The following is a 144,179-nucleotide window of genomic DNA, read 5'->3' as shown; positions in this document are numbered from 1 at the left end:
CTCCCTCCTCTTCACTTAACTAAATCCTACTCACCTTTCAAGGTCCAGCTTATAGTAAGTTCCATCTCTTCTGGAAAGTCTTTCCTCATCACCCTACCCCACTGAGGTTCCACTCCTTCTCTCAGCTGCTTATTCAAACACTAAAATCATATAGTGTTTAAAGCCTTTAGAGATTTTAGATAACACCTGACCTAACCAGTGCTTTTTACAGACAAGGAAAGTGGAACTTAACCACATATTATATTGTTTCTTTATTTTTTCTTTTGTGTATTCCAATTAAATATTCTGTTGGACTATTAATATAGAGTTACAGAACACCCAGGCTGTCAGGGATGTTAGATGGCAACTCTCCCATTTTACCGACGAAGAGACTGAGATCTAGAGACAGAAACTGACTTGTCCAAGGTCATAAAGATAGTAAATCACCTAAACAAACTTTCATCTTTGGTCTTCTGACTCCAAATCCAGTGCTCAGTCCCCTATGTGACACTAGGTCTTACCCTTTGGGGTTGTCACGAGTATGTATGTTTTGTTTTACCCAACTACACTAGAATCTCATTGAGGATGGAAGTCATATCTTACACTTCCGAGTACCCCACCAGGTCCAGGTACACAGAAACTGATCAATAGATATTTGTCAAGTGAGTGAATAAATAGAGTAAATAAGCAAATAAATGTTGAAGACCTTAACCCAAAGTTGTAACTAGCAATTTTGGTGCCGGGGCAAGCAGCATAAAATGCACCTTCAAATAAACTTTTATAAACAAATATTTTGGGAGGTCATGGGGTATATACAGGACACAGGATCTTATTTGGAAGAAAAATGGAGACCCTGTGACATTGACCAGTAGGGGTGAAGAACCCAGGGTATTGTTAGATTGCTGCCAGGAAAGCTAGCAGTTAGGTGAGATAGGAAGTGTATACACTTCCCTTAATTATTCTTATTTAGTCCACAATGCTAAACACAGATGTTTCTCTGCTACTGAAGCAAATGTGCTGTCAGCACCCTCTGGATTTTGGTCCTGTGGAACAGATTCCATTATTTCCCTCTAATTACAGCTCTGCCTTAACCTTCTCCCCTTTTTTCATACCCCTCAAGAATTTCCACCCTAGGATAAGAGTCCTGTGCTAACCCTGGGTAGGTAAGGGGAATTCTCTGACCCCTTTGAAGAAAGTGTCTAGAAAAGGCACTGAAGGCATGGAGAAAGGTATATAAATCTAGAGAACCTTACTTTCAGCTGCATGTACTTTCCTGGGGTCTAGTTGAAGGGTGGGGATAGAGAAAGAGACTTGGTTCCCTTCTGCAGACTATGCTGTATCCTTTCCTAACCCAAAGAACATCAAGGTGGAAGTAAGGAGGCTGGCATCAGGGTTCCAGTTTAGCCCTTAACAGAGCTAATACTTGAAGAGACCTTCACAGAGCTGCCCACAGGCACTCAAATGTGGATGCTAACAGACAAGCACAAAGATATTCATTCCTGCCGTCCCTCTCAAACTACGATCTCCCCTGTATGCTCTGAAGGCAGCATCTTGCTCTCCAGATTTAGGTCACTTACTCTACCAATCCATATCTCTGAGTGGAGTGGGAACCATCCCACAGCTCAACTCCCTAAAGAGGGGGTTTATTTTATGGAAAAAAACATTGGGTGGAGCATCTGGAGACCCAGCTTCTAGACCCAGCTCTATTTAATGGAACCACTGGCAAGTTATCTAACCTCTCTCTAAGCCTCAGTTTCTCCATCTGTAAAATGAACTAATTCAACTTCAAGTAAAGAATGGATGACCCTTTGTTATGGATATTGCAGAGGAGATTTCTGTGCATTTATATACTGGACTAGATGACCTCTATGGTTCCTACTAACTCTAGGATTCTGGGACTAGATGATCTTGAAGGTCCCTTTCAGTTGGAAAAATCTATGATATAAAATCCTTTGGACTCAGACCTTTTATATTATATATTCCAAACTCCCTTACTTCTCTCTTAATATTCTATTCAGTGAGTGAGGGAGAGAGGACATTTCCTCTCTAGGATACCTTCTACCTTCTATGACTCTGTGTTCTAGACACTGTATGTTCTAGCTCTTTGTTGTTCAGTCATGCCCAACTCCTCATGACTGCAGTGTTTTGCCATTTCCTTCTCCAGCTCATTTTACAGATGAGGAAACTGAGTTAAGTTAGTTGTCCAGGGTCACACAGCTAGGAAGTATCTGAGGTTGGATTTGAACTCCTGAAGATGAATCTTCCTGATTCCAAGTCCAGTGCTCTATCCACTATGCCACCTAGCTGCCCTATGTTCTAGCTCTACCATGCTGTTTTAAAGTCTTAGAAGTTCTGACATTCTGTATTCTAAGGACCCTCCAGTTTGGACGTTCTATGTTCTAAGGGCCCATGCAGTACTAAAATTGATGATGTAAGGATCCTCCCAGCTCTGACATTTAGTTAAGTGGCATAGTGGGTAGAGTGCAGCCTCGGAGTCCAGAGTACCCAAGCTTAAATTCTGCCTCCGATAATTTATAGCTCTGTGGCCCTGAGGGAAAAAAAACCCAAACAACTCAGCTTCTCTCAACTATCTGCAAAATGGGGGAAATAATAGAACCTACCTCGCAAACTTGTGAGAATTAAATTAAACTATCCATCGATCGATATAACCATTAATTCTTACAATTATATATGGTACAAGATGATATTATTACATTACATTATTATATTACCCTTAAATCACAGAATAATAATGGCATGCATAAATCACTTTAAGGTCCCTTCCAGTTCTGACATTCTAAGTTTTAAGGGCCTTCCCAGCTCTAACAATTCTATGGTTCTGTGGGCTGGAAGCACTAAGAAGGGCCTGGGGTGGGGGGCTGTTATTGTAACCAACCAGGCAGCCTCATGCTGACCTGCAATTGGCCTGACCAGCCCAATTCTCCCCTCCTCTCTTGAATTAGGAGCTGGAGGACGGTCCCTTGTTTAGCTGCCTGTGACTCAGCACCCAATACATTTTTGCCTGGGCCTGATAAGTCTGATGAGCTGAGAGCTGAGCTGGGGTGGGGGGTGGGGGGCGGGGCGGCAGGGAAGGGGGATGGAGAAGGAAGCTGGGCTGGTAGCCTAGAGGACTCTAAGTGTGCATCTCTGAGTGTATCGATTTTTCCTCTATTCCTAGAATCCTTCAAGTAAAAGATCATTTCTGGGGACACTGTAAAGGGGAGTCCTGATAAGGGTTGCCCTCTAAGTTTCTTTCCAAGGCTGGGATTCTGTGATGCTAAGCTTTTATCCACATGTATTTACCCACAAGTAACTGAGTATTGGTTTATTTCAATAAACACCTACTGTGTGCCCAGCCCTGTGCTGGGGACAGCAAGAAAGACAGGAATGAGTAATCATGTCAACTTGTTTGTGTTTCTGAGTTTGGCAATGCCAGTGGGGAATCTCTGTGAGCTCATCTTTCCAGAGCATGGCTGTTTATTTAGGTGATTCTGGGTGGAAATCTGTGTGTGTGCTTATAGGACTATGTCGATGTTTATGTCTGCGTGTATCAGTGAAGGCTGTCGTCATCTTCTTGGCAGTCTGTTTGCTCCCCTCCTTAGCATACATTCCCATTCCACCCCCTTATCCCACTCTGGGAAAACCCCCTCAGCTCTACAGGGGAGGAGTATATTTGCCCAGATACTGGTAGGAAACAGTATAAAAAAAACAGAGGAAGATGGCAGCTTTCTTCCCTAGCTTTCCTGTTTCACCTTCTCCATCCCCACCCCTAATCCCAGGCTCTCATTCATAGAATTGAAATGGTCCCCAAAGAACTCAGGCCTGTAGGGAGATGATAAGCTCGGCCTGGCTCCAAGGGACTGTTTGTGTCTCCTTCACATTGTCCCCACCCCCACCCCCCAGCATGGGGACCTCCAGATCAGCTCCTTATCCTGCCCAGCCCTTGCTAGTGCATACCCACCCAGGCCCAGAGCCCCATGATAAGGAAGTTGATGGCCAATTGGAAGAGACCCAGACTTGAAGAACAAATATGAAGACATAAACCCAGATGTCAGGGGGAATCTAGAGATGGTGGGACAATTCCAAGTTCCACATTTAAGAAGAGGTCCAGAAAAGCTGAAGAATTTAGCCAAGGTCGCACAGATAAGCCCAGACAGGTTCTCTGACTCCAAAGCCGTAAGCTTCTTACTACTTATTATAATGTCCCTACATGAGGGACAACTATATAGGTATAGACACAGAGACAGACTTGAATGGATGCATGAAGAACAATTGGAAGGAAAATGGAAGAATCCAGTCAGATATAGGGACATAAACATTTGGGAAGGGTAGGTGAGGCAGAAAAATGGTTGTATCAATCTAGAAGGGCTGCTAGGGAAGCTTATTTTGCATGCAAACACCCTGAGGCCCAGGGAGGGAAAGTGCCTTGTGCAAAGTCACACATGGAGGAGTTAGGAGAGCAGAGGAGATGACAAGATTGTCTGAAAGCTTAAAACTAGATTCACTGTGGCTAGTATGGATTCTTAAAGACAGTAGGTCCCTCTAGTGGCCACTCGTGGTCACAGCAAGGAGTGAGTACCTCTATCCAGAAACTTAACTGAATTCTCAGGAGAGACAGGTGGGAGTGGGAATAAGGGGGTCCCAAGGGAAAAGTTCTGTCCCTCCCCCAGAGACAGGAAATGACACTGGAGCATGTTCAGTGTGGGAAGTGGAGAGAATGTAATTCACTTGTTGCGGCATTCTTTGTCGTTATGAAAAATCTTAAAACAATCATCAATGAACACAAATTTTCTAATATACAAAGGACAGAAAAAGAGAATTGTATATAAAATGGGGAACTTCTCTTGTGAATAATTTTCTTTTTTAAAGGGCATACTCAACTTGATTTTTGTTTTTTAGTCATTTCTCAGTCATGTCTGATTCTTCATGAACCCATTTGGGGTTTTCTTGGTAAAAATACTGGGATGGTTTGCCATCCCCTTCTCTAGCTCATTTTATCAGATGAGGAAATGGAGGCAAACAGGGTGAAGTGACTTGCCCAGGGTCGCACAGCTAGTAAGTGTCTGAGACCAGATTTGAACACAGGAAGACTCATCTTCCTAAATCCAGGCCCAACATTGAATGCACTGCATCACCCATTCAACTTAACTAGGCAATAATAAAATTGCCCCATTTGTGTCACTTCTGAACTTCTCTTCTGTGTATTTTTTAATGTTTTATTGATGCTCTTTCCTTCCTTTTTTAAAAAAAAATCTCTATCATCACTTTCTTTTTTAAAAAAATATTCTAAACTTGCCATTCTATCAAATGAGCATTCCTACATACATAGTAGAACATAAAAAGATTATACATGAAACCAAATCTCTATTATGTACAGCTTGCCTTTCTTTTTAAGTATATAATAAATTTAACATGTTATCTTCAGAGCTGTCCCACTTGTCAGTGATTCCTTCTGTTCTCATTTAGAGAGGAACCTTGTCCCTAGCCCCCCCTCTCCCTCCCACCTCCCACTCTGTCACTTCCCACTACTTTGCTCTCACTGTTCCCTGAGCCTTCCCTTGTAATAAACAGGAAGAGTCAAGCCAAACAAATCAACTTATTGGCTGTCTGAAACCATATATCTCACTCAGACCTCCAGTCCCTCCCTCCTCCGCTAAGAGGTGACCATCATTAATCTTATGAAGTCATGACTAGTCACTAAATTGATCAGACTCCTGAAATCTTCCAAAGTTGTTTTCCTTTACGATATTGTAGTCATTTGCATAAATTATTCTTCTGGCTCTGGGGAGATATTTGTAGCATGGTGCCTGGTACCTAGTTGGTACTTAAATGCTTATTCCCTCCCCCCTCCATCCATCTATAGGTTCATACAGGTCTTCCTAAGTTTTTCTGAATCCTTTCCATTCATCCTTTCTTAAGGTACAATAATATCCCATTAAGATCTAAGACAAATCCAAAGGACTTATGATGAAAAGTGCTGTCAGTCTCCAGAGAAAGAACTGATGAAGTCTGAATGCAGATCGAAGCAGACTTACTTTTTTTTTAAAACTTTCTTTATTTTTCTTGGGGTCTTTTTCAGTCTATGTTTTCTTTCACAATATGAGTAATCTGAAAATATGTTTTGAATTTCTGTACATGTATAACCTATATTAAATTGTTTGCCTTCTCAATGTGGGGGGAGGGGGAAGAGAGTGAAAGAGGGAAAGAATTTGGAATTCAAAAATTTTAAATGAATTTCTAAAATTCTTTTTACATGTAATTGAGGGAAAATAAAATATTAAAAAATAAATAAAAATAATATCCCATGAAGCTCCTTTGCCATACTTTGTTCAGCCATTCCCCAGTTAATGGGCACTCACTTGTTTCCAGTTCTTTGCAATAGAAAAATGGCTTGTTGCAGTGTTCTTACATAGTACTCATTTGTAATTCTTACATCTTTCTCGGCCTTTTAATAAGTCTTTCTTTGGTACATTAAAACTTGCACATAAGGGATTGGAGCCAGATACCAGACTCACCAAGTAAGAGATTTCCTCAGTTTTTGAGAAAGGTATGATATTCCCAGGCTCTTGGTGCCAAGGATTACACAACTATCTAGCTACCTGAAACATATTAGAGAAAATCTGCACTTACAATTTCATCTATATATGGGAATTCCCCTTGTGGAAAGGCCTTCCAACAATGCAGATCAACAACTTGTTTGTAATTACGGAGAGAATTCTCAGGACACTGAGGAGTTAAGTGAGCTGTCCATGGTTACATAAATCAAAAGCAGGACTTCCTGAGGTCAAGTATGGCCTTCTGTTCACGTTGCCAGGCCTCACTCATCTTGTTTCCTTTACACACAGTAGGCACTTGATAAATATTTAATTTAATTGCTTGCTTAATTATCTGCTAGGTGGCACAGTGGGTAGCGCCCTGACCCTGGAGTCAGGAAGACCTGAGTTCAAATTTGGCCTCCAAGTTGTCCTAGTGGTGTGACCATGGACAGCTCATTTAATGTCTGTCTCATCAGTAAAACCATGATAACAGCATCTACCTTCCAAGATTATTGTGAGGATTGAATGAGACAACATTTGTAAAGCCTCTGGCACAGAGTAGGTACTATATAAATGCTAGCTATTATTATTAAATCCTCTTGAACATACCTGCCCTCTCTCGTACATCTATTGATTGCTCAAAAACCCATGTATACAAACACTAAGTAAGTTCAGATATTTACTTGTTATGTTACCTTGACAAAGTCATTTAAACTCTCTGGAAATAAATTTCCTACCCTGAAAAGGAAGGGAAAACATTTAATAAGCACCTACTATGTTACCAGGCACTGTGTTTTTTTTTAAACTCTTTTTATTTTTTTTTTTTAATTATTTAACATATTTAGTTTTCAGCATTGATTTTCACAATAGTTTGAATTACAAATTTTCTCCCCATTTCTGCCCTCCCACCCACTCCAAGATGGCGTATATTCTTGTTGCCCTGTTCCCCAGTCAGCGCTCCCCTCTGTCACCCCACTCCCCTTCCATCCCCTTTTCCCTTCCTTTCTTGTAGGGCAAGATAAATTTCTACACCCCATTGTCTGTGTATCTTATTTTCTAGTTGCATGCAAAAACATTTTTTTTTGTTTTTGAACATCTGTTTTTAAAACTTTGAGTTCCAAATTCTCTCCCCTCTTGCCTTCTCACCCACCCTCCCTAAGAAGTCAAACAATTCAACATAGGCCACATGTGTATCATTATGTATAACCCTTCCACAATACTCATGTTGTGAAAGACTAACTATATTTTGCTCCTTCCCAACCCATCACACTTTATTGAATTTTCTCCCTTGACCCTGTCCCCTTTCGAAAGTATTTGTTTTTGACTACCTCCACCCCCATCAGCCCTCCCCTCCATCATCCCCCCCATTTATTTTTATCTTCTTCCCTTTTCTTTCCTGTGGGGTAAGATTCCCAATTGGGTATGTATGGTATTCCCTCCTTAGGCCAAATCTGATGAGAGCAATGTTCACTCATTCCCCCCTCATCTGCCCTCTCCCCTCCTCCCACAGAACTGTTTGCTCTTGCCTCCTTTATGCGAGATAATCCACCCCATTCTATCTCTCCTTATCTCCCTCTCTCAGTATGTTCCTCTCTCATCCCTTAACTGGACTTTATTTCTTTTAGATATCTTCCCTTCATCTTCAACTCACCCTGTGTCCTCTCTCTCCCTCTCTCCCCCCCTCCCCCCCTCCCCCTCTCTCCCTCTCTTTTCCCTCTCTCTCTCTCTCTCTCTCTCTCTCTCTCTCTCTCTCTCTCTATATATATATATATATATATATATATATATATATATATATACGTATATACACACATAGATATATACATACCTACACATTCACCCATATATATATACATAAACATATATGTATGCATATTCCCTTCAGCTACCCTAATACTGAGGTCTCATGAATTATACACATCATCTTTCCATGTAGGAATGTCAACAAAACAGTTCACCTTTAGTAAGTCCCTTGCAATTTCCGTTTCTTGATTACCTTTTCATGCTTCTCTTGATTCTTGTGTTTGAAAGTCAAATTTTCTATTCAGTTCTGGTCTTTTCACTGAGAAAGCTTCAAAGTCCTCTATTTTATTGAAAATCCATATTTTGCCTTGGAGCATGATACTCAGTTTTGCTGGGTAGGTGATTCCAGGTTTTAATCCTAGCTCCATTGACCTCTGGAATATCATATTCCAAGCCCTTCGATCTCTTAATGTAGAGGCTGCCAGATCTTGGGTTATTCTGATTGAGTTTCCACAATACTCAAATTGTTTCTTTCTGGCTGCTTGCAGTATTTTCTCCTTGATCTGGGAGCTCTGGAATTTGGCGACAATATTCCTAGGAGATTTCTTTTTGGGATCTATTTGAGGAGGCGATCGATGGACTCTTTCAATTTCTATTTTGCCCTGTGGCTCTAGAATATCAGGGCAGTTCTCCTTGATAATTTCTTGAAAGATGATATCTAGGCTCTTTTTTTGATCATGGCTTTCAGGTAGTCCAATAATTTTTAAATTATCTCTCCTGGATCTATTTTCCAGGTCAGTGGTTTTTCCAATGAGATATTTGACATTGTCTTCCATTTTTTCATTCCTTTGGTTCTGTTTTATAATATCTTGATTTCTTGTAAAGTCACTAGCTTCCACTTGCTCCAATCTAATTTTTAAAGTAGTATTTTCTTCAGTGGTCCGTTGGACCTCCTTTTCCATTTGACTAATTCTGCCTTTCAAGGCATTCTTCTCCTCATTGGCTTTTTGGAGCTCTTTTGCCATTTGAGTTAGTCAATTTTTTAAGGTGTTGTTTTCTTCAATGTATTTTTCAGTATTTTTTTGGGTCTCCTTTAGCAAGTCATTGACTTGTTTTTATGGTTTTCTCGCATCCTTCTCATTTCTCTTCCCAATTTTTCCTCTACTTCTCTAACTTGCTTTTCCAAATCCTTTTTGAGCTCTTCCATGGCCTGGGACCAGTTCATGTTTTTCTTGGAGGTTTCTGTTGTAGGCTCTTTGACTTTATTAATTTCTTCTGTCTGTATATTTTGGTCTTCTTTGTCAGCAAAGAAAGAATGCAAAGTCTGAGACTGAATCTTGGTGCGTTTTCGCTGCCTGGCCATATTCCCAGGCAACTAACTTGACCTTTGAGTTTTTCAGTGGGGTATGACTGCTTGTAGACTACAGAGTTCTATGTTCCACGTTTGGGGGCGAGGTGCCAGCTCTGCCACACCAGCACTGCTCCTTCCCCAAGAACCCCCAACCCGAACTGGGCTTAGATCTTCAGCAGGCTGTGCACCCCTGCTCTGATCCGCCACTTAATTCCTCCCACCAGGTGGGCCTGGAGCCGGAAGCAGCAACAGCCTCCGCTGCCCCCAGGGCTGGAAGCCGAACCATGAACTCCTTCCACTCCCGCAGCATTTCCCACTAACCTTCTCCGCAGTCTTTGGTGTTTGTGGGTTGAGAAGTCTCGTAACTGCCGCAGCTCACTGAATCAGGGCGCTAGGGCATGCTCTGCCCGGTTGCTGGTCTTGTTGGTCCACGCTGTTCAGGCTGGGCTCTGCTCCACTCCGCTCCCAGCTCCCAGTTCCGTGTGGGATAGACCTCACCCAGAGACCATCCAGGCTGTCCTGGGCTGGAGCCCTGCTTCCCTCTGCTGTTTTGTGGGTTCTGCCATTCTAGAATTGGTTCAGAGCCATTTTTATAGGTTTTTGGAGGGACTCGGTACGGAGCTCACGCTATTCCCTGCTTACCAGCCGCCATCTTGGCTCTGCCCCCCCCCACTGTGTTTTATAAATAAATGGTTGGACTGTGGTCACTTCCAGTTCAAGATCCTATCATACTATGATTCTATGACACCATATACATACATGTGCACGCATGTGCACACACACATACACACACACACACACACACACACACACACACACACACCATGTGCTCACATTCACAAACATGATCCATAATCGCAGTGTTTACACAATCTCACAGTCAGATATGAGGGCTGGAAGGGATTCTGGGTGGTTCTGGAAGAATGTTGTATTGTTGCAAGACATTGTTACTATCTGCTCCTCAGATACTAACACCCATTTCCCCACTCCTTTTCTGTAGTTCCGCCACCTTATCCCCTTCCTATCACCGAACAGAGGAAGAACCAAGAGTTGGAACTAGCTTTGGAAATGGGTCTTTGCTTTCCTAGTGGGAGGGGAGCCCACAGGGGTGAACTAGAACCATCCCCACCCAGCTTGGAAGAGCTGATTGTTAACTTTTCAGTGTGGGCATTTACACCTTGGAAATCAGCAAATGCTACTTATCAAGGCTTGATTTATTATTTTGTTGATTGTCTAGGTTTAAGAAAGCAATAAAGAAAATATTAATAGCAGGTAAACTTAAAAGTGGGTCCTCCAGTACATTTTCCCCCCAGGGAGTTAAACATTTACCAGCATAGCCCTGGATCCTCAGTCACTTAATAAGAAAGGAAAGTGAGCCTGTTAGATTACAGAGGGAAGATGAATTCTTTCATTCAAAATGCACTCGGCATCTACTGTGTGTCAGGCTCTGTGCTCTGCAATGGAATTATAGAGACAAAAACAAGACCATTCAAATCTTGGATTATCATAGGTTCTGAGACCTCCTGAGTACTGGTACCAAGGCTCAGCCCTGTAGAGGAGGCTGCAGGGTAGAAGGGAGAGGGAGGCAGAAGAAGACTCTATCCATATCCTCCAGGAGCCCAGAGGCCTTTGGGAACCCCAGTCATAGGATCTCAATGTTGGAAGGGGACTGAGAGGCCATGTGAACAAGAATCCTCTGTATAGCATCCTCCCACAGAATATAAGATCCTTAAGGACAGCTTTCACTCTCCCCCCCTACTTTGTATCCCCAACTCCTAGTACATAATAAGAACACAATAAATGCTGGGTGATTTGAACATGCCCAATACAGAGTCCTTTGCTTGAAAATATTCAGTGGGGGCAGCTAGTGAGTAGAGCATTGGCCCTGGAGTCAGGAAGACCTGAATTCAAATCTGGCCTCAGACACTTGACACACTTACTAGCTGTGCGACCTTGGGCAAGTCACTTTACACCTCCAAAAAAAAAAGGAAAATATTCAGTGGGGGGTGGGATGGTAGGGAAAAGAAGTGCTGTCTCTCTATGCTTCCCATTCCATTTTAGGGCAGTTCTTATAACTTGGAAGTTTTGCCTTGCTTCTACTTCTCTACTACTTGGTATAGCAGAAAGAGAGTTGGACTAAAAATAAAAAATAAATTAAAAAAAATTTTTAAAAGAGGGTTGGTTTTGGAGTTAGGAAGACCTGGGTTGAGTCCCATCTCTGAAACACACTGACTATGTGAGTCCATGCAAATCACTTGCCCTCTCAGTATCCCAGGCAAGTCTCTAAGGCCATAAGTTGTGGGGTAGTATACTGGCAATCAAGATGGGCTCTTAGCACTTATTCAACCAAGTGCCCTTGAAGAGTTTGGCCTTTATTTCCTTGATTAAATTAGGAGTCCTTGCCTCAAGGGAAAGCCTAGTTTACATGGGTTTGAGTGACATGTTTGTGACATCAGAGGCTTTTAGAACATGTGAGTTTAAGTCTCATTTTTGTGATGCTTTTAGGTCACATGGGTGAGTCGCCTGTCCTTTGACCCTGAACAAGGTATATAAACCCAGAGGTTGGCTTTCTCCCTTGGAGCTCTGAGCCACAGCAGGAGTGGCGCATGACTCTGGGCCATCCATTGTTATGAGCTCCCCAGCTTTGGAGAAAACTCAGATGTTGATGCTTCTCTGGTAACTGTATATTGTGATTTTGTCAGACAGAAATCTGTCTGTTGATTCATGTTTATTTGCTCTGTTTGTATTTGCTCTGAAGCTCAGGGTGCTAGCTTTTCCCCCTGAGCTGAGTGAACGATATTTGTATGTTGGATTAAAGTAAGATTGTTAACCCCTTAACGTTGCTTTTCTTAGTAAAGCAGATGAAAAGAACCTGGGCTTGTAGCATTCTTGTTGTTGGGCTTGTGTTGGTTTTTCACCCCCACAGCAGCTGCTAGCTGGATTATTGCAACAGGTAGTTACTGATCTGCAGTGGTAAAGGGAGCTCCCACTCCTGTAGGTCCCTACCAGGTCCACACCAGGGTGGGAAATCAAGAGACAAAAAACCTAAAATTTACCTCGTTGCTATTTCTCTCCTTGCTCCTAGCTCTTCCTCTGGTCCAATCCTTTCCTCAGAAACAAATCTGTGGGACAGCTAGGTGGTGCACTGAGTAGAGCACCAGCCCTGGAGTCAGGAGGACCTGAGTTCAAATTCAGCCTCAGATACTTGACATACTTACTAGCGATGTGACCTTGGATAAGTCACTTAACCCCAATTGCCCCCTCCAAAAAAAAAAAAAGAAACAAAACCAAATCCTTACGAAGCAAATAATTTTTAAAGGGGAAAAAAAGAAAAAGAAAATCCTTCAAATACTTGTGTAAAGTGGTTCCTTGTTGGCCATAAATGATACATATTAATGGAGGACTTCAAGTACCTAAAAGGAAGGAAGACATTTCCCTCAGGCTTAGCTCTGCTGTTTGCTTTAGTTCATTTGCATGGCAGATCCAAAGTATTTGGGACACCTAAAACCTTGCAGTCAGATCTTCTTTGACTATTTATGGGTCACATAAAATAGGTTTGGGGGGAGCACTGGAGCCAGCTCAAACTGGCTCAAGAGAGCTGGTTGTTTAATTTTCATTTACACTTCAAAAATTGGTGAATCTTACAAATCAGGGCTTGATTGTTCAGACTTCATAAAGTAAAGTGAAATGTTAATATAATAGACTAAACTTAAAAGTATATCCTGCATACTTATGGGGGAGAGAGAGCTGGTTATTAAACATTTACCAATATATCCCTAATCTGAAGATATAGAATCCCCACAAGGCAATTAAACAAAAAGCTACAAGTACTTTTTAATCATAACTCAGAAAGAGACATCTGACACTACCCTGGATAAGCAGAACGTCAAGTTTAAAAAATCTGCTTAAGCCTGGGGTGCTAGTTAGCTGGGGTTGTTCTGTGTTCCAAAAGTTTGGCCTCTGAGGTAAGGAGTCTCCTTTTGGAAATGAAACACTTTTTATATCCCAGTCTCTGCTAATAGGCAGTTCTTCTTTATGGGAAGAAAAGTTGACAAGAGAACCGGGTGGTACAGTGGAGACATCGCCAAACCTGGAGTCAGGAAGACTTCAGATACTAGATGTGTGAACCTGGACAAGTCACTTAAGCTTTGCTTCATTTTCCACATTTGTAAAATGGGGATAGTGATCACACCCACCTCCCAGGGCTGTTCTGAAGATAACCTGAGATAACATTTTAAAGCATTTTGCAAACTTAAAGTACTATATAAATGTTATTATTATTTCCATTAGTCCCACCACCGGGTAAGTGAGGTAAGCTAGCTGCCTTTTAAAAAGAGCTATAGCAAAACAGTCTCTGAGCTTTAAGATAAAAGTGAGAAGGTAGGGCCCACTCTCTAGCTATGGGGAAGAATAGTCCCAGATGGGAGCTCCTGGTGAAGCCAGAAAGTAGAAGTAGAGAGAAACTCTCCCAACCCTCTGCGACTCCAGTAGTCATGTCTAATCAGCAGGGACTACAGGACTGACCAATAGAGGACTGTCAAGAAGTGACCCTTAGAGGCCATCAGAAAACATCATTAGGCAAAGGCTCCCTGCCATGCTCAGATTCCCAACCGAGACTGGCAGAGAACAGCTTGAGGATGTCACCAGAAGACATTGGTGAACCTGGGACATCAAAGGCATGAGTTGCTACTCTATTTGTATGTTCTGGCCACATATATTCCCTAAATGAGTTTTCCCCTCCCACTTATACTTTTATTTGTGGGAGAGTATGCCTCAGGCTAAGAGGGGAGAAGATGAAGCATTGCTACCTTTCTTGGTAAGGTATTTCATTTTACTTTGAATTAATACTGTCCTCTGGCTGACTAGTAAAAGTAAATATATTGGTGGGGGCTCATGAGCTACAGTTCGGAGCAGATATGGATGCAGATGCAGACTCATAGAGTGCCTCGAATCTGGACTTCTGTCAGAAGTCACTGTAACACCAGCACTCTCTTAATTCAGATTCAATGTTGGAATGAAATAAGCACACAAAAGTCATTGAATAGTTAACAAAAGGAAATTTAATTGCCAGAATACCGCAAGGATATGTAACAAGGACACAATTGCACTTAGCTTCTCTGAATAATGTCCCCCACTTCTCCATATGGAAAAGACTCTGGTCATCAGACCAGGATATGGGAAGGGCATGGTTATGCTAGTGATTCTTCAGAAATCCATCAAGTCTCAGGGTACCCCCCATTGCCCATGGCTGGAATTTTTTATGCTTTTAGATGACCAGGAAGCTATATAGGGGAAACTGGAGCCAATCAAGTCCCTAGGACAGCTTAGTCTCCTTTTTGAAAAAGGTAATCTTTGTTACATGTTGGGTGGCTAGGTGGTGCAGTGGGCAGAGCACTAAAGACCTGAATCAGGAAGATCTGAGTTCAAATCCAGCCTTAGGCACTACCTGTGTGACTCTGGGCAAGTCACTTAACCCCTATTTGCTGCAGTTCTTCATCTATAAAATGGCACACACTGGAGAAGGAAATGGCAAATCACTCCAGTATCAAAACCCAATGGACAGAAAGTACAAGGAGTCACTTACAGTCAGACACAATTGAACAACAATGATCCCTGTTAAAGGAGGAAGGGAGGATATGTCTGGGTCTATGCTATGGTAAGTATTAGTCCTTCTATAGCTTCATATGAGGGGACTCATTAGTGAGCTAAGGGGGTACCCCAAAATGCTATTCGTTTTTAAGTTAATTTATTTATTTTTAGTTTTCAACATTTACTTCCATAAGTTTTAAATTTTCCCCCCTCCCTCCCCACTCCTTCCCCAAGATGGCCTGCAATCTGATATAGGCTCTATATGTACATTCCTATTAAACATATTTTCCCATTAGTCATGTTGTATAGAATTATAACGAATGGGAGAAACCATGAGAAAGAAAAAACAAAACAAAAAAAGAAAATAGTCTCCTTTGCTCTGCATTCAGACGCCATAATTCTTTCTCTGGATGTGGATGGCATTTTCCATTATGAGTCCTTTGGAATTGTTTTAGGTCCTTGTATTGCTGAGAAGGACTAAGTCTATCAAAATCAGTCCTTGAACAGTGTGGCTGTTACTGTGTAGAATGTTCTCCTGGTTCTGCTCACTTCACTCAGCATCAGTTCATATAAATCTTTCCAGGTTATTCTGAAGTCCTCCTGTTTATCATTTATTATAACACAATAATATTCCACTGCATTCATAAACCACAATTTGTTTAGCTATTCCCCAATCGATGGGCATTTCCTCAATTTCCAGTTCTTAGCCACTACAAAGAGAGCTGCTATAAATATTTTTGTACATGTGGGTCCTTTTCCCATTTTTATGATTTCTTTGGGATATAGCCCTCAACATGGTATTACTGGGTCAAAGGATATGTACATTGTTATAGCCCTTTGGGCATAGTTCTAAATTGCTCTCCAGAATGGTTAGATCAGCTCATAGCTCCAGCAACAATGCACTAGTGTTCCAACTTTCCCACATCTTCTCCAACATTTAGCATTTTCCTATTTTGTCATGTTAGCCAGTTTGATAGGTGTGATGTGGTACCTCAGAGTTGTTTTGATTTGCATTTCTCTAATCTATAGTGATTTAGAGCATTTTTTCATATGACTCTAGATAGCTTTAATTTCTTCCTCTGAAAACTGCCTGTTCATATCCTTTGACCATTTATCAATTAGGGAATGACTCATATTCTTGTAAATTAGACCCAGTTCTTTGTATATTTTAGAAATGAGGCCTTTATCAGAGACACTAGTTGCAAAAATTCTTTCCCAGTTTTCTGCTTCCCTCCTAATCTTGGTTGCATTGGCTTTGTTTATACAAAAGCTTTTCAATTTAATATAATCAAAATCCAAAATGCTATTCTTAAAGACATTTATAGTGCACCTCATAAGTCTTCTTTTCTTCAGGCTAACCATCCTTAGTTCCTTCAGCTACCCATGAAAAAAGCTCAAGGTTCCTTGCAATCCTGAATGTCCTACTTGGTGTGTTTTTCATCTCATCAATGCCTTCCTAAAATATGGTTCTCATAGCTGAATGCAGTGCTCCAGATGTGGTCTTAATAGGCAAGGGACACTCAGGGTTGGGTAGAGCAGTGAAAGCTGGACTAGTGAAGAAGAACTTTCTGGAGAAGGCTTTAGTTCGCCTTGGAGGATGGCCTCACAGAAGCATTACACTTTGAGCTGGAAGAACTCAGTTCAATGGTCTTATTTTTCTGAGGAGGAAGCTAGGGCCCATCTAAGAGTTATATAAGGTGAGTTTTAATGTTGGAGCGGAGACTCCAGCTTAGGGTTTTTCACCTATACTCACTGTGACTCATGGTAGTATTTATAGAGATAGAGAAGAAGGGAAGCTATGTCAAGTAGGAGAGAATGGGACTGTTTGGGATGGAGTGCAGCCTTCAGAATGACTACTTTATTTCTCTGGGATTGCCGCTGAACCCTCATCAACCTGGCCTCACTTCAAGCATCTGCTCCCTCCTTCAGACAAGGATATTCACAAACATTGGGGTCCTACAGAGGCTCAGATCACCGGCTTCAGATCTAGGTCCTGCTCTAAGCCTCATGGGGAGGTAGGTCTGCGATTCCCCTGCTAAGACACCAGCTCAGCCTCAGGAAATCCACTGCCCATATTCTCTGCATGGCAGAGAGAGAGTGCTATGCTTGGGGCTGCAAGATATGTGCTCAAACCACAGCCCTGACACTTTCAAGCATGCCACAGTGACCTGGAATCCACCCTCAGACACCTGCTGGCTCAGTGACCACAGGCAATTCCCCTAACCTCCCTGCATCTCATCTGTTAACTCATCTGTAAAATGAGGGGGTTGGACTCAATGACTTCAAAGGTTCCTTCCAGCTCTAAGCCTATGATAATATAATTCTGGACAAGTCATTTAATTGGGCTGGGGCGGGGTGGGGTGGGCCTGGAGCGGAGAGAGAGGTTGTTTGCTTATTTCCTTCTGAGTCTATGTACTTTCACTTACAACCACTAGGTGGCGATACAAACCAGTTAATCCATTAATCCAAGCCCTACCGCCCCCAAACAATTGGTTTATTAATGATGACAGCAAGCGCATACATAGCGCTTTAAGGTTTACAAAATACTTTACATATGTTAACTCATTTGATCCTCATAACAACGCTGGGAGGTAGGTGCTATTATTATCCCCATTTTAAAGACGAGGAAACTGAGGCTGAGAATTCTGCTGATTTGTAGAATTAATAAACACCTACTATGTGGTAGGCACTGGGGATACAGAGACAAAAATGAAATAGTCCTTGCCTACATAGAGCACATATATGGCAGGAGGCCATATGCACTGTTGGCCAGGAAACTTGGTTTCTAACCCAGGCTACCCTACTTCTTTTGGGAATATAGGAAAATCACTTCACCTCACCTGTTTCCTTGCCTGGAAGACAGGGACAATAATCTATCTGCAAGTGATGGTGGTTCAGTGGAGCACCCAAAGATGCTTGAAAGATGAGGGATAGGGGAAGGCAGGGAAAAATAAAGTAAAAAGCATACAGCAGAGAACAAAAGAAAACCAACAAGGAAGCAAAGAAAAGCTAGACAGCTTGGAAAACAGGGTGTAGTATTTATTATATAGGTTTTCTTGAAATGGAAATTTATTGTTTTATATTGAATCCTCTCACGGTCTGCTGCATACATGACAATTTTTTTCTTTTCTCATTTTGTATTTAAGTGTAAAATTTTTAAAAATTACCAAAAAGATGAATGTTGAAGATTATCTTTACATGTAATTGGAAAAAATGAGATATGATTTTTTAAAAAAAGGAAATAAAGAGGAGGGTTAAATGTGTGAGTTAGATGCATGCTTAATCAAGAGGGTGGAGGTTAATTGAGATGGATGGGGGCTCTGGGAGGGATCTGGGAGCTAAGTGAAGGGATAGGGATTCACTGAGGATGATGGGGCTTGGTGAGGGATAGGGGCTGGATGGAGGGATGGATGCAGTCTCAGAAAAGGATATCAAGCTTGAACGATCTTATTGGGGCTCAGAGAGGACTATGGATGCTCAGTAATGGGAAGACAGCTGTCAGTGAGGACGATCCCTATTGAAAGGAGATGGGGTGAGGGAAATAAAGGCTCAATGAGATAACGATGACCCAGTAAGGGGACTGGACTCAGTGAGGAAGATGGAGGCTCAGTGAAGATGATAGGGGTTTAATAAAGCATTAGGAATTCAGGGAAGAAATAAGGGTGATGGAACTTAGTGAGAAGACAGAGGGTCACTGAAGGGATGGGAGTTCTGTGAAGAGATAGGGTCAGTTGTGATGTGAAAAAGTTCAAAAGACAGTTTCTAGGTAATTAATAACTTTATTAATCATGCTAGCAGATAATTAATAGAAGGGGTCAGTAGCTGGCTCAAATGCCAAAGACACTTCATGGAACCCACTCGATGCTTATATACCCTTGAAAGAGTGGGTGTTCCTGAGGATAGCAATTAATTCTGATTGGTTAACGATTAATGAGAAGAATGAATATTATAGCCAAAGGCAGACCCATTCTAATGAGGGGTTGGGGGACTCCCAGCCTCAGGCAATCTAGACAAAGGATTCACCCCCACCTAAACCTGAGTAGAACACAATGGGCTAGAATTCACCTTAGATTAAATTCTTTGTAAAGTTTCTACAGGGTGTTCCTAAAGTCTGGACACATAGGCAAAAATGCATATTTTCAAGAAATGAAATGAATGAAATTTTTATTTAATTGGAATCTTAACAAATAGCATCTTCAATATGATTTCCATCATTTGTGATGCAAAGGTTGATGTGCTTTGCAAGATTCACGTGAACTCGATGCAGTAACTCCACATTGCCGTCAATTGCCTATGTGTCCAGACTTTAGGAATACCCTGTAGTTGGGTGGAGTCTCCTATCCAGGATGAAAAAGCATGTACCCAGTGTGTGGGACGAGTGAAGACCTCTCATAAAAGGGAACAAATTAAATAAATAGAAATAAGTAGGATAGTGAGTCCCATTTCTCTACTTAGATATTTTCCCCTCCACAAGCCTAGCTAGTGACCGTAAGGCCCCCGAGATTAAGAACAGGTCCTGTGTATTTACCTAATGGCAAGAGGCCTGGAAGAAAGAAGGGTTGAGGTGAATAAGTCAGCAACCATAAAATTCTCTGAGGATAAGCATAAGACACAGGATACTCACCCCTGTACATTGACCCCAAGATAAGAGAACCTCTGTTTGGGGAAGAATGGATGGAAAGCCGAAAAGCCAGGTGCAATATAGATGTGCAAGATTAGGTAACTAACAACTAATTCCTGCCTGTCACCGATAACCGAACTGTTTGTTTAATCGTCATTGTCATTTAAGACAGATTTACTACCTTGAAATTGATAGTAGAATGAAGTAAGGATGGTGGGAGGTTTATGACTGTGGCCTGCTTGTAAAAATAACTATACTGTTTGCCCCTGGGTAGATTTATCGCGTCTAGATTGTACCCTCAAAGCTTACGTCTGCAAGCTGAGAGGAAGAAGGTTGGGAGGGGGAATTGCGATTAGGGACCTATATAAACACCCCAATTTTCTGTGTCCAGTGCGCTCTGACACTGAGAGGACCCCCAAGTCCTCTCGATGTCCGGGTGGCCCTTTCCTGCAGGATCGTAATAAATTTTCCTTTCTACTTTCACCTTGAGCCTCTGTTGTTAATTTTTGGATTCGTAAAATCCATCCCACACACCAGGGATTTGGGCAATCTCATCCATCGACAATGTCCTTCAGAGACTGAACAGCCTACAGGTTTCTTGGGGAAAAAATTCTAGTCCAAATTCAATAATTGATTATTAATATAAGAGAGAAATAATCATTTGCCTTGCACTGATTGGGCAGCATCCGCTGATCATCCAATGGGATGATAACACTAAATGAAGTGGTTTCTTCCTCCCTTTTGTGTAATTCTTTTGTATATATACTGTATGCATTTATCTGTGAATTTGTAAATCCCTAACAGAACGCAAGCTCCAATGAGAACAAAGTTTGTCTCATTTTTATGTTTGTATCCCCAGTGCCTGGTACAGTGCCTTAAGAAATGCATATTGATAAATTAATTGAAGGAAGGGTAAGTGAGGGGATGTAACTTAGGAGGAAGGGGGATTGGTGGGAGGATAGAGGAGCTCCACAAGGGGAATAGTGATGGGATAAGGCATCAGTATGACAGGGTATGGGCCCAAGCAGAGACCTTTGTCCCTTACCACAAAAGAGTTCAGGTCCCATTTGTCTAAAGGGCCCTGGAGAACCCCGCCTTGAAATGTCCTTGGATTTCCCCACTTGATCTGGTGTTCCCTTGAGACCATAAGCCTTTCTTCTTTTCTATGCCCAAATCTCTTATCTCCAGATTTCCTTCCACTACTTCCCACCTTTGATCCTATCAAAATCCCATTCTCCAGGCTACTGGTCATTCCCATCAAGATCCTCCCTAGATTTGACCTCTAATCACCCCTGGATGTTGCTTCTAGTCACCCCAGGATATTGGTAATTCTCATCAAGATCCTACCTCTAGTCACCCCAGGCTACTGAGCACTCCCAACAAGACCACCCCTGGGACCCCCAGACTACTTGGCTACCCCTGGATTCTTTCTGTATATAAGATCCATCTTGTTTCCAAGAAAGTGCTCAGATTCTATATAGACTGCTTACATTAGCATTATAAAGGCTCAAGGTTCAATCTGGCCCCCTGGCATTAGCCATACAAATGCTCAGGCTCATTAAAAGTCTGCCCATTATGGCGAATCTTTATTAAACTTTGTTTTTCTTTGGCTGAAAGAAGGCTTGGGTGGAATTTATTCAGGCAGGACCAGGTGTGTCGGTATTTTGGGGTCCTGAGCCTCAACAGTAGTGGCTTTGTGGAATTGAGTTATTGAATGGAGGCACATAGCATGGAATGAGGATTCAATGAGTCTTGAGGGGCTCAGTGAGGGGAAAGAGGCTGATTGACCAGCTGGTGAAAGCCCAAGAGGTCATTGTGATGGGGTGCTTGGGTGCTTGTGCTTGGACCTTAATTCTAACAGCCTCTGCTTGGGTGCCTGTGCCTGAACCCCAATTCCAAAACCACATCCAGTTCTAAAATCACATCTTTCCTTCGTCTCTCTAGCTCAAGGGCAGCATGCCCCAGCAATACACTTATCTCTACTCCTTTCACAGTAGGCAGCTGTGCCTATCTATAGACTGACTCCCTGTGTACTGATAATTGGCTGTGCACTGGGTCATGACAATATTTGCTACTTACTGACCTTACTGATATGTATCCTAGATATAGTCAAATGTATACTCTCTTACATTTATTTTGTCTAACAAGACATTTGATGAGAGCCACCTAGATATTCCTAGTCAGCCCTGACCGTTGGTTAACTTAGTGACCTTTCATAGTCAAAACCTTGGGCTATTTCCCAGTGAACTCTGGGTAATATGCCTGCGCAGCAGATATAAAAAGTGCATGTTCCTTTAAGAACTGATGACCCCTTAACCACTCCCTAATCCCACCCCAAAACACCTAATTGACATGTTTTACTCCTAAATCTCTTACAAAAACTTTTCCTGCATCCCTGTAAGGTTGTAGGGACCCTAAGAACTCTTGCCTGCTGTAAAGCATTACAATAAACTTTTGCCAACTTGACTTAAGGAATGCTTGAGATGGTGAATTCATTCCAGATGGCCCCGACACTCTCCAGTACTCGGGTCCTTGAGGGGTACTCCCCCTCAACGACCCCCTCTGGGAACTCCAGTCCTGGGAACTTTAGTTTTGGGATTCCTGAATCCCTGGGTTTAACAATTGGAAGTGTTAGGATTTATTAAAGTGGATGGAGTGAAAAGGTGGGAGTTTAATGTTAAGTATGAAGCTTCCTTCCAAGTTCAGGAAACTCTCAATCATGTCTCCAAATAGTATAAAAAGGGCTGGGTGTTTGGATTTCTGGGAGGAAGGAGGCAATGGCCAATGGAATCTAACGTTTTTGTAAACCCATCTTATATAAGACAGTTGGTACAGTGGTTAGTGCTGGGCCTGGAGTCAAGAAGACCTGAATTCAAAACAGGCATCGGACACTCATTAGCTATGTGACCTTGGTCAAGTCACTTCACCTTGGTCTGCCTCAGTTTTCTCATCTTGAAACTGAGGATAATAATAGCACCTTCTTCTTCATGTTCAGTCATTCAGTCCTGTCCGACTCTTCGTGACCCCATGAACCATAGCACACCAGGCCCTTCTGTCCTCCACTACCTCCCAAAGTCTGTCCAAGTCCACGTTTGTTATTTCCATGATGCTGTCTATCCACTTCATCCTCTGCTACCCCTTTTTCCTTTTGCCTTCAATCTTTCCCAACATCAGAGTCTTTTCCAATGAGTCCCATCCTCTCATTACATGGCCAAAGTATTTAAGCTTCAGCTCCAGTATTTGACCTTCCAGTGACTAGTCTGAATTAATATCTTTAAGCACTGACTGATTTGATCTCCTTGCTGCCCAAGGGACTCTCAAAAGTCTTCTCCAGCACCACAATTTAAAAGCATGGATTCTGCAGCACTCAGCTTTCCTTATAGTCCAACTCTCACAGCCATAACATTGCTACTGGAAAAACCATAGCTTTGACTATATGGACCTTTGTCCACAAAGGTGATATCTCCGCTCTTTAGTATTCTGTTCAGATTTGCCATAGCTTTCCTTCCAAGGAGCAAGCATCTTCTAATTTCATGGCAGCAGTCTCTGTCTACAGTGATCTTTGAGTTCAAGAATATAAAATCTGACACTGCTGCCATTTCCTCTCCCTCTATTTGCCAGGAAGTGATGAGACCAGTTGCCAAGATCTTAGTGTTTTCTTTTAAATACGTAAAAGGCTTCAAGCTAGCTTTTACACTCTCCTCTTTCACCCTCATCAAGAGGCTTCTTAATTCCTCTTCACTTTCTGCCATCAGAGTGGTATCATCTGCATATCTGAAATTGTTAATGTTTCTCCTGGCAACCTTAATTCCAGCTTTTGATTCATCTAGCTTGGCATTTCATATGATTTTGCAAAATATAAACTAAATAAATAAGGTTACAATATACAGCCTTGTCATACTCCTTTTCCCATCTTAAACTAATGAGTTGTTCTAACTGTTGCTTCTTGACCCACATATAGATTCCTCAGGAGATGCATAAGATGATCTGGTACTCCTGTCTCTTGGAGGAATTGCTACATTTGGTTGTGATCCACACAGTCAAAGGCTTTAGTGTAGTTAATGAAGCAGAAGTAGATGTTTTTCTGGAACTCCCTTGCTTTCTCCATAATCCAGTGAATGTTGGCAATCTGTTCTCTAGCTTCTCTGCCTCTTCAAAAACCAGCCTGCTCTTCTGGTAATTCTCCATTCATATATTGCTGAAGCCTGGCTTGCAGAATCTTGAGCATAATCTTGCTGGCACGTGAAATGAGTGTAATTGTTCGGTAATTTAATGCTTGGCATTGCCCTTCTTTAGGGTTGGGATGTAAACTGATCTTTTCTAATCCAGTGGCCACTTTCAAGTTTTCCAAATTTGCTGGCATTTGAGTGAAGCACTTTAACAGCAGCAGCTTTTAGGATTTTGAATAGCTCAGCTGGAATTTTATTACCTCCGCTAGCCTTATTGTTAGCAATGCTTGCTAAGGTCCACTTGACTTCATTCTCCAGGATGTCCGACTCTAAATCAGTAATCATACCATCATGGCTATTGTTGATGTTAAGATCTTTCTTGGATGGTTCTTCTGTGTACTCTTACCACCTCTTCTTAATCTCTTCTGCTTCTGTTAAGTTCCTACCATTTTTGTTGGGACGTAGGGGGTGTTCAGGGAAGACTAGTACCTCTGGTGTGAAAGCTGCTGAGCCCCATCCAGGGCTGCTCATCTACCTTTGGTGTCCACTTGATTCACCCAACTCTCACCTGTGGCTCCAAGAAGCTGCAGCATGTGCAGCAGCCACGCCCCAATAAACCATTTTAGCAGAGAGGCTAAAATCAGGTTGAGGGTAACTGACAGGCCTCAAACTTGGTGATGAGTTACAGGAAGACTTCTCCTGGCAGAATGAAGGCATGTGAACAATTTTTTCCAATGGGTCATGAAGGTAGCAGAAGCAATGAGAGCTTATTTAGAGCTTGGTTTGACATTGAAGATACCAAAGTCCCCCACTGCATCCTGGCCCAGCTGTCTTGACTTTTGTCTTGCCACTGGACTCCAATGACTCTGGAAGAGGGAGTGAGACTTGTGATGTGAAGAAATTCTTTCTTACTTAAATCCAGTTCATGTCTGAGTCAAAAGATGTCATCCATACCATTTTCCATTTTTACCTATCACAGAATCCTGTGGCAATGGGTAAGTGATAAAGCAGCAAGTGCAAATATACTAGGAGCTGCAGTCACAACCCTGCACAGAAGCAGCCGAAGCCACAGGGTCATCTTCTCACTAGACTGGGATTTGGCAGTCCTCTTGGTGTCTGAGCAGTCTTTTTGAAGGGCTGCACTGCTCACCTCCTGCTATGAGGAAGGGAGCCAGAAAAGGTGCCCTAAAAATTGTCTTCTTTACCTAACATAACCCTGGTCTGCTTACCACAGCCAGGTAAGCCTACCCTGTGGTCAAAACACAAAAATATACAAAAACTTTTGTGAAGATGATTCCACTCACCATTAGTACATGGAATGTATGTGTACTTATGGACAATATACTATCTAGTAGACCTGGAAGACGAACCTAAAAGAGCTCTTGGTGTGAGAGAACTCAGCAGGTATTACATCCAGATAGTGGTCCTCAGTCAATCCAGGCTGACAACATATGAAAATCAGAGCTGGGTATGTGTTTTTCTGGAATGACTACAGTGATGGGAAGCATCGTGAAACTGGTTTATGTTTTGCGATCAAAACTAATCTAGTCAACAAGCTTGTATGCCTCCCAAAAGGGGTGAATGACAGGTTCGTGACAATGTGATTGCCACTTGCAGGAAAGCACCATGCCCCCATCATCAGTGCTTATGCTCCCTCTATGACGAACCCTGATGAAGTCAAAGAAGACCCTTAAAATCAAGGTGCCAAAAGAGAACAAGCTTATAATTCTGGGTGATTTTAATGCCAGAGTAGTGAGGCAAATGAAAAGCCTGAGAGACAGAGTTTCTGGGTAATTAATAATCAATTTATTGATTAGGCTAGTTGATAATCAATAAATTTATGGTCAGTGGTCTCTCTGGGTAACCAAGGACAAAACCATGGAGGTCACTGAATACTTAAATACCTTTGGAAAAGAGGGTGCCCCTGGCACGTAAAAATCAACCCTCACTGGTGAACAACTAATGAGGGGGTGGACTTTCAAATGAGGAGGTGGCCCGAAAGCCTTCAGCCTAGCCTGCTGAGAATATAGCTTGATCATGAATAAGACTGAGCTGTCTCCAGCAACCTGGACAAAGGAAACCATCTCTACCTAGACCACTCTGGTTGGTTTCTCCTTCATGAGCTGGGTTACTCTAAACTCCAATGGAGGGGTACAAAGACATGGGCTTCGTGCCTTAGGGCTGAAATTCACCTAGATTAGATTCTGTTTACACTCTAAACAGAAGGAAGGTCTCCTAGTTGCGCAGAGTCTAGCCCAACATACAGGAGCATGTTCCCAGAGGATTTAGTCAATCTCATCCATCAGTAATGTTCTTCAGAGACTAACTGACCTACAGGCACTGGTCCCTGAATGAGAAAATAGAGAGAAAAAGCCTTAATCCTAATTTAATATTTGGACATTAATATAATAGAAAACAACAATTTCTCTCAGTAGGCACAGACTATCAGTCCTTACAAGGAATGGAGTCGGAAATAGCAACATCAATGGTCCCTGAATGAGAAAATAGAGAGAAAAAGCCTTAATCCTAATTTAATATTTGGATATTAATATAATAGAAAACAACAATTTCTCTCAGTAGGCACAGACTATCAGTCCTTACGAGGAATGGAGTCAGAAATAGCAACATCAGTGGTCACTCATGTGCATCTCATGACCTTCTCATCACGAACATTGTCCTCTGTTTACCCAAACAGAATAAAACTTCATGGATGCACCCTCACAAACATTGGCATTTAATAGAATATGTCATTGTAACGAAAAGAGACAGGATGTGAGAGTGATGAAGGCAATGTGTGACGCAGAGTGCCAACACACTGTTGGCAACGGGAGCAGAAAAGAAGTGGGCAGCTTTCAGAGGTTTGGTGTATAGCACTGCATTTACTTATCTGGGCCAGATGATGATGCCCTTTTATGCTGCCCTGAAGGCTATTTATGGGCCAAAGATCTATGGTGCATTTCAACTACTCGGTGCTGATTGAGCCACATTGATTAGTGGTAAGGACATGATTCTAGAGAGATGGACGGAATACTTCCATAGTGTTCTCAACAGACCACCAATAACCAATGCTGAAGCCATTGATGGTTCCGGCCAAACTTCCAGTGGAAGAAGAGGTTTTGAATGCCATTTGGCTCCTTTCCTGTTGCAAAACACCTGGTGCTAATTCTATTCCAGCTGAGATTTACAAGGCAGGGGGTCCACTGCTCATATAAAAGCTGACTGAAATCTTCCAGGTTACATGGCAAAAGAAGGTTATCCCCCAGGACTTCAAAGATGCTGCCATTGTCTATCTTTGTAAAGGAAAAGGAAACAGGTTGTCCCATGACAATAACAAGAAGGTCTCTCTCTTAGTCAGTGCTGCAAGATTCTTGACAGAACCCTCCTTAATAGGCTGATCCTTCACCTGGAAGATGGCCATCTACCTGACAGCTAGTGTGGCTTCAGAAGGAGCTAAGGAATGGTCATTATGGTATTTGCTGCCTGACAACTCCAGGAGAAATGCCAGGAGCAGAACAGAGGTCTGTACACAATTTTCATTGATCTGACGCCTTTGATACTGTCACTCCTGAGGGCTTGTGGAACACCATGGTAAAATTTTGTTGCCTGGAGAAGCTCATCAATATTGTATATCAATTTCATGACAGCAGGCTTGCCTGGGTGTAACAACAACGCTGCTTGCAGCTGCTGTGGAAGTGTAAGGCCAATAACACCAGCACACAGCAGGGCTGCTGGCACAGGTTCTTTGATCTGCTTTTCTAAGGAAAGCAACTTTAAGGGATTTACGATCTCACTTTAATTAAACATACATATAACATTCACTTAGTTCAGGGGAAAATGTCAGCACTCTGAACTTCAGAGAAAACACAAACAAAAATTACAAACAGAAATTATATAAAAAGAGCAAATAACAGCAAAAATCAGCAGACAGGGCTTCTGTCTGTCCATAGCAATACATACATAGTTACCAGAGAGAGAAGCACCAACATCTGGGTTTTCAAAGCAGGGGGTGGGGAGGACTCCTTAATGGCTACCCAGAGTCTCCACACGAACACTCTTCCAATGAGTGAGTCCCTGAAGCAAAACGCTAACGTCAGAGTATATATACTTTTTCAGGGTCAGCCCACAGAAGGCGTCACAACTATATGACTCAAACTCATGTAACTTAGGCTTTCTTGTGACTTAAGCAAGTCATCAAAGACTTGATTCAATCAAAGACTCAATCAAAGGCACTTGATCGCCTTAGTGTTGAGAAACCTAGAACTCCAAAAGAAAAAAGGGCAAAACAAAAAGTCCCACTTTACTTTCCATTACAGCGGGTTCTAGACAAAGGATGATGCCCTCAAGCTTTCCCAGTCACCAGTGGAGTAAAGCAGGGTTGTGTGCTTGTTCCCATGCTTTTTAGCATGTTGTTTCTGTGATGTTGTCAGATGCCTTCAGTAAGGATGAAAATGGCATCAAGGTCAGCTACCACACCGATGGTAAATTATTTAACTTGAAAAGACTTCAACCAAGACTAAAGTGGAGAAGGAATTGATGCACAGCTTTTTGTTTGAAGAGATTGCACACTGAATCCAGCCTCTGAGGCTGCATTGCAACAGAATATGGATCAGTTCTCTGCTACTTGTGCTAATTTTGGCCTGACAATTAACACCAAGAAAACAGAATTTCTCCACCAGCCAGCACCACACCATCCATACATGGAACCATTGGTTAGAGCAAATAGAGAAATTTTGAATGCTGTGGATAAGTTCACTTACCTTGGCAGTACATTTACCAGGAATGTCCACAGATGATGAGGTTGATACATACATTGCCAGAGCTAGCTCAATGTTTAGGAAGCTCTGAAGGAAAATGTGGGAGGGAAGAGGTATTGGACTGCCTACCAAACTAAAGGTCTACAGAGCCATTGTGCTGACCTCATTGTTCTATGCCTGTGAAACCTGGACAGTCTACCGGCATCATGCCAGGACACTGAGACGCTTCCATTTGAATTGTCTTAGGAAGAGTCTGAAGATCACCAGGCAATATAAGGTACAAAACACTGAGTCCTTTCTCAAGATGAGCTGCAGACTCTACTGCAGAGAGCTCAACTCCAATAGGCTGGTCATGTTGTTTGAATGCCAAACATATATTTGCCTAAAACACTATTTTATGAAGAGCTCACACAAAGCAAGTGCTCACACAGGGGTCAGAAGAAGTAACACAAGGACACTCTCATGGTCTCTCTGGAGAACTTTGGAAATGATTGTGAGACATGGGAGACACTGGCACAGGACCATTCAGCATGGCGTGCCCACATCAAAGAAGACTGTGCTCTATGAGCAAAAAAGAATCGCAGTGGCTCAAAAGAAAGAAAAGATACTCAAATTTGGAGACATTTCCACTCAAATGTTTATATGGATCATTTGTGCTTGTCCCATAGTAGAGCCTTCCAAGCTTATAGTGGTCTTATCAGCAACAGTTGAAAACACTGCACCTTGACCCCAACATAATGATTTCATTTTGGTCCTCTTCGAGCATGAAGGACAAAAACCAACCATTTTTGTCTTCTATCAGGCCTATTTTTGAATGAAATGGTCCCTTGATATCTCTAATTTTCTTGAAGAGATCACTTGTCTTTCCCATTCTATTATTTTCTTCTATTTTTTTGCATTGCTCATTTAGGGAAATCTTATCTCTCCTTGCTATTCTCTGGAATTCTGCATTCAGCTGGGTATATCTTTCCCTTTCCCTCTTTTCTCAGGTATTTATAAGTGTCATCAGACAGCCATTTTGCTTTCTTGCTCTTGTTTTTTGGGGGAATGTTTTTGTTGCTGCCTCCTGCACAATATTGCAAACTTCTGTCCATGGTTCTTCTTCAGACATTCTATCTCTCAGATATAATCTCTTAAATCTATTCATCACCTCTACTTCATATTCATAAGGGATGATATTTAAGTCATACCTATATGGTCTGATGGCTTTCCCTACTTTCTGCAATTGGAGTCTAAATTTTGCAATAAGAAGCTCACGATCTGAGCCACAGTCAGTTTTGGAGCTTGTTATAACTGACTGTATAGGGCTTCTCCACTTTTGGCTGCAAAGTATGTAATCAATCTGATTTCTATATTAACCATCTGGTAATGTCCATGTGTAGCATCCCAGTAGTGCTTAACAAATGCTTATTCCCTTCCTTTCCCTTATCTTCCAGCAAAGGTGAGAAAGATTTTCCCCAATCCTTCCTTCCTTCCTTCCACCTGCCCTGTCTCACCCATGTCTATTGGCTTAAAAGTAATTTAACATCCTTGCCAGGGAGTTGGGGTAGGGGTAAGGGGGAGGTGAATCTCTCTTCTGGTTCTGGTCACTCTCCCTTTAGAATGATGATGGAGAGAAGAGCTGCGGATGACCTGATGCCAGACCCCCATCTCCCCTAGGGCTGAGTCCACTGAAGGCCTTCTTGAAGGAGGAAGGGATGTCAGTGAGTCACACCAGCTCTCTGGCCTTAAGAGGGGGTAGAGACTAGGATCTGGGCATCTGTTCTGGGCAGGCAGCCCTGGCATGAGGGAGGTGACATCTGGAAACTGGGAGAGAGAGGAGGCCCCAGAACCCAAGGGAGGTTAATTTCCTCTAATAGGAGCTGATTATGAGCAGTCAAGGTCTGGCTGCTGGGGGAAAGGAGGGGCTGAGTGCAGGAGGTAGTGGGATCCAGAAAATATTTCCTTGGCAATCCATCTTCCAAGGGAGTTAAAGCTCTTTAAGGCAAAGAGCATAGCCTAGCTAGGGACCAAACCCCAGCTGACTCCAGCCAGAAAAACCACTTAGGGCTGGAATGTCCTGGGCACTTGGGAGGACCAACCTTGTTTCAAAAAAGTATTATATTGGGATGAATGTAGGTCATGGCCCATCCCTCTGCCCCCCTTTTAATTGAAAAATTATTATTAAATTAAATTTCTTTTGTTTTATATCCCATAAATTTCCTACTGTATCTGTCCCTCTCCTAGAAAGCCATCCCATATGATAATAGTTTTTAAAGGCAAAGAAAAGAAGAAAAATCAGCAAATCTGAATAAATACAAGGAAAGATCTGACAATCTGCAGAACACTCCGAACCCACGGACCTCTTACCTCTATAAAGGCATTGAATAGGGGGAGGTATCTTCTTATATCTCTTCTTTATATATCAGAGATATGGCTTTGATCTCTTCTATGAAGGGGGTGGGTGGGTGGAGAGGTTAATAGGGGGTTAACAAGGGCCAAGCTTGTTCTTGAAAATTTCCCCACATTCAGTTTCAGGGTTTTTTTTGTGCGGGGTTGCTCTCTCCATTCACATTGCTATAGACCTGGGGTATATTGTGTTCTTGGCTTTGCTTCCTTTCCTCTGCACCAGTTCACGTCTATCTTAACAGGCCGCCCAACAGTCATCACATCTGTCATTTCTACAGCACAGTAATATTCCATTATATTCATGTATCACAGTTTGGCCATTCCCCCAATCGATCGGCATTTACTTTGTTCTCAGTGATCTGCCACCACAAAGAGTGCTGCTATAAATATTTCCCCCAATGGCTTTTACGAATCCTGCTTGCGGCCAATAATGAATGATATATGCTTCGGTGTACATCTATATGTTTTTTTTTCCTTTCAAAGAAATCCCATCCTAAGTGGTCGAAATCCAAACTAGTGGTGATTATATATATTTTTGAAATGATCTGAATCACTAATAATTAGAGAAATGAACATTAAGATAACTCTGAGGTTGGCATCTAATGGCAAAGATGACGAAAGAGGAAAACGACAAATGTTGGAGGGACTGTGGGAAAACAGGTACCAGTGGGCTCTCTTGGTAGGGCTTGGCACAGTGCCTGGCACATCATAGGTGATTAATAAATTCCAGTTGAAGGAGTGATTGTGAATTGATTCAGCCATTTGGAGCTATCCCCCAAAAGTTTCTGAACTGTGCATAACCTTTGACCCAATTGTACCACTACTAGGCTTATATTCCAGATATATAAAAGAAAGAGGAAAAGGACCTAAATGTACAAAAATGTTTTTGTAGTAGCGAAAAAATGGAAACTGGGAGTGCCCACCATTCGGGGAATGTCTAAAGAAATTATGATATGTGAATGTAACGGAATATTCTTGTGCTATAACAAATGACAAAACGGATCCTTTCATAGGAAACTGAGCAGACCTCTGTGAACGGAAGTGAGCAGAGCTAGGACACACCATACAATGACAACAGTGTTATTTTGTGGCTGTTGTCATTGTTGAGTAGGGTCTGACTCTTCATGACTTCATTCGGGGTTTTCTTGGCAGAGATACTGGTGTGATTTCCTTCTTCAGCTCATTTGAGAAACTGAGGCAAACGGTGAAGTGACTTGCCCAGGGTCACACAACTAGTGAGTGTCTGAGGCTGGATTTGAATTCACAAAGATGATTCTTCCTAATTCCAGGTCCAGAACGCTATCCATGGTACCACCTTGCGACCCTCAACAATACGATAGAGAAAAAAAAGGTTGAGGTTTTTTTTTTCTCAACAATGTTATAGAGAAAAACAACTTTGAAAGACTTTAGAACTCTGATTCATGCAATGGAAAACCCTGAGCCCAGAGGACTGAAGATGAGTCATCCTATCTACCTCCTGCCAGAGAGGTGATGGACTTAAAATCCAGAATGAGATCGGTATTTTTGGACCTGGCCAATGTGGGTATTTGTTTTGCTGGACTGTGCATGTTTGTTATAAGGGTTTTGTTTTTCTTTTTTTTAATTGTTCAGTTGGGAAGATTGGTGGGAGAGAGATAATAAATGCTTGTAAAAACAAATAAATCCCATCTTGAGGGTATAATATTTCTCTATGATAAATGGTTTATTGATGACTTTTTAAACATCGCTGTCACTTTCCAATAAAAATTATAGGTAACATTTATGTAGCACTTTAAGGTTTGGAAAGTTCTTTATGAATATGTTATCTCATTTAATCTTCACAAAAACCCTGCAAAATAGATGCCATAATTAGCCCCATTTTACAGATGAGGACAGTGAGGGTTAGAGAGGTTAAATGAATTGCCTAGGGTCACACAGCAAAGAAGTGTCCTAGGCAGAATTTGAACACAGATCTTCCTGAGTCCAGGTGCAGTGCTCTATGGATTATGGCATGCCAACTTCCCAACGATTATCTCCTCTCCCACACCCACCACCACCACCACCCCAGCAAGGAAATATAATTAATTAAGATAAATCCAAAGATTAGCCATGTGTAACAAGATATGGGCAGCTAGGTGGTGCAGCAGATAGAGTGCCAGGCCTGGAGTGAGGAGGATGCATCTTCCTGAGTTCAAGTCTGGCTTCAGACACTTCCTAGCTGTGTGACCTGTTTGCTTAACCCTGTTTGCTTCAATTTCCTTTCTGTAGGATGAGCTGGAGAAGGAAATGGCAAACCGCTCCATTACCTTCGCCAAGAAAACCCCAAATGAAGTCCTGAAGAGTTGGACATGACTGAAACAACTGAACAACAACAAAATACAGCCCATTCCAAACCTAAAGGCCATGATCTTCTTATGGGGAGGAGGGAAGTATGGTTCACTCTAGTCCTCTGGGATCAAGATTAGTTGGTGAATGCGGTGTATATTTAGGGAAGCTGTTGTTTGGTACAATATAGTACAGGGTGTCCCAAAATTCTTAGTGCCTAAAATTCCACCCTTAGAGACTCGTTCCTTTAGCTTTTACAAGTTTGATTCTCATTAGAGTGGAAAATCCTTCCTTCCAGCAAAGGTAAGCTCTTTAGCTATTTCGAGTTATTAATACCTCACTGTGTATGAGTGTTGGATCTTTCCCTCAGATCACATTTGGGTAAGGAGAACAGCACAGTGAGAAGGAGAAGGAAGACAGTGCCCTGTGTGACCACAAAGTCATTCATTCCCCATGGTTTCCTTTCTTGGCCCTCCCAGCATAGAACCTCTAAAGGGAAGGGGGCTTTACTAATCAGGGCCTTGATCTTGCCTCTTGCCTCCTACTTTAAAGTGAGGGTTTTGTTTGTTTTTAATTGCTTGAAGGGATAATCAGGTTCAATTTCCTGATTTAATAGAAGAGAAAATTGTTGCCTAGAGGGGGGCAAGTAAGCCAGGGTCTGCTGATAAACTAGGAGCTCTCCAAAAATGCAAGCAAGACCTACTTTCACACTTACTGTGCTATTAACATTTTCTCTGTCCCTTTCTCCAGTCTAGACAATCAACAAAGAAATAAATTAAGCTCTGATTTGTAGCATTTGCTGATTTCTGAGGTGTAAATGTTCATACTGAAAATTAAACTGTTGGAGAGCTGGTAGGAGCCAGTTCCCACACACTTACAGAAGTCAAGGTCAGGCAGCAGGTCAGCGATAGGGCCAGCCCAGAGCTTCCAGAACAAGTCCACTAAGGGATCCCTTAGTGAGACAGGCAGACTGTTACCAAGTGGTAGGGAGGCAGAAAGGATGCCAGCAAGGATGCTAGCTAGGGAGGCTGAGGTTGGCAAGAGGGAGCAAGGCAGGGTTGGGAAAGACCTTGCCTAGCCTGCCTTCTGGTAGCTTCCTATTTTAACTATTTATTCTTGCTAACTATGCCTCCAAAGGATCAAAAGTATTGGTGGTACCCTCTAAATTCAGCACACCATTCCTTCCTCCCCTGGGCAACCAGACAAAGCCTTCATCGTCCTACCCTCTGGGAGCCAGGGTTAGAACTTAGATCTTCCAACACCCAGCCCAGTGCTTCCTCAAAAACAATCTACCCCTGTTGTTCTTGAGTTGTTTTTCAGTTTTGTCTGACCCTTTGTGACCCCATTTGGGGTTTTCTTGGCAAAAATCCTGGAGTGGTTTGCCATTTCCTTCTCCAGCTCCTTTTACACATGATAAAACTGAGGCAAACATTGTGAAGTGACTTGTCCAGGGTCACACAGCCAGGAAGTGTCTGAAGCCAGATTTGAACTTAGGGAGATGAATCTCCCTGACTCCAGGCCTGGCATTCTATCTACTACTCCACCTAGCTGTCCCAGTCTGCCCTTGGATGATAATTTATTGGTTTTCTTTGAGATCAAGTTGGTCTCCCTGCCCCTCAAGTCAAGGGCTCTCTGATTCCAAAGACAGTCTCTGACTGAGGGCTTAACTTTTGTACCTCACCCCTCTTTACAGAAATGCCCAGCTCTTCCTCTAGGGACTCTCAGGGCAGGAGCTGAACGGGGGCCCAGTCCCAGAACTGTCCTCATTCTCCCACTCCAGGAGAGAAAACCAAAGCTCCCAAGATCTAGAGAAGCCTTCACTTTACTGGGAATATTAGACTTTTTTTTTCTCCTGGGTAGAGAAATATCTTCAAATCAGCAGCTCTTGAGCCTGTGCTGGGGGCAGAAGATCAGTAGCCCTTCCACCTGAAGATCATCACTACTCCCTTCCAGCCTGAGAGTGCCCTGTCCAAGCATCAACCATCCCCGGGACACTCCACTAGGAAAAAGCCTAGGAGATACAGAGAAGTTGAGTCAAGTTGAGTCAGAGAAAGGGGAGAGAAAGAGAGAGAGAGAGAGAGAGAGAGATTATTATTAATAACCAATGATTTGGGGAGATCTACAGTTGTCCCCTTTTTCTTAAGTCCTGATTTTAAAAGTTCAGTCCCTTGAAGGCCAATACTGATAATGAGATTTGTACTAACTTTCTTGTTCGGACCCCCCACCCAGGAGGGGAAGTCGTTGTACTTTACTCAAGTTGGGGGGGGGGGGGGCGGGGAGGATAGATTCTTTGAATAGATTGCCCAAGGCTGGGCATAACTTAAGAAGTAAATGACATAATCAAAGTTCAGGTCCAGCCCTTCATTGTAATATCAATTCTCTCATTAATTGTTAACCAATCAGAGTGCATTGCCTCCTCTCTTCCAATGGGCACATAAGGCTTGATTGAGCCTGCTGCCATGATTGTCTTTGGTCTAAGAGAGACGGCCAAATGACCATCCTTTTATTAAAATGCTGGCATTATTAATAAGATGATTAAGATACCAGGAATTATGTCTCTCAAACCTATTTTTAAATGCCGTTGAAGGTAGATGGACAGACAGACAGATAGAGATAGATCCCTTTGTCCACCAGCAAATAGCCAACTTTGTAAATGAAAAATGGTCTCTCAAGTCTAGAGAGTAAAACTGACAAACTTGGGACCTTGGAGATGTTTCACTGAGTCCAACCTATTCATTTTACAGAGGGGGAAACCAAGGCCCAGTGGAGAAAAGTGACTAGGGTCAGGTTGCCCAGCAAGAAAATGGAAGAGTCAGGATTCAAACCCAGACCTATTGTCTTCTGTCTCAGTGTTATATTCTCTCTACTGCACCAGAGGAGACCCAAGGAGAAAGTTTGGAAGGAAGGGTATCTTTAGGAGGTTATAGGTGTCTTACAAAGATGCCAAATTACTGATTCAAATGGATTACACAGAAGTATGCCTTCCAGAACTAAATTCACAGCTTGCCTCGTTCTCAGGAGGCTTTTTTGTGGGGAGGGGGGACACTCTTAGAACACACCCAGTTGTCCTCCCCCCCCCCCACTGGGGCCATGGTGGAACCCAGCTAACTATGTACCCTCAGAGGAAGACACACATAAACCACACAGGAGACACATACTCCACTGGGAACCATTTATTAAAATTAGACTCGTCCAGCTTATGAAACCCAAGGACAAAGCAAACGGATGTTCTCACCCTGTTTCAGGATTGCTAGCACATTAAGAATTGGGATCAGAGCCCAGAGAGAGTCATGATTTCCCTGCACAAAAGGGTACAGAGGATCCCAAACACAAGATAGTCCAAGAGCGGTCCCTGATGGGATCCAGGGTGCACGCCAGGCTTATTTTTGTCAATGGGTCTCCATCAGCAATACTGACTCGAAGTCCCCGAAGACTAATTCATTGTTCAGAGGAGAGATAGCATGAGTACCAAATCAGCTGCATGATGGGAATGTTTGCCTCGGGATTCAGAAGTTGACTTGACAGCGTTACAAAGGAAGGAGTTGGGAGTGAAGGACTAATATACAGGTAATCAAACTACAAGGAAGTAATAGCCTCTCTTTTGTTTTCAGGAGGCAGCTGACCTGAAGCAGCCCACTTTGGGTTTCCAAGCTAGAGCTTAGGGAAGAGCCCCCTATTCCAATCAATATTCTTTTATGCATCCTTCAAGCACTTTTTTTTAATCCTCTAAAAGAACCCTCTAGGGCTAGGCTCTGATATCACCTTGTCCCTAGAGTATAAGTTTAACCTTGAGGCTCTCAAGCCTATTTTTGTAAAGGGCACCCCTCTCTCCCACTCCTCCCTTCAGAAATGCCCCAGTTCCTTTCTCCTACAGACCTCAGGCACTGGGGGAGCAGAGGGGTGGGTAGCTGCAGTCAGCCCTTTTTTCCTACAAGTTTGGAGCTAGCAGAAATCTTTAGAAATTACCTCATTCGCCTTTTTCATTCTATATGTAAAAGAGGCAGCTGGATGGCACAAAGAATATTGTGCTGGACCTGAATTGGGGAAGATCTGAGTTCAAAGCTGACCCAGACACTTACTAGTTGTGTGACCCTGAGCACCCGAAGTGTCCAGGTTCATATGGACAGTCTGCCTGTTTCCTCATCTGTAAAACGGGGATAATAATAGAACTTATCTCCTAGGGTTGTTGTAAGGATAAAATGGGACAGTATTTGTAAAGCACTTTGTAAATCTGAATGTGCTATGGAAATGTATATTATTACAGCTGAGGAAACTGAGGCAGGGGGTCTAACTTGCATAAAGTCAAAGAGGGAGCTAGTCACAGAACCTTGGGATTGCAGGGGACTTCAGAGTCTAAGCAAGATTCCTTTCTACATCCCCAAGTACTGCTCCAGCCCCTACTGAAAGACTTCCAGCAATGACAGGGTACTCACTGCCTCCCAAAACTAAGAATTCTTTGCTCTTGGACAGCTCCGAATAGTCTTCTATTCGGTGCTCAATCTCCTTGACCTCTCTGCAGCCTTTAACACTGTTGGTCACTCTGTGCTCCTTGTGATTCTCTTCTCTCTAGGTTTTCAGGACACCTCTCTCTCCTGGTTCTCCTCCTTCCTATCTGACCGCTCTTTCTCAGTATCCTTTGCTGGATCCTCCTCCAGATCACACCCTCTAACCACAGGTGTCCCCCAGGGCTCTGTCCTGGACCCTCTTCTCTTTTCCCTCCATTCTACTTCACTAGGTGATCTCATCACTTCCCAAGGATCAATTACCATCTCTACACCAATGATTCTCAAATCTATCTGTCTGACCCTAACCTCTCTGGGGACTTCACACCTCCAACTGCCTTTCAGACATCTTCAACTGGATGTCCAATAGACATCTTAAACTCAACATGTCCCAAACTGAGCTATCATCTTTTCCCCTAAACACTTCCCCCCTATTAACTTCCCCCCTATTAACTTCCCCATGACAATTCCTCAGGCTCCTAGCCTAGGAGTCCTCCTGGATTCCTCACTCTCACCCTTCATATCCAAGCTGATGCCAAGGCCTGTCTATTTCACTTTTCCCCTATCCCTTCAATAGGCTCCCTCCTCTTCTCTGACGCTGCCCTCACTCTGGCACAGGGTCTCATCCCCTCACTCCTGGACTGTTGCAATGGCTGCTGGTGGTTTGCCTGTCTGAGGTCTCTCCTTACTCCAGCTCTTCCTCCATTCAGCCACTAAAGTCATTTTCCTAAAGTGCAGATGTCATCATATCACACACATCAAACACATACTCAATAAATTCCAGTGGCTCTCTATCACCTCCAAATACAAAAGCTCTTCATGACCTCTCCTCCTCCTACCTTTTCAGTCTCTTTACTACCTGTCACATACTCTTAGATCCAGTGACTCTGGTCTCCTGGCTGCTCCATGAACAAGAACAAGACCCTCCATCACTTGGTTCTGTGTATTTTTTCTGGCTGTCCTCCAGGCCTGAAATCTTTTCATCTCTGTCTACTGGCTTCCTGTAAGTCCCAAATAAAATCCCACCTTCTACAGGAAATCTTCCCCAAGGCTTCTTAATTCTAGTCCCCTCCCACTCTTAACTACTTCCTGTTCTCCTGTATGTAGCATGTTTGTACTTATTCGTTTGCTTGTTGTCTCCCCCATTAGACTAGAAGCTCCTTGAGGGGAGGGACTGTCTTTTGTCTCTTTTTGTATCTCTAGTACTTAGCACAGTGCCTGGCACATGAACACATGGTGTTTAATAAATGTTTGTTGACTGACTGACCAGTTGTTAGGTCTTTCTCTTTGAAGCCAAAATCTGCCTCTGCAACTTCATAAGGTCCTATAGCTGAAAAAGACCTTCCTTAGAAGTCCATCCCTTCTTCCTGGTCTTGCCCTGAAGTCAGAAAGAATGAGTCAACTATGGGACTATCCTATGGTCCCTCTCTATTCTCATACTACCTACTCTTTTCCAACCTAAACATTCCCATTTACCTCAAGTAGGCCTAGTACAGGAAGTTCTAGCTAAGTCACTTCACCTCTTCTAAACTTCATCTAAAAAATAAAATCTCCTTACCATCCCCCTCACTGGATTCTATGATTTCTAAGGTCCTTTCCACTTCTAAAATTGCATGTATAAACTCCCTCTCAGTTCTGACACTGTATTCTAAGATTCCCCCCAGCTCTGACATTCTGTGTCCTGATGTCCCTCCCAGCTCTGAAATTCTGTGTTCTAAGACTCCTCCCAGCTCTGATATTCTGAAGCCATGACAGTCCCTGTTCTAAGGCCCCTCCCACATTTGACATTCTATGTAGAACTTAGAAAGGTCCGTTTCTTGGGATGTGGGAAAATTGAGGCACTAATGCACCGTTGGTGGAGTTGTGAACTGATTCAACCATTCTGGAGAGCAATTTGGAATTATGAAAAAGGGCTATAAAACTGTGCATATCCTTTGACCTAGCAATACCACTGCTAGGTCTGTATCCCAAAGAGATCAAAGAAAAATGAAACAGACTTATATGTACAAAAATATTTATAGCAGCTCTTTTAGTGGTAGCAAAGAATTGAAAATTGGGGATCTCCATCAATTGGAGTGTGGCTGAACAAGTTGTGGCATATGAATGTAATGGGATAATATTGTGCTATAAGAAATGATGAGCAGGATGCTCTCAGAAAAACCTGAAAAGACTTACATGAACTGATGCAAAGCGAAGTGAGCAGAACCAGGAGAACAGTGTACACAGTAACAGCAATATTGTACAATGACCCAGTGAGAATGACTTAGCTATTTTCAGCACTACAGTGATCCAGAACAATTCCAAAGAACTTATTATGGAAAATGCTATCTACCTCAAAGAAAGAATTGATGAAGTCTGAATGTAGGTTGAAATATACTTTTAAAAAAAATTTTACTTATTTTTCTTTGTTGTTGGGGGTTTTTTTGGTCTGTGTTTTCTTTCACAACATGAAACTAATATGGAAATATGTTTTGCATGATGATACATGTATAACCTATGTCAAATTGCTTGCTTTCTCAATGAGAGGGTAGTTTTAAGAAACAGATATTAAAACAAAGTTTTAAGAAACAAATGTTAAAAAAATGTTTTTACATGTAATTGAGGAAAAAAATAAAATATTTTTTAAAAACAAAGGTTTCTCCCACCTCAGACATTCTAATGACTTTTCCAGTCTGATATTCTGTAAGTCTGAGTGTCTCTGTGCTTGCTCCCTTGGCAAGCTTATTCATTTCTACCCAAGCCTTGGATCATCATATCTTAGGGATGAGTTCCAAATTTATATCTTCAGGTCCCTGTAGAGATGTAACAATCTCTAGAAAATGTAAAACTATGAAAAAATAAACTTCTGGGATGATATGAGGAAGACAATTTGGGGTGGGGAAGAGCAATAGAAATCCATGTGGTATAGCATGTTTGTTGTTGAAGTTAGGTTTTTGCTGTTTGTTTATATTTTTGTTTGTTTGCTTGTTTGTTTTTTAAGGATGGGGACTAGAGATGTGATTTCATTGATATAGGGAACTCCTGAGTGAGGACACTCACTCTAGCAAGCAGTCTAGGACCAGATGGTCTTAGGGAGCTGTCTAGAGTCCTGAGAAGCTAAGTAACTTGTCAAGGGTCACACAGCCAGTAGGTATCAGAGCAGCACCTGAACCTAGGTCACCCTGGCATCAAGGTTGACTCTCTAACCACTACTCCATGCTGCTTCTCACTACACCCTCTATGAATGTAAACTCACTGCTAATGTAGTACATAAAACATATTCAATTTACTTTAACAATAAAAAAGAACTATCATATTCGATGTGCTTAGAGAAATAAAGGCCCAGGAAACAAACCCCAAAAGTCCCTTCCCTCCCAGAACCTAATTTTCCCATTTTAATTCAGGACTTCCAGCTTTGTTTCTGGCATCTCACTGAGATATGTCACCTTGGAGCCTGAAACACAGGAACAGAATCATAGGAGGTCAGACACAGAAAGAACCTCTGAATTCATCTCTTCCAGCTCCATCATTTTATAGAGGGCACCCAGAGACCCCAAGGTCACACAGTGAGTCAATAATGGCCATGCCAGTACTAGAACCAGAACCTAGGTCACTGGAGTCCTAACCCTGGCTCAATCTCATTCTGATATCTACTGGCCCTTCCAGCCAAGACCACATGCATTGCTCCTGGGCACAAAATTTCTTGCTGATTTGGCAGGCCTCTCCCCACGCCATCTGCACCAAACCAGGTTCCTTCTAGCCTTCAAGAAGGAAACTCAGCTCAGAACTCGATCTTTCTGGGAAGCCCTCCCTGATTAAGCTCACGTGCTGGAACGTTTTTGCACCTACAGATTTACTCGTTTTGCCAAATCGAGCAACTCACTATGTTGCCTAGTAACTAACTGTGCTTTCTTCCAGCTATTCAGATTCTCTATTCCCACCTGGAGTAAAGGCACCCCCAGGGCACAGACCCTGGAATCCATCCACCCCCCCACCCCATCCTGGTCCCCCGTAGTGTCTAGCACAGGACTCTGCAGAGGTGATGGAGATGATAGAGGCCATAGGATTTCAAGCTGGAAGGAAACCAAGACTATGTCACCCAGCCCCCTCATCTGAGGCCCTGAAAAATGAAGGTTATCATCAAAGGCCACACAAGTACTCAGTCAATGGCAGGGCTGATATTTGAACCCAGGTCTTCTGACTCCAAATCCATCCCTCTTTCTGAATGTTTGCCCAGCCACTTCCCCAAGAACTATAACACAGAAATATTGACGAAGAGCTACTCAGAGAACATAGCCAGTATAGGTCTTCAGGGACCTCAAGGATCAGTCTAGAGGCTGATTCCAGGAGATAAACAAATTCTTGTTTGTGTTATCAGAAGCACTGACTGAAGAAAAAGAGCTTCTCCTCCAGAAATCTCTCACATGGGCCTTGCTCTTAATCTCGGTATATTATTTAGACAGGAGTCATTTATACTTGCCTACTTGGGCTGACTTAGTAAACTTTCCCAAAGTCAAAGTCATTCTCTTGTATGTGGGGGATTCTGGTCTACACTGCAGGTGTCTTTTGGAGATGGACCACTCCAGTCCCACCCAGGAGTCACAGGCTCTTGTCTTGCTCACTGGGTGGTAGAAGAGTCTCAGAACAGGAAGTGACTAAGATCATTCCAGTCCCCCAGGTTCCCACTATGATACCTGAGTAGCCAGCTATTGCTAAAAACCCTGCCCCCAGCCCCTAATTGCAAACTCCAGTGTGCATATAAAAAAACAGACTGAGTTCCTGCCATTCGGCAAGGGGCCTGGGCCCCTAAGACTCTTCTAAGGAATGTGAGCTAATTGCCAGGTAAAAGGTCTAATGCCTAACGACCTTCCTCTGGCAGAGTGGGCTCAGAGATGTCTCTATCTTATATCAACAAGACTGAGCTAAAACATCTCTCGGTCTGTCCATGGCCATTAAGGATGGAAGCCTTGACCCTAGACATTATCTTGAATTTTATGACTTTTACCACATCTTGAGCCTTCCTAGCTTCAAGAGTTATGGCAAAAGTTGGAGACAGAGATCCTGGGTTGTAAAATTCCAATTGACACTTTGTCAGCTATCTGATATGTTGTATTTACGATCTATTCAGGAGGTTCCTCTAATGTATCATGGTCATAAAAGGTGAAATAACACAGGCTTGCTGAGTCTGCAAAGTAACATATGTAAACTTCAAGAGATAATTAAGCACTGAATCCTATATTGTCTATATAAACTACCCTCTCGCTTAAAACGTTGTCATTTGATTTGGGAATTTCCCCGAATGACCGCCGGCTAATAAACTTCTCCATTCAAAACTTATACTCTGTGGCGTGTCTCACTCGCTTCTGGTATAACACCACCATAGGGTTTATCCTTGACTCCTTTCTCTCACCCCACAGATCCAGTCAGTTGCCAAGTCTTGTCATTTCTACCTTTGTAACATCTCTCCTCTATGCTCCCTTCCCTCCTCTGGCATGGTCACCACCCTGGTACAGGTCATCACTTCACACCTGGACCATTTCAATAGCTGGTCTTCCTGCCTCAATCCTCTTCCTCCTCCAGTCCCACTTAACTCAGCCATCAAGTTAATCTTCCTAAAGTCCCCCATGTCATCCCCCACTATTCAATCAATTCCAGTGGCTCTCTATCAAATTCAGGGCCAAATATAAAATCCTATGTTTGGCATTCAAAACCCTTCATAACTTGGCTCATGGTTACCGCTCCCCTCTTCTTTTGTCTTACTCCCCTCCAAGTACTCTGCATGCAATCCAGTGACACTGACCTCCTTGTGGGACTCCTAACGTTGGGCGGACACTGGCTCTTCCCCCTTATCTCTGCCTCCTGGTTTCCCTAGTTTGCTTCAAGTCTCAGCTAAAATCTTTCCTCCAGCAAGAGTTTTCCCCAGTCTTCCTTAATCTTAGAGATGTCCTTCTGAGACCCTGTCCTCTCCTAGGAAAGATAGCCCACCACCCCACAAGGCAATCCTTTCCATTTCTGGACCACTCTGATTTTTCCCCCTCATGTCAAGCCAGAAGTTGCCTCTTCAAATCCTCCACCCGCTCCTCTTGGTCCTAACCTCTGGGGCCAAACAGAATGTCTCATTCCTTCTCTACATAAAAACCCTTCAAATTCCTGAAGACAGCTAGCATAACTCTAAAGTACATGGTATATACTATGTATCTTCTCCAAAATAAACATACCCAGTTCCTTCAATTGATCTGCATATGACATGAACTTGAGGCCCTTCACCACCCTGGCTGTCCTCTGCACCCTCTCCATCTTATCAATTTTTTTCTTCAGCTGCAACCAGACTGAACACAATGCTCCAGATGAGGTCTGATGAGGACAGAGGACAGTGGGATTATCAACTCCATTTTTTCCTGGAAGCTACGCTTGTCTTAGTGCAGCCCAAGATCTCATTAAATTTTGTGGCTGACATCCTACCACTGACTCTGATGGAACTTAAGGTCCACTAAAACCCTCAGATCTGTCTCGCCACAGCTGCTGTCTCACCATCCCTCCCTAATCTTGAACTTGGAAAGAACTTTTTTTCTAAAACTTTTCATCATCTTATTAAATTTTGTCAAGATCTTTTGGGATCCTGACTTTGTCATCTCATGTGATATATCCTTGATAGCTCAGTGTCACCAGCAGACTTGATGGGCAAACCATCTATGCCTTTATCCAGGCACAGAACCAAGCCCAGATCCCTTGGACTCCCCACTGCAAACCTCCTGGCTAATTAAAGAATCACTCTTTGAATATTAGATTGGGAGTTCCCTGAGAGCAGGGACTGCCTTTTACCTTTTTTTGAACTCCAGTGTATGGCTACTGGAATCCCTCTGACTATATTATCAGCCAATCTATAGCTCTCCATCTTCTCCACAAAAGTAGTGTGAGATACTTTATCAAATGTTTTGCTAAAATACAGGGAAACTATGCTGTACACTCCAAACTGCATTCTGTGCCCTTATAGCCTGCAGACAATTCTCATTATCAGCTACTCCTGGTAGCACAACCAGCTCTGCACCTATTTCTCCCAGATCCTTCCTATTCCAATTCATAGACACAGACTAGTAGGTAAGCGTTCATGCTCTTTAGGGGAACATAAAAGACTCCAAAGTTTCCCAAATGAAACACACACACATACACATGCACGTGCACACATGCACATATACACACACTATCTCTGTCTCCCTTTCTTCTCTCTTCCCCCATTCCTCTCTCTCCTCTCTCTTCCTAATTTTCCCTCTCCTTCCTCTCTCTTTCTCTTCTCTCTCTCCCCCCTTCTTTTCCCTTTCCCTCTTCCTCTTTCTCTCTCTCCCCCTCCCCCATCTCCCTCTCTCCTCTCTCTCTTCCAGTTTCCCTCTCCCTCTCACTATGTCTCCTCTCTCTCTCCTGCCTTACCCTCTCTGTTTCTCTCTCCTTTCTCTCCCCCCATCTCCCTCTCTCCTCTTTCCCTATCTCTCCTGTCTCCCCTCCCTCTTCATGTCCTGTTCTCTCTTTCCCTTTCTCTTTGTCTCCTCTCTCCCTCTCTCTCCTTTCTCTCCCACCCTCTCTGTCTCTCCCCCCTGTCTCTCTCTCCTTTCTCCCTCCTCTCTCTCTCTCTCTCTCTCTCTCCTTTCCTCCTCTGTCTCTCCCTCTCCTTTCTGTCTGTGTCCCTTCTCCCTTTCTCTTTCACCCCCCTCACCCCACCCCCAATCTCATTACAGGGATAGGCCCATCATGTCACTGGATGCTTCAGGGGAAGAGGTCTGGAGTCAAATGCACCAAAAATGAGCTCCCTCATGCTATTTCTGTCAGAGGCGTAATAACTCCCCGGTGAACTTAATGAATGGCTAGATTAAGAGAGATAATCAGTAGAAGGAAGGAAGCTTCCTGTGCTGGGTTTCAGTCAGTAGGCAGCTGGGCCCCTTCCAGCAAATTTGGACACAACCATAGCTATGGAGTGAGGCCAGCCCATCCCAAGCTCTAAAGCAGGGGTCTGAGTTGCTACCCAATAGTCCGGCAGTGGACATGACAACTCCTCATTGGTAGTAGCAACAGCCCAATGGGTCACAGTCACCTTTACTAACTCTATACCCTACCACCTGCTTCCTGGCCTAGGGAGTAATTTCTGAATTTACTCCATATGTAGAAAATCCTAGAGACTGATTTCCAGGTGACTTAACCAAGTCTTAGTAGCTCGAGGGAACAAAGTCACACAAAGGCAAAGAAAGTCAGACCAGAACTTATTCACAGACATTGAAAGGGAGCTGTTAGTTGGGAGAAAATAGATACACACTTACAAGTACTTGTGAAGAGCAGCCATGACCAGTCACACAATAATTACCTCTGGTTAGATAGCATGAATGAGAAGCAATATAAAAGCCAGCAGCAGAGGCACATCTGGTGCTGGTGAGCCGTTAAACTGGCCATTTGCCTTGGGCAAGCCCAGGCCTTTCACCTATTTGTTTATTTATTTATTTTTATTTTGAGCTGTGCAATTTATAAGCAGCAGATTGGAGCAAAGTCATAGCCCTTCAGAAATTCCTTCCACCATGGTGACATGGGGTTGCCAGTCAGATGAGTTTTGGCATCTTCCTAGGGTTTCATCCCATGGGATTCAGTCAGTGCTCCAGGAGGTTTGTCTTCTCCATGTATCCCCAGAAGAGTGATGATCTCTGGATAGGATTGCTATTAATTTTTGTCTTTCTATAGACAGAGAAGAGAGACTGAGGAAGTGGCCCAAGCTGGTCAGATTACAAATGAAGGTGGCCACTAATGAGACCCTGGTCCCATATGGTATAGTTCAGAGTGTGTCTTTGAGGCTGCCTTGTTCTCCACACTCAGGAAACAATGATGGGGTTTGGGGGAGCAGCAGTCCCCACACATATATGGAAAGGAGGGGCGGGTGAGAGAGCTCCAGTGTCTCCTTCAACTCCCTGCCCCTCTGGCTGCCCTGCCTCCCACTCTCCTGGCACTTTGCCAATGCCTTTCTGCACCAGCCAGGGTGCTCGGCCTCCTGAGCACCCGAAGGTGAGTGACAGCGCCATAGATACAGAGGGGAAAAAGGCTTTTGTTCCACGGAAATGACTGTCAAGGGGAGAGGAGAACTGGATTGTTCACATTTTTTTCCTATTTGAGATAAAAATGTCAATTTACCTCAATTTGTCCCAAAAAAGGAAGAAAATTAAATTTGTTTTTACAAGGATGTCAGCTCAACACTTCAACAGGGGAGCCCAAGTTAGCGTGACTGAAGGGAGAAGGAGCAGAACAAGGAAGGGGGAGGAGAGGATCTGGGAAGAGATTCTGTTCTCTGGGGAGAAAGAATCACAGAAGTGAATGTTCGAATATGAAAGGAACATCTAATCCAAACCCCTCATTTTAGGGAAAAGATAGCTAAAGCTCAAAACGGAAAAGTGACTTGCCTAGGGCCACATAGCAAGAGTTAGGGGCAAATCTAAAAATTGCTTCATTAAGATTTAGGATAAATAAATCAAACCTTCTCCACAGCCACTAACTTGGGGATCTCCTCTCGCTTCCCCACCTTTCCTGCCATCAGTAATTTAATGATGAAGGGAAAGAAATGCTATGGGGAAGGTCACAGGGTGAGGGTTTCTGACCTCACAGGTTGTAGACTGGCAAGCCTAGAAGGAGGCGGCTGGGAGTTCTGAGAGGCAACTGAGTGACACAGTGAGTGCTGGACCTGGAGTCAGGAAGACCTGAATGCAAATCTGGCCTCAGACACTTACTAGGTGGGTGACCCTGGGCAAGTCACTTCACCCTATTTGCCTCAGTTTCCTCATCTGTAAAATGAGTTGGAGAAGGAAATGGCAAACCAGTCTAGTATCTTGGCCAAGAAAAACCCAAATGGGATCGAGAAGAGTCTACATGACTAAAACAACTGAACCACAATAACAAAGGGAGTTTGGAGAGGAGACCGACTAGGTCAGTCTCTCTCCCTGCCTTCAAATCTCCCTTCTCTCACCCCCACCCCCACCCTAAAAAACAATCCATTGGGTAAAAGTTACAAAGAGGCAGATTTAGATTCGATGTCAGGGAAAAAGTCACACCATCCAGAGCTATCCCAAAATGGGATAGGCTGCTTTAGGAGGTGGTGGGTTCTCCTCCATTGGAGTCCTTCAAGAAGAAGCTGGATGACCACTTATTGGGCACCTTGCCATAGAAGAGATTGTTATTCAGGTCAGGGTTGGACTGGATACTTTTGATGTCCTTTCTATCTCTGACATCCTGTGATTCTGGAAAAACCCAAGGTAAGGGACATCAGCTGTATGGAGGGAAAGGGTGGGAAGGATTTCTCCAGAGTCCAGCTTTAGAGGCATAATGCCACAAATGATTCCCTCCACTTCCTCACAGATGAGCCTGCAGTAAATGAGACCCCTGACCCTCTCACCCAATTCCAACACGTAGAACCTGGGGGCGGGGCACAAGGGGAGCGGGTTACTTTCTACCTCCTGCCCAGTTTAGGCTTCTTAACAATTCCAGGGCAGTTCTGGTGGACTCCAGCAGAAGTAAGGTCCACCTTTCCTTAACTACAGGAAATCAAAAGTCTTGGGGGAAGGGCGTTTAAAGGAACCGGGAGGAGGTGAAATATTAACCACAGCCCCTGGGGTCTCAAAACATAAACCACCCTAAACCCCAATTGTGTTGGATTTCCTTGGGAGTTGTGGCGTGAATTTTTTCTGGATGGAGATGGGGCGGGGTGGGAGGCAAAGAGGATAGAGACCCTAGTCTTTCCTACAGCTCCCTCCCGTCTCTGTTGCAGCCCCCTTCCCACCCCCACCCACCACATGGCTAAAACTCTGTAGTGGTGACCTGGGTCACTTCCGAATGGAGCTCGGCCCCTGGGGCTGCCCGAGAGGCCGGGCCCAGCTCTAGTCAGGCCGGCCTACTCAGGCCGTCTGAAGGAGAGCAGGTGGAGACGCGCTCACGGATGGTGGCCTCCCGGGCCCGGCTGAAGCTGCTGGGTTCCCGGTGGGGTCCCCGGCGGAAGGGCCGGCAGAACTCCCGGAAGCAGCGCTTGAAGTTTTCATCCAAGAAGGCGTAAAGCACGGGGTTGAGGCTACTGTTGGTGTAGCCCAGAGCAATGCACAGGTGCAGGCTGGCCACCACCAGCGGGTTCCTCTTGTCGATGTCCACAAGGGTCCAGACGATGACGAAGACGTGGATCGGCGCCCAGCAGATGATAAAGGCGGCCACCACCACCAGCACCATGCGGGTGATGCGCCGCAGGTTGCGGTCCTTCTCCTTGGAGCCGGAGAGCAGGCGCACGGTCCGCAGGCGCAGAATCATCAGCCCGTAGCACACGGTGATGATCAGGATGGGTACCACGAAGGCGAAGATGAACACGCAGATCTTGGTCACGGTGTCCCAGTACCAGCTGGGGTTAGGGAATCGTAGCATGCAGACCACCATCCCGTCTGGGGGACACAGAAGGAGACAGAAGTAGAGTTTAAGAGACTGACCAATGGCCATTCCCCACAGTTGGATTACCCAATAGGCTCGTTAGATGCACGCGGGGTGGGGGTGGGGGGAAGTAGTGTTAAGATTGTAGATGGCAAAGCAATTTAGCCTGGGTCCCTCCCTCCCGGATGGGCATTTCCTCCTTTTATGGCCCTGGGGTCACCAAGGCAGGAAAATGAGAACCAGGGCTTAGATCTGCAGCAGCCCCTCCTCCACCTCTCTCTGCCATGCAGGTAGCATCCGCTTAGCAAGCCCCTCCAGCAGGGAGGAGTGAGGGAATGACCACTGACGTCCATGGGCTGGGGAACATGTCGATTTCTCAGCTCTCCCAAATGTGAGGACATGGAAGAAAAAGGCAGATTGAGTCAATCAGTCAGTCAACTATCGTTTATTAAGCACTTATTATGTGTACTGGCAGGAACATGTTGCCTCTGAAATGTTCCTGGTGACTTACTTAAAATAAAATCTTTTTATATTTTGTCTTTTATATCACCTTCATCTCAAAAAGAAAAAAAACCATTTCCTCCCATGTGCTCTACTCAGGGAGACTTTCCTTTTAACAAGGATGAAAAAGATTGAAAAGAAAGCATTTCAGCAAAAGCAACCAACTCAGTCATGTCTCATAACATATAAGATTCCACACCCATAGTCCTCCACCTCCTTAAAAAATGGGAGAGAGGTGCATTCCCTCCCTCATTTATGCAAAGACGGGAGGGAGATGCATTTTCTCAATTGTTCTTGGGGCTGGAGCAGCAAGTTCGCTCATTATAAATCCCAAAGCATTTAGCTCAGAATTATTTCTGTTCTGTTTACATTTTTATAAGTGTATGCAGTGCTGTTCCTGATCTATGAACCAGGGAGGACTCCTTAGCTCACAGACCCTGCCAACTATCTCCATAAAGACTCAGCAGGGAGGGCCAGAGGTCCCCCTTCTCTAGCCCTCTGGCTAGCTAAATACTGCCAGTCCTTCAAGACACTTCAAACTCCAGCTTCTAGGGGGAGTCTTTCCTGCCTGTCCCTGTCCAGCAATGATGATCCCTCTCTCTGAGGCCTTAAAGCACACAGACTCTCATTCTCTTGTCTGATATCATATATGTGAGTAAAGCAGAAATGGAAGCAAAAAGCAGACAAAAGACCAGCACCTTCAGCTGAGCCCCAGACCCCCAATCGGGGCATCCTGAACCTCTGGGTATCGGTACTGTTCCTGTCACTTAGAGACAAATAGGCTGCCAAGTGCAGAGAGGGTGCTGGGCCAGGCACCAGGAAAACCTGAGTTCAAATCCAGCCCTCAGATATTTACTATGTGACTTTAGACAAGTTGCTTAACCTCTGTCTCCCTTACTTTTCTCAACTGTAAAATGGGGATAATATGTTACCTAACTCTCAGGGCTGTTGCGAGGATCAAACAAAACAATATTTATAAAGTTCTTAGTACAGTGCCTGGCTTAATAAATGCTTATTTCCTCTTCTCCCCATGCCATTAAAGCCTCATCTCTAGAGAAACAGGGCTAACAGACCCCAAATTATTCAGGCAGGTGTTTTGTCCAAATGGTGTCTATGAGATTAGTGACAAGTGCATCAGGGACCTAGAGATGGACTTCCAGCCCAAATGTCCAAACTTCACAGAAGATTCAGGAGTCAGAGATTCAGCCTGTGAGGTTGCTCTGTGGCCTTGTCTCCCCAGCTGGACTATGAGCTCCTTAGGGGGCCATCTCCAATCATCCTGATCTATATCTGGCCACTGGACCCAGATGGCTCTGGAGGACAGAGTGAGGCTGGTGACTTTGCACAGCCCTCCCTCACTGTAATCCAGTTCACTGGCACGTCATGGCATCACCTTCCCGATGTCATGGTCGTCTTTGAGATCGAAGGACAAACAACATGAGTTCCTTACTAGCTCTTTTACACACCCTCTCCCTCTCCTCCCTCCCCTTCCCCAATCCCTCTTCCCTCTTCCTTTTCCACAAGGCCTGGCACAGAGTAGGTGGTCCCTCATTCCTGGAATGCTTTGCCTTTCATCAAGGGCAGGGACTGTCTTTTTCCTCTTCATATCCTTAGCAATTAGCACAGTGCCTGGTACGTATCAGGTGCTTAACAAATGTTTGTTGATTGCTTCCTCCCCTGGACCTCTTGGGATGCTTGGCTCCCTTCAAAGGCCCCGCTCAGGTGCCACCTTCTAAAATGCTAAAATTTTTCGATCCTCCAGCCTACCTGTAAACTCTCTCTCCCTCTTGAAATAACATTGATACTCTTTTTGCACATTGTATTTATTTCTCTATGCACGTTTCTCTCTCCAGCAAAGTGTAAGCTCTCCGAGGGCAGGGGCTCTTTCCCTTTTTTGCCTTTGTATCCCCAGCCCCTAGCACAAAACTTGGCACATAGTAGGTGCTTAAAAAAAATTTATTGAATTGAGTTGAGCTCAATGAATAAGCATCTATAAGCATCTACGGACATACCATGTGCCAGGTGCCAGGGATACAAAGACAAAAGTCTCTGTTCTCAAGGGTCTTAAATTCTACAGGGAGAGACAGGTATATTTTGTGGCTGTTCAGTCATTTCAGTCATGTCTCACTCTTTTGGACCCAGTTTAGGGTTTTCTTAGCAAAGATATTAGAGAGGTTTGCCATCTCCTTCTCCGGCCCATTTTACAGATGAGGAAATTAAGACAAACAGGGTGAAGTGACTTGCCCAGGGTCGCACAGCTAATAAGTATCTGAGGCCGGATTTGAACTCAGGGAGACCTTTTTCCTGATTCTAAGCCCAGTGTTCTACCCGCTGCATCACCTAGTTGCCACATATTATATATAAAATACAGGGTGGCCCCCAAATCTTAGCTTTAATTATTTATAAAAATGCACTAAGACTTTTGTTACGCCCCATATATGCAAAGTTAAATGGAGGTCATTTTTGAGGAGTGGCACCTGTCACTGGAGAGATCAGGACAGGACTCCTATGGGAGATGGCATTTAAGCTTTTTGAAGGAAGCTAGGGATCCTAAGATGTGGAGGTGAAGAGAGAGAGAATTCTAAGCATGGCAGGGTTGGGGGGAATGGGGGATGGTCTGTGTAGAAGCCCTGAGATGAGAACATGCAGTGTGTTCAGTGAGGAACAGCAGGAAGGCTAGCCTGGTAGAGGGTATAAAGGAGAGTAAAGGGTGATGAGGCTGGAAAGGTAGGCTGGAACCGGGTCCTAAAGGGTTTTGTTGCAATATAGGAGGCAATGGGCAATGCGAAGTAACAGGGAGCTGCTGAAGTTTATTGAGCTATCTAGGAGCTTCTCAGTAGAGTCAACTCGAGGGACAAAAAGATGCTGAGGACAGTGGTCAGTGTGGACCACTCCCATAGAGCCTGCTTCAAAACTTCACAGCGCTAGCCTGTAGTAGGTGCCACATGACTGGTGTGCTTTGTGTGGCTGGTGACAGGACATACTGTGGCCTGGGGGGAAGGGTAGTGCTGATTTCTGACTGGGGCTGCTCCCAGATGCCTCCTTGACCTTCTTCCCTTCCTCCCCCAATACCCTACCCATTGGGACCAAGTCAGCAAGGCAGGCAAGGCTTACTGGCTGCGGAGTCATCACCAATGGGAGTTAGGGGAAGGGTGGGCAGTAGCCACAGCAGTCAATCCCACCCTTCCCCCATTGCCTTCTGAGATGAGCTCTGAGAAGAGTCAGCCCGAACCAGTTTTCAGCTCCCCATATTTAGTGAGGACAACAGCCTCCACTTTGGTATCTTAGCTACAAATGTGGGCATGGAGAAGGGGAGAATCTAGTGGATGTCTTTCCTCACCAGTTCCCAACAAGAAGGAATAGAATGGGTCTTCAGGAGGGGGCACTGAGGTGATATTTACCAAGGGAGATTGTCCTGAGGGACAGGGAACACTGAAATGGGTTATACGGACTCATAGGATCCGGGAGTTGAAAGGGTCCTTGGAGATCCTGCCCAATGGGGGAATTTCATACTAATATCCACCACCAACAAATGGTTATCCAGCCTTGACTTGAATACTTCTAGTGACAGAGAACTTGTTATTACAAGTTCCTAAAGAAATATCAGGAGTGTTCTTCCCTGAGAGGAGAGATGTTTGTCTATCCCTCTGTCTATTGCCCATTAATGTCGGTCTTGGCTTGTGGTTATTAAACCATTGTGGTATGATGGCTTGCAGTGGGGACTTGGGCACCTCTCCTTGCCTTCCTTAAGTAGGTGAGGAGCATCATGGCCTCTTCTGTTTTATCTTATTCCCTTGAGCACTGGACAGTGACACTGACCTCCTTCTCGTGCCTTAAAGACCCTCCATCTCCCAACTCTGGGCATTTTCATAGGCTATACTCTATGCATGGAATGCTCTCCCTTCTCATCTCTGCCTCCTGGTTTCCTTCAAATCCCAGCTTCCGCAAGAAGCCTTTCCCGATCCCTCCTAATTCTAGTGCCTTCCTTTTTATTGATTAGCTCCACTTTATCCTGTATGTAACATGTTTGTACGTAGTTATTCGCATGTTGTCTCCCCCATTAGATTGTAAGTTCCTTCAGGGTGGGGACTGTCTTTGGCCTTTTTTATATACCTCCAGGACTTAGGAAAGTGCCTGGCATATAGTAGGTGCTTAATAAATGTTTATGGACTGGCTAACTGGCCAGGACTCATTCCACTCCCATGTCTCCTTCTAACCCTGTCCTAAAGGACCTGCCACTCTGGGCTTGTTCAAGGTTGTTTTTGTTTATCCTTCATTTTCAAAGAGGACCGATGACATCACAGATGATGTAATGTCTTATGCGTGAATTGGATTTAAGTGAGGCAAAGATGTGCAAAGGCATCAGCTTCACTCTCTCTATGATGAGAGCATCACAGAGGGCAAGGAGAAAGTTACTGGTCAAAAGCTATACTGAAGAGCCAGTAGGCATAGTGGCCAACAGGATAATCTGAGTTCAGACCCTGACTCTGATACTTACTAGCTGTCAGCCAGTTAATAAATATTTATTAAGCACCTACTATATTCCAAGCACTATGCTAAGTTCTGGGGGATGCAAAGAAAGTGAAAAGACAGTCCCTGCCCTCAAAAAGCTAACTCATAGTCTTACGAGGGAGACAACATGCAAACAACTATATACGACCACGGTATAGACAGGACAAGTTGGAAATAACTAAAAGAAAGAATGCACTAGAATGAAGGAGCATCCAGCCAGTAATTGTGTGGCCATAGGGAAGTCCATTAATCTGTTGGAAACTCATCCTCCTATCTGTAAAGTGGGTACAATAACACCTACCTTACAGGTTTGTAATGAGAGCTAAATGGGATCATGTATGGAAGATGCTTTGCAAAATTTAAGTACTATCTGAGTGTTGATTCTTATGGTTCTTCCCTGGAAACGACTCAGAGAGATCTTTCTTCACTTGGGTCTCAGCCCTGACCAGGATTTGAACCCAGCTCTTTCTGTTTCCCAGTCAAGTACTCTTTGGACTTTGCAACAATTAAGGGATATGATGTGCTAGTCTTATCTCTTTGTCTTTGTTCCCCACCCCACCAGGCCCAATACCCCAAGCTGGGTTTTTCTGGCAACTGGCAGTTTGCCACCTCATCCCAGGGCTTAGGCTCAACAGTCATTCCCATCCAGGGATTCACGAGAGGATCTTCTCAGCCCTAGCCCATGAGCAAAGGCAAGGGATAAGTTTCCTCAGAATGGGCTCAAGGATGAGGCCAGGAGAAAGACACATGGGATTGTCCAGCCCCGTACTGGCCAGTGCCCTATTTTTCAGAGATCAATTATTCATGTGCTTCCCTGGTCAATCAACATCATCCATTGATCCATCAAGCATTCTTATTGGTCAATGCTTTGCCAAATTCTCACTAGCCCCAACATGGAGCCCATATTCTCTCTGCAACCCCCTCATAACCATTGACTTGGACACTCCCAGCAACTAGTTAACTACCTAACTAGGCAGTAAATTTCCAACAGAGTTTGGGGAATCAGTACACTCACCCCGGGCCTGGGTCACGGCCATGATCATGATGGGCACACCAACGCCAGAGGAAAGGAGCCAGATGCAGATGTTGATCAGTTTTGCTTTGGCTGGTGTGCGAAAGTCAAGGGCCTTGACAGGGTGGCAGACGGCAATGTATCGGTCAACACTCATCATGGTGAGGGTAAAGATGCTGGTGAACATGTTGTAATAATCGATGGAGAGAACCACCTTGCAGAGCAGCTCCCCGAAGGGCCACGTCTCCATCAGGTACTTGGCGCTCTGGAAGGGCAGTGTGCTGGTGACCAAGGCATCAGCCAGGGCCAGGTTGAAGATGTAGATGTTGGTGGCTGTCTTCATCTTGGTGTATCTGGAAAGGGAGAAGCAACCAAAGGGAGCTTTCTTACTTTCCATAATTGGCAGGGGTCAGTGGGGCATTTGACTAGAGGAAAGAGGAGGAAAAGAGGGAAACAGAGAGAGAGAGAGAGAGAGTGAGAGAGAGAGAGATTTAGAGCTGGAAAGGATCTTCAAAGGTCATCCAGTTCTTTATTTTACAGTTGAGAAAACTGAGGCCCAGAGAGGTTAAGTGACTTGCCAAAGGTCACTCATGTAGTGAGAGGTTCAAAGAACTTTTTATTCTCGCTGGAAGATGGGCAGGGGTGGTGAGAGAGGAGGGAGGAGAATTTGGAATACTCAAACTCTGCCATTTGTCTGGACTCCTGGGAATGTTCCTGGCTAGCCCTCAGGCAAGCAGAGCTAGAAAATGGGTTCCCTGGGTCCTTTCCTTTATGATTCAACCCTGTACATGTAAAGCACTCAGCAAACCTTAAATCCCTACATAAATGTTGGGCTGCTAGGTGGTGCACTGGATAGACTGCTGGGCCTAGATCAAGAAGACTCATCTTCCTAAGTTCAAATCTGGCCTCAGATACTTCCTAGGTGGGTGAACCTGGGCACGTCACTTAACCCTGTTTGCCTCAGTTTCCTCATCTATCAAATGAACTGGAGGAGGAAATGGCAAACCAGTCCGGTATCTCTGCCAAATGGGGTCACAAAGAGTCAGATATGACTGAAAAACTACAAAACAACCACATATAAATAACAGGAATTCTCATCATCATCATCACTGCCCAGTCTCCAAATCATTTACAGTAAGAGAAATGCAAATCAAAGCAATTCTGAAGTATCATCTAATACCCATAAAACTAGAAAAAATGGCAAAAGGTGGAAAGTCACTGTTGGAGGGTCTGTGGAAAGACAGGCACGCTAATATATTGTTGTTGGAGCTATGAATTGGTTCAACCATCATGGAAAGCAATTGGAATTACTTATCCATACTCTTCGACTGAGAGATCCCATTGCTAGGCATATACTCCCAAAGAAAGCAATCATCATCATAATAGCCAGCATTTATACAGAGCACTTTAAGGTTTGCAAAGCACTTTACGTATATGATCTCAGTAGATCCTCCCAACAATTCTGTGAGGTAGGTGCCACTATTATCCCTATTTTACAGATGAAGAAACTGAGGCTGAGAGATGTTGCCCAAGTGACTTGCCCAAGGTCATACAGCTATCAAGTAAGTGTCTGAGGTAGAATTTGAAACACTGATCTTCCCCGGTCCAAATCCAACACTCTATCCACTGCTGGCTTATAGAAAGGTCCCGTATACACCAAAAACATCACTAGCAGAACTTTTTTTGTTGTAATAAAGAACTGGAAACAAAAGAGATGGCCATCAATTGGGGAATGGCTAAACAAACTATACATGAATGTGATGGAATATTGCCATACCATTAGAAATAAGAATGATTGTTAATTATTAATAGCGCTATGTTCCAGGCACTGTGCTAAGTGTTTTGCTATTATGTCACTCGATCCTTGCAAAAACTCTGGGAGGTAGGTGCTATTATGATCCCCATATAACAGTTGGGTAAACTGAGGAAGACAGAGGTTAAGTGACTTGCTTGGGGTCACACGGTAAGCACCTGATTTGAACTCAGATCTTCCTGACTTCAAGCATGGCCCTTTAACTATGAAAAATATAGAGAAGCATGGGAATATTATATGAACAGATGCATTGTGAATAAGCAGAAATCCACACAACTGCAACAGTGTAAATGGAAGAAAAACAACAACAAAGTCCAAACTGAACGCTAGGAAATGAATTATAAGAACCAAGTTTGGTCCTGAAGAAGAGGTGAGAAAATGTATTTCCTGCCCTCCTTTGCAGGGGGTGGGGTGGGGACTATGATTGTGGGACATGACATAGATTATTCAGTTCAACTGTGTTGATAAATTTCTCTCCATTGTGCTCTCTCTCATATTCTCTCCCTCTCTCCCTCCCTCCCTCTCTGTCTCTGTCTCTCTGTCTCTCTGTCTCTCTCTCTCTCTCTCTCTCTCACACACACACACACACACACACACACACACACACTCACACACCTCCCTTTCTTCTCTCTCACCTCTCCCTCTTCCTCTCCCTCTCTTCCTCTCCCTTTTCCTCTCCCTCTCCCTCTCCCTCTCCCTCTTCCTCTCACTCTCCCTCCCTCTCTCATTCTTCATTACAAGGGCTAGCTCTCTGGGGAGAGGGGAGAGGAAATATATATTTGGAAATGAAAGTAATATTAAAACAAAAGATATCACTAAAAATGTCAAAGCAAGTCTTATTCCCCAGACCCTCTCATCTCCTATTTAATAACACCCACACAAAGGCAGCGGCTCCTACTCCAGCAAGTATTCATGTTGAATGGCATGATGACAAGGTGGGGAAGTAATTCACATAAAGGAGACTGAAGAGGACATGAAGGAAATTGCACTAGTTTGGGAGTCTGAGGCCCTGGGTTTGAATCAGTCTTTCTATTTACTACTTGCGTGACTGGGGGCAAGTCACGTTACCTCTCTGAGCCTCAGTTTCCTCATCGATAAAATGGGGGGATTGGACCAGATGGCCTCTGAGGTCCCTTTTGACTCCTGTCAAACTGTCAGCCACAGTCAGGGTGGACCAGTGGGACTCAGAGAGGTATTTTAGCATGTAGAAATCTCATTGGAGGGGGTCGAAAACGGCACCATCATTTCCAAGCTGTAAGTCTGACTATGGACAAGTCAATCCACAAGTTGATCAACAAGCATGATTAAGCACCTGCTAACTGCCATTAAGTGCTACCAAGTGTTTACTAAGGTCATCTACGTGCAGAAATGGAGAGTGTGCTGGGCATAGAGTCAAGAAGATTCATCTTCTTGAATTAAAATTCAGCCTCAGACACTTAGTAGTTGTGTGACCCCAGGCAAGTCCCTTAACCCTGTTTGCCTCAGTTTCCTCATCTGTATAATGAGCTAGAGAAGGAAATGACAAACCGCTCCAGTATCTCTGCCAAGAAAATTCCAAATGGAGTCACGATGAGTCAGACACAACTGACTAATGAATGAGCAACAAAAAAGTGCCAGACACTGTGGAAGGTATTGGGGGGTAGGAACAAAGACAAAAATGAGGCAATTATTGCCCTCAAGGAATTTAAATTCAATACAAGTGAGGCAGCATGTATACACACACACATATATATATGCATATGTATACACATATATGTACATATGTATGTTCACCACATATATGTAAAATAAAGGCAAATACATCTTCGAAGCTAAATGCAAGGTAGTTAAGGAAGAAGGGCATTCACTAACAGTTGGGGGGATAAGAATAAGGAAGATCCTCTTATAGAAGGTGGTGCTTGAGCTGCGTCTTGAGAGATGATGAGACGATGATGACTGTGATGATGGTGATGGTGATGATGATGACAACGACGATGACTACGATGATGGTGATGATGACAATGATGATGACTATGGTGATGGTGATGATGACAAAGACTCTGGAAGGAAGAAGTGCATCCCAGGCATAAGGGACAGCTAGTGAGTGAAAAGACATGGAGATGGGAGATGGAGGTCAATGTGGCAGGAACAGAGAGAAAGCCAGTTTGGCTGGATGAAAGAATGGAGGTTGGGGAGGAATATACAATGAGGCCGGAAAGATAGGTTAAGGCTAACTTGTGAAGGGCTAAGCAGGGGAATTTCTATTTTATTCTAGAGGCAATAGGGAGCCACCAGAATTTATTGAGCAGGGGAGTGACATGGTCAGAGAGTTGTTTAAGGAAAACAATTGCGAGTTGTGTAGAGAATGGATTGGAGAAGGAAGAGACTTCAGGTGGGTTAAGATACCAATGAGGAGGTCTCTTCTGTTCTCTAAGCCTCGGTTTCTTCCTTTGCCAAGTAGGGGTAACAACACCTCACAAAGTGGCCATAGGGCTCAGATGGTGTGGTGTTTGCTATTACCTTGTAAATACGAGCTATTTTGAGAAGCAAAGCAGTACAGTGGAGAGAAACCCAAGCATGGAGCTCCTGCTCAGCCACTTACCAGCTGTGTGACCTTGGGTATATCCCTTAACTTTACTGGTCCTTAGCTTCCTAATCTGTAGAAGAGGGTTCGTGATACATGAGCAACTCGTGAGACATCTTGAGGATCAAACAAGATGATGTAGGTTAAACACTATCCACATTGCTATTCGTAGGACCTCAGATCTAAAGCTGGAAGGGTTCTGAAAGGTCTGACCTCCTCAATTTTCAGAGGAGGAAATGGAAGGCTAGTGAAATTAAATGATTTGTCCAAGGTCATGCAGACAAATATCAGAGCAAGGACCCAAACCTATATCCTCCAACTCCAAATCCAGAGGTCGCTCCACTCTCAGCTGTGTCCTACAAATACATTCTTTTTGTGTCTCATTTGAAAGGACCCACAGCTTCTATATGGATCTTCCCTCCACCCATACAGCCCACAGCCCCTCCATGCCTCAGTGGACAGCCTGTCTGAACTTACTGAGGGCTGGTCTTTGGAACAGATACAGCCCACATCCCCTCCATGCCTCAGTGGACAGCTTGTCTGAACTTACTGAGGGCCAGTCTTTGGAATAGACATTTCGAACCCAGAAGGACTTTAGAGGTCATTCAGTCCAACTTCACTAATTTTTAAAATTTTTTTGCTGTCATTGCTGCTCATCCTTCAATGACATCACGAGCGTGCTGTCTTTGACTTGCATCGAACTGGATTTAAGTGAGGCAGAATTGTACAAAGCCATCAGCCTCACTGTCTCCTCACGCCATTTTTGTTTTCCATACCACTGTCATCTCTAGAGATGGTACCCAGGCACTACTCTAAAATCGAACTCTCCTTTGAAACAAAGAAAAGCAATTCAGACAATCAATACGATGACAGATTTCAGTCCCCTGAAAATTCCCCTACCTTCCTGTGGAGAGGAAGGAGACATTTCATTATCTGATTCACAGGCCCCTTCTAACCTCCTCTCTCATTTCACAAGGAGGAAAGTGGAGACATGTGGAGAGACTTGCTCAAAGTCAGAGGAGCACAGGTGGACCACAGACACATAGTCAGTCCATCACCAGCCTGTCCTTGAAGGCTCTCCAGCTTCGAAAGCTTAGGGACCAGTAGCATGGTCTTTGAGACCTTGAGTCAGAGGAGACTGTAATAGAGAACCTTACTGATAACTCGATTCTGCTTCTATTCCACAGAATCTGACCTGAAAGATACCTTAGAGGTTGTCTATACTGACCTGTAACTAAAATCTCCTATACAGCATTAGGAAAACGTAAGCCCCTTAAGGACAGGAAATTGGTTCTTTGTATCCCCAGCACTTAGCACAGTGCCTTACATATGATAAGCATAATAAATGTTTGTTGAGTTCAAATGAATTGATTATACAAGTGGTCACCCAGCCTTTGTTTAAAGACCTCTCGTGAGGGAGAAACCTATTCCTTTTCAAGGCAATTCATTTGACTTTCGTACACGGCTTGAGAAAAAATATGCTATAATTATAACAATGTAACAGAAAGAATAAAAAACTGGAAACTGAATGCTGTGTAATTAAAATGACCGAGCTTGACCCCAGAAAAAGGCGTAAGAAAATGTGTCTTCTTCCTTTCTTTGCAAAGGTGGGGGGCTATGGCTGTGGAATGTTGCCTATACCATCAGACTCAATCCACATGTTCTACCAACTGCTTAATTCTCTCTCTTTCTCTTTTATTCATTGCTATAAGGGCTGAGTTCAAATGTGACCTCAAACACTTATTAGCTGTGTGACCCTGAGCAAGTCACTTAACCCTGTTTGCCTCAGTTTCCTCATCTGTAAAATGAGCTGGAGAAGGACATGGCAAACCACTGCAATATCTTTGCCAAGAAAACTCCAAATGGGGTAAAGGAGAGTCAGACATGACTGAAAACAACTGAACAATAAAAGCTACAACAACTGCTCTTTGTCACTTCAACAGCACCAAGCTCAGGGCACAGTAAAGCAAGTGCCCATTAAAACTTGTTGAAGGAATGACTCCAGATCTGCTGAGCCTTCAGCCTCTTTCCATCTGATGTTCCAAACGGTTTGATTGATTTCAGTTGTTTGTTTTTTTTTAAACTAAAATTGGCTAACTCAACCCATTGTTGGGCAGGCAGAGCATCTGTCCCACTTCTGTCCCAAAATATCCCTCATTTACTCTCTGGGCCTGCAGAGAAAGGCTTTTGCTCCAAGAAAGTACAAATACATCAGTGTATTTCTCAAACGTCTTGGAAAGTTGGCTTCTTTCAGCTGTGCACAGATCACAGCTGTGTGGGATGCGGCCTCAGCCTCACAGCTGACTCCTTGAATTTCTTTTCTCTTCTACTGAACAATTAGCTGCCTTTCTATTTCTGCTGCTTTGATTCATGCTGGATCTTTCGATTGCCACAGGGGGTTGGGACCCTGGGAATTATGGGATTCTTCAGCTAGTCTAATTTTTTGGGTTGTTTTTTTTTCAACATTGCCAGCCTCTGAAACTTAAAAATATGTTGTTTTTTTTTTTAAATGTTGTCCTTTGGCTATGAAGATAATGATCTTAACCTACCACCTAGGTATCAGTGCTGTGCAGTGGATAGAGTCCCTCCTCACCTCTCCCTCTTAATCATAGATAGAGGGCCCGGAGTCAGGAAGACCTGCATTCAAATTCTGCCTCAGATATTTACTAGCTGTGTGACTATAGACAAATCACTTAACTTTTCTATGCCTCAGTTTCTTCATCAGTAAAATTAGGATGATCCTACTCCCAAGGTTGTTATGGGAATCAAATGGGTAGCACATTGCACAGAGCACCAGGCCTGGAAGTCGCTTCACCCTGTTTGCCTCAGTTTCCCCATCTGTAAAATGAGCTGGAGAAGGAAATGACAAACCACTCCAGTATCTTTGCCAAGAAAACCCCAGATGGGGTCATGAAGAGTCAGACACACTGAACAGCAAAATGTATATAAAGTGCATTGCAAACTTCAAAATGCTATATCAACAGGAATAATGATTTCCTGTGAGTTCTGTGGGTTTTTTTTTAATTCAGCACTAAGGATGAGTGGCGTCAAGCTATCCATGCTCTATCACCTAGTACTCCTTTGGACCAATGGCATTTATCGGAGCCCAGTTAGCCTTAGCCCAAAGCTTTATGTTTCTCCTCCTCTGTCTCATCAGCTGCCTCCACCAAAGTGGTGTTCCAATTCCCCCCTCTGTGCCTTTGCAAGGCCTGTCTGTCCCCCATGCCTAGAATTCCTCCCTCCTCACCTCGCCCTCTTAATCACCACCTCCTACATAAGGCCTTTTTCAGCCTCTTCTAACTGCTGCTGTCTCCCTTGTATTCACTTTGTGTGTATGTTTGCATAAAAGACAGTCTAGTCTGGTGGATACAGTGCTGACCCCAGAGTCAAGAAGATCTGGGTTCATGTGCTGCCTCTGATACATACTGGTGATGGTGTGAACCTAGCCAAGTCACTTAACCCTTTACCCCAGGCAACTCCCTGAAGCTATAAACTTGTAGGACTGGGCCAGATCTACCTTGAAAGATAAAGGTCTTTCCTGGGAGTTCTCTGCAGCATTGAAATCACAGATCCAGTAAAAAAAATAAACACTTTGTATATACTTGTTGTTCAGTCCTGCATGACTGCATTTGGAGTTTTCTTGGCAAAGATATTGGAGTGGTTTGCCATTTCCTTCTCATTTCACAGATGAGGAAACTGAGGCAAACAGGATGAAGTGATTGCCCAGGGTCACACAGGTATTAAGTGTCTGAGGCCAGATTTGAACTCATGAAGATGAGTCTTCCTGATTCCAGGCCCGGTGCTCTAGCCACTGTGCCACCTCGCTGCCCCTTGTACATGTTTATTCATGCCTATCTTTTCTCCCCCAATGGGCAAAGTTCCTCATAGGCAGGGATTGTTTCATTTGTGTCACTGTGCCCCCAGAGCCTAGCAAGATACCCCCCCAAAGTAAGGGTTTAATAAATGTCAATTAATTCCCATAATCAGCAGCCCATCAAGTGGGGGTCCTTGAGGCACACTCATCACCTCCCACTTGGACCACTGCCCTAGCCAGCTGGTTGGTCTACATGCCTCTCATCTCTCCCCATGCTGGTCCATCTCCCACTCAGCAGCCAAAGAGATATTCCTAAAACCCAGGTCTGACCATCTCACCCCTCACTTTTTGATCTTCTCCAGGATTAAACTCAGGAACAAATACAAAATCACCTTGTTTGGCTTTTAAAGCCTTTTAAAACCTGGCCCCTTCCTCCCTTTCTGGTCTTCTCACACCTTACTCCTCTCCACTTACTCAGGGATCCAGGGACACTGGCCTCTTACTCCATCTCCTGACTGGGCATTTTCTCTGGCTGTGCCTCATGCCTGCACCACTCTCCCTCCTCTTCTCCTGGCTTCCCTGACTTCCATCAAGTCCAAACTGAAGTCCCACCTTCTGCAAGAAGCCTTTCCCAATCCACCCTAACCTTGATACCTTCCCTCTGAGACGATCTCCAGTTTATCCTGTCTGTATCTTATGTGTACACAGTTGTTTGCATGCTGTCTTTCTCATTAGACTGTGTGCTCCTTGAGGGTCCAAGGGCTGTTTTTTGCCTTTCTTTGTATCCCTAGTGCTCAGCACAATGCCTGGCACAGAACAGGCATTTAGTAAATGCTTGGCGACTCGATTTCTTTTGCATCTTTTTATGGACACAGATTGTCTACCAACCATCTCCACAGGAGACATGCATCCCTGGGTAGCCAGCTGAGCTGAATGAAACCCAGGTAGGCACACAGATCTTCCTCCAGTGGGGAAGAGTAATGCCTTAAAGATATAGTAGTTACCCATCCACATCTCAAGGGATTCCACCTCATAGAATCACAGAATTTCAGGGTTAGAAAGGACTTCAGCTTTACCTGGACAAGAATCCTCCCTGGCAGGTAACCCATATCCAGACTCTTCTGGAAGAGCACCAGTAAGGAGGAAAACTTCTCCCTCCCCAGCAGCACTGGCCCCATTTGGGCAGGTCTGATCATGAAATATTTCGTTAGTACATTGACCCTGCTCTGCAAATTCCCCCACCACCGTTCCTAATTCTGCCCTCTGGGGCCAACCAGAACAAAGGTAATCCTTTCTGTCAACAGGCAATCACAATTTCACATGTGTGAAAACTAGGTTTATTTCAAGATAAGTTAACATGCATGTGGAACCCTAAGTCCAGGCAAAGTGTTCCCGATCCAAAAAGAAGCTTGTATATTTATGACAGTACCACAAAGGAAGGAAGAGAAAACAGAGCTCTCCACCTGAGGGGGCATGGCATGGTAGGGGGAAATATGCAGTAAAGGCAGGAAAAGGACAAAACCCTCCCAAAGGGGAGAAGCACAAAGGGAGGGCAAAAGCCCCATTCTTTTCCCTTGGGAGCTGCTAGATCATGAAGATAGGATGGTCTGCTTATCTACAAGGGTCTCAGCTGCACAAGCAATTTCTCAGCCTAGCACAGACTGCCTGGCTTCTGTCTCGACTCCCAAGGACACACAGGGAGTCCAGCTTGGGATGCAAACAATACATTATGTCAGCTGGGGGGGAGGAGGAAGTGAGAGGGAGGTGGGTTCTTCCTTGATATGTTCAGGGCCTCCTGCACACTCCAGGTTCAGTGTTTCTGGAAAATATGGCAACTCAAAAAGACAGGTCAAGTAGGACTCAAGGCAACATCTTCCACATAGTCTTCAAATATCTGATCATTGCCAGCAAACATACCAAAACCCTTCACTCGCTCCTACCATCCCCTCTAGCTAGTATCTCATTTTTCTCCTCTCTCCTTGGCTAAATCCTTTGAGAAAGCTGTCTACCCCCAGCATCTTCCTGTCCTTTCGTTCTGCAGTCTGGCTCCTGACTTCACCCTTCCACTGAAACTTTTCTCTCTAAAGTCACCAGGGATCTCTTCACTGTCACATCTAATGGTCTTTTCTCAATCTTCATCCTTCTTGACCTCTCGGTCAAGCCTTTGACACTGCTGATCACCTTCTCTCACATTGCTCTCTCCTGTTTCTCTTCCTGCCTGTCTGCTCCTTCTCAGTCTCCTTTGCTGGACCTTCATCCACGTCCTCACTTTGCTCCTGACTTCCAGTCAGGTCTCTTACATTTTACTCCCCTTTGCCTTTTGCAAACTAGTTGTTCTATAGACATCTCAAATTCAACATACCCCAAACTGAACTCGCTATCTCCACCACCCACACCCCTACCTCTTACCCTCTTCCAAACTTCCGTATTACCATCAAGGGCACCACTATCTTCCCAGTCACCCAGATTTGCAACCTAGGTGCTGTCCTCAACTCCTCCCACACTCATTCAACATATCCAATTTGTTGTAATCAATCAATCAACCAACATTTTAAAAGGACCTACTATGTGCCCAGCATTGTGCTAAGTGCTGGGGATACAAAATGATGCAAAAGACAGTTCCTGCCCTCAAGGAGCTTACCATCTAATGGGAAAGACAACATATAAACAAATAGATACAAAGCAAGCTATATAGAGGATAAACAAGAAATAATTAACAGAGAGAAAGTACTGGAATTAAGAGAAGTTGGGGCAGGCTTCCTATAGAAGCTGGGACTTAAAGGAAGCAAGGGAGGTCCATAGTTTGGGCAGAGAGCATTCCAGGCTTGAGGAACAATCAGAAAGAACACCCACTACCTGAAGAGATAGAGTGTCTTATTCCATGAACAGCCAGAAGGCCAATGTCAATAGATATACATGTTGGGGAGTAAGGTATAAGAAGACTGGGAAGGTAGGAGGGGGTTAGGTTATGCCAAACAGAAGATTTTATATTTGATCCTAGAGGCAATAGGGAGTCACTGGAATTTATTGAGTAAGGGGAGTGATATGATCAGACCTGTGCTTAGGAAAATCACTTTGGTGGCTGACTAGATGAGGGATTGGAGTGGGGAGAAACTTGAGGCAGGCAGATCCATGAACAGTCATTGCAATAATCCATGTGTGAGATGAGGACCCACACTAGAGTGGTGGCAGTGTCAGAGGAGAGAAGGAGTATTTGAGAGATGTAGCAAAGTCTTATCTTTTCTACATTCCCAACGTTTTCCCTATATGTCCCCTTCTCTCCACTCCTACAACCACTACCCTGGCTGGCCTTCATCACCTCACCCTTGGACTGCTGCAATAGCCTGCTGGTCAGTCTCCCCATCCCAAGTCTCTACCTACTCCAGTCCATCCTTTGTACAGCCAAAAACACAGTGGTTTTTCTAAAATGAAGATCTGGTCATGTCGATCCTCTATTCAACAAACTCCAATGGCTCCCTGTTACCTCCAGGATCAAATATCAAGTCCTCTGTTTGTCATTGAAAGTCCTTAAGCACCCTGCCCCTTCCTACCTTCCTACTTACTGTTCTTACACTTTACTCCCATTAGCTTATTTTACAATCCAGCAACCCCTACATTCTTGCTGCTCCTTAGACATGACCCTCCAATCTTTTTCACTGGCCATCCCCACTTCCTGGAAGGCTGTCTGTCCTCTTCCTCCCCCCTTATATTCGCTGGCTTCCTTCAAGAATCAGCTCAAATCCTACTTTCTGTGCGTCCTTCCTGGCCTGCAGCCCCCTCATCCTTTCTCTGAGATTCTTCAATCTACACTGTACAGATCACGTCTGCACACAGTTGTTTTTGAGTTGTCTCTCTCCATTCCCGTTCAAATGTGAGCTCCTTTAGGGCAGAAACTGTCATTTAGCCTTTCTTTGCATCCCTGGTGCTTTACGCAGTGCCTGGCACACAGAAAAAATGCTTTATTAATACTTATTCATTGAATGATCCTGTAGGATTTTCCTGTTTGGAAAACGATTGTACTGTTTTAGTCCAACCTTATGTAATGAAAGGTAGTCCACACCCAGAATGTTACCTGACTCCAATAACTCTCTAGGAATGCTAGAGATGGCTTCAAGCTGTTTGGGGCTCCTTCAGGCCCTGGATCCACCAAAATCATTCTTCTTTTGGGTTACCACATCCAGGACGACAGTTATAGCTCCACCCAAGCTTGGGTTTTGGCTTCTTGTGGTTCCTGTGCAGGGCATCCTTGTCTAAATTCTATACAATGCCAACTTCTAGAGCCTGGGGGAAAGGGAGCCACAGCTCCTCCCCAGCTCACTCTCCTCTACCAAATGACCTAATAAATTTCTCTCTAAAACTATTTCAGATTTTGGGGTCAATCCCTTGGTTCTCTCCTCTTCTAGACACATCCCAGCTGTGGCTTGTGCTCAGCTTACTCAGTCCATACGCTGCTGCTACAAAATGTGGGGGCGGTAGAAAGAAAATTAATCAATTTTTTAAAAAAATCAACAGAAGCTCTCTGCTGGCGGGTCTCTCTTACATGCCCTGAGAGCAGTCTCTATAGTTACAAAGCTCTTTACATATATTATCTCACTTGAGCCTGTCAACAGACTTTCTGGGGCAGATTTTATAAAAGGAACGAAGGCTCAGAAGGGTTAAGAGACTTGCCCATAGTCACACAGCTAAAAATGTCACTGCTTGGACTGGAACCCAGTTCTTTGGACTCCAGGTCCCATGTGCTTTGGACATCCATTGGACTGGATTATAGTCCTTCCCTATTAGGTACCTCCTCTACTATCTGTCCCAACATGAGCAGGCCAAGCTAATGGGCCTCTTCTGACTCATTTAATTCAATTCAACACATTTATTAACCACCTTGTATGTGTAATTCACTATTCAACAAATATTTATTAAGGGTAGGTCCTTCCTACGTGACAGGCACTGACCTAGGCACTGGAGATGTACAGACAAGAAAAAAAATCCTCTGTGTTCAAGAAACCTAGTATCAAGGAAGCCAACACGTGTATATCTTTTTGTTGTTGTTGTCATATGTAAAATATATACACATGCATATATATACGTGTGTATGTATATATATACACACAAAGTGGATAGAAGGTCATTTTTTGAGGAAGATATACACTAGTGTGGGAGGGGGGTGGGGTGGAGTCATGTAGAAGGTGCTGCCTGAGCACCTTCTTGAAGGAAATTAGGGATCCTAGGAGGCAGAAACGAGGAAGGCATTCTAGACCTGAGACAGGAGAGAGAGTGTTGTCTGTGAAGACCAGTAAGCACAGTTTGAGTGGACAGAAGAGAACATGGAGGAGGGGAATGTACAATAAACATGGAACATTCAATCATGGCCAAGTTGTGAGGAGCTTGGAATGCCAAAGAGAGTAGTTTTCTATTTGATCTTAGAGTTGATAGAAAGCTGCTTAAAGTTTATTGAGAAGTAGAGGAACAAGGCCCAAACTACACTTCTGGAAAATCCCTTTGGTGGCTGTGTGGAGGATGGACTGGAGTGGGGAGGAGGGGCTGGCTAGAGTGGGGAGCAAGGGCTGGAACGGGGAGGACCTTAAGAGAGAGATCACTCAGGAGGTAGGAAATGGGAGATATAAAGAAAATTAAAATGGCACAGTTGCTGCCCTCAAGGAGCTTATATTATTTTGTCATGTCTCCAGAAAGCTGTTTTTCCCCCTCAAAAAATCAAAGGCCTCCTGTCTAATCCAGTTCATGGGGACCAATCAATTCTCTCTTCCTGACACTCCTTAAGCCACAGGAGTATCTCCTTCAGATTTAGACAAGGATAAATTAAGAATGGGTGTATCCCAGTAACATATTAGGAAGTAAAACATTGAGAGGGGAGGCGGGGTTCTCCCTCTGAGATATTAGAATGCTAATAAAAATAACATCAAAGCAACAAGCTGTCATATACAGATCAGACAAATGAATTTTCAAACAAAAATGAGGCTTTCCTTTTGTTCTAGAAAAAGGGCTTTTCCCATTTTCATTCCCTGCACAATGAAGCTTTGGGGCCCCAGGGCCACCACCCCCTTTGCCCTCATGTTCCCCTCACACTAATGGCAGCTCCAAATGGCAGCTCTGAGCATCAGCCCAGCTCCCTCACTCTTCCAAATGAATCTCATCAGCAGGGAGCCTCATCACTACTGCAATTAGTGTTCTCTGGCTTGTTCTCTCTCTCTTACCTGAGATCTGTGGCTCTCCATGATTGGAGTGTGCCCTTCATGCTTAATTGGCCAAATACAAGAGTCTTTGGAGAGTTGTGCATGTTTGGGGGCCAAGAGGGAGAGTCTGAGTTATAAGGAAAATGAATGCTGGAACATGCTCTGCCCACGGAGCTGGCAATAAGAATTCTTTCTCCAGGCAAGCCCTGAGCAACCGGACAAGTGGAGATGATAACTTTATAGACTTTGCTTATAGGAAGAAAGAAAGGAAGAGAGAGAGGGAAGGAGAAAAGGAGGGAGGGAGGGAAGAAGGAAGAATGGAGGGAGGAAGGAAGGAAGGAAGGAAGGAAGGAAGGAAGGAAGGAAGGGAGGAAGGAAGTAATGGAGAGAGACCAATCAGGAGGCAGGAGACTGGAGATATAAAGAAAATTAAAATGGCACAATCTCTGCCCTCAAGGAGCTTATATTATTTTGTCATGTCTCCACAAAGCTGGAAGGAAAGAAGGAAAGGAGGAAGGAAGGGAAGGAGAGAAGGAAGGAAGAAAGGGAGGGAGTAGAGGAGGGTCGAAAGTTCTGCCATCTAGTACCAAACTAAACAAGTCTGATCCTTTTTTTACATAATAAACACTCCTAATTCCTTTAACTGATCCTCACATGACACAGACTCACGTCACTTCACCATCCTAGTTGCCCTTCTCTGGACATTTACCCAGTTTAGCAATGTTCTTCCTAAATTATGTTGCTCAGAACTGACCCCAATACTCCTGATGAGGACTGATGAGGGCAGAACACAGAGGGACTTTCACCTCCCAGTTCCTGGAAGCTGTGCGTCAATCAGTGCCGCCCAAGATCCCATTAGCTTTCTTGGCTACTACATCCCACTGATGATTCATATAGAGTCACATCATGCCATGGATTTATATTGAACTTGTAGTCCACTAGAACCTTTAGATATTTTTCAGAAGAAATCCTGTCTGACCAAGCTTCCATCATCTTTAAATTGTGAGGTTGATTTCTTGTACTCAGGTGTAAAACTTTACATCAATCCTCACATTCATCTTATTGGATTCAGTCCCATATTCTAGCCTGTCAATATCTTTTTGAATCTTGCCTATCATGCAATATATTATTAACTCCCCCTCCCAGCTTAATGTCATTTGCAAATTGGATGACTTAAGCCAAGTCATTGACCATTATTACTGGGATACTCCTCTGGAGACTTCCTGTCATGCTGACATTGAACCATTCATTAGCTGACTATTTTATCATTCAATTTGGAGAAATAAATGGCAAACCAATTCAGTATCTTTGCCAAGAAAACCCCAACTGAGATCATGAAGAACTGAACACCACTGAAATAACTGAACAATAATTTTCATTCAATCTGTTCCACCACTTTAGAACCCATCTAACTGCAGTATTGCCTAGTCCAACAGCTCTCCATCTTCTCCATAACCAGTAGTATGAGATACTTTATCAACCGCTTCACTAAAATCTAGTTAAATTATAGCTGCAGCATTCCCTTCATTTACCAGTTTAGTAATCCCATTAGAAAATGAAATAAAACGTTAGTGTAGCACAACCTGTTCTTGTTTAACCCATTCTGGCTCTTCATAATCCCTATTTACCTGGATATTCTTCAACTGTCTCTTTGATAATTCATTCTAGAATTTTCCCAATGATCAAAACCATGTTCAATGGCCCATGGTTTGAAAACTTTTGTCCTTTTCTCTTTTTTGAAAATCAAGATATATTCCTTTCTCTAGTCTTGTGGTGTTTCTCCTATTTTCCATGATCTTTTGACCTCAACAATTGCTTTTAAAACTGAGAATATAGTCCATCTGAGCCAAGCAACACAAAAAATCACACCTGGAAGGGACTGCAGAACTTGGAAAGTCAATGCTGGAAAGGACTTTAGGACTCTGCAGGTCAGAATACAAAATGTCAGAGCTGGAAGTGCCTCTCAGAGACCATGCAATCCAAATTGCTCATTTTGCAGATAAGGAAACTGAGGTTCAGAACGGTTTAGTAATTTGCTTGTGGCCACAAAGCTAGAAAAAATGTTAAGAGAATGATACCAAGCCAGACTTTGGGAAAATAGCCACTCAGGTGCGACCCAAGAGGTAGAATGTATAATTACTGAATAACGTGGGCTCTTTGAGGACAGAGACTGCTTTGCTTTGTCTTTGTATCTCTAGGATCTTGCACAGTCCCTGGCACATGGCAGACAATTAATAAACGCTTGTTGAGTTGAGTTGAATAACACTTTGATACCTCAACAGAGCTATTATCTCACCCATGAGGGTATTTCTCCTCCACAGGTACAAATCTGGACCACCCACATCTTCTCCTGTGCTCCCACAAATGCTCCACAAGGGGGCAATCTACCAACAAGCATTTGTTGTATCTACTAGGTGGGAAATACAAAGACAAAAATGAAATAGTCCTTGCCCTCAGGGACCTTATGTTCTAATGGAAAGAGACAATATACACATATACAGCTAAATATAAAATACACAAATACAGACACAAAACAAATACAACACACACACACACACACACACACACACACACACACACACCCCTAGATACAAGGTAGCCATGTGGAGGAAAGCAATAGCCACTAGGGGACCAGAGAAAGTCTCATGTAGATGACGTTGCTTGAGTTGAGTCTTGAAGGAAACCTGGGGGTTACAAGAGGCTTCCTTGACACTGCATGGGCTCCAATGTAGCACATGGCTGGTCCACTGATTATCCCTCCCACTTTCTGTATGAGATTTCAATCCAATCCAATCCAATCAATCAGGTATTTAAGTCCCTGTTATGTTTAGGACTTAGGCCAGGTATTAGACATTCAAAGGGAAAAATCACCTGGCCCTCAAGGAGCTTACCTTCTTTGGGAATGATGCTGATGACATTGACACACTACTTTTTTGTTGCTGCATCGTATAAGTTGTGTCCAACTTTTTGTGACCCCATTTGGAGGTTTTCTTGGAAAAGACTGGAGTGGTTTAACATTTCCTTCTCCAGCTCATTTTACAGATGAGGAAACTGAGGCAAACAGAGTTAAATGACTTGCCCAGGGTCACCCAGAAAGTGTCTGAGGCCAGATTTAAACTCAGGAAGAGAAGCCTTCCTGACTCCAGGCCTGGCATTCTATACACTATGGTGCCAACTAGCTGCCCTTTTTTACAGACGAGGAAGCTAAGGCTTAGGGACTTATTAAATAACTTAGCTAAATCCATAAAGGAAATGAGGAGAAGAGACAAGATTTTAATCTTTCTCTGATACCACATTGAGGTCTCTGTCACAAGTCTCTCTCCCCTCCAATCCATCTTCCACACAGCTGCCAAACTAAACAAATTAAACAAACCAAACAGATTTTCCTTAAGGAAAAATCTGATCATGTCATTCTCCTTCTCAATAAACTGCAGTGGCTCCCTATTACTGCCATGATCAAATATAAACTCCTCTGTTTGGCTTTTATAATTCTTCAAAACCTTGTCCCAACCTACCTTTGCAGCTGGATTGTACCTTATTCAGAAGGTCAAATTTACCTTCCTACTGTTCCTCACATGCAACATTCCATCTCCCACCTCCATGCCTTTGCCTTGGCTGTACCCCCTGCCTGGAATGCACTCCCTCTTCATCTCTATAACTCAGAATCAATAGTTTCCTTCAAGGCTCAGCTAAAGTGCCACCTTCTACATGAGGCCTCTCCCCCAAATCACCTTGTATAAATTTGATGTAGAACTGTATTTGCCTATGTCTCCCCTGTCTAGAGTATAAGGTCCCCAAAGGCAGCAATTATTTTTCCCTTTTATCCTTGTATTCCAAGTGTCTATCGTAGGACCTGGCATATAGCAGGCACCCAATGAATGCTTGTCAATTTATTTCTACTACATTATACATTTTAACCTCCCTGATCCTCAGTTTCTTCATCTATGCAATGGAGGTAATAATCCTAATATTATGGATTACACAGAAGTATCAGTCTGACCATATAAAATAATAAGTGTAAAGTGCTTTGTGAATCTTATAGTTCTACAGAGATGTCAACTGTTATTGCTACCCACCTCAGAATTAAATGAGACAGTGTAGACAAAGTGCACTGTAAACTAAATCACTATAGAAAATGGGTCATTATCAACATCCCTATTTTCCAGATTTGGAAAACTGAGCCCCAGAGATCAAGTCCAGTTTGGTCATAGGACTAACCAAGAGGTATGATGCTCTAATTTAGAATGGCTTTCAATTGAGCAAGTAGGGACTCTAAAAGAAAAAAAAAAAGCTTTTCCCATTTTAAAACATTAAAGTGAGCCATAGCCTAGGTGAGGCTGTGCCAAGAAACAAGGCCCACAGGGCCTACAGAGAGCACCTTCTTCAATTCCCTCCCAAGCTCATAAAGATTTCATCTGCTTCTCTGGATCCCTCATCACCCGTGAGCCTTGAAATCATCCCTGGAGCTGTACAAGAAAGCTTTTCAAAGCCTTTGGAGAAAGAGAGCTGCCTGGTGCTGGGGACGTTGAGGCTCCCAGAGCCAAACTTCATTTAGGGGAAGCGAACCTCAGCCTCTTGGCTGAGGCGTCCTCAAGCAGAAAAGCTGCCAGAACCACACACCCTACTCCAGTCCTTTCCTCCCTCCAAAAACAGGTTTATATTTATCTTGACATTAAGAACTGGGAGGTTTCATGGGGGTGAGAGTGGGAGTAGTGGAGAGAGAAGAAACCAGATTGTAGGATTTGCAGAAACCTTAAGTCCCAGGCCCCTTCCAGCCTCTAAGAACTCCGGATGTAAAGCCACTTTCTTTCCTAAAAACAGAACATTTAGCCAACATTCACCTTTATTCTGGGACAAGTCAGAGACAAGTAGGTTTGCACATTGATCCAGTGGGGAAAATGCAGGATTCAGAATCAGAGGTCCTGGCTGAGGGTCAGTGGTGTCTCTGGGACAAATAGGATGTCAGAAGGGAGGGTGGACTTTGGGGTGGCGGGGGGAACTAAACTTTAGTTTTGAACAAGCTTATTTGGAAATCCAGGTAAGAAATGTGACACAGTGGAAAGAATATTGTATTCAGAGTCAGAGGGCCTAGATTCTGCCACTAATTACCTAGGTGACCTTGGTCAAGTCACCTGACACCTATGAGCCTCTGTTTCCTCCTGTTTAAAAGAAGACTTCTAAATTGCCTTCCAGCTCTAAATCCTATGACTCTGGTCCCAAAGTAAGGTGGAAGAAAAGTTTTCTTTTATTTCTTTCCCCTGGCTCTTCAGGGAATATCATAGGATGCTAGATTTTCAGTTGGAAGGAACCTTCCAAGCCATCTAGTCCAACACGTTCATTTTTCAGAGAAAACTGAAGCCCTAGAGATGACACAGGTCACCCAAGGCCACAAAAGTTGTAAATGGTGTTTGAGGGATGCAGGATTGTAAAGGGGTAAATGTCTTTTCTAAATAGATTTTTATGGCTATCTTGTTTTCACATGCCCTACATGTCTCAGTGTATCCTCCCACCTCTTCCCAGAGTCATTTCTTACAATAAAGAATAAAAGGAGGAAAATAAACAATGCTGAAAAACTAACCAACAAATCAAAAAAGTCTAATATTATATGCTGTATTCTATAGCCATAGTTCCCCACTTCTGTAAAGAAGAGAGAAGGGATGGGAGGAGGAATCTGAAATGAGTGAATGAATCATAAAACTCTAGATGTTACAGCTGGAAGGGACCTCACAGAGTGAATAGTCCAAAACCCTCATTTTAGAGATGCAGGAACTACAGCTCAGCAAAGGAAGGCCATTTATCCAAGTTCATACAGAGGGGTAGGGGCAAAGAAACCCAGGCATTTCCCTTTCTATCACACCATGGTTGACCCATGAATAAAGTGACAGAGAGAACTGGGCGTAGTGAGTTTGCTTCCATTTACACTTAAGAAGGGACCCATAGGACGGCCACATTCACATTCAGAAGAGCTGGTGTCTTATTTCAGTATTCTGGGCCTTTTCAGAGTCATTCAGATGGAATGTTTTGTATTCAGGGCAAGTACCCTGGACAGCGCCTGGGCAAGCAGCACCAATAGTGCCCTCAGGTGGTGGGCGTTGGGCTGTGTTGTTGTTTGTTCTCCGAAGAGGACCAAGATATCAGGGAGGTGATGCCATGACATGCAAGCGAATTGGATTTAGGTGAGGGAGGACTGTGCAAAGTCACCAGCCTCACTTTCTCCTCTGGAGCCATCTGCGTCCAGTGGCAAGACATGGATCAGGATGACTGAAGATGGCTGGGGGGGGGGGGGGGGGGTGCGGTGTTAATGGGAGTAGGGCAAAGACCTACAAGGGCTTTTCTCTAGCCTGAGGGAGAGGTAAACTGTGGAAAGTGGCTCCTTTTCTTTGTAGGGAGGAGAGAAAATAGAGAACAGTGGAATAAAAGCTGCCCAGAAGATCAGAAACCAAGCTCTGACAGACAGACGAACAAGTAGCCTCCCTATCAAAGACCTTGCCTAGAAGCTGCTGGGATCACTCACAACCTCTAACTTACTACAGAGATTAAGGAAACCTCTAGGAATTCAAGGACTACTCAGAATTTCAAGGGGCATCTTGAGAAAGGCTTTTATGAACTTGATTCTGAACAACAAGGAGTGAGTGGGATGGATGGATGGATGGATGGATGAAAGCAATTATTAAGCACTTACTATACACCAAGGTCCATGCTCAGTGCTGGGGATACAAATACAAAAATCCCTTACCTTCAGGAAGCCTACATTCTAATAGAGGGAGACAACATGTATGTATGTATATATACATATATATGTATACAGGAGAGATATCAAGGAAGGGTATTTTGTTCTGGTAAATCATAGGGTTGGTAAGTGGAACGAGAAGGCAATCACCAGGAATAGGCTTATTCCGGGAACAGTAGCAAAGTTGATTTGATTACTGTTACCAGAACAAGAGGTGGAAAATAGAGGAGGAAGGGAGGGAGGGAAAACACACTAAAATGGATAGCAAGAAGATGGCCAGGGTGAAATGTGGTCCAGTCTGGGGCTGGCTAGCTATAGTGGCCCTTCACCTATTGGGACGGCATGGCCCCAGGGTGGAAGTTCCAATGCCAAGCAACATCATTCCCTGCCCCCACCCCATCAATGGTCCGGAAATCCCTGCAATGGCCTTGCTTCCAGGCCTTTAGCTCTGACCTCCCAATCTAGCTTTTATACAGGTCTCCAAATTTTCCTACCAAACTCATCTAACCCTAGTAGTCCCCTGCTCAAAAATCTTAAGTGATGCCCCAGTGCCCAGAAAATAAAACAGGAACTCATTAGCCAAGCTCTTAAGGTATCAATCTTCATTGTGTACTCCTTCCCAACCTCTATACTTCAACCAACCTAGGCAGCTGGCTCTTCCCTGACCTTACGCTACCCTCTGCTGGCTTCGGCTGGGCCATTTATCATGTCTGGAAAGCACTCCCCCCACTGTTCTGTCCAATGAAAATCTCTTCCTTCAAGGCCCAGCTCAGGTGCCATGTCCTCAATCAATTTACCAACCAACCAGGGTTTACTAAATGTCTACTCTGTGGCAGGTGCCATGCTAGGTACTGGGGACAGGTGCCCCTCCCCAACTCCCAAAGAAGATTATCTCTCTTAAGAATCTTACGGCATTTTATCTAGACCTGTTCTTTCTCTCCTAACCTTACTTATAACATACTTATTATCACATACTTGTCTCCCCTGTTATATTAGCTAGGTGGCTCAATGGATAGAGTGTTGGACTTGGAGTCAGGATGATAAGTTCAAATCTACCTCAGATACTAACTCTGTGATCCTAGGTACAGCTTCTCTCAGCCTCAGTTTCTGAATCTGTGAAGTGGGAATAAGAACAGTATCTCCTTCACAAGGTTGCTTTAAGGATCAAATGAGGTAGTACCTTTTAAAAACTATCATCATCATCATCGTCATCATTATTATTAATGTTGATTATTAGGTTATAAGAACTTTGAGGCAAAAGGCAGGCATTTGTATTTAGTTCTCCCCCAGTAACTACCACACAAAAAGAAAGGATCGATGAACCTTAGAGCTCCTGATAGTTAAGGACGGTGATTGGTCATTTCTAATCTGAGATTGTAGGAGAGTGGCTTTTAGAAAACTCTTATTTAAAAAAGCCAGCTAGGTGAAAAGGGGACAGTTAGGTGATGCAGTGGAAAGAAGGCCAGACCTGGAGTCAGGAAGACCTGAGTTCAAATCTGGCTTCAGACACTTACTAGCGGTGTGACCCTGAGCAAGTCACTTCACCCTGTTGGCCTCAGTTTCCCCATCTGTAAAATGAGCCACAGAAGGAAACAGCAAACCACTCCAGTATTTTTGCCAAGAAAGCCCCAAATGGGGTCACGAAGAGTCAGACACGACTGAAACAACTAAACAAAAAAAAAAGGTTAAAAGTAAGCTCTTCAAGGGCTTTCATTTTTTACTTTGGATGGGTTCCATGTTTCAGTTTTGAATTTGCATCCCCAGTACTTAGCATATAGCAGACATCTGATATTTGTTCAGAGGTGAAAGAGACTTTACTAGTCCAGTACTCTCATTTTACATAGAAGGAAACTGAAGCTCAGGAGATCTAAATGAGTTGTACAAAGTCATACAGTTAATGAGTGCCAGAGATGAGATTTGAACCCAGCTCTCGTGACTCTTCAGCCAGTGATCTTTCCACCGTACAACCCAATCTAAGTCTCTAGAATGGAGGTCAGCTCAAGGGAGTTGAGAGGCTCTTAAGAATTAGATTCTGAGATACAATCACAAATAATTCAAACTTGACATGCTGTCTTGGGACTCTGCCCTCACACAGGCTGTCCCCCATGTCTAGTATGTTCTGCCTCTCAGAATCCTTCTTGATTGAGTACCTGGTAGGCATCTAATAAATATTTATTCAATTGAAACTGATTTGGCTTATTAGAGGCAAACCAGGTAGGCTTTCACCGTGCAAAGAACAGTAGAGCTCACAAAGAAGCTGTTTGCCTCCAGGATATCTTATTAGAAAGACCTACTCCTGATGTGGAATGGGCTAGAGCACTGGACTGGGAATCAGAAAGACTCATCTTCCTGAGTTCAAATCCAGCCTCAAACACTTCCTAGCTGTGTGACCTTGGGCAAGTCATTTAACCCTGTTTCCCTCAGTTTCCTCATCTGTAAAATGAGGTGGAGAAGGAAATGGCAAACCACTCTAGTATCTTTGCCAAGAAAACCCCAAAAGGGGTCACAAAGAGTCAGACATGACTGAACAACATTGTGTTGTGCTTCTTGAAACTTTGACAAAACTGCAAAGGACTATGGGTATACTAGGCATCGCTAACAGAAGAAACTGGGGGTAGGATAAAAAATTTCCCCGGTGGAAAACCCTGCTTTATTTAGAACAATGGAAGTGTTTGTGCTTTTTGCTGTAACCAATTATCCATTAATAGTTTGCATTTCTCCAAACAGTGCAACAATTGACCCCTCAGTGATTCCATATTATACATCTCCATTATCTTGTATGCCTCCATTGCTCTCCCAACTTCGTCCATCTCCATTAATCTTGTCAAATGCTCCTGTGGTTTTCTTTTTTTCCTTCAAAGAGCACAACAACGTCTTGCTTTGTGCAATTACATGAGAAGCTTCTCCACGGAAATTCTCTGTACTAACTGCTCTCTCCTTTATGGCAACAAGTAACAGAGCTATGCTTTGATTCAGTGAGAATCTCTTGCTCTGGGGTAATTCTTTAACACTGGACACTGGGTAGGAAAGAGACATTTCAAGAGGAAGATGACATTCCCACTCTGAATCTGAAGAATTTGTTAAGCGTCTACTATATTCACAACAGCTGACCTAGGAGCAAAGCATGCAGAGATAGAGCTTATGTTCTATACTCCCTGGAGGACTAAGGAATGGGGGGAACTATGTAAGGAGGAGGCAACAAGTCTGTCCAACTTGGAAGCAGAAGCCCAAAGGTCGTTCCTGGCCCTCTCCTATCCCTGTCTTGTTAGTGTGGAATGAGCTAGAGCACAGGCCTGGGAATCAGGAAGACATTTCCTAGTTGTGTGACCCTGAGCAAGTCACTTCACCCTGTATACCTCGGTTTCCTCATCAGTAAAATGAGCTGGAGAAGGAAATCCTAAGCAAGTATCAACAGGGCTCAACTAAATGACCTCTAAGTCTCATTCTGTTTCTAATGGTCTAGCTAGAGATGTAGAAGAAAGCCCAGGACTCCTCATTTTCACAGTCCTCTCCTCCTGACCCTGGCATTCATATATCCTTGCCAGGCAGACCCTTCCCATCCAGTGGCAGGCAGGCCCCTCTGCAAACCTGCTGTCTCTGCTGCTGCCTTCCATATGGAGCCTCCTCTATTTACCTGCAAAGAGGGTGGGTCCTCTCTGTTGGCGCAACGATCCTGGCTCAGCATCGGGAATGCCAAGCTTCGCCCTTCTGCCTCTGTTCCCTTTCCAGTGGCACGAGGCCAGAAGTTAATGAGCTGGGCTGGAGTTTGGCAAAGTGAGTTAAGGGAAAGCAATTCATTATTACAAAGTCCACTGATTACTATGAAAAAGGAGAGTAAAGACCAGGGCAATGTGGTGCAATGAGAAGACAGCTGAAAATGGAGTCTTAGAATCTGCTTTCAAACCCCAGCTCTGCCACTTCCTATCTGTGTAACCCTAAGCAAATCATCGCTCTGGCCTTCGGTTTCCACATCTATAAAATGGGAAGGTTGGAGGAAATGTCCTATGAGGTCTAAATCCACCAGCCTATGAACCTGGAATTTAGGCTCCCCACTGCCTGCAGGATCATATCCTAACTCTGTAGTCTGCCATTCCACACCTTCCACAATCAGGCCCTAACTGATTCTGTCCAATCTGATCTTCCTCTTCAGCAAAGTTAGTGCACAGAAGTCTACTGACACATAGACAAGACTGAGAGTCAAGCAATCAGAGGTCTTGTCATGGACCAGCCACTAAATGCTTGTCTTTGGGGAAGTCATTTCTCTTCTTCAGGCCTCAGTAAAATAAAGGTGTTGGCCTGGATGATCACAAAAGGCCATCCTAGCTCTGATATTTTGAGTTCTAAGGTCCTTCCCAGCTCTGACATCCTGGGTTCTGAGGGCCCTCCCAGCTCTGACGTTCTGTGTTCTAAGGGCCCTCCCAGCTCTGACATCCTGTGTTCTAAGGCCCCTCCCAGCTCTGACATCCTGGGTTCTAAGGCTCCCTCCTAGCTCTGACATTCTGCGTTCTAAAGGCCCTCCCAGCTCTGACATCCTGTGTTCTAAGTACCTTCCCAGTTCTGACATCCTGTGTTCTAAGGGCCCTCCCAGCTCTGACATTCTGGGTTCTAAGGCTCCCTCCCAGTTCTGACATTCTGGGTTCTAAGGTCTTTCCTAGCTCTGGCATTCTAGGTTGAATCTGTTTAATAAAACACCAGTTCTCCTTGAGCACCTCCAAATCCCCCTCAGGTATAAACAGGGACAAAGCCCTCCATGACCTCCCTTCTAGTTCTGTGACCCATGTGGCAAAACTAAGGAAAGATTATGTTAAAACAAAACAACAAAAAAGCAGTCCTCTCCTATCAGAAAGCATGACCAGGTACTGGGCCAACAGGGGACATGCCAGGAGCCATCTGGGTAATTTGGACTATGACCACAGAAAAGCAAATGATTACTCAATGCCCCTACTCCCCATTTCTGGAGAAGCGAAGCCTCTGTACTCTGGTCTCCAGATGCCTAAAGGGGTCACAGAATATTCAGAAAACTGAACATGGGGGTAGTCTGAGGTATTTTCCTTCCTCGATACCAGAATTAGCCTACCTGACACTCTCCCCCTACCCCGACTCCCAGCAGAGGGAAATGGGAATCCACAGGCACCACTCCATCATAAAACCAGTCTCTGTTCTGGATGATAAACAAAAATCACTGGATGTAAAGTGTTTCCTAGCACTGAGGAATCAAGAGGATGTGTTTATTGTAACCAGGGAAAACCTATCATCTATTTCCAATAGGGAAATCTGGTCTGCCTGGGAGAGGAAGCAGACATCACTTGGAATTGAAATGACTTGGTTAAAATTTTCCCCTTGAGACTGGTTCTATCCTCATCATGCTCAAGCTGGAATTTCAGGCTTCGGTGGGTCTGACATCCATCAGTCAGTCCAGATGCATGGCCCATCTCTCCCACCCACCCCCTCTTTTCCACTCACACTCCCAACCATGTTCAACCCTCTTCAGCTCCCAACTGGAGAACCATTCCCAACTGACTTCCCTCCTGCCTTCCCATCTCTCTCTTCTCCAATCCATACTCCAAACTGCTGTCAAGAGAATTTTCCCAAGGTGCATGTCTCACCATATTATTTTCTTGATCAAAAACCTGATACAATGGAAGGAGTGCTAGCTCTACAGGGAGAAGACTTGAGTTCAAATCCCAACTCTAATGCTTCCTGCCTGAGTGGCCCTGGGTAAGTTCCTTAACCTTCCTGAGGTTGTAAAATGAGGGGCAGAGAAGATGGCTTCTAGGTCCCTTCCAGCTTCTAGGTCTATGATGTTACTATCCTTTGGATAGAATACAAACACCTACCTCAGCTTGGCATTTAAGGTTCTCCCACAGTCTGACTCCAACCCATCTTTCCAGCCTTATCTCACAAGACATAATCCATATTTCAGTCAAACCAGACTACTAGTTTTCTCACCCTAAATTCAACATAGAACTCAGGGGCCTGGAGTCAGGAGGACTGGAGTTCAAATCCTAGCCACAGACACTTGTGTGACATTGGGCAAGTCACTTCACCCGGTTTGCCTCAGTTTTCTCATCTGTAAAAATGAGATGGAAAAGGAAATAGCGAACGACTCCATTATCTCTGCCAAGAAAACCCCAAATGGGGTCACAGAACATGACTGAAAAGAAACAACAAAAAACTCAAAATGCTGTCCCCTGCCTCTCTCCATTCACCCAGGCTGCCTCCCATGTCTGGAAGGCACTCCCTCCTCTTCTCAGCCTCTCAGAATCCTTCTGAACATAAAGGAAACATTTAATAAATATTCATCACATTGAAATTGAATGAAGTTACTTGGCATGAGGCAGGCATGCATGCACTATACAAGAGGCAGTAAATACAAAGACACTACAAGCTCACTGATTGTACCCTAAGGGGGGGACTTTTCCTGGACACTGAGGAGGGAGGAGACCCAACCCCAGCTTCAATTCAATTCAGTAAACATTTATTAAGCACCTACTCTGTGCCAGGTACTTGGTAGCCACAGAAAATACAAAGACAAATATATTACTTCATTTATGTTTTTGTAGTCCTCAGTGCCTAGCACAGTGTTATTACACTGTGCCCACCTTTGACCCAGTGGTACCACCATTATGTCTATATCCCAAAGGCATAAGAGAAAGAAGAAAAGGACCCATATGTACAAAAATATTTATAGCAGCTCTTTCTGCAGTGGCAAAGAATTGGAAACCAATGGGAAGCCCATTAAGTGGGGAATGGTTAAACAAGTTGTCACATATGAACATGATGGAGTACTATTGTGGCATAAAAAATGGAGGGGATGGTTTCAGAGAAATTTGGTAAGTTCTGCCCAAACTGATGCAGAGTGAAGTAAGCAGAACCAAGGGAACGATTTATACAATAACAGCTTTGAACTCTGATCAGTGAAACAACTGACCATGATTCCAGGGGACTTAGGATGAAACATGCTACCCACCTCCTCCCAGAGGGGATGAACTCAGAGTGCAGATCGAGGCTTTTTTTTACATGGCCAATGGGGGGATTTATTTTGTTTGATTATGCGTGTGTATGACAGGGGCTGTTTTTCTTTCTTTCCAAATTGGGGAGGAGGTGGGAGGGAGAGAGGGAAGATTTTGTTGATTGAAAAAAAAATAAAATTTAATTTAATATAAATATCCTTAAGAGGGGGAAAGTCTGTCTATTTCATATACTTATTGTGTGACCTAGGGAAAGTTACTCAGCCTCAGGGAGTCTGTTTCCTGATCTGCAAAATGAGGAGGCTTGACTCTCAGGTCACTTCCAGCTCTCAGTCTAGGACTCCATGATTTTCCTCCTAGAATCAGAGGTGACTGGCCTTCTTGTTCTTGTTGTTTAGTCATTTCAGTTGCATATGACTCTGTGGGACTCTATTTGGGGTTTTCTTGGCAAAGATACTGGAGAGGTTTGCCATTTGCTTCTCCAGTTCACTTTACAGATGAGGAAACTGAGGCAAACAGGTTGAAGTGACTTGCCCAGGGTCACACAGCTAGTAAGTGTCTGAGAACAGATTTGAACTTAGATGAGTCGTCCTGACTCCAGGCCCAGCATTTTATCCATTGTGCCACCTACAATGAACTGTATCTAGTATGACAGAAACAGGCTTCAGCCTGATCCACTCCAGGGAAGGTGCTAATCACCAACTGGCCCAAGGAGGAGACATGCTTGCCCATCAAATCTCAGGGCTTCAGCTCCAGCTACATGAGCCCAGAGTTCCAGAAGCAGCAGGAAGACCACATCTTTTCTAAGTACTTTTACTCACTCCCAGGGGTTCATGGAAGAGAGGCAGAGAGAAAAAGGTGCTAGACTGAGTATAGCAGGGGGTGAGCCAGGAGTCCTAGGGGTAGAGCAGTGGGCCATGCCCCCAGCTCTTTCCTTCACCCCTACTGTACCTTGAGGGGGGCTAGAATGGACTCCCTCTGCCCTCCCCTTCCCCTTTCCCTTTGCTACAGTCCTCCTCACTGCACTCAGAGCCCCAGAAGGCAGGTGAGTGAAGCCTGACTCACCCCCTTCGAATGTCATGATCTGACCATGCCGCTAGCCAGGTCAGATTTAGTTGCTCCCTGCCCTGGTCCCTGGAAGCAGCATGGGGTAAAATTAATAATAATAACAATAACCATCCCACCTCTGACACCTACTGGCTGTGTGACCTTGAATGAGTTATTTAATCCTGCAGGGCCCCAGACAGCTCACTAAGACTATAAATTGCAGAAACAGTGGTGACCATTATTAGTGGAGAAAGTTATTCACCAGGAGCTCCTTATAGGGATAAAATAGCAGGTCTAGTTTAAAAAAAAGCTGCCATTTATATTCTAGGTCTGACAGTCCCTGTGTGAGTCTGGGCGAGTCGCTTAATTACACTAGGTCTCAGTTAACTCATTAGTACAATGAGGGGGTTGGCCTTAGAGAATCTGACACATCCCTTCTTACTCTAAATCCATGGATTCTATATGATGCTTTAAGATCAGCAAAATATTTCACATACATTATCTCATTTCACAGCAGCCCTGTGAGGAAGGTGCCATCACAACCCATTTTATAGATGAGAAAACTGAGGGTCAGAGAGGTCATGAACACAGTAATGTCCAAAGTGGGATTCTGACTCAGGCCTCTCCTGGAGAGTGATGTAGGGGAAAGATGACTGGATTTGGAATCAGAAGAACTGGATTGAGATACTGGCTCAATCTCCCATTTTCTATTTGTGTGACCTTGGGTAAGTCACTTACATCCTCTGGGCCTCAGTTTCCTTATCTGTAAAATGAAGGTGTTAGACTCAATGACTTCTAAGGTCCCTTCAGGCTCCAAATTCACAAACCTTTGCCTCCCAAATCAATAATCACTCCATGCAATGTTAGGAGTCTTGTACCTCCTCTGGTCCATTTCCCTCTGGGCTGAAAGTCAGACTTTGCCACCTGCCTGAGACTTTAGGTTTGATGTCAGGGACAACTTCTTAACAATTGGAAATATCCAAAAGCAGAGTGAGCTTCCTAGGTGGTGCGGTCCCCCAACTTGGGCAAATCACCTAATCTGCTGAGGGCTCGGTTTCCCCATCTGTAAAATGAGAAGATTGGACTAGAAGGGCTTTATGGTCCCTTACTATTCTAAATCTATGAGTCTTCAGAGCCCCCCCAGTGGAAAGGAAACCCAACAGGGGCAGGAACCCACTATCTCCCTGATGCAAGACAGGTACTTTCACTGCTGTGTTGCTAGAGTGGGTTGATAGGTGGACATAGCTTTCATCCCAGTAATGACCCACAAAGTTAGGTGGCTCAGTGGATAGTGCTAGGCCTGGAGTCAGAAAGACTCCTCTTCCTGAGGTTAGGAACCTCAGGACAACCTTAGCAACCTTAGACACTTCCTGGCTGGGTGACCCTGGGCAAGTCACTTAAACCTGTTTGCCTCAGTTTTCTCATCTGCAGAATGAGCTGGAGAAGGAAATGGCAAACCAGTCCAGTATCCCTGCCAAGAAAACTCCAAATGGGGTCACAAAGAGTCGTGCACGGCTGAACAACTGGACAATCACAAAAAATGACCTGGGCATGCATATGTGGTAGAAGGTACAACTCCTCCTGAGGTTGGTCAGTCCCATCCAGGGACATGACACCTGTTGCTCTGGTGAGCTTTCTCTCTTTTGTCTCTCAGTCTCCCTCAGAACACTGTAGAAGACAGGCTTCCTGGTCCTCCTTTCCTATCTCCCCATCCCCACCTTCTGGGTCGGAGACGAGTCTCCACTGATTTCTGCAGCTGTGCCAGCTAGTTCGACCAGAAACTCGAACAGAGCATCCCTTCCCATTAGGCAGAGGCAGGACTGCTCCAGCCATCTGCATGGTGAATGGCTTGTTTAACTCAGTCTTTCTTCTCTCAGTAACTATTCACCTTCTTCCTGCGCTCGCTCTGATTTCCCTTGGAGCCAATTTGATTTTGAGGCCCCAGTCCTCGGCAGTAATGAAATCATACTTTGCAGTTGCACAATTCCTTCCTCCCGAGGTGCGGCTGGCTGGAGCTTCATGGTATCCTCTGGACAAACAGATGGGTCTGTGGGTCATCACGTATTGTTCAAGAATGGATAATGAATAAACTAAGTCACGGCAAGCAGTGCACTAGGCAATCAAGGATGAGGGGAGAACAGGGGCAGAAACTGTCAATAAATAGCGTGGAGGCCAGGTGAATTCTTCTGCATTCTGAGATCTCTCTCTTGGCCAAGATTTCCCCACCTTTCTCAAGTTCCTTCAAAGAATCAGAGAGCTGTCTCTGGTGTCAGAGGAACCCATGTTCAAATCATGCCTCTGTGGCTCACTCCCTCTAAAACCTTGGGCAAATCATTTCACCCCTGTTGGCCTCAGTTTCCCCATCTGTAAAATGGGGATAATAATAGCACCTATCTCCCTACCTTGGTGAGAACCAAATGAGATAATAATTATAAAGAGCTTAGCACAATTCCTGGCACATAGTAAGCACTTTATAAGTGTTAATTAGTATTAACATTAATATTCGTATTAACATTAATTAGTGTAACATTTAACATTAGTTAAGTTTGACATTTAACATTAACATTAGTATTAACAGTAATGATTAACATTAATTAATTAATTTAATATGACATTAGTTGTTTAACCATTTAACATTAACTAATATTAATTAGTCTTAACATTAATAATTAAACATAACATTAGTTAGGTTTAACATTTAACATTAATTAACATTAATTAGTGTTAACATTAATAGTTAGTATCTCTCTGCTTAAGTCTCCTCAACTGTGAAATGAGAGTGTTGGTCTCTTCTAGGTCTAAGTATATGACCCTATGAACTTGGGCATGGAAGGAACCTCAGGAGAGCAGGTGATCTACTCCTGCCTTCCAATTAAATAGGGTGGAAGATAGAGTTGGATTTGGAGTTAGGAAGATCTGGGTTCAAATCCTACCTTAGAAACTCACTAACTGTGAGACCCTTAATTGCTCTGAAACTCAGTTTTCCTATTTATAAAACGCAAATAATAATAGCGCCTTCCCTCCAGGGTTGTTGTGTAAAGTGGGGTAAAAATGTAAGCTGTTGTTATTTTGGGGGCAACTAGGCGGTGCCATAATGGATAGAGTGCTAGATGTGGAGACGGGAAGACTCATCTTCCTGAGTTCAAATCTGACCTCAGATACTTACTAGCTGTGTGTGATCCTGGGCAAGTCACTTAGCCCTGTTTGCCTCAGTTTCCTCATCTGTCAAATGACCTGGAAGGGGAAGTGGCAAACCATTCCAGCATCTCTGCCAGAAAACCCCAAAGAGTCAGACAAGTGAAAACAACATTGTTATTTTGAAATCATTCTGTAAATCTTAAAGTACCATAGAAATAAGAGTTATCATTACTGAGCCATAGTGTTCCCATGCTTGGACCATGGCAGATGTCCCTTCTTCCAGCCTCTTGACTTTCTAATCTATCCTTTACACTAGTGATGTCAACCTCAAATCGCAGGGGGCGCCGCTAATTCATCCATAAGGATCCCTGTGGGCCACAAATTGACTTAGTATTAAAATGTAATATTATCTACATTGCATTTATTTTTATTTATTTTGTTAATTACTCCCCAGGTATGTTTTAGCCTGGTTCCGGCCACACTTGAGGAGGTTATGGGCCACTTGCAGTGTGTTTGACATCTTTGATTTACACCCCAGACAGATTAATCCTCCTACAATACTGCTCTGTCGATGTTAGCTCTCTCCTCAGAAAGCCTTCAGAACTACTTTAATACCCAAACAGCAAAGTTTGGAGTGGCATTCAAGGCCTTTCCTATCTACTTCTCCAGGTTTTGTTTTCACCACCTTCCCACAGGAACTCTCTGTTCTAGTTAAATCGCTCTTTTCATCTTTCCCTGAATAGACCATGCTCATTCCCTGCTCTTTGAACCAATATCTCTATGTGGCCTGCCTGGCTCTCCTCTTGTCTGTGCAAAAGCTGAGGATTCAGGAAGGAGTGGGTGGAGAACAGTGGGAAGAAGAGAAGAAGAGGGAGAGAAAAGAGGAGTGCGATTCATCAGTATGCTAGAGAATTATCCATTCGGAGATGGAAGAGATTGTAGAGGCTGCATACTCCAATCTCCTTCATTTCATAGATAAAGAATTGGGACCTAGAGAGGGTAGGTGACAGGTAATAGGCAGCAAAGTTGGGATCTGAGCCCAGCCCAAACCCAGCTTACTTCCTTATGCCTACTTCCCTACTCCTACTCAGTACGTTGACTCTATCACATCTCTCTGTCCAAATATTAACAGGAATAAACTCCCTTTTTAAAAAAAGCTCCTTTCCCAAAGGCAGATGTATGTGAAGAGGGTCTGTGAGGGATCCCCATTGGGGTGAAGCATGGACCAAGCCAGCCAACTGGATGATGCTGGTGCCCCATTCTCTGGATGAGAGCTATCTCATCACCCCTCAGCAGAGAAATCAGGGCAGCTCCAGCTCCAGAGGGAGCTGGTCTGTTCAAAGAGTGATGTCAAGAGCAGAAAGTGCTCCCTACCTCTCAGCGTGTTAGGGAGAGAAGGGGATGCTGAAATGTCTGGCTTCCTGAATGTCCAACGAAGAGGCTGGGAAAGGGAGAGGAATGTGGACTTGGTGATTGGGAGAGGATGGGGGAAGGCAGTGAGGAGGAGAAAGATACGCAGACTAAGGGAGAGCATGTAGCAGAGGGAGTTGAGGAGAGACATGATAGGAAGAAACGAAGAGACACAGGGAGAGAGAACACATTGGAAGGGGGAGAGGAAACAGAAAGAAAGAGAAAGGAACAGAAAGGGGAAGAGACACAAGGTAGAAAATCACTGGAACACAAGGAAGACAGGGGAAGAGGAGGAAGACAGAGAAAGATCAAAGAAAACATGGAAAAGACAAAGAGGAAGAGAAAGAGGGGGGATGTAAAGGGAGAGAGACTTACAAGAAGATAGAGGTAGAGATTAGAGAATAAGGGAAAGACAGAGACCCAGACAGGTATAAAGAAATACAAAGGGTCAGAAACAATCCCTGATCTGAGGGTCCAATCAATTCCAGGGCTAAACACCCTTACACGACATGTCCATCAAAGCCTTCAAATTCTGGGGAAATCCAAATCTGCTGACAGAGGAACTCTCCAAGGTGACGGCAACCTTCGAAGTCAGAAGCCAACTCATACATAGGCTTTGGCTGAGTGAGGCAACTAATGCTGTGGTGGAGGGGGAGCTGAGGACTGACCAGCCACCTGAGCCCTGTACCATCTCACCTTCCAGAAGAAATTGAGGTTGTTTCTCTTTGGCTGACATCAGTGAATGAGCTTCACAAATTGCTATTGTCCAAGGAACTTCTATAAGTCTTCAGGAAAGATTGTAAGAAGGTTGCAGGAGAAGCAGCCTTGGCATAGTGAAGAGAGAGCCAGAGAGTCCAAAAGACCTGGGTTCAAGTGTAGCCTCTGAAATAGAAATGGCTGCGTGATCCTGGGCAAGTCGTTTAACCTCTCACTACCTCAAGTGCTGATGTTAATGTGGTATAGGGGAGAGATCCCTACATATACCAGTTAAGGAGAGGGGGAGAGGGAGGGAGGGAAGAGAGAGGAAGGGGGGGAAGAGAGAGGGAGGGAGGGAAAGGGGAGAGAGGGGAGAGAAAAGAGAGAGAGAGAGAGACAGAGAGAGAGAGAGAGAGAAATTGATTTCTTTCTTAGGATGTTTGCTTGCCAGAATCCGTCCCTTGAAGACAGCCGTCTAGCATAAGATCCCCAACTGAGGGGAAAAAAAAAGGACTGAGCAAGGACAATAGTTAGTCCATTAGTTCTGGCTATGGTCACGATGACCACTTATTGATTAAAGACTAAAGGTGCACATTTTCCAATGCTCCTTAACCCTTCTAGTGACTTTTCATGTTATTCTGGCTCTGTTTTCCATTCATGCACCTTAACAAAGAGGAGCTGAGAACTCACATCAACTTTTTCTGCCCCTGCATCTCTTCCAAATCTTGCAGGTCATACTAAGTTCCTCCCAGACTTAGATCTGGAAAGGACTTTCTAGGCCATCTAGTCCAAGCTCATCATTTTACAAATGTGGAAACTGAGGAAGTAGTATGCTAGAGGAAAGGGAGAAGCTTCCAGCACACAGCTTTCAAGAAGTCCCTTGTACTTCCCATAGGCTGAGCTCCACACTCTTCCTTACACTTAAGACTCAAAGAATGTTAGACCTGGAAGGGACCTTTGATGTCATTTAATCCAGTTCCCTCATTTCTACAGGTGAAGAAACTATGGTGGGGGAAAGGGAGGGGGAGGTTAAGTGATTTGCCCAAAGTCACACAGCTAATAAGAGTTGGGATCAAAACCCAGGTCTTCTGATCCTGTGTGTGTCTTCTTATGCCAGCAAACCTAGTTCCTAGAACCTTGGGACAAGTGACTCTAGGTGCAATCACAGGCTTCTGTGTCCATTTGTGTCCTCATATGCACAGACCTAGTCTCTGGGACATTAGGATAGGTTGCCTCAGATGCTCTATGTCTCCATAATTCAGTGCCTCAGTGTCTCTGTGTGTGTGTGTGTGTGTATGTGTGTGCATGTGCACTTTGACAGACCAGGCTTCTAGCTACCTATTCTGTGGGTTTGTCAGTTTGTCCATTGGCACCTTGTCCTACCCCCTAGGAGCCACCTGGACAGGATGGTATAGAGCTGAGGTTGTTAACCTAGGGTCTCTAAACTTGTTTTTTTTTCAAGTTATACACATATATACAAAATTATGTACATATATACATACACAAAATATATACATATATAGCTGTTTCACTATAATTGGTTTCCACATATTTGTTCATTTAAAAACATTCCAAGAAAGAGTCCACAGGATTCACAAGGTTGTCAATAGGGTCCATGATCCTCCCCCAAAAAGGTCATAATCCCTGGTCCATAGATACTCACTAGCAGCTGTGGCCTCAACTGCTCAGAAATAGACTGGTGAGACCTCCTGTACACCAAATTGGGGGTGGGATGATGGTGGTGATGATGATGAAGAATCAAAGGCAGTATAAGAGAGAATTGAACTGACATTGCTAAGCTGGAAGAAAGGAGTTGATAAAAGGAGAGAGAAATTGAGATAACGAAGGCCTGAAGACTGGTTATGACAGAACTCTCTGACAGCTCCACCACCCCCTTTCACTGAGCAGGAGAGCTGATCTGGATATGGCCTCCCACAATCGATGGGTTTCAGAAGAGTCAATACTGACCCCAGTTTTCATCTGTCATCTAGTGGTAATTCTCCAGGTTGGGAATCAGGCTGGTGTAAATGAGAAGGCAGGAGAGGGCCCTGGGCCAAAGGGAAGTCCACCTCAAGCCCCTGGATACCACTGCACTGGCTACCTGAGGGAAGGTGGCATAGTGAATTGAGTCAGGAAAGGCTGGGTTCTAATGCCCTCTAAGACACTTACTAATTTTGTGACCCTGGGCAAGTCACTTCACCTAAGCTGAAATTTCCTCATCTATAAAAATGATAATAGCACTTGTCACCCAGCGTTTTCAGTCTCATTAAATAATGTATGTAAAAGACATTGCACGCTTAAAAAAGCAGGGGTAGCAATCATAATTTCAAATAAGATTACAGTAAATATAAGCCAAATAAAACCTACAATCAGGGGAATTATATTAAGCTTAAATATTAACCATATTTTTTTCCTATCAGAAATGTCATTTATTACAGAAATCAAAAGTGATCGCCAGGGACAGTGGCTGTGGAGGAAGGAGCTTGAACACTGGTTGGAGGGGAAGGAGGGGAAAGACTGAGGGCTGGGGGAAATCAGTGATGGGGTGCCCAAATGTCCCAACCCCATCTAATACCTCAGGATAGGGGTGCCCCCTCACCCTTCCAGCTTTAGGAGGGGGCTAGGGAGAGGATATAATGTGAGTGGGTCAGATTAGAGCTGAGCCTAAGGATGAAGGGGGAGGAAGGGTCCCCCCTTTCCCATGCATTCACAGTACTGATCTCCTAGTGGGTTAGAGGAAGTGAATATTCTCCTTCTCCCCCCTCCCCAACCCAGTTATAGGAGGAAGGGGTTAGCATCATGGGAAGCATGATGGCTTTATTATTAATAGTACGTAGCCTGGCCTCCTGAGGGGATGAGAGGCATACATGGGTGCCTAGTCGACTCAAACAAGGTCACCCAATACCTCAGATAGTCGTAGGAGAATGAATCTCTTCCTTCAGCAAGAGTCATAGGGTTTTTCCCATCTCTGGCTCTGGGTGGGTGGGTGGTTGTACCATGTTTAAGGAGAATGGGAAGATGTGCTAATTATCAATTACAGCAGAGTCATATCTTACTGCGGAGGTGAGGTTCTAAAGTCAGCTCCTTTGAAAATCCCTTAAATTACCCAGAAAGTTCAGTGTCTTTAAACAGTTGCAGCTGGAGAGAGGATCATTTTAATCATTTTTATTGGTAGCTTTTGTATTATATCACCTTCATTTCTGAATACATCACTCTCTCCCCTGCACACACGCACACAACCCAGTAAGCTATCCCTTGTAACATATATGCATACATTAATTAATTAAAGGCAAAAAGGAGGAGGGAAATAGCAATTCAGCAGAACTAACCAACCCATCAACCCAGGCTGACAGTATGTGCAGTGCTCTGCAACCGGGGTCTTTTTAAAAGCAGTCGGTGGCAGGGAGCAGAAGGAGCCGAAATGGTTGCTGTGGAAACAACTGAATGTAAATTTCATTTTTCACAACACCCAACTAAGCTATTGATCCAGAGAGAATCAGGAACTAGGGCTTATTTTTCAAATAGAAAGAAAATAGAAATAGGTAATGACTTAGCTGGCTGGAAAGTTGCTGGTGGGGGGGAATAATTGTCTTGGAAAAGTTTTACACAATGTGTTGATATTAAAGAGTGAGTGGACCCCATGGAACTGTTTCTTCTCTCACCTAGAGGCAAGAGGAAGAGCATCCATGGCAGGAAACTTCTAGCTTCTGGGAAGGCCAAAGGATGATGACCCTCTCATTAACTTCACCCCCCTGAGCAGAATGAATAGACTGTGACTAGGTGTGATGAAGGTGAGACTCTAGAATCCCATTCAGCACCCGGGAGACACCCATCTTTGGAGAGGAGGGATGGAAGGAACTGAGAGCAACTGAGAAAACAGCAAATCCACCTCTCCCATCTCCAGGTCAGCTCATTCTGGGGCAGATGCTCATTGACTGAAATGGCAGGTGAAGGGTGAAATTTCTCACATTATTAACATTTTTCACTTTTTCTTTGCTTAGCAGTAGTAGTTTAATTTACTTAACTCAAATGCCTGCATGATATGATTCCATTGCACAGTGATGCCTCATTGGTCAAGCATCAGAAGCAACTAGAAGCAGTGTGGCCGTGTGGACAGGGTGAAGGACTTAGTCATAAAATGCTGAATTCAAATCCTGTCTCTGATTCTTACTTATCTAGATGACACTGGGCAAGTCACCCCATCTCTATGCCCCCCTCAGATGGACTCCTAGGGGTTGCAGTCTGCATTAGTGGAAGGAGTTCCCTGGTGCTCTGTGCACCGTGGTACCACCTGATAGTCTTTAGGCTTAGAGAGGACCTAGAAATTATCCAGTTCAACCCCTTCATATTGCAGATAAGGAAAATGAAGACCATAGAAATAAGATGACTAACAGAATCATAGATTTTGAGTCAGATAGGACCTTAGAAAGTCACTGAGTCCAAGCCCCTTATTTTACAGATGAAGAAATAGGTTTAAGAGGTTTAAGTGATTTTCTTAGGGTCACACAGCTAGTGTCTCAGGATTTGAACCCACGTGTCCTTGGCTCCAATTCATGATACCATTCACCTCAAAAGGTACCTGTATGGTTCAGGAATTGAATTCAGGCTTCTGTAATAGCATTAGAATTTCAAAGCTTGACCCTTTAAATATCAAAACTTTTTTATTTCAATCATTTGGGATGGAAACCTTCAAGGAGGCAGCTAAGTGGCTCAGGGAACAGAGTGCTGTGCCTGGAGTCAGGAAGACCTGAGTTCATATTTAGCCTTAGACACTCACTTAACTTCTATTTGCCTTAATCTGCTGGAGAAGGAAATGGCAAACCACTCCAGTATCTTTGCCAAGAAAATGCCATGGACAGTATGGTCCATGGGGTCACAAAGAGCTGGACATGGTTGAACAACAAGATAGAAACCTTCCTAAAAATGCCTTCTCAAAAAAAGCACACCAACGATAGTTTTCTTAATGATTTTGGGTCTTGGTTATAAGTATTGTCAGTATCCATTATTCTAGACTATATTAAAGTGATATCAAGGAGCAGGGAATGGTTTCATGCTGTTGGCCACCATACTAAATGGTCTTAGACTATTTTGCTTTTTCAGTTGTCAGGACTGGTTTTTAAAAATATTTTTTCTGTCTCTTCTCCTGTTTCTCAAGCTACAAGGAGCCTTGTCAAAGTACCAGCCTCCAACAGTCTTGCTTCTACCTGAATTTTCAGTCCATACAAATTAATTAAGCTTGCCAGAATTGTGTCTAAAATAAGAGGCAATAGGCTCAGAGTTAGGACCTGAGGAAATCTCCAGTGACTGAAGTGCATTATGAATTACTCTGGCTGCGTCGTCCTTTCCCCCTCCCCCCTGCTTCTCTCAGGGAACTTGGATAAATGGATAACCAGAGTGGTATAAATGACCATTAGATAAAGCAGGTATTATTGCCCTGCCATTCAGCCAAATTCTGCCAGTGGTGTGATAAGTCTGTGGAGTGCCAAGGCCAGCATACAGTAGTGGGGGAGAAGTAGGAGCCCATCATATAAGAGAACAGAGCCTATAGGAAAGGGATGTGAGGGAAGGGAAGGGTCTCCCTGCTTCCTGGAGTGTACTACCCAGAGGGGCAAGGTCAAAGGCAGGTCATTGGGAAAAGAACACTCTACAGGCCTTCTCAAGCACTGCTCTCTAGAGACAGAGCAGCTCTTCCAGGCACAGTGAAAAAACGATCTCATCTGCCAGGAAACCTGTAACCCCCTTAGGAAGCCACAGAATCGGTGCCACCTTCACCCTCTTAAAACAAGTGATTCTCCTTTCTCTTGACAGGGCTGGAGTTAGCTCTGCAGGACTTCTTAGAGAAATTACACTCGGGGCCCCGTGACACCCTAGGGAACAACAAACACCAGAGGCCCTTTGCCCTCTCCAAAAGAATTCTACTAGGCTGAGGCTTATCCCCAGCTGGAGATGAGAGATGGGAAAGGTGGTGTATAAACCTTATTTGTGGGGTTCTTGGGCAACCTACAGGTGTAAACCTGTTCCAGAAAAACCAAAGACTTCCACAGGTGAAACAGGTTCACAGAATCAGGAAGAGATCTCAAAGGTCATCTACCCAAGTGGGTATCCCCATCCCCAACAATCATCTGGTTTTCTGGTCTCCCTGAAGACCTCCCATGGAGGGGATGAGACCAGCTCCCAAGGCAGCACCTTCCACTTTGAGCTTCTTCTCATTGTTCGGAAGTTCTTCCTGACATCAAACCCAATTGAATGTCCGCAGTGTCTAAATTGCTAATAGTCCTGTATTCTGAGCCAATCAGAACTAGGAATAGGATTATAGATTTAGAGAGGGAAGGGGCCTAAGAGATCATCTAATTCAACACCCATTTTAACAGAGGAAGAAACTGAGGCCCAGAGAGACAGAGTCACTTGCCCAAGGTCCTCACAGCACTCAAAAACAAGACTGAGATTCAAACCCAGATCCTCTACCTCCAAATTCAAGGCTCTTCTCAGGGTCTCCCAAGACTTCTTTTTGTTTCAAAGAAAAACCTAATTCCTTTTCCACATGACATCCTTCCAAATACTTGGAAATAATGTTCATGTGCATCCCTCACCTACCCTTCATCTACATCTCCTCTTCTTTGAGTTTAAAATCTCCAGTTCCCTCAAATGTTCTTCCCTTGGGGTGATCAACAATCCCTTCATCAGCCTGGTTACCCTCCAGCTTATCAATATCTTATCTGAGTTCTCCAACAATGCATTGTGGCCTTCTTCAAAAAAATAATAGTAATCCAACCCCAGACCTGGGGATAGGGGAGACTTCATGTGACATGGGGACAGAGCAATTACCAAGTCCTTTCAGACATTCCTGAACAAATGGCTTCTGGGAAAGAGATGAGAGCACTTATATCCACACAGGTGACTTGGAAACCTGGGCTCTCTCTCCAAGTGCAAAGGGGCCCTGGTACGCACAGATATTGAGCTCTAGGGACTCAGAGCACCTGAGGTCACTAAGAAACGGGACTGAGGATACAAGAAGACACCTGTACATGCGCGAGCACACCAAGTATAGGAATAGAGGCAAACAGAACACCCGAGATCACCCATAGGAAGGTCCAAGGAAGCAGGGATGGGGATGGTAGCTCCGTTCAGTTTAAGTATGTCAAGAAACAGGCTTGCCTGCGGGCAGATTGGCCCCTTGCAAAGGGAGCTAAGTGTAGGCAGGCAGGGTACCTGTGGCCACCTGTGTCAGATTCCAGATACCAGCTCTGGCAATGTGGATGGACACACAGGAAAACACACACTGTTTCGGCCAATTCTCAGCATACCCACAAACAAAGCCTCGGCAGCGGCGGCGGCGGCACACAGTCTGCATCTGACACACTAGGAAAGCCTCCGATCGTCCAATACTCTTCTGCATATAGCCCAAGTGCTCATAGGCAGTTGGTACACACACACACACACAGAGAGAGAGAGAGAGAGAGAGAGAGGAGAGAGACAGAGAGAGAGAGACAGAGGAGACAGAGAGAGAGAGAGAGAGAGAGAGAGAGGCACGCACACCCACACCCCAGGCGCTCCTGGGCGCTGTCCATCACCCCGGAGGCCTCCGGATGCCCCCTCCCCCACTCCCAGCCCTCGCCCCAGGTCCCGGCCTCACCTTACGATCCCATACATGACCAGTACGTTGCCCAACAGTCCTACCACACACACAGCAGAGTAGAGAGCCGTGATAGCCACCGCCAGCGCGATGGACGCAGCGCTGCGGCCGCCCCCGGCCAGCTCCGGCTCCGGCTCCGACGCGTTGGCGCCCGAGCAGTTAGCGAGGAAATGGGGCGACTGCTCAGCGTCTGCCAGGACTGGCTCCATGGCTGGCAGGTTCGAGCTGGGAGAGCTGGGACTGACCCGGACGGAACGGGACGGGATGGGACGCGACGGTCGAACCGGGTCACTCCCTCTCCCGCAGACTGGAACAGGGAGCCCAAGAGGGCTGCGGGAAGTGGCTACTGGGCGACCCAGCGCACCGAGGCGGCCCCCGGGGGTTGCCGCGCTGTGCTGCGCGCTAGCGCGTCCGGGCGCAGCCCTGGCACTCCCCAGCCCTGCTGCGGGAAGAAGCGGCTGACCCTGGAGCTAGCTCCTGGACACCAAGGTGGGCGGGCTGCAGCCCCCTGGCTCCCGGGATATCTCGCTAATTCCTCGCCAGCCGCAGCGCAGCTTCATCGGGCTCCCTCTCCAGCGTGCGTCCCAGCCCTGACTCGCCGTCGCTTCTAGCCCCGGCGCGATTTATTAGAAAACCTGCCGGCTCCTCAGACGTGGTGCACCACGTGGGCAGCTGCCAGGCTGCGGGGGCGGACTTTGCATCAGCCTGGCAGACCAGACCCCCGCTCCCAACCGGCCCTGGTGCAGCCTGGAGAGCAACGTGGGGCTGCGTTCTATCTCCTGATTTTCTCCAAATTATCCTATCTACCTCCTGTTTGGATCTAGTTGTTTGAATGTTTTCTCCGCATTAGACTGTGAACTCCTCCAGAACAGGGACTGTCTTTTTGCTCGTATCCCTAGCTCTTAGCAAAGTACTTGGCACATAGTAGACATGTAATAAATGCTCATTGACTGACTGACAAACACTAATTCAACGTATACCGTCGCAGGCTACCTGGTGCAAAACTCTGCCTTTGGAGACAGAGTATCTGGGTTCGAGTCCTGCCTCGGTCTCTTGCTACCTTGGGCTAGTCATTTATTCTTACCAATCGTATTTATATACAGCTATCAAAAGATTATTTTATAAAACAAATTCAGAGACCCTGAGTTAAGAACCCGTGGACTAGAAGTACTCTGACTTCTCTTTCAGTCCTAAATCAAGGTGAAGCAAGGCAGAAAATGTACTGACTATGGAGTCAGGAGGAATGAAGAAGCCCTGGGTTCCAGCCCCAACGCAGACACTCACCCTGTTAGCCAAGGCAAGTCAATGAACCACTCTGAGCCTCAGTTTCCTCATTTGTAAACTAAGGATAATGATAGCATCTCCCCCACAGAGTTGTTATTATTATCCTGTTGCAAGGTATTGTGCTGGGGAACCATACATGAAATGAGACAGAAGAAGCCCTCAAGAAGTTTACAGTCTGGGGGAGAGGAGGAGGGAGTAATTCACAAATAACTCCAGTACAAGTCCAGAGGTAAATAAGTGCACAGGAGAATGGACTGAGAGATTGGAAAAAAGAGATCATTCATTTCAAAAGAGTTGGGGGGAGGGGGGGGAATTGGGAAAGAATCTAGGAAGCCTGAGCCAGGGCTTGAAGGAAGGGAAAGAAGTCAGCAGACCAAGATAAAGGAAAGACCAGCCCAAATTTACAAAGGCACAGAGGTGATGAGAAAGAAGAAGATGAGGTGAAGGGAGTGGAACAGGTCATCCAGCTCGCCTGGAAAACAGCAACGTAGGACAGCAAGAAACATCCAACCAGGCTGGAAATAAGGCTGGGCGAACTGGTGGAGGCGCAGGGATGGTGCGGAAGATAGTCAGACCCGTGCTTTGAAAATCACCCTGGCAGCTGCATTAAAGCTGGATCAGAGGGCTGGAGAGGGAAGAGGAGGGACTAAGACTGGGAGATGGGTCCAGAGGCTGCTGCCTTTGTGCGTGCCAGAGGTGATGAGGATGGATGCTGGAGAAAGGAAAGAGAGAGCTGATTTTAGAGATTGTAGAAAGTAGGATTGACAGGAGCCAGCAACTGTCTGGATGTTCAGGACAAGCAAAGAGTCTAGGACGATAATGAGCCTTTGAACCTGAAGGAATGTTGTCAGAGTCTGGTGCTGGGATTAAAGGGACTTTTCAAAAGAATCAGAGGAGCCAGTCATGGTAGAGAGCAACAAGCCCTTTAACGTCTCAGGCAGGGTTTTTTTTTAAATAATATTTTATTTATTTTGTTAAATATTTTTAAATTACATGTAAAAAAATTTAGCATTCATTTTTTTTAAATTTTAGGTTCTAATTCTTTTCCTCCCTCCTATGCCTCCCCCCTTCTTGAGAAGTCAAGAGTTTGATATTGATTATGTATACATATGAGATCACACAAAACATATTTCCATATTAGCCATGTTGCAAATGAAAACATCAGGGATGTTGCCAGGAGACCATAGGCACCATGGTCTTCAAGGCTATAGTAGGAAGAGGGAATTCCTGATGTTCTAGGACTCCTGCAGGGATCCATGCTTTAGGGCACTTCAGACACCTTGGAGATAAGAGCAGCTCAGATGTCTTGTGGGGAGGAGAGAGATCTGTGCTGGCAGATGTGATTGGTTTCTTTTCCCTAAGGTTTGGGGTGGGGAAAGGGGAATCCAATCAGCTAGAAAACTGGAAGATTTTAGCCCAGAACAGAATTTTCCAGATATGGAGAAGGAGGGTTTTGGAGAAGGAGCAGGGCAAGTAGGAAGGGGTACCAGGTAAGAGGAGGAGTCTGGGGAATAAACAGCCTGCCACACAGACTGTAAACTTCTTGAGGGCTTCTTCTGTCTCATTTCATGTATGGTTCCCCAGCACAATACCTTGCAACAGGATAATAATAACAACTCTGTGGGGGAGATGCTATCATTATCCTTAGTTTACAAATGAGGAAACTGAGGCTCAGAGTGGTTCATTGACTTGCCTTGGCTAACAGGGTGAGTGTCTGCGTTGGGGCTGGAACCCAGGGCTTCTTCATTCCTCCTGACTCCATAGTCAGTACATTTTCTGCCTTGCTTCACCTTGATTTAGGACTGAAAGAGAAGTCAGAGTACTTCTAGTCCACGGGTTCTTAACTCAGGGTCTCTGAAAATGAAAGGTTTTCCTGCCTATAACAAATGGGAAGGTGGTGGTGCTATTAACAGAAATTCAGAAGCTGGAGAAAGTGATGAGGCCAATTTTGAACGTGATGCATTCCCATAAAGGTGCCAACAGGCTACCCAAGTGGAACTGTCCAGCAGGCAGTTAGAGATGTGGGTCTGAAGCTCAAAGAAGATAACTATCTAGCTAGAGAATCAGCTCCACAGAAGTGATCATTGGAGCTATAAGAGTGGATGGGACTGATGATTCATCCAGGATTTTACTTAAACTATAAGCTCTTTGAATACAAGGACTATCTTCTTCATCTTTGTTTCCTCAGAGTTTAGCCATAGTAGGCACTTAAATTTTGAGTTAAATTTGTGAACTGAGTAGGGACAAGAATCCTTGAGCTAGAGGAGGAAGAAGAGAGGATTGCTTGCACAGCTTGTCTCCTAGTCTTACCCAAGATGCAGCAGAGTTGCTGTGCTGCCCTTTCCCCCAAACTAACCCCAACAATGAGTCCTCCCAATAGAGGCACCAGTGGAATGATCTCCCAGTCCTTGAGTCTGGGGGTGACTTCTGCACCCAGCACTGCCCACATGTGGCCATATGCCTCATGCAGTTAACCCATAGAGATGGCCCCATTGACCAGACATCACAGAAGTATTATATTGTTGTTATTTGCGATTGTGACTGTACTCATAGACCAGTGGTGTCAAACTCAAAAGAAATGCTGCATATTGACTTGGTTGTTATTGTTGGTCAGTTATTCTTCAGTCATGTCTAACTCACTGTGACCCCATTTGGAGTTTTCTTGGCAGAGATACTGGAGTGGTTTGCCATTTCCTTCTCTGGCTCATTTTACAGATGAGGAAACTGAAGCAAGCAAGGTGAAGTGACTTGCCCAGGATTACCCAGCTAGTAAGTGTCTGAGGACAGATTTGAACTAAGGAAGAAGAGTCTTCCTGTTGCCAGGCCCACTGCTCTCTGTACTGAGTCACCTAGCTGCTCTGCATATTGACTTAGAAAACCACAAATTAACATTATCTTTGCTGTTGCTTGGCCCAAGTTTGATACCTCTGTATAGACTATCTTAGAATTGTGGAACCTCAGAATATCAGAGGTGGGAGGAGCCTTAAAGACAATCTAGTCTCATCCCTTCATTTGACGTTAGAGGATACTGAGGGGCAAAGAGCTAAGTGGCTATTAGAAAATCATGTTAGCTTTCAAAACTTAATTATGAAAATGGTTTCCCAAACTGATCCAGTCATTCTGGAAAGCTATTTGGAAGTATGCCCAAAGGGCAATCAAACCGCGCATACCCCTTGACCCAGCAATATCACTGCTAGGTCTGGATCCCAAAGAGACCACAGGAAAAGGACCTATATGTACAAAAATATTTCTAGCAGCTCTTTTTGTGGTGGCAAAGAATTGGACAATGAAGGAAAGCCCATCAATTTGTGAATGGCTGAACAAGTTATGATATATAATTGTGATGGAATGCTATTGTGTTATAGGAAATGATGAGCAGATTTCAGAAAAACCTGAACTGATGCAAAGTGAAGTGAGCAGTACCAGGAGAATATTGTATACAGCAACAGTAATACTGTACAATGATCAACTATGAATGACTTAGCTATTCTCAGCACTATAATGATCAAAGACAATTCTAAAGGACTCATGATGAAAAATGCTAACCACCTCCAGAGAAAGAACTGATGGAGCCTGAATCCAGATCAAAGCAAACTATTTTTCACTTTATTCATGTGTGTGTGTGTGTGTGTGTGTGTGTGTGTTTGGTCTGTGTTTTCTTTCACAATATGACTAACATAAAAATATGTTTTGCATGATTACCCATGTATAATTTGTATCAAATTGCTTACCATCAGTAAGGGAAGGAAGGGAGGGAAGAGAGGGAAGAGAGAGAGAGAACCTGAAACTTAACATTAAAAAAAGAATGTTAAAAATTATTTTATGTGTAATTGGGGAAAAACAAAATATTATCAAAAAATTAAACTAAAAATAAAGAAGAAAATGGTTTCCCAGTGTCAGTGTAGAGAAGAAGTACATTAAACTAGAAGTCAGTCAATACATTCCATTCCCAACTGTGTGACAATGAGCAAATACTTCTCCCTCCCTGGGCTTCAATTTCCTCATGTATGAAATAAGTTGGTTGGTCTGGTTCAACTCTAAAGTTCCTTTTATCTCTAGTACTATATATTCTCCAAGCTCCAGTATCCTATATTATAAGGCCCCTCCCAGCTCTGACATTCTGTGTTCTAAGATCCACCCCACTTCTGACTTTCTGTATCCTAAAGGCCCTCCCAGCTCTGACATTCTGTGTTCTATGATCCATCCCACTTCTGATTTTCTGTGTTCTAAGGCCCCTCCCAGGTCTGACTTTCTGTGTCCTAGGGGCCCTCCCAGCTCTGACATTCTGGGTTCTAAGATCCCTCCCAGCTCTAATCTTACATGTCCTAAAGGTCCTTGCATCTCTGTCTCTCTGTGTTCCAATCCCCCTTCAAGCCCTGACATTCTCTGTTCTTACATGATTCTGTATTAAGGAATAAACTAGAAAAAAAGGAACACATCATTTCTGCTGCCAAACGGGGATGATTTTCACATGGGAATTGATGATGAATCACCAAAAAACCACACTGGATTTTTGCATGCTCCATTATGCAGCCCGTTAGTATCAAGGTCAGTGGGGTGATTGATGTCTCCAGAATTCTCTAATGCGTGTCCATTCCCAACTTCTAAAACAATGAAATGGGAAAAAGTGTGAATCACCTCCAAGAAATCAGAAGGATGCAAGAGGCCAAACCCAGCCCCTCTCCTAAACTTAAAACTCTTGGGAGTCAAAACACAAAGGAAATCCCTTGGGAAACTTTTGAAAATGGTGCATGTGGGAATGTAGGTCTTGCTTGCCAAAAAGAAGTCTATATATGTGTCTGGGAATGAGTACAGTGACGTCATCAGACTTAACCAGACATCTCCTCCATACTTCCATTTCCCTTCACCCCATTTCACAGCACAAGCTACAGAAGAAACATAAAATGATGAGACCAAAATAAAAGCTGCAGCAATCCTTTGCATTTGTGTAGAATGTCACATTTCCAAATACATTTACATCCATGCTCTTGCTTTATCTCTGTCATCCCTATGAAGTAGATGTGGAGTGAAAATTCATTTCAGTCCAACCCATGAGATTTGGTGACATATACTTAATGTGGGGGAAAAAATCAGCCCATAAAATCTAAGACTGTCAGAATTAGTAGGACCTTAGAGACTGTCTAGGCCTGTTCCTGTCTGAAGTATGAACTAGAACATTCTCATGAGCTCATGTCACAGACATGAGCTCAAGGCACCACCTGGTTGGTCTCCCCTAGCCAATCTTTATTATTAATGTTTCCTCTTAAATTCTGGCGCTCAGAACTATACTCCAGATATGGTCTGACTGGGGAAAGTTTAGCAGAATGGTCATTCTCCACTTCCTGGAAGTTATACAACTTTTATGTCTCCTAAGATTGCATTTAGGTGAAATACCAGCTCAGAAACTTACAAGCTTCAGGTAAGTCATTTCTCTCTGTGTCTCAGTTCCCTCTTCTGTAAAGTAGGACCAATAACATTTGCATTGCCTACCTCACCAGGTTGTTATGGGGAAAGCACTTGGTGAGCTGGAAATCACCATAAAAATGGAATCTTTTGTTGCAGTGTGAGCCACAAGCAGAAACGTCAAACTCACTGCCCCCAAAACTCCCCAGTGCTGCCAAATCAGATTAACATGGAATTGGGAAATGTTTAACAAAAATAAATAAAAATACAATACAACATAGATAATATTAATTTGTGAGTTTTCTAAGTCAATATGAAGCCTGCAGGGATCTCTTTCTATTTGTATTAAGCTAGGGACATCCAAGGTAGCCCCATCTACTGCTGGACAGATCCAATTAGAAGTCTTTCCAGCTGTAAAACCTTACCTCCCTGAACATTGTACACAGTAACAGTGACATTGTACACTGATCACCTTTGATAGCAAAGGTGATCTCAGCAAAACAAGGATTTAAGACAATTCCAAAAGACTCGAGATGGAGAATGCCATCCACATCCAGAGAAAGAACTATGGAGTCTGAATGCAGATCAAAGCATACTAGCTTCTCTTTATTTTTTGGTTTTTGTTTTTTTCTTTCTCATGGTTTTTCCCTTTTGTCCTGATTCTTCTTTCACAACCTGACTAATGTGGAAATATATTTAATATGACTGTGCATGTGTAGCTTATATCAGATTGTATGCAGTCTTGGGGAGAGGGGAGGGGAGAGAGTGAGAAAAAAAATTTGGAATTCAAAATCTTATAAAAGTGAATGTTGAAAACTATCTTTACATGTAATTGGAAAAAAGTAAAATAATATTACGTGGGGGGAAAAATCTACTTCCTAGCTAAAAAGTCTGGGTTCTCCCTTCTGAAGCCACTCCAAACAAATCTAATCCATGTTAACCCTTCACGTGCTGAAGATAGATATCATAACCTCCCTAAGTTTTGCCTTCTTCAGAAAGAACATTCCCAGTTCTTTCAACTAATCCTCTTATATAAGTGTGATTTCCATTCCTCTTGACATTCTGGCCACTCTCCTTTGATGACAATACAGCTTTTCTTTTTGGTGGTGTTGTTGAATTATATTTTTTCCAATTACATGTAAAAACATATTTAACAATTTTTTAAAATAATTTTGAGTTCCAAATTCTCTCCCTCCCTCCCTGAGATGGCAAGCAATTTGATATTAAACATGTGCAATTATGCAAAACATATTTCCGTATTAGTCATGTGAAAGAAAATACACACAACACCACAAAAAATAAAGTGAAAAATAGTATGGTTCAATCTGCACTCAGACTCCATCAGTTCTTCCTCTGGAGGTGGTTAGCATTTTTCATCAGGAGTCCTTTGAAATTGTTGGATCATTGTATTGCTAAGAATACCTAAGTCATCTAGAGTTGATCATTATACAACATTGCTGTTACTGTGTACAATGTTCTCCTGGTTCTGCTCACTTCATTCTGGATCAGTTCATGAAAATCTTTTCAGGTTTTTCTTTGGGGGAGGGGCAAGGGGTAAAGTGACCTGCCCAGGGTCACACAGATAGTGTCAAGTGTCTGTGGCTGGATTTGAACTCAGATCCTCCTGACTCCAGGGCCAGTATCTATCCACTGTCCCACCTAGTTGCCCCTTTCCAGATTTTTCTGAAAGCATCCTGCTCTTCATTTCTTATAGTATAATAGTATAGTTATCTCTTCCACATTGAGACTTTCCCCATCATGGTTTCAATATACCATAGGGTAGGATAAGAAATTAAATGGGAATTTTGGGGGAGTTTTGCAGAAGCCACAGACAATAGGCAAAAGCCAGAAGACAACACAGAGCCTATGACCAAATACTTAACCCAAATTTTACAGTAAGGTACTATAAACATCCCATAAAAGAAAAAGAAAAATTCAGATTTCTCTGGAACAAAGGGAGGGCCAAAACATTTTACACAGATTATCCAGATTGCAAGGGTACTGTACCCCTAACTCCCATGATGTGGAAGGGATAATTGTGCTCCATTACAGTCATCTACTACAACTTGTTCAGCCATTCCTCAATTGGTGAGCATCCCCTCCATTCCACTTTGCCACCACAAAAAGGCACTATAAATATTTTTGTACAAATAGGTCCTTTTCCTTTTTTTAAAATCATTTTGGAATATAGACCTAATAGTGGTATTTTTTGGTCAAAGGGTATGCACAGATTTATAGCCCTTTGGGCATAGTTTCAAATTGTTCTCCATAGTTGGATCAGCCCACAACTCCACCAACAGTACATTAGTGTCCCAATTTTCCCAACATCCCCTCCAACATTTATCATTTTCCTTTTCTGTCATATTAGCCAATCTGATAGGTGTGAAGTGATGACTCAGAATTATTTTAACTTTCATTTCTCTGATAAATATTTTTTTTGTATAGCTAGATATGGCTTTGATTTCTTTGTCTGAAAACTACCTGTTCATATCCTTTGACCATTTATCAATTAGTGAATGACTTCTATTCTTTAAATTTCACTCAGTTCTCTATATATTTGAGAAACGAGGGCTTTATCAGAAATACTTGAAAAAAAATTTTCTCTGCTTTCTGCTTTTCTTCTAATCTTGGCTGCATTGGTTTTGTTTCTGCGAAATCTTTTTAATTTAATATAATCAAAATTATCCATTTTGCATCTCATAATGCTCTCTATCTCTTATTTGGTCATAAATTCTTTCCATTTCCATAGATCTGCCAGGCAAACTATTCCATGCTCTCCTAATTTGCTTATACTATCACCCTTTATGTCTAAATCACACACCCATTTTTATCTTCGTATATGATGTGAAATGTTGGTCTATAGTTTCTGTCAAATTGTTTTTTAGTTTTCACAGAAGTTTTTGTCAAATACTGAGTTTTCGTCCCAAAAGCTTGAGTCTTTGGGTTTGTCAAACATTAAATTACTATGGTCATTTACTACTGTGTCTTGTGTACTTTATCTATTCCACTGATCCATCATTCTATTTCTTAATCAGCACCAGATGGTTTTGATGATTCCTGCTTTATAATACAGTTTGAGATCTGGTACAGCTAGGCCATCTTCCTTCACATTTTTTATTAATTCCCTTGATATTCTTGACCTTTTGTTCTTCCAGACGAATTTTGTTATTATTCTTTCTAGCTCCATAAAATAATTTTTGATAGTTCGATTGGTATGGTACTAAATAAGTAAATTAATTTAGGTACCCATGAGCAATTAATAGTTTTCCAGTTGTTCAGATCTGATTTTATTTGTGTGAAAAGAGTTTTGTAATTGTGTTCCTGTAGTTCCTGGATTTGTCTTGGCAGGTAGACTCATAACTATTTTATATTGTCTATGGTTATTTTAAATGGAATTTCTCTTTCTATATCTTGCTGCTGAAGTTTGTTGGTAATATATAGAAATGCTGATGGTTTATGCGGTTTTATTTTATATCCTGTAACTTTGCTGAAGTTGCTAATCATCTCAACTAGTTTTTTTCAGTTGGTTCTCTAGGATCACGTAATATGCAATCATATCACATGCAGAGAGTTACAGTTTTGTTTCCTCATTGTTTATTCTATTTCCTTCAATTTCTTTTTCTTCTCTTATTGCTATAGCTAGCATTTCCAGTACAATATTAAATAACAGTGGTGATAGTGGGCATACTTGCTTCACAACTAATCTTATTGGGAGGCTTCTAACTTATCCCCATCAAACATAATGCTTGCTGATGGTTTTAGGTAGAAATCATGGGAATAAATGGAGCTTTCCTTACTTATCATTTTAAGGAAAGCTCCATTTATTCCCATGATTTCTAGTGTTTTTAATAGGAATGGGTGTTGTATTTTGTCAAAAGTTTTTCTGCATCTGTTGAGATAATCATATTGTTTCTGTTGGTTTTGTTATTGATATGGTCAATTATGCTGATAGTTTTCTAATATTGAACCAGTCCTTCATTTCTAGTATAAATCCTACCTGGTCATAGTATATGATAGTATGATCTTTGTGATATATTGCTGTAGTCTCCCTGCTAGTATTTTATTTAAATTGTTTGCGTCAATATCCATTAGGGAAATTGGGCTATAGTTTTCTTTCTCTGTTTTGTCCATCCCCAGTTTAGGTATCAGCACCATATTTGTATTATAAAAGGAATTTATAAGGACACTTTCTTTGCTTATTTTTCCAAATAGTTCATATAGTATCGGAATTAACTGTTCTTTAAATGTATGGTAGAATTCACCTGTGAATCCATCTGGTCCTTGAGATTTTTTTCTTAAAGAGCTCATTGATGGCTTGTTGAATTCCTTTTACTGAGATAGGGTTATTTAAATATTACATTACCTCTTCTGTTAATCTGGGCAATTTATATTTTTGTAAACATTCATCCATTTCACTTAGATTGCTAGATTTATTGGTATGTAGTTGGGCAAAATAGCTCCTAATAATCATTTTTATTTCATCTTTATTACTGGTGAATTCACCTTTTTCATGTTTGATACTGGTAATTTGGTTTTCTTCTTTTTTTAAAATTGAATTAAGCAATGATATATCCTGGTTTTATTTATTAGTTCAATGATTTTCTTACTTTCAATTTTATTAATCTCACCTTTGATTATCAGGATTTCCAATTTGGTGTTTAACTGGGAATTTTTAATTTGTTCTTTTTCTAGTTTTTTTTTAGTTGCATGCCCAATTCATTGATTTGTTCTTTCTCTATTTTATTGATGTAAGCATTTAAAGATATGAATTTTCCCCTAAGTACAGCTTTGGCTGTATCCCATAAATTTTGGTATGTTGTCTCATTGTTGTCATTCTCTTAGATGAAATTATTGATTGTTTCTATGATTTGTTGTTTGACCCACTCATTCTTTAGGATTAGATAGTTTCCAATTAATTTTTAATCTATGTTTCCATGGCCCTTTACTGAATGTAATTTTTATTGCATTATGATCTTAAAAGGATGCATTTAATATTTCTGCTTTTCTGCATTTCATTTTGATGTTTTTATGCCCTAATACCTGGTCAATTTTTTATAGGTGCCATGTACCACCAAGAAAAAGGTATTTTCTTTTCTATTCCCATTCAATATTCTCCAGAGGTCTATCATATCTAACTTTTCCAAAATTCTATTCATTTCCTTAGCTTCTTTCTTGGTGGGTTTTTTTTGTTGTTGTTGTTGTTAAATTTATCTAGTTCTGAAAGGGACAAGTTGAAGCACCCCACAGTATGTTTTTACTGTCTATTTCCTTCTGTAACTCATTTAACTTCACCTTTAAGAATTTGGAAGCTACACCTGTCAGATTGGCTAATATGACAAAACAGAGAAATTATAAATGCTGGAGAAGATGAGGGAAAATTGGAACACTAATGCATTGTTGGTGGAGTTGTGAACTGATTCAAGCATTTTGGAGAGCAATTTGGAACTATGCCCAAAGGGCTATCAAAATGTGCATACCCTTTAACCCTGCAACACCACTTCCAGGGCTGTATCCCAAAGAGATCATACAAATGGGAAAAGAACCCACATGTACAAAAATTTTTATGGCACCTCTTTTTGTAGTGGCAAAGAACTGGAAATTGAGGGGATGCCCATCAGCTGGGGAATGGCTGAACAAGTTGTGGTATATGAATGTAATGGAATACTCTTGTGCTATAAGAAATGAGGAGCAGGCAGACTCCAGAAAAACCAGGAAAGACTTATATGAACTGATGCTGAGTGAGGGGAGCAGAACCAGGAGAACATTGTACACAGTTACGGCCACATTGTGTGATGACTAACTTTGATAGACTTGGCTCTTTCCAGCAATGCAAGGTTCTAAGACAACTCCAAAAGGCTCATGATGAAAAATGCTATCCATATCCAGAGAAACAATCATAGAGTCTGAATGCAGATCAAAGCATACTATTTGCTCTCTGTTTTGTTTTGTTTCTTCTTTCTCGTGGTTTATTCCATTGGTTATAATTCTTCTTTGCAACATGACTAATGTGAAAATACATTTAGTGTGAATGTATATGTAGAGCCTGTATCAGTAGGCTCTTGGGGCATCTTGGGGAAAGAGGAGAGGAGGGAGGGGGAGAAAATTTGGAACTCTAAAGCTTGTGGAATTGAATGTTGTAAACTAAAAATGAATAAATAAATTTTAAAAAAGAATTTGGATGCTATACCACTTGGTGTATAGGTTTAGTATTGATATTATTTCATTGTCTATGGTACCTTTTAGCAAAATGTAGTTTCCCTGCTTATCTCTTTTAATTAGACCTATTTTGCTTTTTCTTTGTCTGAGGAGATGATTGCTACCCTACTTTTTTTACATCAGCTGAAACATAGTAGATTTTCCTCTAGCCCTTTACCTTTTTTCTATGTGTGTGTCTCTGCTTCAGATATGTTTCTTGTAAACAACATATTGTTGGATTTTGGTTTTTAATCCACTCTGCTATCCACTTCTATTTTGTGGGTGAGTTCATCCCGCTCACATTCATAATTATGATTACTAACTGTTCATTTCCTTCCATTTTGCTTTTTTCCCATTTATCCTTCTCTCTCTCCTTTTACCATCTCTCCTCAAAATTGTTTTGCTTCTGACCACTGTCTCCTTCATTCTGTTCTCCCTTCTATCAGTGCCCCACCCCACTCCCATCCCTTATCCCCTACCCCTCCTACTTCTCTGTAAGGTAAGATATACTTCTATACCCAATTGAGTGTGTATGTTATTCCCTCTTTGAGACAATTCCAATAAGTGTAAGGTTCAAGTGTTGCCCCACCTCTGCTCCATCTTCCCCTCCACTGTGAAAGCTCTTTTGAACCTCTTTTACATGAGATAATTTATCCCATTGTACCTCTCTCTTCCCTCTTCTTCTAGTGCATCTCTCTTTCTCACCCCTTAACTTTATTTTTTTGGATCTCATCCTATCATAGTCAACTCACACCCATGCCCTCTGTATAAGTACACTCTTTCTAACTTCCCTATGTAAGAAAAATTTAGAAGTTACAAGTATTATCTTCCCATGAAGGCTGTAAAAAGTTTAACCATATTAAATCTCTTATGATTTCTCTTTCTTGTTTATCTTTTTATGCTTTTCTTGAGTCTTGTGTTTGAATGTCACATTTTCTATTCAGCTCTGGTCTTTTCATCAGGAATGCTTGAAAGTCCTCAATTTCATTAAATGTCTATTTCCCCCCAAAGGATTATACTCAGTTTTGCTGGGTAGGTGACTCTTGGTTGTAATTCTAGCTCCTTTACTTTCCAGAATGTCATATTCCAAGCCTTCTGCTCCTTTAATGTAGAAGCTACTAAATCTTGAGTTATCCTGACTCTGGCTCCATGATATTTGAATTGTTTCTTTCTGACTGCTTATAATATTTTCTCCTTCACCTGGGAGCTCTGGAATTTAGCTATAATATTCTTGGGAGTTTTCATTTTGGGATCTCTTTCAGGAGGCGACAGGTGGATTTTTTCCATTTATATTTAACTCAACCCTCTAGTTCTAGGATATCAGGGCAGTTTTCTTTGATAATTTCTTGAAATATGATGTCTAGGGTTTTTTTTTTTCTGATCATGGCTTCCAGGTAGTCCAATAATTCCTAAATTATCTCTCCTCGATCTATTTTCCAGATCAGTTGTTTTTCCACTGAGATAGTTCACATTTTCTTCTATTTTTTCATTCTTTTGATTGTTTTATTGCTTCTTGGTGTCTCATGGACTCATTAGTTTCCACTTGTCTAATTCTAATTTTTAAGTAATTATTTTCTTTAGTGAGCTTTTGTGCCTCCTTTTCCATTTGGCCAGTTCTAATTTTCAAAGAGTTTTTTTCTTCAGTGAATTTTTGCACCCCTTTTTTCCACTTGGTCAGTTTCACTTTTTAAGGAATTTTTCTCTTTAGTGGATTTTTTTTTTTTTGCCTCTTTTGACATTTGGCCTATTCTGTTTTTTAAGGTGTTATTTTCTTCAAATGTTTGTGCCTCCTTTGCTAATCTATTGACTTTTACCTGCATCACTTTCACTTCTTTTCCCATTTTTCTTGTCTCTCTTATTTGATTTTTAAAATCCTTTTTGAGCTCTTCCAGGACCTGAGGCCAATTTGAATTTTTCTTTGAGGCTTTGCATGTAGCTGCTTTGATCTCACTGTCATTTTCTGAGTTTCTGTTTTGATTAGGTTCTTTTTATGATGTTTGCTCATTTTTCTAGCCTGTTTTTTCTTAACTATTAACTTTATGTTCAGTCTTAACTTTATGTATGGTCCACTACTGGCTGCCCAGTGCAGGGGCCTGTGGCTTCAATGCTGATTTGCCCTGGATGGCCTTCCTTGGACTGTGCTTAACTCTCACTCCAGTGAGATAGATCTTTCCTGCCAACCTTCTAAGTTGTCTTGGGCTGGAAAATTGTTTCACCCCATTCTTTCGTTGGTTCTGCCACTAGAGAATTCATTTTGAGGTGTTATTTTAATGCTGTTTGGAGGAGAATTTGGGAGAGCTCAGGTGATTCCCTGCTTTTACTGTACCACCTTGGCTCCACTCCTACAATGTAACTTTTCAATATCCTTCTTAACATATAAGAACAGAATGAAAAACTCTGGACGTAGTCTAACCAGGGCAATAGATGATGGGACGTTTTCTTGCTAGTTCTGGACAGTCTGCTTGCAGTAACAAAGCCTGAGGAGGTATTCCAGAACCAAGCATAACTACTATTTTTATTACCTGCTGTTCTTTACTCCTGCCTCCCCCACCCCCACAACTAGCTTAGATAATGGAGATCTGAATGTTTGCTATCCTTGCCAGGAACTGAATCCAGACTATTCCCAGGGACCTGAGCCTGAGGGATCTCATTAAAATGCATTTCACCCTCGGCAATATCCCACCCATCCACCCACACCTCTTCCTTATTCTTCCCTAGTGTGAGCAGGGAGCTGTGCAGACTGGCTCATACCTCTGCCCTAGAGCAGGAATTCCTGGAGGTTCCTGGAAGCAGACCCTCTTGGAACTCCCTGCCACCCCCAGTTCAGATTTCTACAACCTCCTGCCCCTTCAGAGAAGAGCCTTACAGCAACTCTAGCCTTCCAGCCCATCAGGAAGGGCTTGGAGTGGAGATAGAGATGGAATTTAGATAATCCATCAGTTTGATTCTCCCCAACACAGCAAGAGCCCCAAGCATGAAGAAACTGGAGTCTATTCCACCTACCCACATCCACCCCCAATGGTAGTAGAAAGAGCCCTGTGTTTCAGGGCTGAGAATATGGGTTCAAATCCTGGCTCGGCCACTTACTATCTATGTTAAATAGTCACCTGTTTAGGCCTCAGTTTCCTCATTTGTAAAAGAAGGGCGTCACAAAATCAAGGGAAAGAACAACCACAAAACAAAAGTGAATGTTGCAAAATCCCCCCCCCAAAAAAGCTTAGCCCCCAAAGAAAAGATAAGATCTCATCCTCCCCACCCCCAACTCCTTTGCAGAATTGTGAGGTCCATAGATTGAGAACATCACATGTACTTTATTGTCGGATTTTTTTGATGTATTGATCAGTTTTACTGATTTTTTCCCCTTTTATTCCTCTTTTTTTCTCTTAAAATATTCTTGTTATATGGATTAGGTCTCTGGGAGTAAGAGGGAACACAAGGGGAAATGTAAGCAGTATCAAAATGAAAGATATTTTAAAATCTTTTTGAAATGAGGGAGTTGGACTAAATGACATTGAGAAGACCTTCTAGTTCTAAGGTCACTTCGTGATGACCAGAATCTCCTAATCATAAAATCCAATTGTCTCTAATTGCTCCTCATTCTCTAACTGCTGGGCATCCATTTGACTCTTTTGAACCTTAGCCTACTCCCTGCCATCCTCTTGCCTTCTGTAGCTAATCTGCTTCCAGAACTATAACTAGAGTGGGGCTCTGGGGGTATAAAATAGGAGTTTCCCAGAAGCAGTGCCTGAATCTCCTCCTTCCTCCAAATCCTTTCCTACCCCAGCTCTTCTTAGAAGGAATTACAGGATTTATCTAGGGTAGAAGCAGACTGAATGTTCACAGCCTCAAGCCTTGTGAGAGTTCCTTCCATTCAGTTAAATAATTCAACAGTCATTTATTAAGTACCTACTACTGAGCCTAGATTGTTGTTGCTAAACTCTGAGGGAGATACCAAGTTTAGATAACACAGAGGCCTTGCCTATCATCTGTCTATTTTCCTCTGCTCTGCCACCATGACTGTCCTCAAGGCTACCTCTTGTGCCTTGCCATCCTAGAGCTGGCTTGCACCTCAGCCACACATACAGAAAAGCATCTTAGAGAGACGCAAAACAAAGAACCATGTGAGGGTTAAGGAGTATTTAAAAGTAGTTGAAGAAAGAACCAATTAAAGAAGGCTTTGGGGAAAGCTCAGCGTCTGAAGGATAGATAGATATTTAATGAGTGAAGAAGAAAGAGCCAATTAAAGAAGGCTTTGGGGAGAGCTCAGCATCTGAAGGATAGATAGATATTTAATGGGTGAAGAAGAAAGAATCAATTAGAGAAGACTTTGTGCAGAGCTGGGCATCTGAAGGATAGATAGATACTTAATGGGTGAATGGGGAAAGGACAAAAATTTGAGGCATAGGGAACAGCACAGAGGGGAAAAAAAAAAAAGCAAAGGATATGTTGGTAGGACAAAGAGAAATATAACCTGGCTGGAGCAGAGTCAATGGAAAAGGTAAATAGGAGAGAAGGTTGGAAAGATCAGATGGAAAGCCTCCAATGCCAGATAAAGTAGTATGAACTTTACTCTGTAGACTCAGGAGCCACTGAAGAGTTTGGGGCAAAAGCGTGACAACATCCCATCCATATTTAAAGATTATTCTGGTAGCAATATGAAAAAAGAATTGAAGAGGACAACCACAGATAATGATACTTGCTAGGTAGCCATTTCAATAGGCTGGGCAGGTAGTAATGAGGGCCCATCCTAGAGCAGGAACAGTAAGAATTGTGATGGGTGGGCAGATGTTATAAAAAGAGAGAATCAATACAGCTTGACGACAGATTAGATGTGAGAATTAAGAGAGCAAAAGAAGTCAGAGATGACATGAAGCTTTTGAACATAGGAGGCGGGTAAATTAATGGTGGTGTCACTGACAAACTGAAGCCAAAAGGAGGGACAGGTTTAATTGGGAACTGCAACTCTGTATTGGACACATTCGGGTTGAGGTCCAGGGGGAAATATTCCAGGGGCAGCTGGAAACCTAAGCCTGAGGTTCCAAAGAGAAGTCAAAGCTGAAGCTCTAGATTCAAGAGTCACCTGACACAGAGGTGAGAGTGGAAACTTTGGAAGGGTGGTAAAGTAAGGGAAGTGCTAGATTGGAGACAGAGGACCTGGGTTTGAATCTCAGCTCTGCCACTGTGATCCTGGCAAAGTTATTTAACCTCCCTGAGCTCTGAATTCTTTGTGTATTAAAATGAGAGCAGTTGGATCGGATGACTTCTGAGGACCCTTCAAGATCTGGGTTTATGTTCTATAAAAGAAGTTGCCAAAAGAACACATGTAGAGAGAAAAGATGACAGAACCTTGAGGAATACTAACTTCAAAGCGTCAGGATGAGAATGAGGAGCTAGTTTTTGTTTCTTAAGATTGAGAAGAAATGGTGAGTGAGGCATAAGGAGAGCCAAGAGAGTATGATGGCTCTGAAGCCAAGAAGACATGGGGAAAGGGGTATGTAGGAGGACAGAAGGGAACCGTGTCATTGCAACAAGAAGGACAAAAAGAAGGAAGCCTGAAAAATGAGGTATTGGATTTGCCAATTAGGAGCACCTTGGTGATCTTCGAGAGAATAGGGTAGAAGGGAGGGGAGGAGTGATTTGGGAGGAGCCATATTGCAAGAGGCTGAGGAGAGTGGGTAGTAACAGTGGAGATATCAGATATAAACAACTTTTTTCAAGAAGTTTGTCCATTGAGGGAAAGCAAGAAATAGAATGAGGACAAAAGAAGAATGATCAAAGGCAGGAGGTTTTTTTTTAAATTTAAGAAACCAAGGAATGAATGTGGACACATGGGAAGGAGACGGTGGAGAGGGAGAAACAGAAAATGCATGAGAGAGGTGGGGTGACTGCTGAAGCAGCGTTCCAGAGGAAGTAGGAAGGAATGAGATCAAAGGGAGGACATCTTTTCTTTGGTGACTAGAGAGAAGGAGACAGTGGGTGTTTTGAAGGAGAGAGAGCATTCACATCTATGGCTCCCATCTTCTCTGTGATGTAGCACACTAGGTAATCAGCTACAAGCTTCAAGGTGAGGGACTTAAAGAGAGAAGAAAATATTTAAGGGAAATGAGATAGGGAGCAGTGAGGAATCCTGGCTCCAGGCATCATCAATACGTTAGTCTGCCCTGCTTGCCATCAATCAATCAAGTATTTATTAAGTGCCAGGCACCGTGCTAGAGTCTGAGGATACAATATAAAGAATAAAACAATCCCTATTCACATGGAGCTTACGTTCTACATGGGGCCTTCACGTAGAACTAGCATCTCTAGTAGTTTGTTGAGCCCTTTTCAGGGCTGTTCACCCACCTTTGGTGTCCACCTGTCCCTCAACTCTCACCTGTGGCTCCAAGAAGCCATAGCATACATAGGGGGCACACCCCAGTAAACCATCTCAGCAGACAGGCTAAATCAGGTTGAGGGCAACTGACAGTCCTCAAACTGATTGGTGAGTTAGGGGGATGTCTGCCCCTAGCATAGGAAGACTTCCCCTGGTGCAAGGGTGGGGATCCTGTGACCTCAAGGCCATATGTGGCCCTCTAGGTCCTCAAATGCAGCCCTTTGATCAAATCTAAACTTCATAGAATGCCCTCTAGGTCCTCGAGAACTGCAAAGTTTGGATTCAGTCACAGGGTCACGCTTGAGGACCTAGAAAACCACATTTGGCCTTAAGGCCACAGGTTCCCCACCCGTGGCCTGGTGGAATGGGTGGATGAGAACAATTTGTTCCAACAAGAGCTTAGAGATTGGTCAGACATTAAAGGTCATCCACTGTATTCAGGGCCATCGCCAGTCATAGAGGATGGTCAGTACAAAGGCAAATGGAAGAACGGAATTAAATCAGGTGCCTTTGAATTGTCTGGCTAAAGACTCAAAATATTCTTTTGCTGAACCCTCCCGCATTTCAGGAGAAACTCACAAGGAACCAGATTTCAGTCCAAAATAAGGAAGATATCATAATTATTAGACCTAATTGACAATGGAATGGGCTACTTCAGGAGATGGTAAGTTCTCCATCACTAAAAGTCTATGAGTTAAAGATGGATGGCAACTTATGAGTATGTTGTAGAACAAAGTCATGCTTCAAGAAGAAACTGGATTAGATTTATTCATTCATTCAATAAACATTTATCAGGCACCATGTGCCAGGCACTGTGACTAAGGGTCACAGACTTCGAGTGGGAAGTGACCTTGGGAGTCACCAAGTCTAACACCCTCCTTTTACAGATGAGAAAACTGAGGCAAACAGAGGCTAAGTAACTTGCCCAGGGTCACACAGCTAGTAAGTATCTGAGGCTGAATTTGAACTCAGGTCTTCCTGACTCCAGGCCCTGCACTGAGCCACCTGGCTGGAGCTAGAGGACCCGGGTTCAAATCCCAACTTTTCCACTTACTACCTGTATGGCTTTTTACAAATCAGTTCATTTCTCTCAGTTTCCTTTTCCTCTTCTGTAAAATAGGAAGCTTGGATTACTTCATCTCTCAGGCCCCTGCTGGTTTTGAATTTGTATTCCCTTACTGAGAGGAGGGGTGCTGTGATAGGCTGGGTGAGGGATGAGGTCTTCAACGGGAAGAATAGATAGTTGTTACAGTTGCCCACATGCCTAGGTGAAACAATTCAGCCTTCCTCTATTTGCTTCAAAGTTATTCACTCCCTACTGCAACCTGAGAGGAGGCTGGAGGAAGCTCCATGGCAACCACAATGACTCCTAGGAGATACATTTGCCTGTTTTCACCAGCCAGCTAGATGGAGTGACCCTTTCAAAGGGCTGGGGGAGGGGAGGAGAAAGGAGAAGAAAGAGGAGTGGGGAGATGACCCCAGGGGAGCAAGAGGAAGGTGGCCTCTGCTATGCATCCAGAAGCAACGATCAAATTCGCTTGTGTGTGCTATCCCCTGTGTACATGTTCCTATGCTTTACACCAGGGGTCCTTTACCTGTTTTGTGTCATAGACCCCTTTGGCAGTCTGGTGAAAGTTAGGGTCCCCTTCAGAGAATTTTGTTGTTGTTCAGTCGTGCGCAGCTCTTTGTGATCCCGTGGACCATAGTGGCCAGGACCTTCTGTCCTCCGCTATCTCTAGAAATCAGTCCAAGTTCATGTTCATTGCTTCTATGACACTATCTGTCTCATCCTCTGCTGTTCCCTTTTTCTTTTGCCTTCGATCTTTCCCAATAACAGGGTCTTTTCCAATGAGAATAGGTTTTTTAATAACTGAAGGAAATGCAAAATTTCAGTTAGAGGTTAGTGAAAATTAAGAAATTAATTAAAAATTAATAAATAAAATAAATAAAAACCAATTAAAATTAATTTTTCCCATCTAAGCTCATGGGCCTTCTGAAATCTATCCATGGAAACATCCACAGACCTCAAGACAAAAATCCCTGTTTTATAGCCTCTTAGTCTGTTGAGGGAGAAATGATCCCCAGGGATGTAGGAATCCCAAATCAAAATTCCCAGGTCGTCTGGAATGAATTTGCAGACCCAAGCATTCTTTAAGTCAAGGAGGCAAAGATTTATTACACTTTACGTAAATGAAGTGGGCAAGAGTTCTTAGGGAACCTGCAACCATACAGAGCTACAGGGAAAGTTTAAGTACAAGATTTAGGGGTGAAACCTGTCAATTAGGTGTTTGGGGGTGGGATTAGGAAGTGGTTAAGTGGTGGTCAGTTCTTAAAGGAACATGCATTTTTCGTATCTACTGAGCAGGTATCTTACCCAGAGTTCACTGGGAAATAGCCCAAGGGGGGGCTACCTGTGGGTGTGGTTTTTGCAGTGAAACATCACTAAGTCACCAAAAGCTCATGGCTAGCTGGAAATACTGGCTAGGTTCCATCAAGTATCTTGTTAGTCAAGATTAGCATAAGGGAATATACATTTGACTATGTCTAGGATACAACTTAGACTCAGTTTATCATCCAGAAATCAATCCATAACTGGGCATAGCTGCTTACTGAGGAAGAAGCAGAGATAAGTTAGTTGGGGCACGCTGCCCTTTAGCTAGAGAGAGACTGCTAGGGCCAATGCTTTGAAGCTAGGGAGAGATGTGATTTTAGAACTGGAGTTCAGGGACAGGCACCCAAGCAGAAGCTAAGGGGAAATGTGATGTTAGAATTAGGGTCCAAGGGGCAGCTAGGTGGCAGAGTGAGTAGAGCACTGGCCCTGGGGTCAGGAGGACCTGAGTTCAAATCTGGCCTCAGACACTTGACACACTTACTAGCTGTGTGACCTTGGGCAAGTCACTTAACCCCAATTGCCCTGCCTTCCCCCTCTAAAAAAAGAAGATTAAAAAAAAGAATTAAGGTGCAAGCACAAGCACCCCATCAAGTCTCCCAGTGATCCTGTGAGATGAATTGGTGGTCTCATTTCCCTATCTTAAAGATGAATAAACTAATGCCAAGGGGCAGAGATAACTTGCCCATTATCACAATTGTCAGCAAAGTTAATACCACTATGAGTAATAATAATGAAATAATGGATGAATAATTTTGGAAGGCAGCCAACAAAGGGCATACCAACCAACCAATCTCCCTACCATAATAACAACAACTGGCATTTCTACTGAACTTTAAGATTCAGAATTTGAGAGGAGGAAAAGACCTCAGCAGCCATTGAGTTCATCGTTTTTGTTGAATCATTTCAGATCTTCATGACCCCATTTTGGAGTTTTCTTGGCTGAGACACTGGAGTGGTTTGCCATTTCTTTCTCCAGCTTATTTTATAGATGAGGAAACTGAGGCAAACAGGGTTAAGTGACTTGCCCAAGGTCACATAGCTAGTAATTGTCTAAGGCTGGATTTGAACTCAGGAAGATGAGTCTTCCTTATTCCACTTAGCTGTGTTCCACCTAGCCATCTAGCTGCCCCATTGAGTTCAACCCACAAACAAAAGAATTCCCACTATAATTTATCCCACAAGTGATCATTTAGCACCTGCTTGAAAACTGCCCCAAGGACCAACTGAATAAATAAATTAAATCATCCCCATCCCATTTAAAGTGAATGTATTAAAAAAAAAAGGTATTAAAAAAACAAATGTCAAGATGCTAGACCCTGATACCTTAACTAGGTGAAAATACTTCCACATTGAATCAATTAATCATAGGCTTTAAACTAAATATGGAAAAGTACTTGAGTAATTGGAACAACTTTGAACATAAAGTATTTTCATATTGATCACATCCCATGGGTCATCTATAAAATACTGAGACAGTTTGTGTGCAAGAAAGTGAAGAGGAGAGTGTTCCAGACCAAACTTCTTAGAAAGAATCAAAGGAGGGAAGCCTTTGTCTTAGTCTCCTCCTTCCCCCTTAACCAGAAGAGGATCTCAAGAACTGAGAAAGATTTTAAACTTCTCATTTTCCCAACAGTATCCTTGAGACAGCAGCAGTGGCTAGCAGCAATATCTCCATCAGGAGCCAAGGACAGACTGGACAAGATGAAGGCAAGGAGATTCAAGGTTCTACCAAGAGCCCAGCAGAGAAGCTCCACCATTTTTCTCCAAAAGAGAATGTCCAGAGGACTCCAGCAAACAGACTTCCAGGAATTGTAACTTATTGCTTTGTCACAATTCAGTCTCTAAGCTAGAGCCCATTCTCTGCAGTACCAATTATGTACTGAAGGAAGAGTGAGTCACAGACATTTGTATCAATTGTTATTACTAATACACCTTACCAAGTAACCCTCTCTAAAACAGGTGCAGTGGATAGAGCACCAGGTCTGGAGTCAGGAAGACTCATCTTTCTGAGTTCAAATCCAGCCTCAGACACTTAGCTGTGTGACCCTGGGCAAGTCACTTAACCTTGTTTGCCTCAGTTTCCTCATCTGTCAAATGAGCTGGAGAAGGAAATGGCAAACCCCTGTAGTATCTTTGCCAAGATAACCCCATATAGAGTCACAAAGAGTCGGAAATGACCGAAAGATAACAGTAACATAATTGAATTAAGTCTGGCTAACTAACTAATATCTACTGATAATCATGGTATATAGGTGAAGGTCTGTGAGCCCTGAGGGGACAGAGTAGCATGGCTCTGGGGACCTGACTCATCAGTTCAAGTGGGAGTTGGGATAGATCCCCCCTCAAAGGATGTTAAACTGCTTTACATACATTACCTCATCTAAATCTTGAAACCGTGATGTTGGGGCAGCTAGGAGGTGCAGTGGATAAAGGGCTAGGCCTGGAATCAGGAGGACACGAGTTCAAAGCTGAACTCAGACACTTACTAGCTGCATGTCCTTTGTCAAGTCACTTGACCTCCGTCTGTCTCACTTTCCTCATTTATAAAATGGGGATAATAATCGCACCTACCCCCCAGGATTGCCGTGAGGATCAAATGAAATGATATTTGTAAAGTGCTTAGCACGGCGTCTGGTACGCAGTAAGTGCTATCTAAATGCTAGCTTTTATTATTATTATTATCAAAGAATTATATGCATTATCCGCATTTTAGAGTAGAGGCAATTGAGGCCCGAAGACATTAGGCACTGTGCTGGGTACTAAAATTACAAAGACAAGAAAGAAATAGTCCCTGTCCTCATGGGACTTACATTCTATTGGAAGGATGGGGTTTGTTCATACCCCCCACCCAGTTCTACCAGTGTTCTGGTCCACAACAGGAAGAAACAACATGAACCAAGATAAGTAGAGGTGAAATATGTGTGTAGTGGACAGAGTGCTCATCTTAGAGTCTGGCGGATCAGGGTTCAAATTCCAGCCTCTGACACTAGCTATGAGATTCTGGGCAAGTCTCTGAGTCTCAGCTTCCTCATCTGTAATCTAAGACCGATAACGCCTGCCATAGTTCCCCTTGTGGGGTTTTGGTGAAGTTAAGTGAGATCTTGGCTTAAGCTCCCTGAGGACAGGGACTTGTTTCCTTTTGATCCCAGCACCTTGCACTGCCTGGCACCCAGGAGGCACTTAATAAATGCTTACAGATGGATTGAAATAGCTATCTCCCAGTAAACTTCAGAGTACTCTATAAATACCTGTTATTATGTGCCCGGCCCTGTGCTAGGAGCTATGGGAGAGACAAAAGAAATCTCCTGTCTTGTGATCATTCTATTATCAATCAATCGATGAACATTTATATAGAATGATCTAGGGACCGCACTAATCACTGGGGATGAAATTTCAAAGTCATGACAACCCCTGGCTTCAAGGAGTTTGGGGGAGAGGGGTAGAAAGAGAGAGGAAATGCAACATACACAGATAAGTGTATACAAAATAGAAGTGTGACTCGTTTTGCCATTGAAAGGCAGTGTGATATAGTGGGAGACAGTTTGGTGGCGTAATGAATAACCCTTTGGGCTTAAGTCAGGAAGACCTGGGTTAGAATCCTACCTAAGACAAATCACTTAAACTCTCTGTGCCTCAGTTTCCTCCTCTGTGAAACAAGAAGATTGGACTTAATAACCTTTAAGGTTCCTTCCAGCTGTAAGTTGTTGATACTCTGAGATGCCACCCTCTGAGTCCTGCATTTAATGATATTTTGGAACTGGGACCATCTTTGTGGAGATGTCTGGGAAAAAGACAAAAGAAGGCATTAAGTAGAGCTGGGAGGGAGAGTTCAGAGCGTCCTCTATCTTGGGACTTGGAACCATATGGTCAGGATCCATGGGGTCCTGCTGTTTTGCCCTCCAATTTCATATACAAAGAAATAGAAAGTAGTATTGGCGGAGAGGCGGGACTAGTGAACACTAGCCCCCCAAGCCCAGTATCTCTAACGTCTCTGGCCACTGAGACTTCCTGATGCCTTTCTCAGCTTGATGTGATGAAGGAACATGCAAACAGTGGGTCAGCTGGGTCAGCCTTTGTTCAAGGATGGAAGAAAACTTGCTGATCCCTGAACTTTTAGCCATGCAATGATAGCAACTGATCTAGAGTTCAGAGGGCCTCTCTGTGAGGTTTGCACTAAATAGAAAGCTCTGTCATTTTGATGGAGAGTCTTAGTTTGTACCTTCCAAATGAATCAATCACAAGGCATTGACCTGCTATTCTCTTTTCTTAATAACACATTTACCTTTTTTGCAAAGGCATCTGGTGGTACAGTGGATAATATGCTAGGCCAGAATCAAGAAGAACTCAAATCAGATACTTACTAGCAGTGTGACCCTGGGCAAGTCATTTAACTTCTGACTGCCTCATTTTCCTCAACTGTAAAATGAAGAAAATAACATCTACCTCCCAGCTTAGCACATAGTAGGTGCTATATAAAAATGGCACACAGTAGGTGCTGTAAAAAATGGCACACAATAGGTGTTATGTAAATGGGACACAGGAGGTGTATATAAATGGCACACAGTAAGTGCTATATAAATGGCACACAGTAGGTGCTACATAAATGGCACACAGTAGGTGCTACATAAATGGCACATAGTAGGTGCTGTATAAATGGCACATAGTAGGTGCTGTATAAATGCTGATGCCCTTCTCTTCCCTTTTCCCCAAGTAAGAGCTTTTATCAGCATATCCATTTTGTAATAATACCAAAGAATTGGATGTTGCAAAAAGTCTTAGGGCAGTTTTAAGCTTTATCAGCTTAAACTGCCCTAAGACTTTTGGAACACTCTGAAACCATGTACCCTCTACTGGGCATTAGCCTGGTCCTGAAGGTGGGGAGGGTGAGCAGAGGCACTTTCTTGATTTATGGTGACTCCAGTCACACCTAGGGTGAGGCGGTTAGAGCTCTGCTCAGTGGGCTAAATTCGAGGAGTACCAACTCAATTTGATGACTTATTAAGCAGCAAAGGAACAATAGAGTTTAGCACCCAATAATCAAGAATAATTAGTTAGAATAAGAATCTACTAAATCACAGGACAATTGATCTAGAATCAGAAGAAATCTCAGAGGTGTTTTAATCCAACCCCTTAATTTTACAGACGTGGAAACAAAGTCTCAAGGAAGTCAAGTGGTTTGCCCATGGTCGCACAGGTAATATGCATCAGAGGCATGATTTGAACCCTGGTCCTCTAACTCCCAAGCAGGTGTTCTTTCCACTGCACCACACTGCCTCCTATGGCATACTTTCTCTCCCTGACCTCCTCTACTACAATAGCATCCCATATGAGGTCCTCCTAGCCCTGATCCTGTCCCCCCACCCCCCCACCTATAAAGCCTCCCCAGCAGTAGCCTTGTAGGTTTCCTCCAGTTATAGTTTGTCATAGTTTTGAGGCTGTCTACACTCAACTCAGCCCCAGACTGTCTTTGGGATGACTCACAGTTCCCTACTGAGACTAGCTTTTGTGTATTAGAGTGGATTAGATGTCCTCTGGGATCCCAGAGGAAACAACATTGGACATGGAGTTGTCTCAGCTGCAAATGAGCTGGTGACCACATCTCTGAAATAATAAGCCTCTATTTGATATGGTCCCTCACTGATTGCCTGCTAATATGTCCCCAATATCACTTAGCTAGTTCTTATCAAATTGCAAGACCCAAAATACAACAAAACCCCAAAGCGAGAGCCCACTGTCCTTCACCACATTGATCCCTGGAGAGAGTGGCTTCAAACTTGAAGGGACAGCTTCAAAACACTTCCCTCACCAAGTCTGCTTCAAGGTGGATAGCTGATGGATGAGCTTTTCCCTTGCTTTTCCTGGTTGCTGGGCTCCTCAGAGTTGGCTGCTCTCCACACTTGGCTGCTGCAGCTACCAACAGACTCTGCTATGCATTCTGCCGCCTCTTCTGACCTTTTGAAGCAAACAAGGTCATAATTGGTTCTGTTCCATTTCTGTTACTCATTTACTTCATTAGCCACCAGGAAAGAGAAAGACTTTGTTGGAACCTTGTATGCCCACTCATTTGTGGCTTTCCAGAAAATTAAAAGGACAATTAAAATCTCCATATAGTTAGTGAACACCTGTGCTTTCTCTGAATCATGGAAGGAAAGCATCTCTCCATCACAGACTTACAGAAGCAGGCTCACCGAGGTCCACACGGATAATGTGCATGCTCTAAGGACCATATCCTTAATGACCAGTCCCTCATTATACTTACATAGCATATGACAGTTTATAAAGCACTTTATATAATATTATCAAGTCCATGATCATAGATTTCAGGCTGGAAGAGATCTATCATTTTACAGATTAGGAAACTAAGACCCAGAGAGATGAAGTGAGTGATCCCAACTCATACAAGTAATAAATAGTTTTTTTTTTCAATTCATGCCATATAGAGATCAGAAGAAGGAACAAGAACTGTTCAGCCTGGGAAAGAGAAGACTAACGGGGGTGGGGGAGGGGACACACATGATATCTATGTTTAAGTATTTACGAAGCTGTCATGAGGTGGGAGGATTAGGCCTGTTTGGGTCCAGAGCACAGAACCAAGCAGAATAGGTAGGAGTTTCAAAAAGCCTTGGTTTAGGCTTGTCATCAGGAAACATTTCCTAATAATTAAAGATATCTTATCACTCATTGGGGGTAGGTGCCCCCTCAAGCGGAGGTATTCAAACAGAGGATGAAAGGCTACTTGTCGGGGATATTATAAAAGAGATTCAAGTACAAGTTGGACTGGATGTTCCCTGAGACTCCTGCTAATTCTAAAGTTCTATGATTCCATGTCAAGACAAAAAACATTTATTAAGACCTACTATTCTGTGTCATATAAGCAACAAGATGGCATGCGAGACATTTTCTCTGATCCCTACTGATCTCAAATTTCTCCAAAACAGAAATTATGCACCAAAGATAAAGCAACTTCAGCTATGTCCAAGGAGTAGGGTACCCAGAATCCAAAAAAAACCCCCAAAACCCAGAAACTGATATTCCTGGACCCTGAGCTCACTCAGCATTCCTCCTCCAACTCCCACACTACCAGCATCAAGATTGTACTAGCAAGGACACCACACAGGCTTACACCAAAACTTACCCCTAAGTTAAATCTTTTAAAATAAATGTTTTAAAATTATTATAACTGGAAAATACTTGACTAAGTAAATGAAAATATTTTTTAAAATTCACCCCCACACCCCAGTTCCCCTTCTTTCTTTTCAGTGCTGTGGAGTCTCCAGTTCCAGGCTGTGAAAGTTTTCTCAGGGCTCAACAGCCAGCTTGGCCACAGCCCTTCAGAAGCAAAAGCTTGCTTGGGGGCTGCAACCCAGAAGCAACAGTCCTGTGAAGCTCTGGACTTCCTGGTGCCAGGCCAGAGAAGTGAGGAACATAGAGAGTAGGACAGGTCATCAGGACAGGACACCATGCATGTGGTTGGCTGTGCAGCATTTCACCAGTCCTGAAGGAAAGAGTATAGCATCAAGGTGGATCCAGTCCTGACCATATAAAAGTCAGTTGGGGCAGAGACCTAGGCTGGTGAACTGTGAATTGCCCAGTGAGGGGGGAAGCTGAGAAGTTTTGAGATCTAGCCCCCAAAGAAGCAAAAATCAGAGGGGAGGGAGTCAGGAAATGAGTGACAAGGAAAATAAGGGAGAAAACAACTGAAGGCACCAAAGATTTCAAGAAGAAGAAAACCCAAAGACCTTGAACATAGGCAGATAAATCAACAGGAAAAACAATAGCAACAGAAGCAAATATGCCCTCAAGATCTAGTAAACAAGCTCGGGTATCTATAAATAAATACTGCAAAACCTGGAAAATGATCGAACATTTGATGAAACAGAAGACCCTGTGGAACTTGAGGAGAAACTTGAAACCACATCACATTGTTCCTGGGTGTCTTAAAAGAGAAATGAGGATTTTTAAAGCAGAATTTATGTCATGCACAACAAAAATAATGAGCAGAATAGAAAAACTTGAGTGCGATGGCAAGCCTCATCAAAGAAACAAAAGAGAGAATAATAGACTGGGAATGCAAAGAGCCCACTATTTGACAGGCTATAAAAAGTTCTGGGGATACAAGAAAGAATAAAAACAGTCCCTGCTTTTTAGGGAGAGACAACATTCAAACAACTATGTATGAACAAGCTATATGTAGGATAAATTCAAGATAGTCAACAGAGGAAACACACTAGCATCAAGGAGGATTGAGAAAGACTTCAGGTAGAAAGTTGGATGTTAGCTTGACACTCAAAGGATGAGAGAGAAGCCAGGAGATGGGGATGAGGAAGGAGAGCATTCTAGGCATGAGGGACAGCCAATGAAAATGCTTGGGTTTGGAGATGGGATGTCTTGTTTGAGTGATTATCAAATCACTGGATTGCAGAGTATATAGAGGAGGGTGAGGTAGAAGAAGACTGGACAGGTAAGAAGGGATCAGGTTATGAATGGTTTTAAGCACCAAACACCTCACAACAATACTGCAAGGCAGTGCACGTATTATTATTTCCATTTTGCAGATAAGGAAACTGAGGCTTTGAGAACTAATGTGACTTGTCCAGTATCACATAATTCGTAAGTGTGAACAAGAGAGGTTTGGGCTTGATTATTGATAAGGTGTGTTCCAGTTGTAAGCTTCAATACATGTTCTGCAGTCAAGAGATCAACCTTGACCCCAATTTCCTACTGTAGTAAGGGGTTGGTCAGGTCACCCTAATCAAGTTGGTCCTCCAAATAACAAAGAAAATAATTAGTTGGATTTATAGCTTTAAAAGAAGAGTTTATACTTCATTCTTCCTTTATGAGTTATGAAGTTCTTCCATCAAACCGGACGGCATCCAGAGGGGTTAGACATTGGCTGACAAAAGATAAACCGCACCCCTTGTGGCCTTTAAAAATCAAACTTTCCAGCTCCAAAGCCTGTTGAGACAAGAGAGATGAATAGGGGAGGCCTTAATTCTAGTACCCCATTCAGATTCAATGATGGGACAAAATGGGGACCTAGCAAATCACTGAAATGTTTACAAAATTAAGTTTACTTTGCTCTAGATCATTTGCAATATACAGCAGGGTACAGTGGCATTTAGTTTCTCTGACTGCAGACCTTCCTAGTCTCTATCTGGAAACCCATCTGGTTAGCAGGGCAGTTAAGATGACTTGAATGGTGTTTAAGCATATACTAGTTGGAGGCACACTGACTCCACATGGGTAGAACTTTTTATACCCTTAGGCAACCAAGAAGGAAAACAGGGGGCAACCAAGTGTCAGATGCAGTTTAGTTGTCTTTTGAGAAAAACTAATCCTGTACAGCAAACCAGCAGCAAGCCTTGGGAGTGACTGAATCAGCAATGGCAGTGGCTACTTCTGGAGTGCTCAGCCCACAGACAAAATGTTTGAAAGTCACCTATTTTGACTTCCAGGAGCCAAGATGGCAGAGTAAGCAGTAAGTCACTCTCACCATACCTTATTGATCTTAAACAACTCAGAGAATATCGCCCCAGGAAAAATCCTGGAATGGTGGAGCCAGCAGAAAGACAGGGTACAACAGTCTTTTAGCTCAGGAGGCTAGGGGTATTAACAGGAAAGGTTCCTTTTGCCGTGGCTGAAGGGGACCAGCATAGGATAGGAGGCATCCTGGCAAGCCCCACCTCAGCAAACCACTGGGAGATACTGAGCCCCAGGGTGGTAGAGCAGGAAAGCACCAACACCAGGCACACACCAGCAACCACCACCAGCTCCAGCTCTGCACCGTGCAAGCTACCAGACCCCTACAGCCTTCAGCTGCCAGCACCTGAGGCCCCAGAACACAAAGCCAGTAACCAGTTCCCTAGCCCCCAGTACAAGAAGCAGGGGACAGTGCCCCCTGTGCCCCAGAAGCAGGGGGCTTTTAAAAGCCAGAAAAAAAGGCAAGCAACACAGAAAAACAATGACCATAGAGAAATATTATGCTGTCAGGGAAGATCAAAATACAAATTCAGGAGAGGACAGCATTGTCAATATACCCACATCTGAAACCTCAAAGGGGAATATGAACTGGTCTCAAGCCCAAAAAGCCTTCTTAGAAGATCTCAAGAAGGATTTTAAAAGTCAAATAAGAGAGGTAGCAGAAAAATAGAACAATTTCTTTAAAAATACAATTGACAAAATGGGAGGAGGAAGTACACTGAAGAAAACAACTCCTTAAAAAGTAAAATTGAACAAATGGAAAAGGAGGTACAAAAACTAACTGAAAAAAACAATTTATTAAAAATTAGAATTGGGCAAGTGGAAACTAATTACTCTATGAGACATTAAGAATCAGTCAGACAAAATCAAAAGAATGAAAAAATAGAAGAAAACATAAAATACCTCATTGGAAAAACAACTGACCTAGAAAATAGATCGAGGAGAGATAATTTAAGAATCATTGGTCTACCTGAAAGCCATGATCAAAAAAAGAGCCTGGACAGCATCTTTCAAGAAATCATAAAGGAAAACTTCCCTGAGGTCCTAGAACCTAGGGTAAAATAGTCTTTGAAAGACTCCACCAATTACCTTCTGAAAGAGAGCCCAAACTGAAAATGCCAAGGAATATTGTAGCCAAATTCCAGACTTATCAGGTCAAGGAGAAAATACTGAAAGCAGCCAGAAAGAAACAATTCAAATATCATGGGACCACAGTCAGGATTACACAGGACCTTGCAGCTTCTACATTAAAAATTGGAGGGCTTGGAATATGATAGTTTGTAAGGCAAAAAAGCTTGGATTATAACCAATGACCAGCTACCCAGCAAAACTGAGCATAATCTCTCAGGGGAGGAGACGAATATTTAATGAAACAGGGGACTTCCAGACTTTCCTGATGAAGAGACCGGAGCTCAACAGAAAATTCGATCTTCAAATACAAGACTCAAGAGAGGCATAAAAAGCTAAACAGGAAAGAAAAAAACATGTTATTCAATAAGGGCAAACTGTTTACATCCCTACATGGGAAGATTATACCTGTAACTCTTGAGAACTGTATATCTATTATGACATTTAGAAGGGATATACATAGACAGAGGGTATGGGTATAAGTTGACTTTGAAGTGATGATAAAAAACCCAATTAAGTGGTGAAAAGGGATTGTAATGGGAAAGGGGAAAGGAGGAGACAGAAAAAGGTAAATTACATCACATAAAGTGGTGCAAAGACACATTACAGTAGAGGGAAAGAAGAGAAGGAGATAAACATTGTTTGAACCTTACTCTTATTGGAATTGGTTCAAGGTAGGAATAACATACTCAGGTATATAAAACTAACTTGCCCTATAGGAAGTAAGAGGGGAAAGGAGAAAGAAAAGAGAGGGAGGAATAGGATGGCAAGAAAGACACCAATAATAATTATGGCTGTGAATGTGAATGGGATGAACTCTCCCATAAAATGGAAGCAGATAAAAACCATAATCCTATGATATGTTGTTTACAAGAAACACATTTGAAACAGAGGGATACACAAAGAGTTAAGGTAAAAGGCTGGAGTAGAATATAATATGCTTCAGCTGAAGTAAAAGAAAAAGGGGGGATAACAATCCTGATCTCAGACAAAGCAAAAGCAAAAATAGATCTAATTAAAAGACACAAGGAAGGAAACTACATCCTGCTCAAAGGCGCCATAGAAAATGAAGTAGTATCATTACTAAACATACATGCAGCAAATGGTATAGCTTCCAGATTCTTAGAGGAAAAGCTAAGGGAGTTACAGGAAGAAATAGAGAGCAAAATTATACTATACTAGGGACCTCAGCCTCCCCCTCTCTGAACTAGATAACTAGCCACAAAATAAACAAGAAAGAAGTTAAGCAGGTGAATAGAATTTTAGAAAAGTTAGACATGGTAGACCTCTGGAGAAATTCAAATGGGGATAGAAAGAAATATACCTTTTTCTTAGCAGTATGTGGCACCTACACAAAAATTGACCATGTACTAGGGCATAAAAAACTCACAATCCAATGCAGAGAGGCAGAAACATTAAATGCATCCTTTTCAGATCATGATGCAATAAAAATTACATGTAATAAACGGCCATGGAAGGAGAGACTTCAAATTAATTGGAATCTAAATAATCTAATCCTAAAGCAGGAATGGGTCAAACAATAAATCGCAGAGACAATCAATAACTTCATACAGGAGAATGACAATTAAGAAACAACATATCAAAACTTATGGGATGCAGCAAAAGTGGTTCTTAGGGAAAGTTTTATATCTCTAAATGATTACATAAATAAAATAGAGAAAGAGGAGATCAATGAACTGGGCATATGGCTAAAAAAAACTAGAAAAAGAACAAATTAAAAATCCCCAATTAAATACCAAATTAGAAATACTGAAAACCAAAGAAGAGATTAATAAAATTTAAATTAAGAAAACTATTGAACTAATAAATAAAACTAAGAGCTAGTTTTATGAGAAAGCCAATAAAACAGATAAACCTTTGGTTAATTTGATTTAAAAAAAGAAGAAGAAAACCAAATTACCAGGACCAATGAAGAGGAAATTAAAACAATAATTAGAAACTATTTTGCCCAACTGTATGCCAATAAATTTGACAATCTTAGTGAAATGGATGAATATTTGTGAAAATAGAAATTGCGCATATTAACAGAAGAGGAAATAAAATACTTAAATAACTCCATTTCAGAAAAAGAAATTGAATAAGCCATCAGTGAATTCCCTAGGAAAAAATCTCCAGGGCCAGATGGATTTACAAGTGAATTCTATCAAACATTTAAAGAACAATTAATTCCAATACTATATAGACTATTTGGGAAAATAAGCAAAGGAGTCCTACTAAATTATTTTTGTGATACAAATATGGTACTGATACCTAAACCAGGAAAGAAAATTATAGACCAATTTGCCTAGTGAATATAAATGCAAAAATTTTAAATAAAATATTTGCAAAATGATTACAGCAATGTATCACGAGAATAATATACTATGATCAAGGCGGATTTATGCCAGGAATGCAGGGATGATTCAATATTAGGAAAACCATCAGCATAATTGACCATGTCAACAACAAAACTAACAGAAAGCATATGATTATCTCAATAGATCCAGAAAAAGCTTTTGACAAAATGCAACACTCACTCCTATTAAAAACACTGGAATAAATGGAGGCTTCCTTAAAATGATAAGTAGCAAGAAAAACTAATCTTAGTTTCTGGGAAATGGGGCAAACCCTGGTCCTATTACAGGTGCCATTTCAGTTGAGAAACTCATCTCCATTAAAGTAAAAGAGGGCCAGCTATGAAAGAAGAACCCAACTCTAACAGGCAACCTTCCTTTGCCTTTTCCTTTGCATCTCTTCCAGAGTCTCATGGGAAGAAAGGATTTTTCTTCCCCACACGCTCCCCAATTAGTAACAACATCTTGCTATAAAGCAGTTTGACCAACAGGAGATGCAGAAAATTAATTTAATTAATTCAGAAAGCAGCAGATCCAGAGAGTTCAGCTGCAGAGTAGGGAGTTATTCCTGATAGTCAGGAATTGAGTTGTAGATAGGAGGTACAGGGAACCCATCTGAACAATCTGACCAACAAAAATGCTATACTCAGGGCAATAAGCATGAATATACCAGAAGAAGAGAAAGAACATCTGGATCCTACAGTGATAAAAGTATGAGTTGCCTTGACCATGTGTGTTCCCTATATTTGCCTTTCTACAACTACTGTACTCTGGTAGCAATGGTAGCAGCATGCACCCCGTCTTCCTGCTGGCATTGTTTGTATTTGCAGAAGAGTATACCCTAGGGTTGTGAGGGGAATGTTTTGTTGCTGCTGTTCATACTATACCATTTTATTTAATTGTGTCAAATGGCTGACTATTAAAGGTAACCACACTGGTAAGCACTCGTGAATTATAACCTCAAATATGTAGACCCGCAGAATACATTAAACCTAGGGTAGCTGTGTGTCATCTGGATTATCCAGTATTTGAGTGTGAGGTGGGGGAGAGTGGGTAGCTCCAGAGAGGAAATATTGTACTCCCATCATGCATGTATGTAAACCAGACTATATCAAACTCGCAGGGAGTAAAGCCAAATATTCTACTTCATGAGTAAAATAAATACTGGTATCCTGATTATGTGTTTTTTTAATTATTCCTGTTCATGGAGATTTTCATTTCCACCCATTCTATACTCAATGATACTGGAAGCTTCCTAGAGTCAACTTTGCCTTCCCTCATCTATACTGAGAGCTCACCAAAGGCAGGGACTGTATCCTTTTCTCTTGTGAATCCCAAAAGTACCCACTATAGACACATGGCAGGGATGGGGGTAGGGTGGAGAGGGAAAGAAGCGGTAAGTTTGGAGATATAACTATAGCTGGCTGTGATCTAAATCTAGGCTACTGGAGTCTGCCTCCTGTCTCCAAAGCTCTTGGAAGCATGACTCACACACACACTTCCAAGGTCTCTGTGAAAATGAAAAGAGAACTCTTGGGTAGAATAGAAAATTACCAATTTTCCCCTGCTCTCTAGCCACAGTGATAAAGAAAGAAAGCAAGACTGCCCTGCTTTTTTTCTCCAGAGGGATAACTTTATGCTGCTTGCCTGCCAAATCTCAGCAGCCTCCCCATCATCACCCATTTGGCCCAATGATTGAGAAACTTAATAAAGGATATAGAGCTCATCTTTTGCTTCTCATCCCCAGATCTCATTTTCTAAATTGCTCACTGATCCTATACCAATGAATGACTTGAGGATCTCTTTCTGCATGCCCCTGACTCCCACACACCAAACTTGCCCACTCCTCACCCCACCACCCACCTTGTTCGCTTTGGCTACAGAAGGTTCAAATTATTTTCAAAGGAGTCATGAAATAATCAAGGGAGCTCCCTGCCCAGCTCCCACTCTGCTCCTATAAGGTCCAACTGCAATGCACCACAGCTGATAACAAGAGCTGTGAATTTTTACTGAGCTTTACCATTTGAAAAGCACTTTAAGTGCATTATCTCATTTGGCCCTCAGGACCACACTGTTGCACTATCTATTAACACACAGAAAGGGTGAGTATCCCCAGGCGGAAGGGATTGCGGCTGCTGGAGCCTGTGGGACAGAACAGTTCCTAGTATATAGAAACAGTTGCCTCCTACGTGGGCATAGGTGGAAGAAAGACAGATTAGTGGTCATAAGTACCCAGGAACTCTTCTGGGTCCTGCCACCCAGTGTCTTGGCCTGGGTTCCACTCAACTCAGGCTAGAGTATAAAATGCAAAGTCAGTTGCACAAAATATTGCACAAATATCACAGATTGGCTCATTTGACTCCACCTTGCTTATACTCTGAGAAAACCTCCAGATAAAGATAGGCCCCTATTTCCCTTTAACCAGCCTAATTCCTAACAGGACCATGCTTAGAACATAGTATTTAATAAATGCTCCATTGATCTATTTTTCTTCCTGACTCTATCTAGCTGTCTTTTATCTATCTATCAATCTATCTATCTGTCTGTCTATCCATCTATTTCTCTACTTGCCTACCTATCTATATCTATCTGTCTGTCTTTCTGTCTGCCTGTCTTTCTGTCTGTCTGTCTTTCTGTCTGTCTTTCTATCTATCTGTCTATCTATCTCACCCTTTCCAACACTCCATGACCCAAAAAGAAGACACTTGTATTATAGTCTAAAGTATGTTTACCGTGTGAAGGAGGAATTTAAAAGAACTCTGAATGCCCCACTCAGTTTACTGTTTCCCTTTTCTCAAGGGAATGTTCATTCCCTGGACCTGCTGGCAGATGAGGACTACCATTTATTTATCCACATTATTCACATTTATCCACAACATCTGGATGAATGATTTCACTGGTATAGGGAATTCCCACATGAAGGAGTCCCTTTGCTAATACAAGTTGGCACCTTCTCTACAACTTAGAGTATTAGAGAGTTGCCTGGGGCACTGAAAGGTTAAGCAACTTACCCAAAGTCACACAGCCACTTTGTGTCAGAAGCAGGACTTGAACCTAGATCTTTCTGGCTTAGGCTGTCTATCTACCAGCTTCTGCAGAGGTAGCTGTTGCTGCTCCCTGGTCAATTGTGAGGGGAAAATCTGAGGCTGAAGATCATTGAAGGCTCCTCAGAGATGTTTGGGGGCAGCTAGGTGGCACCATGGTACATAGACCACCTGGCCTGGAGCAGAAAGACTCATCTTCCTGAGTTCAAATCCAGCCTCAGAGATTCCCTAGCTGTGTGACCCTGGGCAAGTCACTTCACCCTGTTGCCTTAGTTTTCTCATCTGTCAAATGGGCTGAAGAAGGAAATGGCAAACCATTCCAGTATCTCTGCCAAGAAAACCCCAAATGGGGTCACGAAGAGTCGGACACAACTAAAGACAACTATACAGCAACAGAGATCTATAACAACACCCACTGCTGCCTCCTTGACCTGGAGCTGCAGGAACTCATGCTTCTAGCTCCCTGTCCACACTGTACCTGGGTAGAACTCCTTGCTATCCACATAGTAGCAGCTTTCCCCCAGCAGAGATCACACAGCTAGTAAGAGTTAGGACCGACGAACTGAAGCTACGAGATGGCAGACTTTGGCTCAACATAAGAACGAACTTAAATTTCAAGCTCAAAGGGACTTCAGAGGTCATGTAATCAAACCCCCTCAGTTTACAGATGAAGAACACAGTGAATGGCAGAGCTAGCTGAGATTGGAACTCAGGTCTTCAGACTCCTAGAGGTGGGATTCTATTTTACTACCACACCTAGAATTTTCTACTAGTAAGAGCTGTCCAGTAGTAGAATGGGATTTTCTGGGGGATAATAAACTCCCCACTGCCGGAGGCATTCAAGCTAGGGGGCCACTGGTCGAGGCTATAGAAGAGGAGACTTCAGGCAGGGCTTGAGTTAGAGGATCCCAATAAAAATAATTTACATTCATATAGAAGACAGAGAGAGATGGATACATGGATAGGTGGATGGAAAGAGAGAGAGAGAGAGAGAAAGAGGAGAAGGGGGATGGCACACATTCATTAAGCATTTACTACATACCAGACACTATACTAAACACCAGGAATAGGATTACAACAAAAAAAGACAGTCCCCACTCTCAAGGAGCTTACACTCTAATGGGGGTGAGGAATGACACATATAAAGGGATCTAGAAAAATGGAGGGGGTGGGGGAAGGGGAGGAAGGATCCCTAGGGACAAGGCTCCTGGTGAGGAGGTGGAAAAGTCTGGGGACCCAGAAGTGAATTCAAGGGAGGAGTCAGAACGGCTGCTCTGAGTCTCCACCCATCCCAGCCCGGGACCCATCAATCAGGGAAGACTGCTGAAGGGGCAGAGGCATGTCGGGGTCAGGAGCCTGAGGCTGAGGAGACACAAAAGTCCAGTGAGGCGGGAGCAGAGCTGGGACAGATAATTTTTCACACCATAACCTATGAAGTGATGGTGTAGCTTGGAAAAACCTCTGATTTTTGTCATCATCTTTTTCTGTCCAACAAGTAAGTAGTCTGGCCTCTAGCCATACTCTGCCCCCTCCCTGCAGGCCCTTCTGCTTCTTCTTTGGAAGCCTTCATATCTGGAGTCTTCTATTCTGGGCTAGAAACTTCCAGTTTCAACTCATGATGAAAAATGTTATCCACCTCCAGAGAGAGAATCTGAGTGTAGATTGAAGCATATTTTTAAAACTTTATTTTTCTTGCTTTTTTTTTGCAATATAGCCAATATGGAAATGTTTTGCATGATTTCACATGTATAATGGGTATTATATTGCTTACTTTCTCAATGGGTGGGAAGGGGTTGGAGGAAGGGAGAGAATTCGGAAATCAATTACAATAGAAATACAAGCAAAAGAACTCAGCATAGGGGAAAGAGCCCTATATCTGGAGGAGGGGGCCCAGGTTCAAATCCTGCATGTGACTTCCTATTTGCATGACCTTGGGCAAATCACTTAACTTCTGTAGGTTCCATTTTCCTCATCAGAAAAAAATATGTGAGGTAAATTAGATGGTCCTTGAGTTCTCTTCCAACTCTAAATCTATGATCTGTCATTCAACCTATCTGGGATTCATATTACCCCCAAACACAGTAAACTCTAATAGATCCTTATCACCTCCAGGAACAATTGGGAATTCAGCTGTCAAAGGGGGTGAAAGGAGGACATCCTTAGCATAGAGTACAGCATGTACAAAAGCAAGGAGGTAGTAGGCCCACAGAGCATGCATCAGGACCAGAATGCTGCTCATTCTGGCTTGAGTACAAGCCACAAAAGGGCAGCTAAAGGTAGTAGGAGATGGGGCCTAGAGCTCAGGAGATTGAGGTCTGAGAGCCATCTGTACGGAGGTGGATAGTTGAACTGCAGAAGGTTATGAGATCTCTAAGGAAGAGAGTATAAAGAGAGAAGAAAAGAGCAAAAGACAGAGTGGAGGCAGTCACCTACATTGAGGGGATTAGGCAGGGGAGGCATTCCTCTGGTCATTAGGGGGAGAAGGAGAACAAAGGGAGGAAGCCAAGGAAAGAAAGAGGATGCATTCTGGTGGGGGCGACCAACAGGTGAAAAGCCATAGAGAGGTGAAGAGATTGAGGACCAGAAAAAGGTTACTGGATTTGATGGTGACACAGATAACCTTAGAAAGGGTCATTTCAGTAGAATGGTTGGAGTGGAAGTTCAGTTGCAAGGGTTGAGAATGCAGCAAGAAATTAGAGCCATTGGGTGTAGACAATTCTTTTTAATATTTTACCGATGCTTTTTGTTTTTCACGCCCCTGGCACTTCCCAAACACTATCACCACCCTCTCAGAATTCTGCCTAGAAAGAAAGAAAACAAATTAAGAAAAATCATGTTACAGTGATCACACCACAGTCTACCACCTCTCTCCTGAGGGAAATGAGTTCCACCATCGGTCCCCTGAAACCATGATTAGTCATTGCCTTTAATCTGATTTCTAGTTATAGATGACTTTTTCAGAAGTTTAGCAGAGGAAAGGGAAAAAGGAGGTGGGCTGGATGAGTCTGAATAAGTCAGTGAAGGCAATATAAAATTGGGGAGAACAAAGTTTATTTATTATTACATTATAAGGAGAAAGAGAAAGAGAAGGAGAAGGAGAAGAATCCTTGAGCAAATTCCAGGAGAAAGTGGGAGAGGAAAAGATCAAGACCATGGATAGCAGGAGACAGCTAGGTAGTCCAGTGGACAGAGCACTAGGCACAGAGTCAAGATAGACTCGAGTCCAAATCTGGGATCAGACATTTATTAGCTGTGTGGCCCTAGGCAAGACATTTAACCTCAATTAATAGGGATGATAATAGCACCTACTTCCTAGAGCTGTTATAAAGATCAAATTAGATAATATTTGTAAACCGCTTTTCAAACAAGAAAATGCTATATAAATACTAGCCATTATTATTAGAAGGGTATTAGAGGGTTCTCAAAGAGGACCATGACATCAGGAAGGTGATGCCATGACATGCAAGTGAATTGGATTTAAGTGAGGCAGGGCTGTGCAAAGTCACCAGCCTCACTTTCTCCTCTGGAGTCATCTGGACCTAGTGGCCAGATATAGATCGGGACGATCGGATATGGCCCCCATTACAGGGATTAGATTTAATGAGAAGGGTAGATATCTCTCCCTCTTTCACAGAAAAAAAAAAAAGGAGGACAAGGGCTAATGATATTTAGGCTTGAGGAATAGAGAAAGAGAAACAAAGGCATTCTCAGAAGATGACCTCAATCGCCTAAGTGAAGTAGGAGGTTAAGTTATCTGCTGTAGTTGTCGGGGGTAGTAATACCATTGGTGGCAGGAAATAAGAGGTTTGGCATTATCAAACAGGATCAGTCAAGGTAAGTCTTTCCGAACCTTAAAAAGGTTAAGTTTCCAATAGAGTTTAGAAAATGAAAGGAACTGTCAACAATCATGTAAAAATGCCTCAAATCACTAATGATGAAAGAAATGCAGATTTAAACAATTCTAAGGTTTCATCTCAGTGTAATAGCAGAAAACCAAAAGCAAAGTGGCTATCCAACCATTGGAGAATGGTTGAGGAAATTGTTGTACATAAATGCAATGGAATATTATTACAGGAAAGGAAATGGTGAATATGAAGAATTCAGAGAAAATCTGGATGACTCATTAAAGTAATGCAGTGGAGACAAAATGAATATAAAAATATACATGACTAAATCAATGCAAATGAAAATGCTAAAATGCAGATTAAATGCAATGACCAATCTGGATTCTGGAAAGCTGATGATGAAATATACTCCCCTTCTTTTGGTGGAAAGGTGGTAGATTCTAGATATAGAATTTTGCATACACTGCTGGAATTTTGCATACACTGTCAGATGTTTTTGCTGGAACAATTTGTCTCACTTAGCTGCCTTTCTATGATTAAGGAAAGGTTCCATGGGCAGAATAGAGGGGATGGAGGAAGGCAGGAAAGAAACAGGGACATAAAACTATCAAAAAAAATTACTAAAACATCTTTTAGAAGAAAAGGGTCATTTCCCAATAGATAACAGGTCAAAAGCTACATAATACAATTAGGAAAACAAGAATTGCAAATTGTTAACAACCCTACGAAAGAATCCTTCAATTCACCAATAATAAGAAAAATTTGAATCAAAACAAACCTGAGGTTTCACCTTATGGCCAACAAATTGGAAAAGATGGCAAAATATGGGAACAGTCAAAGTTGAAGTTCTGGTAGAAAGACAGACATCCTAATAAACTGTTGGTAGAACTGTGAATTAATAAATCCATTCTGAAAGGCTACTGCTAGACAGAGGTTAATGACAAAAAGCAAAGTCCCACAGACCTCAAAGTGGCAGCATTTTTATAATTACAATAATAGTTAATTTTTAAGATTTACAAATTTTTGTGTATAAATATGATATATATACATATATATTCTCATTTGATTTTCACAACCCTGTGAAATAAGTGCCACTGTTTACCCTATTTTAGCGATGAGAAAATTAAGGCTTAGAGATTAAGTGACTTGTCCAGGATCACACAGATAGGAAGGATCTTGGGCACAATCCAAACTCAGGTCTTCCTGATCCCAAATTGGGCTATACACTATAATACCTAGCAAAGCAGTGGAAACAAAGCAAGTATCAATTGATTGGGAAATAGCTAAGCTGTATATGGCACATGAAAACATTGGAATATTACTATGGTATAAGAAACTATTTTTAATGCAGAAAAGCATGAGAAGATTTATATGAACTGATGCAAAGAAAAAGAAATAGAACCAGGAAAATAATATGCATAACCATAATAATGTAAGTGAAAAGAATGACACAAAACAATTAAAACTGAAATCTGCACATAGCAAGTATGCTCTGATTTACTCTCCCAGAGCTAGGCAGGCTTACATCTACCCCTTGGGTTTCAGGGTAGCCTGAGGGGTTTGGGTATCTCTGCTCCACTGCCATTGGCTTGAACCCACTAGCTGTGCCTCTCCCTCTGTTAGGTGCCGGTGAACAGAGGCCAAGTTCTTACCACTTAACGGTGGTTAGCTTTCACAAAGGGATATTTACTTCAAGATTATGGCAAGAACAAAAGTACAAATATTTCCTCCCAACACCTGAGGGGCACACTCGAAACTCATTTCTACATAGCATCGGTCCCTCTAACTTCACGCCCATCAATTCTGGATGATGACGGCAGTGACAACAACAATGATGATGATGGTGTTAGCTAGCTTTTCAATGGTACTTCCAGTTTTGCAAAGCATTTTACAAGTATTATCCCATTATCCCATTAAGTGCTATTATTGTCCCCTTTTTACAGAGGAGGAGGCTAGGGTACACAAGTCAAGTGACTTGCACAGGGTCACACAGCTGGCAAATGGCCTCAGTTGGGAGAGTCCAAGGCGTTGCCCCTTATAGCGCTCTCTCGCCGGTCTCTGTCAGTGAAGAGTCCAAAGGACCTGCCAAGAAGAGGACCAAAGAGGCCAGGCTGAGATGGATGCAGGCCTTTTCAAGAAGCCTCCAGTTTCATTTACACAGCCAGCTGAACAAGGATCTTCCTCACCATGTGGCTAGTTGACCAGACTCAGTTACAGAATGGCCACAGATGCTACAAAATCTTTCTAAAACTATCTATAGCTTCAGGACTCTCCAAGAATCAGGCACCTCAGACTCTCCGAGTAGGGTGCTTTGCATCTGCTGATATCTCTGCTACACGTAAAGGACCAAGTTTGATCCTAAAGAAGGGATATGAGAAGGCTCCTCGACCTACTTCTTTGCAGAGATGAGAAGTGCTGGATTTGTGAAGCCCAGCACAAAACATCAGATTTTCTTTTTTTTGATACGTTGGTTCATTTTGTGGAACATCTTTACCCAATTTTTTCTTCTTTCTTACAAGTAATGGTTCTCACTGTCACATTGTTGGTGGAGTTATGAATGGATCCAGCCATTCTGGCGAGCAATTTAGAACTGTGACCAAAGGGTTATTAAAATGTGCATACCTTTTGACCCAACAACACCACTTCTAGGGCTGTATCCCAAAGAGATCACACAAGGAGGAAAGGGACTCGTAGGTACAAAAATATTTATAGCAGCTCTTTTTATGGTAGCAAAGAATTGGAAATCAAGAGGATACCCATCAATTGGGGAATGGCTAAACAAGTTGTGGTATATGAATGTAATGAAATACTATTGTGCTATAAGAAATGAAGGCCAGACAGACTTCATTATAACCTGGAAAGACCTACATGATTTGATGCTGAGTGAGGGGAGCAGAACCAGAAGGATATTGTACACAACCACAGACATACTGCTTCTGTGATGACTAACTTTGATAGACTTGGCTCTTCTCAGCGATACAAGCTTCAAAGACAGTTCCAAAGGACTCATGATGGAAAGAGCTATCTACAACCAGAGAAAGAATTACGGAGTCTGAATATAGATTGAGGCAAACTATTTTCTCTCTCTTTTTTCTCTTCTTTTTTGGTTTTGTTTCTTCTTTCTCATGATTCATTCCATTGGTCATAATTCTTCTTTACAACTTGACTATTGTATAAATAAGTTTAATGTGAAGGTATATGTAGAACATATATTGGATTCCATGTCATCTTGGGGGGGAGAGGGGAGGGGAGGGAGGGGAAGGGAACTTGGAACTCAAAAACTTGTGGAGCTGAGTGTTATAAACTAAAAATTAAAAATCTAAAAAAAAAAGTAATGGTTCTCAGGGAGATGGAAGGGGGAGAGAAATGTAGGTGATATCAAATGGTAACAATGAAATTTTAGTTTTAAAAAAGCAAAGATAGTACTAGGGATGTATGGAGAGGAGAGAGGAATGTTTTCCAGATGGAAAGAATGGCTCAGGAGCAGGAGAATGTATGACCAGCATAATTATATGTTGTTGTTCATTCATGTCTGACTCTTCATGACCCTATTTGGCGTTTTCTTGGCAAAGCTACTGTAGTTGTTTTCCAGTTACTTCTCCAGTTTATTTTACAGTTGAGGAAACAGGCATACCGAGGTTGAGTGACCTGCCCAAGGTCACACAGCTAGTAAGTGTCTGAAGCCAGATTTGAACTCAGGACGATGAGTCTCCCTGACTCAAGGCCCGTTGCTCTGTGCACTATGGTGCCACTTAGCTTCCCCAATTATACCCATAAATTAACTGCATGGGTTTAGGGGGTGAGGAGGAGTGAACAGGAAGTAGGGAGGAAGAAAAAGATGAGTTTCAGCTTTGTAGTCTGCAAGGGAACACGGTAGAGAGTTGGACTGGGAGTCAAACGTGTTTGAAAACAAGCTCTGACACATTACCTGTGTGACCCCTGGACAAGTCAACCTCTGTGGGCCTCAGTTCTCCCATTTGTAAAATGAGTAAGTTAGATTAAATCAGGGGTTCTTAACCTGGGATCTGTAAATATTTTTAAACATATTTTGATAACTACATTTCAATATGATTGGTTTCCTTTGTAATCCTATGTATTTTATCTTATGTACTTAAAAACATTATTTGGGGCAGCCAGGTGGCGCAGTGAGTAGAGCGCCGGCCCTGGAGTCAGAAGGACCTGAGTTCAATCTGGCCTCAGACACTTGACACACTTACCAGCTGTGTGACCTTGGGCAAGTCACTTAACCCCAATTGCCTTACCTTCCCCCATCCAAAAAAAAATCTAAAAAAAAACCCAAACCATTATTCTAAGGAGGAATTCAGGGCAGCTAGGTGCTAACGTAGTGCATAGAATGCTGGCCCTAGAGTCAGGAGGACCTGAGTTCAAATCCAATCTCAGAAACTTACTAGCTGGGTGACCCTGGCAAGTCACTTAACCTCTCTTTGCCTCTGTTTCTCATCTGTAAAATGAGCTGGAGAAGGAAATGGGAAACCACTCCTGTATCTTAGCCAAGAAAACCTCAAATGGTGTCACAAAGAGTCAGACAGAACTGAACAACAATAAACAACAAAGAAGGAATTCATAGATTTCAGACTGACAAAAGGGTCTATGACCCCCAAAAATTAAGAACCTAGAAAACAGACTTAGCCTAGCAACTTACATTCTAACTAGAAACATGACCTTACTATTAAAGAACATACTATTAAAAAATTAGAAGAGAGGCTGACCTATTCCAGCTATGGGTAGGCATTGTATTCTTCACCAAACAAGAGATCGAGGCAATTAGACAAGGCAAAATAGATAGCTTTGGATAAGAAGAAAAGTAGTGATCAAATGGGAAGAAAATCTTAGTATCAAATTGCTCTGAAACGGGTTTGACATCCAGGATATGTAGATATAGATATATGTAACCAAAAGCCATTCCCCAATAGATAATGTGGTCAGCAGATATGGATATACGGTTCTCAGAATAAAAACTGCAAACTATTAACAACCACATAAAAGAATTCTCTAAATCACTAATAGAAGAAATGTTTTACCTTACATGCTGCAAATTGTCAAAGATGACCAAAGATAGAATAGTCAATATTGAAGGGATTATGGGAAGATAGGCACACTAGTGCATTATTGATGACTCAGTAAACCATTCTGAAAAACAATTTGGAGTTGTGCAAATGAAGTTATTAATTTAGGCAGCTAGGTGGCACAGTGGATAAAATCCCAGTCAGGAAGATTTGAGTTCAGATCTGACCTCAGATACTTACTGTGTTTGTGTGACCCTGGGCAAGCCACTTAACTTCTGTTTGCCTCA

General features: G+C 43.0%; 1 protein-coding gene across 1 annotated transcript; it reads right to left on the bottom strand.

Moving 5' to 3' along the window:
• Positions 1-48,814: 48,814 nt before the first annotated feature.
• Positions 48,815-97,576, bottom strand: OPRD1 (opioid receptor delta 1). The gene is made up of 3 exons (XM_036746034.1): positions 97,368-97,576; positions 55,371-55,720; positions 48,815-49,356 (listed from the first exon to the last, which is right to left on the bottom strand). The coding sequence occupies exons 1-3, from the start codon at positions 97,574-97,576 to the stop codon at positions 48,815-48,817; spliced, it is 1,101 nt and encodes a 366-aa protein (XP_036601929.1).
• Between the last annotated feature and the right edge of the window lie 46,603 nt (positions 97,577-144,179).

Source organism: Trichosurus vulpecula, chromosome 2 (assembly GCF_011100635.1).
Source record: "Trichosurus vulpecula isolate mTriVul1 chromosome 2, mTriVul1.pri, whole genome shotgun sequence".
Lineage (NCBI taxonomy): Eukaryota > Metazoa > Chordata > Mammalia > Diprotodontia > Phalangeridae > Trichosurus > Trichosurus vulpecula.
The sequence above is the reverse complement of the archived record's forward strand: the minus strand, read 5'-3'. Positions and strand labels throughout refer to the sequence as shown.

Coding starts and splice junctions, on each gene's coding strand:
- OPRD1 (XM_036746034.1), bottom strand. CDS start 97,576: ATGGAGCCAGTCCTGGCAGACGCTGAGCAGTCGCCCCATTTCCTCGCT. Junction 55,721..97,367: donor GTCATGTATGGGATCGTAAG/GTGAGGCCGGGA, acceptor CTCCCTTTCCAG/ATACACCAAGATGAAGACAG. Junction 49,357..55,370: donor GGCCGTGACCCAGGCCCGGG/GTGAGTGTACTG, acceptor TGTGTCCCCCAG/ACGGGATGGTGGTCTGCATG.